Source organism: Thunnus maccoyii, chromosome 5 (assembly GCF_910596095.1).
Source record: "Thunnus maccoyii chromosome 5, fThuMac1.1, whole genome shotgun sequence".
NCBI classification, from domain to species: domain Eukaryota; kingdom Metazoa; phylum Chordata; class Actinopteri; order Scombriformes; family Scombridae; genus Thunnus; species Thunnus maccoyii.
The window spans coordinates 22771221-22915399 of NC_056537.1; the positions used below are offsets into that span (position 1 = coordinate 22771221).

Below are 144179 nucleotides of genomic sequence, written 5' to 3' on the forward strand. Positions count from 1 at the left end.
TCAGAAAGCCTTTGTCTCACCGCTGCTCATTTTTCTTTCTCACTTTCCCTCTCTTGCCTTCTCAGTATCACACCATGCGGCTCACATTGGCTTCACACCTGTTTTTTTACCTGAGATGCTTCATCAAGCCAAGAGTGCTCTCTCAGCATGTCTGATCTCAGTATTGAGATATTGACTCTGAGAAACTCATTTAGCCGGTGGTCATTGCTATCTGGGCGGTAACGCGTCTGGATTCGCATTCTCTTGCGAGTTTCCCTTTACAGAAATAATGGGGCTTAATGATTTACCACATGAGGCATTGATCCCCAGCATTCACTAAGCCACTGCTGACTGACCAAGCACCAGAGCACTCAAACCCTTTTAGAGTTTTTTTTTTCTTGTGTGTGTTTTAGTGTGGCTGTGGCTAAACCGATTTAAGTTAATGTGAGGAGGGAGAGCCAGACACAGGCTATCCCATGCTATCAAAAGGAGGCCTGTTTCGGCGAATAATCATTATTCCGTCATCTATGTTGCCTCTGTCGTGGAGTCCAACCTGATCAACAAAATAATAACAAACCTGAGGGGGGACAATGTGCCTGTTGTCTTGGAAGGAAATGGGGAGGAGAAGATTGTCTGATCTCATTTAGCCAGGAATACCACAAGGTTCCCTTTTTTTCCACACCCAATTACACCTGCTCTTCCAGGTTCACTTCACTGAGCACGTTCACACACAGACATAAAGACGCACACACACAGACACACACACAAATAAACACAAGCACAGCCGTGAGACCCCCGTTTCCTGATGGGCAAAGAGAAAATATTTGTGTATTTGTATTGACATGAATTAATTGCTTCATGGGTTGTGAGATTGAATTAGCTACGTGACATGCTTGCTAGTGGTGATGCGGCTTTGATTGCTGTCTTCAATAGAGCCCATTCCTCTCTGCCGTCATTTAAAAGACAGTTGGAGTCTGTGGTTTCACCGTAATGGAACAGCTTCACCACCCACCAACCCACTATGATATGCCTTAATGATTCTGTTTATTAGCATGTTAAAGCTAGAAGAGAAATAGGACGTTTTTCTCTAATAACAGACCACACATTGCCCTGAGATGTGTGTGTGTGTGTGTGTGCCGCACGTGTATGTCTAAATGTGTGTGCTTTTAGATTTGTGTGAGGATGTGCATTAGCCTGTGAAAAATGACAGTTTATTTGCAGGGACATACACCTCCGCCCTTGCCCAGATTGCATGTTCTTGTACCATTCAAGAGAATGTATTGCTTGTCTCGCAGTAAATGCATTTTCTTATTCATCTTTCCCCTTGGCCTCTACACACACAAACACACAAAAACAAGGAAATAGGCATCAGTCAAGGTATGTTTGCCCACATTTTTTCATGTCCCCATTGTTTGCTTTTGGTTCAACCAGTCAACGAAGCCAGACATGACTATTACAATATCTGACATGGTGTTATAAAGACTCAAAGGTAGCGTCACCTTTGAGTTTAACATTTTTATTCCTTATGGTGACTTCCGTATGAGGGTGCCATGCATCTTGGATACAAAATGGGAGGTGGACAGCAGGTACAATTAGCATATCTAAGAAAAGATGTGAGTAAAGGAATGGAACTTCAAAAATCCAACCAAGTTATGGAGATAGTATTTCAGAAAAAAAGACACATATCAGAGTGCAATGTTATCTGTATTTTTAGTCACAACCTGCAGCAACACCTCCAGTTTGTCTCCTTTTTGTGTTCAACAAAGGGCTAAAACACCTCTGAGAACCGCTAACAGAGAATGAATCAATCTGTTCCCAATCGTGGATTTTCGTCTCTTGAGATCCAGCGGGGGAGAAGGTGACGCAGACTATGGCCCATCCCAGACTGACTGACAGCAGGCATCTGTCAGAGGTGGCAGGTACAGACAGCTGTCTGGCAGCCCCAGCTCATGAACAATGACTGGGTGGAGACAAGACGGCCGGGGAATCCATCTCTTGTCTCGACAGCCTCCATCACTCTTACATCCCCAAGTCAGCAAAGACACCTTAGGGCCTCTATCTCTAACCTAGGTGCAATATTTCCCTGTTTGAGCATCCTACTTGGACAAGTAAGGGAATTGTAAGGTAGGAAGGAGAAGAGACTGAAGGGATATTGTGATCAAAAGAGCAGCAGATGGGCAGAGTGCAGAGTCACACCTGGGTTTAGAATGAGGATTAGAGTTTAAAATGAAGCTTGCAATGGGAAAACAAAACTGTTCACATGCAAAGTAATAGAGATGGGGATCATGATGGCGTGGATGCAGTGAGAAGGGGCCAGGATGCTTGGTTTCGTCCAGCTGATAATGGAACGTGCCCCTGAATAAAATGAACATCCCGCCTAGATAACACCTACTGCTGTTGCTTCTGGGAGCTGTAACACATTATACTCTCTCTGTCACAGCTGTGATGAATCATCCCCACAACAAGGATGAATGTAGAATGTAGAGAAGTGGGAGGCAAAATATTGCATTTGCAGGCTCGCTCTCTAAAATCCATGCCCAAAGGTACTTGGAAATGAAAACAATGTGTCTATATTGTGATATCAAAATGGAATATTAAATTTTTTGGTTGACACAAATATGTCAAGATGTGTATGACTTCCGAAAATGATATGTAGCATTAAAATCCTCAAGTTCTCATGTTTGCTTCCACAGAAAAAGTGACAGTTTGACATCCGCCTACGCTGACTTCACTAAAACCTGGCAACCTGCCTTGATCCACACATGTTTTCCCTCCATCTCCTCCTCGGTACCATCTTTCCTCATGCCTCTCATCATTCATGCTGTGTACACAGTCTGTCCCTCTCTGGTTGCCCAGGCTCCTCTGGAGCTTGTTAATTGCATTGGTGACACAGGTTTGTGTGTGAAGCAGCAGTAGTAATTGCTCTGGCCTGGCCTGAGGAGAGGAAGGGTGCAGCAGTCTGGCCCCCAGGTCTGCCCCAAGGCTATGAGATTAGATACAAGCTTCCATGTTTGATGAGATGGATAGCATTAGCAGTTTTATCAGGGACAGAGTCTACCATCAAACTTGTGCTGCTGCCCTCTCTACATTTTACTGCAGATACTGTATAAATACTGTATAGATGTTCTGTGCTGTATACTTTGCACAATTAATCAGCAGCTGGAAAACAGTATGTACAATATTTTGATGAACTATGGATTACAGAAAGGGCAACAGTTAGGGTCAAAACACACCGCCACTGAACGGCATGCGTCAAAACAGCCACCCCTGTTATTTTCTATGTACAACCCCCACAGTGGTGGCGACTAGGCGCAACGCACCCCTCCACACTTCCAGCCACTGTCCTATTTCCAGCATCACCGCCTCTGAAAGAAAACACTTTTTTTCCAGAGAAAAAGCTGTTTTGTACTTCAATACAACGTTGACCCAACTGCAGACGTTATATACTAGTTTGTTGCAGCTTTTCACTGTAGTTTTGACTATTTCAATTGTGCCTCTATCTACAAGGCAGAAATGAATTCATTGTTGGTTGATCTGATGCTTTCAAAACATAATCTCACTGCTTAGATTATTATTTTTTCAAGTTATTAATCAAAAATACAATCTAGGAGTATGCATGTACATCCAAACTGAAGAGGGCAGGTGCTGGGCTGAAAGTGAGTGAGAGTTGAAATAAACAGATAAACAGCTCACACACTGCAGGGCTTCGATGTCCACTTATAATTTATTGCACCAATAAATTATAAATTGGGTTATTGGTGCAATAAATTATAAGTGGACATCAGAGCCCTGCAGTGTGCAAGCTGTTTATCTGTTTATTTCGATATTAATCAAAAATAGACAACTGCAATAGGCAACTCACCCATGGCATTTTGTTATCCCGAGCTGTACTCATAGAACTGGAGTTACATCCAGGTAACTACTATATTGATGTTTTGCAGCGTGATGTTTCCTATTGGTGTTGGGGCGGCACATCATATGACGTGTGCGGCAGTGGTGTGTTTTCAGCTTTATCCATTCGATTTATTTCTCTTTATTCTAACACAAGGAGATCAAATGCCATCACTTTGCACAATTTGTGGACCCACATGCATGAGAGTGGCAGTCTTAAATACCTGCTGCTGTACAAATAGCTTTCTCTCGGTTCACAGCTTAGTGTCAGTGGCCTCCATTCTTCAGCCTATCCTAGAAAAGACTGGAGATTCTGCTGTGGCATTTGGATGGAAACCAGTGAAATCAGTTGATTTGTATATGAAACACCCAAAATTGTGCTGTTTTATGAAAAGAAAAGCCTGCACTGTACTGTAGAATGTGCATACCTTGCTGAAATATACTGAAGAAGAAGTTGATATTTTTGTTTCAGGGGCTGTGGTTCTGGCACAGTTTCATTCACTGGAAAAGTGAATGCAGAAGTGAGAAAATAGCAAAGATGAAACTGACTGACTGGGGCCTTTCTATCTGGGGGTTTCCTCCTACTTCAAAAGACATGCATGTTAGGTCTTATTAGGAATGCACCTGCCATTACCCTTGACCAAAGCACTGACCTCATAACTGGATTTGGTTCCTGGGGGCTGCACCATGGCTACCCACTGCTGCTAAATAGTTTGAATGGGTCAAATGCAGAGGACAAATTTCATCCCACTGATTAATGAAATATAACAGGTGTTGCTTCAGTTTTCTAGTTCAAGGTTGCATGGGTTGCTGCCAAGAGTAGTGCTCTTTGGCAGTCTTGAAAGTGGACTGAAGGGATGTCATGGAAATTAAATTTTGGAAAGTAATGTACAGATTGGAGGTATTGTTTCTCTAAAATTAATGTGATGCAAATGTTTTTTTCTCCTAACCATTCTCAGGTCAGAGAGGAACAATCTGTTCTATTTCACAATCTCCTAAACAGTTTTGGCCACCCTCTAGTATGGAACAGCACATTTGAAATTTGCATGTACCACATGGATAAACCAACCAAACGCCCATGCAGTATGCAATATGGGGAACTTGCTCATTTCTTCTGTGTAGCCTGTCAGGAACTAGAGGTGTTGCTTTTGGTTTGTCTAAGAACAAGTAGTCTGAAATATGATATGTGTTTGCTTGACAAAGGTTTGTCCCTTGCAGCATGTATTTCCAGTCGTGCAACACTTGTATGAAAAAGAACAAAGGGTGTATATTGTAACCCTAGTTCTACGAGTGCTGATAAATCCCTCTTATCCAATCATCCGGCTCTGACTTTATGAATGTGTAGTGTACAATGACTATTCATACAACTGGTACCAGGTGGGGTTTTAGTGGGTTTTTCCCGATAAGCCAAACTGGAACATGCACTTCTCCACAGTAGAAGATGGTTACAATGTGTAGTCCAATATTACATTGAAGCAGTGGCAGCCTACAATGCTAAGAATTCCAGTTATATTTGTAAAATGCAGCTACTTGTAAATGTGATTTTAAGGCTATGATAAAGCTTTTTTTGTGAAATTCTAAAATCAGATTTTACTGTACAGAATAGCTGCGCAAATCTAGGATTAGCAAGGATTAGCAAGCACTCTAATGCTTCTCTTAATGTTATGAATGTATAATATTTTCTGGTAGACGAGAATGCAAGGGAACTAGACATGGAAATAGGAAAATATCTAAAAAATATGGATACAGAAAAGAAAATATCAGTAAGATAATTTGTACAGTCAACATGATATTATCCATTCAGTACTTTACTGACATGTTGAATTACTGTCTGTCCTTGTACTTCCCGCCTACACTAAATGTGTCTTCAGCAGACTCCCCGTGGCGACTGCTTAATCAAGATGACAAGCAGCTTTAAAAATCTGATCCTAATTGGATGCAGTGATGATAAGACATTAACTAAACATGCACTCTTTTATGTATTCTCCCCAAAAAAAAATCTCACTCAACAAGAGCTTTTCCTTGAACTAAAACCTTCAGCTGCATAGAACTGAATATAAAAGACAAACTGCAGCATGAATTTGTCTGAAACTGTAGCACCTTTCAGTTTCCTGTTTTCTGCTGATGCATCTGTCACCTCTTTGGTGCCGCTGCACTTCCACCCCAAAGCTCCTTCATGTGGAGAACCAACACTTGCTGGTATGGCTGATTTGCTAATGACCTCTATTCGGTAAGGTGGAAGATAGAAGCTTCTGCAGCGCTTCAGCACATCCTCTGCATACTAGAAATCCAGACATTGCTCATAATACTGCTGCTAAGAGACTGCAATCAATACACTACAGTGTTATATAGTATTTCTAGTGTAGCCCTAAAACATCCAATAGACATCTGTTCACTAAATTTGAAAAAAAAAAAAAAAAAAGCCACAAGAGGAGAAATAAAAAAATGAAAGAAAATTTGTATTTTTAAAATTTTTTTTAAATTTTTTATTTATTTATTTTACCGAGGGAGCTATTTTTGATGGATTTCACCAAAACTAGAGCGGCGAATTGGCAGAGTAGATATTTCAGTCTGTGGCTGTTTGTGATTTTGCTTCTCCCTTTTAAGGGAGAGAATAAAGGTGTGGTCTCAAGGGGTGATATATTTTCTGCAGAAAAAAAAAGACAGAACTACATTACAGGCGGTGAGAAACATAATAAATATTGTGTGAACTGAAGTGCAGTTTGAAAGGCATGAAAAGTAAAGAAATAAAACCGTAAACAAGGCATGAGGCAGATGCTGCACCTGGACCAGAATTCCACTGCAGATAGAAAATGTGTTATGATGTGTAGATATAGCTCAAATCATAAATACAGGTGTTATTGCTTTCAAGGAGCTTTAGAATCAGGTTCATTCAATATACCTTCCCAGCTAGACAGCTACCTTTCTAGGAGTCTGTATTCAATTATCCTTTAGCATTATTGATGCATCTTTTATCTGTAGTGGAGGAAATGGGACATGGGACTTCTAACAAAGGGCAGACAATGAGAAGATAGAGCAGAATGAAAAGTAATTCTATTCTCCAAAATGATTGCAGTAAACTAGACATATCAGGGCTCCTGCAAAACAACGGTGGGAAGCACGCTTTGCTTTCAAGGCTAAGAAGAGGCTGCTGTTGAATTCAAATCATGTATAATACACAGAACAGCACAAAGGGATTAAATGTGTTTGTGTTTCTCACTTCTGTCCACATACACTACTGGAGGCTGGAATCCTGTCTTTCTTCGATTTCATTGTCTCTCCAAAACAGGCTAACATCCATTAGTGCTGGCAGGCAGGGGATTGAGATGAATGTCTTCCAATTTTAAGCACCCCTCTGAGTGCCCTGCAGTGTCTCACAGTATACAGGAGGACTGTGAAGTGAGAGCTGGAGCTGTCCCAAGGTAGCTCGGACTGTTTCAGAGTGGCCTTGCAATCTCTACCTGTGGGTGGAATACCAAACACATATCGATGAATGTGCTTGTGCGATGTCATATAAATAGTTGCACGGACAACTCTCGCTTTCTTTTGTCCTTTCTCTATCATGCACACACACACACTGGATCCCTTGAGCAGTGGTGGAAGAAGTATTCAGATCCTTTACATATGTAAACCAATACAGCAATGTAAATATACTCCATTACAAGTAAAGGTCCTGCATAAAAAATAAAAAATTACTCATTTGGTCCCTCTGACTGATATATTATTATATATGACATCATTAGATTATTAATACTGAAGCATCAGTGTTAGAGCAGCATGTTACTGTTGCAGCTGCTGGAGGTGGAGCTAGTTTCAACTACTTTATAGACAGTTGGTTAGTTTAGTCCAGTGGTTCCCAACCTAAGGGTCGGGCCCCTCCAAAGGGTCACTAGATGAATCTGAGGGGTCGTGAGATGATTAATGGGAGAGGAAAGAAGAAAAAACAAAGTTCTGATACACAAATCTGTTTTTAGTTTTTGGACTTTTTCTTTAATCTTTGATTTGTGGTGAAATATGGGATCATTTGAACATTTATTGAAATGAAACCATGTGAGACTTTAGAGGGAAAAATCACTATTTGGTGGAGCTGTTAACAACTCAGAGACATCTGAAATGTGACCCGACTACACACTGCTTTTTGTAAGACATGAAAAACCAAAAAGGTTAGAAACCTCTGGTTTCATCTTTAACAATGTGTTGTATTTTAAAAGCTTGTTATATTATCCATTGTGTCAAATCTTCATCTAAAAAGTTATGTAGTGGAGTAGAAAGTACAATATTTCACTCTGAAATGTAGTGGAGTGGAAGTATAAAGTAGCATCAAATGGAAATTAATCAATAAATCAAGTAAAGTACAGGTACCTCAAAATTGTGCTTAAGACCAGTACTTCAGTAAATGTACTTTCCATCACCACTGTCCTTGAGAAGACTCCAACAAAGTTCAGTCTCTAAAAATGATCACTTCAAATGTGACCACTCTATCTCCATTACCATGCCGTGAGCCTGCATGGCAGATAATGGATAAAAAGATGGCAACAATGCGCATGCAAACACACTCATTGAGAGCCCTAACTGATAACTTCTTTCTTTCTGAGAGGCAGAATCTGTTTATCCAGACTGCACTTGAGTCACAGTCGCACTGTATATAGAATCCTTTATACATGAAAGCTTTGTCTATGACTGAGTGGAATAATGAGTGGATACAATAAAACTTGCTTCTCTTCCCCATATTTAACATCTACTTTCTGGCTTCTGTGGTTGCTTGGAGAGTCTGTCTTAAGCCTCTGGATGCCGTAGCCAATCAGTATGCTCATTTAACCCTGTGCCCACCTCATCACACTAGGGGCCACAACTTGGTGAACGGGGTTTGACTAACCATGATATATGAGTCGCCATTAAGATAATGATAATAAAATGGCCGTCTGATTAAAGGAGCATCCAGTCATGTTAATTGTTCCTATGATGAAAGGTCACGCTCGGTCTGAGCCCAGGCGCCACCAGCAATGGTATTTAATGAGACTTTCTCAATTAAATTATCCATGGGGAAACAAAGACGGAGGACAGCTCTCTCTTCTCCTTACTGTGGGTCCTGAGGCAGTTTGTCGCCCCATCAAATGTTATGGTGGATGGATCGTTCTCAACCTTTTCCAAAAACCACCATCATGAACACTTCAAGTATGTGAAGTTAAGCTATTGTATCAGCACAACACACCGCATAAACATGCACCAACGCTTCCCCTTCTCCCTAAAATAGTGGATTTGGCCTTCCCCTGCCAACGTGCTGAGATGATCTCCCTCCTTTGAGGATTAGAAACGATCAAAGCCATGCTCATTCCACGCTCACATTTCCTCCCTCCCAACAGCAGGCGGGAAACCCCCTTCGGCCCACACACACACCTCTATATCAGCCAGCAGGGAAAGCTTCAGGCATGCTCAAGAGGGCATGGACAATACGCAAGGCATAGGAACTTTCTATTACTGCTCATAAATTCTTATGGTGTTCCAGTGTGTTTTATGGTCACTTCCTGTGTTCATCGAGGGTGGCTCATTTATACGTGGAACACGTTTTGTTTTTGAATTTGAATGGTTCCCGCCGTATCGCTCTGAGGCAGTCGGAACATGTTTAGACTCCGAACCATGTTATCTTCACACTTCAAAAGATGTCCTATATTTCAACTATGTTCCACTTTTCAGCTGCTATTGTTTAGATGCCTTCCACGACCGCCCTCTTTTCCAGTCTCAGTGTGTCAGTGCTGGCTGACATATAGACGTGAATGTGAATGTGTGTGTGTGTGTGCAGACTGGCATCACCCCATGTCACTGTGTGTCACAGCTCCATAGCCCCTCAGCGGTGACTCTAATGAGTTAGCCGAAGGCGAGGCAACAGAACAAAGCGATTTATTTGTTTGTGTACAGGCTGTGTGTGTGTGTGTGTGAATATATGCGTGCGTATTTCTGTTTGTGTTCATGCCAATAAATGAATCAGAGATGTGCAGCGAGAAAGGGGTTGATATTTGAATATAAACATTTCCTGTGGCGCTTTGGGGATGGGGCCCAGCAGCAGTGGGCATTGAGCTGGTAATTCTTCACCCTGTGATCAAAGGCCTGGTACTCGGCGAGCCCCCCCTTACCACCCTCTCTCTCCGTTCCCCTCATTTTCCCTTCCCTCCCCTCTCCTTGCTGCTCCAATCAGGGCCAAGAGCAGCCAGGCGTGAGTTATAACCCCGTGGCGGTGGTGCTTATTATCCCTGAGTCTTGCAGATCTTACTGGTCCCGCCCGACTGGTAAACCCTCACTGTGCTGACTCTTAGCCCTTCAAAACCAACTACCTTCTCTCATGGTCAATCTCCATGCTCTAGCTGCACCCAGACTTAAACAATCTCTTTCAGTCATGGCCTTTTCAGAAACCTTTAGACAGCTACAGTGCTGCTACCTCGAGCCATGTTTGGTCTGTTGAACAGTCTCTAACCCCACCACAATCAAGTCTATCATGCCCTTGACAAAACCTCTCTTAGCACCCAGAACTTTCAGTTAAGTTAAGATATTTCATGCTCCCTTTCCTTCTAACCCCTTTCTTACACACCCATCTATATTTATGCACTTGACTGCTGAATCTTAACTATGGACCAATTCTTTCTTCCCTCTTTGCTCCAACTTGCTGTCCGCTATTCCTTCTATTCTAATTCACACTTCAATAGCTCAGACGTGTCACTCACTAGCTGGCGCCATACATATTCGTTCTTTCCAGCATCTTGTAGACATATAGCACTGCTGTAATATTCTCAAGGTTACTCTCAAGGTTGCCCTCCCGCAAATCTGGGTCTTTTTATCTAACACAATAGCCTGGAGCAGTCTGATGAAAAATGCAGAATAGGGCCAGGGCATGGCAGGGAGGCAGGGAATGAGTGGCCCAGTTTGGCCCATAAAAAAACACCTGCGATACTTGGTGGTCCACTAAATGAAAGCAGCCTGCGGGTGTGAGCAGTGGGCCAAGCCAGAATGATTGCTTTAAAACAGGCCAAGCCTGCTGGGAGCACTGGTGCCTCTTTTCATCCAGGCATCACTCATCACATGACCTTCTGGCCTTGATGCTCTCGTCTGTTCTTCTGTGCCCCTGTGCACGTGTGTTCAGACTTATGTATGACAGACAAAACTGAATGAGTTTAGTTCTTTAATTTGGTTTAATCCAAAACCAATTTTAATCTTGACTCTGATAACTAGAGTTATTGACTTTAATGCGAACAATCTTTTTGACACGCTTGGGTAAGAAGGAGAAATGGAATTGAGGAGGGAGGGCAATGGAGAACAATGAGGCAAGACACAAGCAACATTTAAAAAAAAAAAGGATGTGTCAGAGGAGGAACTGTTTTATTTTCTGAGAGGTAATTGCACTAATGCTAACGAATGCAATTCTGGTGCACATGAGCTGCTGACAAGAAGGTTTTTCAACCAACAAGTATTCCTACACAAACAACAAAAGAGTCAATTTTTCATTGCCTTCCAAAATGACACAAATCAGACAATGAACATTTTCTGATCTGATGATGATTTTGCAGTCAGGACATTGACAACATTTGTCAGTGCCTTCCAAAACAACGTTACAAAAATGATTCACTTAAGCATTTTGTAATCTGTTACCTCTATGGTTATGGTTCAGATAGGTTTATCCAACTAAAACTACTCTGTTGATTTTAGAATCTGTGGTCATGATTAAAAGAAACCAAATCTTACTTCCAGTATTTTGTTTCATGTTAGTTTTTCCAGTATTTTGTTTCATGACTATATATCTAACAAACCAACAATGATTCCAGCAGCTTTATTCTATTTCATTTAGCCCCAAGCACTGTGTGTCTAAATAGAGCCTCACAGAGGACAATCTCGTTTTAACATAACGCCCCTGGTGTATCTGCTCTCTCTAATCAACCATCATTTAAACTCAGTTGACAGTAATTTCATTATTTAGAGTGACATCTAAGATCACATGGGCAACAGTTTATTTTAATATTTGCCCAAAGAGAAGGACCAAATCTGAGGGATGAGTCTTTGATGAGTGCTCACAGTTAACCGATGTCTACTAATCATGTATAAGTGAGAGAAGATTGCTCATTGCTCAGCTGGACTTGACCTTGTTTGCAGCTGTTATTTAGAAATGCCACTGTCTGTTGTTTGGAGACCAGATTCAATAGGCTAATGGACCAATGAAGCCTTGAGAGCCAGTTCACCACAGAGTGTAAATCCAGCCTCTTCCAGCTTCACATTTGAACTTATTTGGATATTTATCTCAATATCAACTGCTAGTTGGTCTCCAGTTAAATGACTGCGTAGTCTTGTTTTCAAGTATATGTTTTATTATTAAAGATTATTCAGTGTAAATTGCTCACTCAGTGGATTGCAACCAACATTTGCCATTAACAGACCCAGCAGTGTAAGAAACCAACTCAGTCCAGGGATTGATCTTATTTTTCTATTACAGAAATCTTATGCTAATGCTATGCCGTTATATTTATTATCAACCTTGTATTTTGCAATTAGCCATATGTAACCCTTTCCATTCTGTACATTGTTTTGTATAGAGTAATTAAGAAAGTAATTGTTGATGCTCCAGGCATTTCTCACTCAAATTGTTATTGGCCCCTGCCTCTGAATTCCCAAATCAATATCTGTTCCTTATTTGATTCTCAGCCTGGGCCTTATAGATTGACAGTCATGCACGCGCGCGCACACACACACACACACACACACACACACACACACACACACACACACACACACACACTAAGTCGTGTTTCCATCACTTCAGAGGACATTACACTGACTTACATTCATTTCCTGGAGACTTTTCCTAACCTTAACCATAACTACCACATGCCTAACCCTAACCTTAACATTACCCCAAACTTACCTTAACTTTAATCCAAGTCTTCACCCTAAAATTAATATTAAGGGGACTTGCTTTTTGTCCCCATAAGGGAGGTGAGTACCTACAACATGACTGTGGAAACAGATTTACATCCCCACAATGTCAGGAATACCTGGACCATGCACACACACACACACACACACACATACAAAGCTACCCTTTCGATCTCTTTCTGATTCAACTGTTGATATCTATCTGATGTCCCTGCAGTGACACCAGGCAAGATGTCAGCTTTGCTAGTGTCAAAGGAACATGGCATTGATCACATAATTGAGTGATTATCCAATTAATGCATTTGGAAGAGCATGAAGGAGACATGGTAGAAGTGTGGGCAAATTTCTACAAGTATATATAACCACGTGTGTCTCTGCAGGTGTTTTTACACAGTTGGTCACATATGCCAGCATGTGAGTGTGAAGTGTTGTTTTGGATGTTTGCCACTAAAGTCAACTTGTTAATGGGCCAGCAGAAACACTTACTCAAATCATTAGTGCACCTTCCCTTGATGTGTCCTCTCTCCTGTTTTTCTCTCACTATTGCTTTCGGACTTGCGCACTTGCACACAAACAAAGATGTCCTTCACTTCAGAGCGCTGGTTATTAAATGTAAGATGAATGTCAAGAGACTCACGCTAGAGAGTGAAACTGCCATTGCTAGTCCTTTAGGGGCCTTGGTATGTCATAGTTACGTCAATGGCAGTCTGACATGACAAGGACGTGTCATCCTGAAACGCTCATGAGTTGTATTATTGCTCTCTCCCCCTCATTTCATGCTGTCATTAGATAAAGTGATATATTAGCAAAGTTCTCAGTGGCAGTGGAATCAGCTATTCTTGTTGGCAAAGTTACAGTATATTTTTAGTAACACCCTAAAGCTTGCATGTAATCATCCGTAATATCATAAGGTAATACCTTAAGTATTTAAGAAGGTTTTGTCCAACTGCATTTCTCCTCTATCCAAATCTTTTTCTATTACAATATCTTCCCTGATTTTTTTTCTCTCTTCTTTGTTCACACCTTCCTTTTTCACCTTCCTCATCTCTTGCTTTCCTCATGCACCTCCTGTTACTTTTCTTGCCTGTGGCTTCCTTACTCATTCACCTTCCCTACTGTTCCGTAAGTGCTGTTTTCTCTCTCCACACACCCACCCTCCCACCCCCACCCCCACCCACACCCACACACACACACACATACTTGCACACACATCGACTCCCTTTGTGATGCTCCCGTTATACATTCCCTTACTTCTCTACATCTCAGGCTAAATCTCTCTCTCTCACTCTCTTTCAATGCCACCACACACCCACAGGCAAAGTCATCCCAGGTTGCTATGCTCCCCCCACTTTACCAATCAGATTGTCTCACTACCTCATTTTCCAAATTTGGCCACTAATTGGGTTTCTCCTGCGATTAAGTCAATAACAACCTTCATATTAGAGTTTAATGTCCCCTAATGAGTCCATTTGTTGGCCAGCGGCTAATTAGGTCTGAGCTGTTTATAGATAGTCTAAACTAATTGATGGGCATTACTGAAAGACTGTGTATCAACCAGTAATGTAGTTGAGTCCATTTCTGCTTTTAGCCTGCAGCTCTCGTGTGCAGAGGCCCCTAAAACAGATTATAGCATTGTGGTTCATGGACCAGGCTGTAATTTGTGAGACAGCACAGCATTAACATTAATGATAACTCCGGGGGAGCAGAATAAAATCCATTTAACGTTGAATGACAAATGTGCTTCCTCCTAAACACGCATTTAGTTTTATTAGTGTTGATTGAATTCAGAGTTTGTGCTGAGGAGACTTGCGTCTGCTTTTCTTAACTGTGGCAATCATTGAAATATTAATATCTGCCAACTGTAGACTTCTAAAGAGTGGTTACACAGTACACTTACACAACCACCAAACATCAGGGCTCATCATAATAGAATGAAATACATAAGGGCCTACAGGCAACAGTTGGGGGATAGGAGGACAACAGGCCCCTAAAGAAGCTATCAAGCTGGAATCTTTGACAAAGTTTTAACAGATCCGACTGACATGCCAAGACCCTACCCCTGGAGTTTAGGTCTGCACGAGGCTTTGGCTTGATAAGGCACTGTGTAGATGAATATAAAGTGAGCTGGAGGAGTCTGATATTGGGACTCATCCCAATCGTATGCCTCCAGGTTAGCATGCTATCAAACGGAGGGGTTCGTGTGAAGCGAGGTTGTCTGTCTGCAAACAGCTGCGGCTCTATGATAAAGAGGAAAGGTTTGGTAGGTGAAGCCTCCTGTCCTTCCATCCCTCCCTGTCTCCTCTCTCCAATTCATTTCAACTTAAATTGGCATGAAAACATCACTTCCAGCCTTGTATTTCCATGTGAATGTTCATGTTGTGTGCATCAGTGCCTGGACAGTGATTGTTAAATGCTAAATTCCTCACAATGTGGAGGTTGCTATAGAGCTAAGTTTGTATATTTGTGTTTGTATTTTTTCAAATCGAGGGTAAAAGGACACAGGATGTTGAATGTTGTACAGATTGAAAAGCCCTCTGAGGCAAATTTGTGATTTGTGATATTGGGCTATAGCCTACAAATACAACTGACTAGACTTGACTTGTACAAAAACACCAGAAATACAAAGTGAAAGAAGGAATCTCTTTCCGTGTGTCTTTCTATTGCTTTCTGTGCCAGCACCAAAAAAAAATCTTTCACGCTTTGATTTCCTACAAGTATTTGCCTCTTTTAACTTTCATCAAGGCAAACCATCTGTTAAAAGATTGCTCCAAATAGTTTCCCCCCATCTGTTGCTAGTTTCCAGTGGTGGAAGAAGTATTCAGATCCTTTACTTAAGCAAAGTACCAATACAGCAATGTAAAAATACTCCATTACAATTAAAAATCCTGCACTTAAGTAAAAGTACATATGTATTAGCAGCAAAATGTACTTAAAATTATAACATTACTGTTTTGGAAAGAGGACAGCTATAAGGATACACTCACTAAATGGAGTGTGTGTGTGTGTGTGTGTGTGTGTGTGTGTGTGTGTGTGTGTGTGTGTGTCGCTGTTAAACTGTATATAATAAACAAAAAATATAAACAAGATGATTTTCTGGCTTGAGTCAAGTGAACCTACCGAACTATACACTGACCGACCACAGTGTATAGTTCTCTGTCAGAAACACAGAAACCTGAACAAATCCAACTTTCTAAGGCAACTGACAGTAACGCTGAGACCTTCTATTTTTTACCAGAAGGCTCAGAGGTGCCGGAGTGACGGTGATGCAACCGAGAGAGGGAAGTAATCCCGGAGGGGAAAGCACCAGAAGCGAGCCTGAGGAGCAGAGCTAATGCTGAGCCAGCCATTGCTAAATAATCAAACAGAAACTCGACTTTCATAGTCGCTTGCTTTGACATAACCACTGTGGTTATAAAGTTGATAGTCGGGGGATTTTGTAAAGTTCTATGTTGCATTGGATTTAATTAGAGGTGTTTTCCTGTTATAATTAGAGGTGTTTTCCCGTTAAAATTTAGGCCACATGTGACTGGTTTTCTATTTGCAAGATTAGCTACAATAGTTGGTCTTATTGAGGCTACACCGGCTCCTTGGGACAGCTGATATTTACTTAAGATAGCATCCAAAACAACTTCACATAGTCTTATAAGGTAGCGTACACTTTGTACTGTCTATTAAGCCTTATGCTTCACAATGCTGAAACAACAGCTCCAGTGGGAGAAAAGCATGTAAGGGCACCATGGGCCCCGCCAAGATCGGCCCCATGTCAACAATACCAGATCTAGCTATTTGAGTCAGTATCAGCCCGATATCCAATATCATTATAAGATCTGTGCATCCTTAATCATTATATTATTAATACTGAAGCATCAGTGTGTAAGCAGCATGTTACTGTTGCAGCTGCTGGAGGTGGAGCTAGTTTAACTACTTCATATACAGTTAGCTAGTTTAGTCCAGTGGTTCCCAACCAAGGGGCCCTCCAAAGGGTCACTAGATAAATCTGAGTTCTGTTAGTTTGTGGACTTTTTCCTCTATAATCTTTTATTTTTGGTGAAGTATTGGGTCATTTGAACATTTATTAAGGCTAAATAAAACCATGTGAGAAGTTGAGAGGGAAAAATCACTATTTGGTGGAGCTGTTAACAACTCGTAGACATCTGAAATGTGACCCCGACTACACCCTGCTTTTTGCAAGACGTAAAAGGCCAAAAAGGTTGGAAACCGCTGGTTTCATCTTTACCAATGTGTTGTATTTTAAAAACTTATTATATTATTGTGTCCAATATTCAGTTGAAAAGTTACTAAAGCTGTCAGATAAATGTAGTGGAGTAGAAAGTAACCTACAGTATTTCCCTCTGAAATGTAGTGGAGTGGAAGTATAAAGTAGCATTAAGTGGAAATATAATATAAGTAAAGTACAAGCACCTCAAAATTGTACTTAGGTACAGTAACGTTACTTGAGTAAAAGTTACTTTCCACTTCCACTGTATCACTGCTAGTTCCTTACTTTCAAAAATACTGAATTACCTATTGCCACTCTTTTAGTTTTTACTATTTTTATCTATTTAAACAAAATGCTTTGGCAAAGTTTAACCTTATACATTCTGGGAAAGTGGTCCTCGCTCAAGTCTCCCTCAAATCGTTTTCATATCAAGGAAACCCGTATTGACCCTCATGCGGTATCAGGATTTGTCCCGAGTTTTATTTGTGTTTGGTCCGTTGTGCTGTCTCTGCTGTGAGTGGGTGTTAGCGAACTTTGCTTTGTACTTAACCGAGTAACGGTGAAATCAATTACCCTCTGGTTTTGCTAGTAAGGACCGTTAGCGGTCCCTGTCCCGCAGTTTGGGAACCGCTATCCCTGCTGGCCGACCTCTGCTCTCCGGCTCTCTGCCTCCGACTCCGCCTCTCTGAGCAGCAACACACGAGCGACCGACTCCCCAGCCTGCCTGCCTGCCTGTCTGCCGCCACCCCGAAGCCCAAACCGGACTCCATACTTCTGACCCAACATACGCCACATGTACTCCTAATTTTACCGGAAGAAAAAAAAGTTCCACTTGAAAAGTACAACAGGCAGGAGCAACTCTTGTTAGCTGTACCGGAGAAGTTTTTTGCTTCTTCTTTACCCCCACTTTTTGGCCCCGCGGCGGGGCAGGACAGACGGGACAGGCCTGGGGGGGAAAGGAGAGCATATGATGTGGATCTGGTACCTTCTGCTTGGTTCGGGGTCAGGCTCAAGAACTGTTGGTAAGTTTTTAAAAGCACACGGAAACTAATGTTGTTGTCACAGCGCGGACACGCTTCTGTGTACGGGTGGGTCAGAGGAAGGAGAGGAGAGGGAGGGGGGCGAGGGGGGTCAGTGTAAAATCCTTTGAAGTGTTCGCTATGTGGCATAAAGCTATTTTTTTCCTTCGACGAGTGCGTTCAAAATGAAAAGAAGTTATCAGACTTTTGATTTCCATCGAGAGAACTGGGGTTTTTTTGTTGCTTTTTTTCTCTGTAAATTGGGAGTTGTAGCAGCCGAGGCAGCAGTTTTAGAGTTTTTCGTGCATGTCGAATACATCGCATTGGGAGCATGTCTCCTTCACTTCTGAGTGAGAATAATTTTGCTACAGACACCCTCCATGTCATATCCATCCACTGTGTGTTTTACTGAGATCTCCTCCGGGCTAACTTATGACCGAGAGGTTGTTGACAGGGCAGCGTGTTGACAAGTCAATCTGCTCTGCAGCCCCGCCATGGCAGCTGGGGCCCAGTGGAGGACACTTGTATACAAGAGCCCTTACTAAAGTTCATACATAGGACAGCCAGTTGGCATTTAACTCCTTTTAAACATGTAGCTGTTGTTGTGAGCTGGTTTTCCAATCAGTGACATCAATGCACTGGTCATTACAGTATGCTGCAGTGATTAATTACATTAATGTGAAATACTAAATGAGCGATTCAGCAATCTAAATATACTGCACTTACAGTAAAGTTTAATAATAACACTTAATAATAAGGGATAGTTACTTTATTTGCATGCATTAAAGCTAGGATTTACTTTTATTGCCACTTATAGAACATATGTAACTTTTATTGAGTCTAACCATCAAAGAAAGCATTCAGAGATATCACTTTTCTGTCAACATGCTTTTAGCCATACCCCAGTCACATCCACAGTGTATTGCATCCTAATGTGCTAAACAGGTATTGCAGGTGCATTAAATGGGCGTGGCTAATAGTCTCTATGATGCTCCTTGTACCATACCTTTTTTCATAAAATACTTTTAGACATGTCACAAGACCACAGATATAAAATGAAGGAATGCTAAATTCCGTTTAGCTGCTTTGGTTTCAGGGTCCTGGTATTGTGCAAGCTGGCTCTATTTCATGGTTTACTGGGACACTTGAATAAAACGGAGCCATTGTTAAAGGAGCACTCTGCTGATTTAGCATCACACTGGTATGACATTGTCAGACTCACAACCAGTGTTGGGAATAAAGTAATCTGACTTTACTGTGTCTCAGAGCCATGTTGTAAAGTCCACGTCATTGTAGCCAACTCGTGGTAAAACATAAGCCTTGTCTCTGGAGTTATAGCGTTATATATTGTAAATAATCAGTCACTGAACTCCTGCTGCTATTCCAACTTTGATTTCCTGGTTTGAGTCGTGGTTCAGCAGTAAAAGCCGGAGCGGACGTTTGAGTTGTCTTTTTTTTATGTTAGTGAAAGTGGATTGAACTGAAGTGATTTGGGGTTGTGGGGAAAATAAAACAGACTCTTTACTGAGTGGATTGAGATTGTGGGACGAGTTACACTTTTGCATTCAAAGTAACACAAAAGTTACATTACCTAGTAACTAAATACTTTTTATATGCAGCAATGGGTAAAGTAATTCAATTACTTTTTGCAATTAACTAGTAACTGTAATTGTAAATAATTAGCCTACTAATTTCCAGTAACTTGCCCAGCACCGCTCACGACGGACATTAAAAACAAAACCAGATCAAAATCGATGCAGTATTTTTTGCTCAATGCATTCTTCTTTCGCGTCAAAACATGCCACCTGCAATACCCACAATGCAACTCGACTTGATTCAGTTGATTGTACAGATTTAGAGGTCTTGTGCTAGTGGTGGCTAATGTAGCCTTGAGCCGCTTGATGAGATGAGAAGTGGCTTACAGAGGTCTGATCACTTTTTTCTAAGTCCACACCCCCAGATTTTTTTTTTCATTTTCAAACTTGTAGTCTTGAGCTCCAACTGATGCTGACTCAAGTAACATCACTTGAGGTAATTTGTAGACATTGTGCAGCTCCCTCTGGAGACACAAAAGGCTATATATGACTTTGATGCTTGCAAATTGATGGAGTTCCCCTTTAATGTTATTAGTAACACCTGTGCTTTTCCATGTCTGCTGTGAAAAGGCCTGTTGCTTTAGTTTTATTTTAGGACATTTGTACTCCATCTAAACAAGTACGACACTTCTAAAATGAAGATTAACCACTTAGTAAACAGTAACTATTTTCCTCCATATTGGCCAGGCTCAAGCACGTACATATGAATATGTTTTTGTCAGTGTCAGTGAGCATGAAGTGTAAATATCATTATAGTAGGTGTGGAACAGAGATGTAGTGTGGGCTGCACCCCACCCTGGTTTAGTTTCCCCTGCAGGATGTCCTATATTGGAGTAAATGAGCATACACATGTGATGGTTGTCGGAAATATTCTCTCATAATATTACTATAGTATGTTTCAATCGATATCCTGTTGCTTTAATGTTGTTAGCTTTTGAATAAACAAATGGTACTTCAGCATTTTATTAGCTCATAGACTCACCAGGGTAATAATAACACCAGCTAGACTCGAGTATGTGCATGTGTGTTGCATTTGTGTCTAGGCCTATATATTAGATTACAGAATAGATATTACCAGCCAGTATTGTCCTCTCACAGGACATTGCTGGAGGTTTTACATATTCAAGCCTACATATCAAGCCAATGATATTAAATTTGGTGTTCTGTCACAATATTTTGCACTTAATTTGACATTTACCCAAAATCTATTTGGGTCTTGGGGCTGGGCAATACCTATAAAAATGATAATGACAATGTTGACATTTGAAGATATAGCAACAGGAAATTACACTGGCAGCATTTCCCACCCCACACAGAGGCAGTGTTTAAAATAAGTCAAAATCTGTTTGAATGCAATAGAAAATATATTTCAATGGAAGCTCTTTGTGCATAAGCTTCAGTGTTTTTCCAAATGTGTGCTGTGGAATACAGTTAATTTCTTGCACACATCTCACTACTCACTATGATATTTTGTATGACCAGCAATTGTTGAATCTACAAATCACATCACAGTAAACATTTGTTTCCATGCTGTGAACAGTGGACAGTCATTTAAAACACTAATCCATTCATTTTAATCAGTTTCCAGAACACTTAATGACCAGATAGTTTCAGTGAGTGTCCAAAAAACACCACAGTTCCCAGTTTGAATCACACAACCTCTGAATGGAACATAAAGTGAGCCTGGCTGATCAGCATAAATAAGTCCTTATACAGATGTATGGCTGTAATACTCAACATAGTGAAGATATTTTGTAGACTAAAAACACCACAGACATAACACCACATCACAGTCTATGCTAGATCTTCATAATTTACAATAAATACCTCAGTAAATTGCACAGGCTCAGAAAGTTCACAATTTTTCATCTCAGCCAATGTCACCACCCAGTTTCTCTTTTTAAAAATACCGTTGGAGGATAGTAGACTCTGTCATTATTGTTTTATTTGTTTTGGCTCTAAACAAATGAAAAAAACCTGTGCTCCAAGTTGGGCTCAGTTTCTGTCCCATAATAATAATGAATTATTAAATCCAGTAAAGATGACTCTTTTTTTCCCTTTCAGAAAACAGATTTTGTAGATTAATGGCATTGAACTGGACTCTTAGCTTAGCAGTCTTAAGCTGCCAGTGCACTCCATCAGACCTGCTTGTTGGATGGTCAAATAGCTTTGGACCCCCCCACCCCCCACCCCACCCCGCACACACACACACACACACACACACACACACAAACACACACACACCTTTCTGACCTTGAAATTGGGGGGACTGCCTCTGACAATTTCTGTAACTTTCCAAAACGGACAATCCATTATTCACACCCACTTCATGCAGTGATTGGCCATCTGTGTGAAGGTGAGGAAGGAGCCAGGGTTTGAACGTCTGTTTAAAGCTCTCTTTTTTTTCATTCTTTACACAGCTATTTCTGTCGCTTTTCATGTGTATAACCGAGAGCAACACTATGAATGATTTCAAGGAGAGACTGTCTGTAAATGTGAGCCGGTGTCCCTGTATTTTAAACAATATTATCTCCCCCTCACTATGACAGCAGGCTTTTCACTTTGCCTTCAAGAAAGGCTGTTCAAAAAAATTATATAAAAAACTTTTGATTAGGTAAGACAAAACCTCATATGAACCAGTTTTTTTTCTAGTATAACCCAGCCCTTGTGCTCCCCCTCAAAGCTACACGAGATAAATCACTGCTTTTATGTAATATGAGCTTTAGCCACATGCTCCCTCCAATAATGAAATGTTGCAATGCAGTTAGAAACAAGGCTAGTTTATGATATTCTGGTGTGCAGCCTGAAAAGATATTTAAGCTGTTCAGCTGGTCTGCTTGGGCTTGTACCAGAGGAAATATTGATGTAAATAAACTGAGGTAGAGCGTCGGAATGAATTAGCTTTGCACCAGTTATTTCCTCTCACACCAGAGGATGATTATTGTTTGTTTAGGATCAGCGGCATGATATACAGTACCAGTCAAAAGTTTGGACACATTTTCTCATTCTGGGAAGGTGTGTTTGACTGGTACTGTACATGCCAACTTTATAAAGATTGCAATCCTCCTTTGATGGAAGTCTTTTACTGATATGTGTGTGGTAATCAAATATTATATACTTTTTTTTTAAACTATCTGATACATATTTAAATTCCTTGCATGCATGTTCTTGTCCGTCTCTGTGTTTGCACAGTATCCGTGCATATGAATACATACAGTAACAACTGGAATGTTTTCCTTTGATCTATACTCATATATTATATATATACTATACTAATAAAACATCCACATGAAAACATTTAGCTTGTTTTTATGTGTTTAGGCTTTAAAAGTAATTATACATTTGTAGTAACATCTTCTTGTGACTATTTTCATCATGAATAGGTGCTCACAGAGCTCTAAAAGCTCAGGTCTTGCTTCAGTGAGGAATTTTGGATGAAACCTTGATTACTAACACACTAGTGTGATGCTCACCTAGTGGAAGAGTTCAGGGGTTAGTTCATCCAGCACAAATGTACAGTAAAATATACAAACACAACTGTCAAAGCTCATATTGGAATTTCATTGTTTTTCCAGTGTCTTGTATGAGAAAGAGCATATGCATACAAACTGACAGCATCACCTCAATCAACATAAATGTGCGCTCCATTACCTCTGGTGCTGTGTTACCAGGCCACACACACACAGCACAGGTGGGAGGCTATTTTCATTCATAACCAAAGACAGACTATTTGGGTCATTTTTACCACTGAACAGAGAAGCAGAAGCACATTGTTTCCTGATTATTGTGCTTTGTATTTCTGCACTGTGGCCTCCCAGAGCCAGGCCAGTAAACTGTTGTGTGTCTGTGCCTATCTTTGCGTGTCTTTGGAACAAGAAAGAGAAAGAGATGTTGTGCTTTTTTTTCTCGCCGGCTGACACGGTTACGCTTCCAGCCATAGTTGCACAGAGAAGGCCAGTGATTAAGGAGGGGCGGTGTGGCTTCAGTTCCCAGAGTTGTTAAACAAAGCCACATGACTGGAGTCACATTTCAGACCTTGGTAACAGTGTGGCTTTAACTGCTGTAAGCACATATTGTGCGGTTTCTATTTCATTGTCCTCACATTACGCGTGTTTCATGGCTTTGACCAATAAAGCATATTTGTACATTGTAGGTTCTTTGAAGCATTAGTTGTATTCTCTCTGTGTGAGATGCAGGTTCTCTGTCCATTCTCTTTGAGCATCTCTAATCTATAAGTCATGATGCTAAATGTTTCATGGACGGAGAGTGAGGGGTAAAATGTACTGGAAAAAGTTGGAAGACAGCTTATTACATATTGATTTTGCATTGATCTGAACTAATTTGCCATGCAGTGATGCAGAGGCTTTGTTAATCCCTGATGGTTGCCTTACATTGATCTAGAACGTCCTTGTTTGCCAAGATCAAACCTCAGTCTTGGATGAATCTGCTTATTTACTGAATAGTAGAGTTGTTTTGAAAGCACAAGCTACTAGATTTTGAATTCAAGATTTTGTCAAACTTTTGGATATATGACGCTCTTGTTTCTCAACAAATATAGTGTTTAACCTATACTTACCCAGTACACTGTATAATATCTACAGTTATTCTCAGCGGAGTTAACCATGAGGACAGTTTGTTCTACAATCACTCGACATCGATTTTAACTGTCTACAGTGCCAGACCCAGAGGCTGAATTGATAAGTGCTGAGACGTTTGTTTAAAAGTAAATCCCACGCAGTGAATGTTTTAGGGGACTTCAAGACCGCTGCAGTCTCTCAGTGTTATTTTTAACTTATGCAGATGTGTACATACCCACACGTTATGTGAACTGTATGTGCAGCAGAACAACTGAGAGAGAACATCAGACTTACTTTTCAATTTCAAGCCTTTTAGCGGACTGTTGTAAAGCGGGAAAACAAACTCGACACTTCACTCGGTGTTAAACTCAGCTGTGACTGGAGGAAAGTTGGCTGAACTTAAAGACTCCATGAAATGGAGAATTCAACTTCCTGGAAAGTTGTTAACTTTCTGCAAAACAGTGAGGTTTTAATGGTGAGCTCACACTGATGTAACCAAAAACCCTTGCCAACACAGCCACCATATATTTTTTAAGAAATCCCGCCCCTCTACCCCTATTATCAATTTGAGAATAATCCTTTAGGGTAAAGTCACCCTGTATCCGCAAGATGAGGTGGAGTTGCAGCTCCCCATTCATTGTCTTTGTGAAGCAGCAGAGCACTCACAAAAAGCACAACAAGGAAGGCACAAGCGCAAAGACATCTGACATTAAATGTGTATTTAATGTAAATTAAAGTCAAATGTAACTTATTATTTTAATGCAGAAAAAAAAAACAGTTCACATGCAATTTCTGATGCAGTTTCAGCATCGATCCGTATCATTTGTAAATATAAACTGTAGCCATGGAAGCAAGCAGTAAACAAGATGATTGATCTGCCCACAAGTGGAGCTTTGTGGGAGGTATCAGCAGCCTGGCAGCTTTGAATACTTTAAATACTGAACAAGCATATAGGCTGCATCTCAATATCAGGGGCTGGATCCAACAAACGACAGCTCGCTATGAATGTGATGTTATTTATTATGACCTGTTCTGCTCATTGATGTTTAGTTTAAAAGTGTAATTAACCAGTCCTTACGAGTGCAACACTCTGCCACTAACATGTTTTTATTTTCATTATGGATTAAGGCTTTGATTTATGCACCATGAGGGTAGTTAAACTTGTGGATATGCTCCAATCCTGCCTGTAAAATATCAAGGTAAATGAATATTGAAGTGTTCGTTATCATGCTGCCTTTTATAGTTGGACAAAACCTGTCCTATTCCAGTTCTGTAATTACAGAGATTCTCGCTAGTTGATGATGCTGGCTTGATGTTGAGTTTTTAATTTGAAGCAGTCTACAGCTCTTTTATCTGACTGGGGCAGAGCTGTCAGTCTGTTGTTGAGTTCGGTCCAAAGTTTTGTGTCTTTGAAACGGTGAAATTGTTGACCTTTAAAGATGTATTCAGTCTAGAAACGCAGACTTAGGAGGATCCAACCACTGAATTGGGAAACAGCTCCACAGTTATAGGTTATCTGGCTTACTCAGCACATTTCCTCAGTTTTGCCCCGCCCAATCACCTTGGTTACCCGACTTTTATCTTCATCCATGGGCGTGCCCTCCGAGAGGAGAATAATCTGCTGTATGTGTCCCCTGTGTTGCTTTGCCTGCAGTCAGACAGGGATTGGACCCTGGCAGACTGACAGCTGGCTCCCCTGCTGTCCCCCGTGATCAGCAGTCATTTGCTGTACTGTGTCTCACAGCCACTGTGGCAGGCAGTGTGGACACTGACAGGCTATTTTGGACTGAAATTCCAGCATCCCTCTGTCAAACCAAACAAATACTACCTTAAAGGTCAACAAAAACCCAGAGAGAAACACAGATAACATCAGGGCAGCTGATCCTCTGTTTGTTTGCCTACCCGGACGAAAATATACATGGTGCGAGTGCAATTTGGGTCTTTGTATGACTTTGACTCGTCCATTGAGATACTGAGATGACTATGGCCTCGAAAACAGGCTTATCATTGTCTAAAAAGTCAAAAGAATCGCTCTTAATCACTCACTTCAGGCTAAATAATCTCTTATTGATTTCTGTGTTTAGTATCAGCCACTAAAGATAAGATGGATAATGAGAAAGCTCAATAAGTGTCCCTAATATTTTTTTAGATTTACAGAACATTAACGTGTATTTTTTATCATGTTTATTTTCTCTACTGTCCAATGCTTCATCGTCTACACAGGGAGATTAGCTGCCAAATGCCTGTGGTGATGATTATGCCGCAGTAAACTTTAGTGTGGATATACCTTTTGCCCCATACATAATTATTTTGAATTGTGATACAGCTCCGGCAGTTTCATCATTGGGGCCAGCTTTGTCCGGCAGCTTCGGATGCTGTAATTAAATGCAATTTTCCAAACATCTAATCATGAGGTTATTTTGACTCAACAAGGTTTTTTGATTGCAATCACACAGACATTTTCTCAGTGTCTCTCCTTTTGCTCGCCAATCGTGATTACATAAGCATTCAGTGTCATGTGTGATAAATATGCAAATTGCCTTAATAGCATTGTAGGTGCAACCTGTTTTAGAAACCACAGCGTTACCGCAAATTCATCTATCTGCAGGATTAGATTAATCTGTAGGATCACGGAGACCTTTAGCGTAACTCTTTTCTCCCTCTATTACACAACACGATGATTTAAGATTGCTTAATAGGTCAGGGGTAAACTCTATATCCGAGACTCACACCCGAGAAAACTCCGAGACACTCCGCTCTTATCCAGGCGGAAAAGTGCGAGGGAGAGATGTGACCCGCCTTTCTTTTTGCACCAGATTGACATTTAGTTGACAGTGCCAGTGGAATTCTCTTCACCTATTATTGCCTGCTCACTCACACGGACACACGTTTGATTTAGCAACCTCTCAGGTGAAATCCCAATCTAGGGATGTAGAAGCTATTATGCACTTGATGCTACTTCTCCAGGCGAGTGCATAAATGAACAAATAAGATCAATCTCAATTCAGCTGACTTGAAATAATTGCCTGTTTGTCGCAATTAATTTCAGAGCTTTGACTCAGGAGCCTTTGATATTGATATTGAATTTCCCATCATTACATACCTGAAAATCTACTCATTAAATGGAGCTGAATTCAAAGAATTAGTCCTTGTGTTAAATGGATGATAAAAGGGTCAAGGAAGCCAGGGATAATTCCCTTGTCTGTTGGAGGGAGGAGAGGTGAACTGATCTAGAAGCTGGAAGTTGAGACACGACTCCACCTCTGTCATGTCACAAACATGGCTTAACCCCTTTAGCTGTCGGTTGCATGCTTGTTCTTCTTTCTTCTTTAGCAGAGATTATGCATTTGAGTCAGTGTCTATGTGTGTGTTTGTGTATGTATAAGGTTCAGTGTGTATGCGCAATATGTATAAAGGGTAATCCTCTCTTGGACAGGGACCAGGGGAGGCGAGGCGCTCATCTTCACAGGAACTAATCACCCGATCCCGCCTGCTGTTTACAGAGGCAGTCTCGCCAGCCAAAATCAAATGCAAAGCCCATGTTAATTGCCTTAATGCTGCTTCCCTGTCAACCATGGCTTGGCAGCAGCCCCCAGCACTAGGCCACAAAATGAATTCTTTTCACTTGTACAATGAATACCAAAGACGAAAGGGGGTTCCTGCTCCTCAAGAATGCAAGACAGGAATCCATTTTTTTTTACCCTCTGATATTCTGAATCAGGGAGAGCAGAAGAGAGGTATGAGAGGGAAAATGTAAGTGGATGTGGATTTGTTGAGGAGAGGGAGAGAGGGCTGGAAGTTCAGTCCCGGCTTTGGTCATTATTGGGCCGGAACTATTAGTCTTGCAAGGGTCTAGTATGTCAGAGACGGTAATTGAGTCCGTCTCTGTGCAGCCTCCTCTAATGAGGAGCTGTAGGCCTGAGATTTGACTAATTTCTTACATGTCCGGGACAATAAGTCAGCCCGGCCATCCTGCGCTTAATGACTCCAGATAAAGGATTGGTGGGATTTCCAAAGACTTGGATGGATTAATGTACTGCAAGAGTTAGTGCACTCTGGAGACTTGTGTGATGACATTCCAAGGCTTTTGATGTTCTGACAGGGCTCTGTGCCACTGATAAAGGGTATGTGTCGTTTGTTTTTGTATTACACATGTATTTTTGCTGGATAAGTATATTTTATTGATTCTTGACATTCTTTTTTTTCCCCATGACAGATAAAATAATCTATCCATGTCATATAGGTCTCCATGAAGGGAAGACAGCAGATGAATTAGTTGAGCTGTTGATTGGTTAGTTGTAATTAAAAAAATGGTGTATACTGGTATTGGTACTGGTATTGTCATTTTTTTTAAACAATACCCAGCCCTAACAATGGCACATCGGTCACTGGTGATCGGATCTTTCTGATGCACCTAAATTTCCCACGTGACATTTCCAAAGATGAAGAATACGTACCTGCACCTTAAATGCCATATGTTCACTCAGTAACCACACGCTTTTGTAGACGCTTTGACCTGCATGTGTTGTCTGCGCTGCCCCCAGTAGAGTTGAAAATGTCTTATACCGAAACCAGTCAAGCTGGTAAACATCACATTTCACCCTCATGTGATTCTCATCTTCACCGTGTCCGCCATGGGTCAGGAGCTCATCTGTCCTGAAGGAACAGCACAGCAGCTGATTATGATGGATTATGATAGATTCCTCCTTGACTGACCTCTGCAGCCAGTTACACATTCTTTACAGCACTGGCACATACACAAAACACATATACTTAGACGCTCGTAAATTTATTGGCACAGACGAGTGTAAACACACACACACACACACACACACACATATCAGTGTTCACGCTCATAAGTGTGTACACTTGCATGTTCACCTTGCAAGTGTTGGGAAGGTACCTTCACACAAGAGAAGACATACAGGGCAATAAAGTCATATATGGACACACATGAATATTATACACACTATAAGTTAAGTCTGCACCCATACAAATATATACACACATCTTACAACACAAGATCATGCACCGCGGTAGTGTTGCTTGCAACTATCCCTCTTGCAAGTTACTGTAGCTAAGATCAGTACCATTAAATGTCCTGAACCAAAACCCAGTTAACTCACTACACACTCAAATGAAAGCAAACAAACCTGCAGTGAAAAAAAAAAAGAAACGACTTCCCAAACCAGGCCAATAGTGCGAGATGCTTTCTGAGCAGGCCATTTGTTTTCATTTGGTTTGGTGTCTTTACTGGTGCCGTGCAGAGCACATTGAGCAGTGTGTCTCTGTCAGAACAGCCAACTCCGCCTCCACCCACAACCACCACCCCTCGTTCATTTACCACAGATGGTACTGGTGTAGATGCGGGAAGAGAAATGAAGTTGGATGGCGCTAATCGCTGGTGCGGACTGACACATCAACAAGCCACCAAAGTGCTGGTCTTTGTGTTTTCTCCTGCTTTGAAATGGAGGAAAGGCCATCAGGAAACAATGACTTAAGTGGAAGTATGTAAGAGTGCATGGTGATATTGACTCAGGTCTCAGGATGTGTCTGCATGTGCAGCAGCAGCGCTCACATGTTATACAGTGAGAAGAAAACCTTCATCCTTCATAACCCCAATAAGCCAATGAAGCTTTTTCTCAATGCATTGTGAGAGTACTTTTTTTAGCCATTACCATGACAACATAAAGGTCCAGGGCTCTCTGTGTGTGTGCGAGTGCATAAAACAGAATCACAGGTCTGAGTAATGCAGCCGATCTCTCAACGTGAAAGCGAAGCCGGACGAAGTGGGCTCACCAACGAAGAAGAATTAAGCGGCAAAGAGGACACGGAACGGGGGCCGTCGACACCGTGATCCTGTCAAGATAGACGTAGATGAACGAATACTGTGCACACACCTGCTTAAGCACAAACAGTCAAACTCATGAACACACATAAAAAAACACAAATTAACACGTCTCACATATCCACTCGCTATCACACAGAGGAAAGAGAAGAGCTTAGAAATATCCTTACGCTGCCAACTCATTGCCCTGACCGTGATTAGCAGTTGGAAAAATTGGTCACCTAGTACTCTCATGACCTTTCTCATCACCATTCATGTATTTTCCTGTCACGTCGCTTCTATGTCTAAGTTGGCCTTTTACAGATAGCACATCAACTGAAATCTTATTGGAATGACCTTTAGTTACAACATCATCTGCCACGGTGAGAACTATTCACACACCGTCTACCTTTTAAACTAAGGCCCTCCATTTGACTTATTACCATTTTGTCTCATCAACATTCGGATGAGTAGATATTATATTATACAGCGAGATAGAGAGAGAGGAGACAAACGTAGAGAAAGAGACGGAGAGCACCGGCGAGGGGCCACTGGCACTCTTTTCCTCATCTGCATTCTGTTGAAATAATTACATTGTAATGCCCCCCGTCACTCCCCCTTTACCCTTCCTCCTTAATGTAGTGTCTCTATCTCACATCCCTTTATTTCTTCTCACACTCACCTTGTGCTCTCTTTTTCTGTTCCTCTATCGCTCTCTTTGTCCCAGTGTTTTTGGCAGATATAGTTCATTTCCACTCTTTTTCAACCCCTGCAGTGACTCCATGGCCTGGCTACACAATTAGGAGCTCATTACTTGCTAATACACAGACTAGAAGACAGACAAAGGCAGTCTGTGCCTTTTTTGTTGTGCACGCCCAGCTTCCATCAATTTCTCTCTCCCTCTCTCTCTCTCTCTCTCTCTCTCTCTCTCTCTCTCTGCCTCCCCAGGCACTTTTTAAGTAAAAGGGTGCTCTTCCTCCTCCTTCCCACTCCTCTCATCCCTACCCTCTGCCACAGTGCATCTTCTCCACGGCGCATAATGAGCCTTCATGTGCTAAGAAGAATTAATAGTTCAATTTTCATCTCTTAAGCATTGTTTTTATGAAATTAAATTCACTCTCAACCCGTATACCTATGCCATTTGAATATGTGCATGTCATTTTCCAGCTCATTTAGCATCCAGAAAGCTTAACTGCTTTATAATTCTGTTTACCTTGATGTGTTTTTTTTTTTTAACTGAAAGAACTGTTACGTTTTGTTTTTATTGAGAATGTAATTTCTTTATTTGCAGATGTTTTCCCCCCCTGTCACATTCAGAGCTCACACTGTGTGACTAGAGGCAAACTGAAAAAAAACACAAGTCTCACAGGTGTAACGTAAGGTCAGCTCTGGCAGCTTCCCTCTGTGCCACTGTTTGCATCATTTCTCACTATCTGGCTGGCTCTGCGGAAATGCCAATTTGCTCAGTAAGGGGTCTCGCGGCGTAGCGGTGGATGAAGGTTGTGCGCTGTTTACCGGTGTGTTCTGCGACAGTCGACTGCATGATGAAAGACACGCAGGGGAGCGTTGACATTTAGTTTTGTGCCGGTGATGGGCCAATGTGGGGAATCGGAATTAATGGGTTAGATATGCTTGTTTGACAGGAGAGGCTTCCTCCTCAGGACTGATGAGGAATACAAGCCTATAGGAAGATATTTGTCTGGCTGGCATTGTGTGTGTGTGCTTGTGTGCAAAGCTCTGTGGCCGTGTGCATTCTCAACTAGTGTATGTTTGTACGTCTGTGTCAACCGACATTGCTTTTTGTCTAAATTTGAGTGGCTCGCCTGCAGTGCCATCTAAATCTCATTTTAGTCATCATCCTCATTCCCCCCCCTCCCTCCAACTCCATCAGCTCCTCCTTTCTGTGAAGGTAATCCCAAGGTGATGTTAATAGGCTGGGATGCTGTTGAAAATACCCCTGTCATCCCTCGGAGGATTAGACGGACATTTGCTTCTCTGAAACCCAAACCAAGTGGTTAAAAGAAAACTACAACAGAACAACTTTTTCTGAAAGTGCCTTATACTGTTTTGTCCTTAACATCACTGCACCGGTTTTTATGTCTTCAATATAAAGCCTGCATTGTAATGCATTTATGTTCTGATCCCCATTTTTAATTTAACCACAGATGGAAGCATAAACAGCCAAAATAAACCAATGCTATGGGATTATAGGCTCAGTGTGATCTGTGATCCCAGATTAATGGGAGACCAGTGTGTGATTAATGGGGCCTTGTTTAGCCAAGCCAGGATAATTTGGCCAGTCACCATTCCAAAGATCCAAAAGCAGTAAGGCGGTCATTGCGAAGCCTGTTTGACAAAGGACAGGGTGCTAAATGAATACATAATAATAAGGCAGAGGCTAATGAAACAATCAGTGTTGTGCTTATGTCGCCAAAGAGCTGTGTGTGCATGTTTGTTTGCAAAGTATGCATCTTTATGTTTCCATTAACCTTTATGTATCCATAGGTGAGAACACAGAAATAGCTTCAGGGAATCAGGAAAGAATTATTTGAACAGAAATCTGTAAGCTGCACATTACAAACATGGAGAGAAGAGAGAAGCTCATAAATATTCATATATTTCTCCACTGACCTGACCGTTACCCTGCACGAGTTTATACTTCACTTCATTAAGCCACAATCTTTAGTGTATGTGTGTGTGTGTGTGTGTGTGTGTGTGTGTGTGTGTGTGTGTGTGTGTGCTATTATAATAAACATTAAATCAGATCAATCAATCATACAATCAGTCAGATACATACAGATGTAGTTGATGTTGAATATTCCACATTGTCCCTTCATTTTATTTCAAGATTCTATTAATCTGCTGATTATTTTCTCGATTAATCATTTATAAAATGTCAGAAAATAGAGAAAAATAGAAGAGACGTCTTCAGTCATCCTGTTTTGTCAAATCGACAGTCCAACGATATTCAGTTTACTATCATGTATGACACAGCTCGCTCACTTTTGAGAAGCTAAACGTTTGGCATTTTTGCTTAAAGAATGACTAAAACAACTATTCAATTAGGCCTATCATTTTCTGTCTACTGACTAATCGATTAATCGACTAATCGTTGCAGCTCTATTGACTGTGTTTCTGCTGTGCCTGTGAAACGTGCATATCTGTAATCAACCGGTCTTTGTTCTCTGTCTCTTTGCTCTCTCTCTCTCTCTCTCTCTCTCTCTCTCTCTCTCTCTCTCTCTCTCTCTCTCTCTCTTTCAAATTCAAATTTTGCTTTATTGGCATGAAAATCACAACAATATTGCCAAAGCATCAAAAATCAATGAAACAAAATAACATTAACACAACATTAAGATTGATGTATATTAATTATATATGTACAGTATATCTTATGCATGTATTTGTGTGTGTGTGTGTGTGTGTGTGTGTGTGTGTGTGTGTGTGTGTGTGTGTGTGTGTGTGTGTGTGTGTGTGCGCGTGCCCTACTCAGTGCTATTTCAGCCCACAGACGCATTATCAATAATGCAGCCTCTTTAACAAGGCTGAGGCTTTTAAGAGGGTTTGTGAGTGCCCCTCCCTATTAGATGCCCGCTGGTTGCTGGGTGGTCACATACTAGTGGAAAAACATTCAATTTCGTACTGAAACTAGAAACAAGCTCGCTGTTAACAGACATTTATTTATATCGTTGTCAAGGCTTTTTCTTCTGAACCTCAACAATTCTAGAAAGCACTTATTGCTTGTAGGGGGAGAAGTCAGTATCTCGCCAGGGATGTATAGAACTGAGCACTGCCTACATAGCTGAAGGCAAAAATGAAACGGTAGCTAGAGCAGGAAGGAAGCACAGATACTCTACCACTGTATAAAGTTCATATTCCACTTGAAAGTATTTTGTATGCATCTGTGCAGACAACAGAAGGCTAGTAAGGCATAGCAAACCTCAGACCGTCTCATGCACTGTCGGTGAACTGTCTTTTCAGGCAAAAATCTGTGTGGTGCAGCCTGCTTAAGTTTGTGTGGTGTACATGTGTCTGTTTGGATTAGTTACAATGGTATCTCAAGGACACAGAGGTTGTTTGTTTTTCCGAGTAATGCTCTCTGAAAATTAAGGTTATCCCTCAATGTCTGTGGTAATGCCATAAGCTATAGGAGGTTAGAAAAGTTCCATTTATTCTGGCATGTTGATTGAAAACAGCTCTGTGTTTGATGTGTGTCCAAAAGAGGAGCTCCAATGCAGGAAAACAACATTTGTAAAATATATTCCAGAGATCAAAACACTCTGCTTTTGTTCTCCTCAGCCTTTTGTCATGCGCTTATTTGCACAGTTGGCATTCCCTGTTTGAACATTTCATTTTCCTTGCTTTGAAAAAGACCCTCTGTATTAGTGGTGGGACAAAAAATCAGTATTGCAACATATCGCAATATTTCCACTTACGATACGTTATTGATACACTGGCATCAAGTATCAATACATTTTTTTTAAACATAAAACCGCTCAGAATTAATTCAGCTACTTTGACTTACCACTACCAGAGCGTCATTACCCTTCGCCTGAACAGACTGGTTACAGTCAGATGAACGGCAATTGTAGGTGACAAAGAAGAAGAAATGCAAGTAAAATGACCAACCATGAGCACCTGCTGTCAGATTCACTGTGGAGCTTTGACAGTCACTAGAGGCACATTCATGGCCCTTTGTAAAAGTTTCTGTGTGGTACCTGTGTCGTAGCTGAGCTAGCAGCTCTACGAGACGCTTTCTGGTGTGTGTGAGTGTTTGTGGGGGGATTGTCAGTACATAGGCAATAGCATGTTATGTTTAGCCTACTGAATATCTTGTTAAGCTCTGATTAAATCATAGTTAGTTATCAATGGGTCTTGTGTTGTGTTTACCGGCTCAGATAGTGTTATTAGCATGACGTCACCTCTCTGTCGTCTCTTATCAGTCTCGCTAACCGTACCAGCAGCTCTGTGAGAGGCATAAACCGAGGCTACAGTTATCAGTGTTGTGATATTTATACTTGGCGGCATTTCTGTCGCTAAAGGTCCGCTGGTTTGTGTGCATTATGAAATGACAGTTACACGTCTTGTTTGAAAAAAAAAATGGAATGGAAATGGAATTTGGATTTTATCTACCTGGGCGCGCAGCCCAAGTAGAGTAGAGTAGAGCAGGTATGGGAAACGCTGACTTACAATGCACACTCAAAAATAATGATTGTGTTCTTATGTTGCCAAATTATCCCAGTTTTCAGAAAAGTATTACACGAAGAAGAATGAAAAGCCATATCCAGGGTAATTGCTATTGTTTGGGGAAGGTTTGTCAAACCTCATGAGCGTAATTGAATGTGTGAAACTTTAGTTTTTATTATTGTATGTGATCCTATACAGCAAGTCTCATATTCTTGTCTGCTTCCCTTGTGTTTTATATTAAAAAATATGCTATATAGGAGCATATTTTGCACATCAGAAGACTAGGCTTATATTCTGTGTCTCTTCCTTGAGGAATTTATTCTGACTTACTGCCTTGAGAGCCACTGTCCTTATTTTGTTAAATAACAAGCTAAACAATTGCCTCTGCTGCATAGATGGTGAGTCATCTCCCTGTAGCCTATAGAGAGGAAAAAGCTTGTGATCCATTGTTTGTTCCTCTCCAGAGGCAGACAGGATTTTGTGCTCGACCTGTGAGAGCTGGCCAGTGCTGTGGTCAATCGATCCTGTTGAGAATCGATCACTCTGTTCTTGGCAGGCTTGTGCTAAAGACTTTTTTTGGTTTGGTCAGAGGGTGTTTTTCGAGATGTCTTTCGACTCCTATTCCATTTCCCAGAGTGGTGAAGTCAGCTGGCAGCAATCAGTCTGGTTGTCTTGATCTGGTCAAGACATGAACTTTCCATCTAAGCCACGCCAATGTTAACCCTTTTCTGCGGTTGCTGTTTTACATGTTTGGGTTTCTTTCATCTCATTTTTTCTCCCTTTACATGTGTCAGACTTGTAATGTGTTAAGATCATCACACATAGTTTATTTGCTAACCAGCCAACATTACACTAAACATGTAGAAGGGACCAAACCAACACATTTTTCCCCTCCAGACACATTTAAGAAAAGTTAAATCATGAGTATTTTTATTAATGTTTTTTCCATAAAAACATATTTGATATCCACATCAAAAATTCCAATATTTATGAATATTCAAATATGGAGATACCTCCGGCACTGTCTCGCGCCATGTACATACATTTAAGACAAGAATATTTTTATTAATGTTTTTCCATAAAACATGTTTGATATCATCAAAAATTCCAATATTTATGAATATTCAAATACGGCGATGCCTCTGGCGCTGTGCCACGCTATGTAGCGCCCACCACTTAATGTCACTGGTATGATCACACTCTGGTGTCGTATGTCCCATCATACGACAACCTCTGTTGTCATATGACGTCACATCAACCCCTTGATTATTATTCCCTAGTGGGGAAGTCTTATTTTTGGAGTGTGAAACCCATTAAAAGCTACAATAACATATACGGTCTGCATATCAAGTTTACCAGTCACACCACAAAGTAAACATGGCATATGAGAATATGCATTATACTAAAATTGGAATATATTGGAGCGCAATATTGTGCATCCATGGTCACTGAAAGCATTTGTCTTAGATTATCTGCCTCAGTCACATATTGTTACTTATTCATATGCTCTAATACTGAATGCCATGTCCCCGCTTAACTCAGCATCTATTATTTTGCTGGCTGGTAATTATTCCAAATTTGTCATGCTGTTTTTTTTCTGTCCCAGTGTTCCTGTACCAACTGATAATGCAGAATGTGATAAATGACCTGTGAATTATAAAATCAGTTTAGGCAGAGAGTTCTTTACAGAAGTGATCTGTCCACCTTCTTCCCTGCAGTCTATTTGTACAGCATGTACTGCTCTTCTTCATAAACAAAAAAAACACATAAAAACTTTTGATTTACTAACTCCTAATTTTAATACTCATATATATTCTGCTCATTCCCATCTCCTCTCTCTATTTTTGTTTACTGCTCTTTCTTTCACAAAATGCCCCTTAATTTGCATCTTTATGGGACTTTGTGTCAATTTCTGCCAAAATGAGGAACAACATTTAAACCACCACATATGACTGATTACCTATCAGTAATATATTGAGTCCAATCACTCAATCACTGTATCACAATCAGATTTCTGCTGTGACACACTGGAACCAGGGGGGCACTTGCACCTATGGGTATGTTTGTTAAATAAGGAAATGATGATTAAAATATCTCTGATGTATGTGACAAATAAGACTTGTTTTGTGACGTTGTATCACAGTTTATGTGAATGTGAGTGAGCCTATTCAGTATACTGTGCATTGACAAAAATGAACAGCACATGAAAATTGATATCAATTTACTTTCAATGTAGCTTATAGAATAAGCAACCTACATTCACAAAAGACCATTTGTTCAAGTATGTTAATGTTACACAAGTATTAGTTGCCGAAAGACTTGATTTCACACTTTTTTAAAGCCTAATTGCATTCATAATCTGCTTTTGTTTTGCATTTTCTTCATTAGCTATTTCCACTCTGTTGTGGATTCTAACAGGGATTTAGTTATTGATTGACATGGGTGAGCATAACATGCTTTTATTTATCTGATCATTTTGGCAATGATAATAATCTAACTTTACCTAAGCCTTTCTTAAGAGCTACATTGTTCTCTCATTAAAATTAAGTCTAAAACTGAAACTGTGGGTCTTCTTCGGTTGCTCATTCAGCATAGCTGTCATGAACAGGGAGTGCACACTACTAATAAAGTAACTATATAACAGGTGATGAAGCCTGTGGCCCTTCCACTCAAACACACAGATTTACAGAACCTCCTCCCAGAAAATTATTTCCATGTGTCTGTTAGAGGCTGGAAAGGCCAAACTGGCTGAAAGAGGCATAGGCCTAAATGAAGCCAGTATCATATTATTCAGGGTTTGCTGTCTGTTTTCATGCATGGCTGCCTTTTTCTGAATCTCTCCCCATTAAGGTCTTGCTTGCTCTGTTGCTCTGTGCTTATGCTGCCCTGCCTGTGTGTCTGTCTGTCTGTAGGGTGTCTTTAATTGATGCAGACCGGCTTCTTTACATTTGTGCTTATTTTACTGAATGCTTCAGTGAGCTGAAAGGAACAGGATGGAGAATCTTTTTCCTCTCTCAGGGAAGCTCTTTCTCTCACTATCCCTCTCTCTCTCTCCACCACACACACACAGCCAAATCACCTCCACCTGCTTGTGTAGCCATCCCATTAAGAGTGGTGTGTAATTGAACAAGATTATAGCCCCTTTTATACAGAGATCCTACAGTATTGCCATAAAGAAGACCTGTCATTATGCTGGCTTGGCTTTTTTACACAGAACCAAACAAACAACAAACCTTGTGTGTGATTTTACACAACATGCTGGCATTCCGGAATGAGAGGCCTGATGTGTTACTCAACAGCGTTGACAAAAAGTGTGACATATAACATACGCGTTGGGCAGCAACAGTGCTTTCTGAACAATAATGGCGGACGACCTGAGTGTTGGTGTGTTTTTGCTAGCACATTTATGCCACTCTTCAAACGCAAGCAAAGTTGCTGTGCATCGTATACAACATGTTTTTTGGCAGGACGCACACATAACAAATCATCAAAACGTCACACCCCTGAAAAAAAAAAGAAAGTTATAAAAACAGTTTTAAGAACAATACATTCCATTCATATTCTGGAATATTTAATTTGAAAGAGAGTTTATTTTAATTCTAATTATAACTATTTTAATTATCTGTTAACTCCCCCTGCTCCTTCATCTGTTTGTGTCTGCAGATGTCTCTCATTTTTCTAAGACTCACTCTGTATTGAGTAGCAGAGCCCAGCCAATAAGCTTCTGGTTAGGACACTGCAAGGAACTCAGAAAGGTTAAAGGGTTGTGATCTGTGAAGACCATCACAGGCATAGAACTAACATACACACTGAAATGTTGCAAAGCCAAAATCAAAGCTAGAGTTTCCTTTTCAATTACTGAATAGTTCAGCTGATGTTTGTTAAATTTCCTTTAAAAGAAAAAAACTGGCTTATCCACTCCTAAATCATCAGGCTGTAACAACACTGCCCCTGCGCCCACATAACTTGCATCTACCTCAAGGTTAAATGATTTCTCCCACTCTGGAGCAGCCAAAACAGGATTACATTACAAACATTACAAATAAGGGCTTAAACACTCTCAAAAGCCATCTGAAAATCTGAGGACCAAACATATTTGGTCTTAACCATCAACAGGTTTGTGATGGGCACAACAACAGTAGAAAATTAGGAAATTTTCTACCAGAAACACTGGTAATAACCAACTAGCCCCAAAAAATGCATAAGCTCCTGCTTAATTGTGGGTAGGGCATAGTCATCAATAGCCTGCACCTTTGCATGTACTGGACACACTCTGCCTTGCCCAACCACATGACCCAAATAAGAAACTGTGGCCTTTGCAAACTCGCTCTTGGCCAGGTTAATTGTCAAATATGCGTGAGCCAAGCGGTCAAACAACTTTTCAATATGGTCAACATGGACATCCCAACCATCAGAGTAGATTACCACATCACCCAGATACACCGAGCAACCTTCCAACAACCCTGTTCATCAGATGTTGAAAGTTTGCTGGCGCATTCCACAAACCAAAGGGCATCACACTATAGGAGTACAACCTCGTGGGCGTTATGAACACACCAAACTCTTGCACTCTCTCAGACAACGGAATCTGCCAGTAGCACTTCAAACTTGCTGACAGGTTTAGCCAACCTCACTTGGTAAATACAGTCTTCCATACAGGGAAGTGGAAAAGATTATTGACCTTACAGAAGTCTGAACAAAATCTGGGAGTGATATTGGATATCGGTGAAAACACTCCAAGACGCCTTGGCTCTTTGCATGGTAAGCAGATGCCTCATTGTGCTTAATGGAATGAAAAGTTTGACCCCTGATTGGACTGAATGTCCCCCTACAAACACCGGAGATGGAAACAAGCTGCGACAAAGCACGCACCTCAGACCTGGCTGTGATCGTGCATAAAGGATACGCAACTGGATACCTTGTGCTCTAGCACATCACTCTTAACAGGTAACTAGTACCCGATTTAGAGGGAGGCAATGGGCCCACAAAATCAATAATAAGATGCTCAAAAGGCTGACTTATAGCTGTTATTGGGCACAGTGGAGTGGGCTTTAGGCTCTGGTTTGCTGGTTCGCTCACATATATAGCATGACTTAATGTAAGTTGGGGCCAAAAGAAATAACTCAGGATGTGGTCATACGTCTTCCTGACACCTCAGTGGCCAGACTCATCGTAGGAAACCTTCAGCAACATACCATGGAACCTAGAGGGTACAACAACTTGGTAAACAGGTCCACCAACAAAATGCTCCCACTGAGGCATCCATCTTCTTATCAACACCTCTTTCTCAACAAAATAACACAGTGTGGTTTTTCACCTCACCAGAAGGATGAGCCATCTCCAGCAGAATCTTGAGGGAACAGTCAGTCTGCTGCTCCATCACCAAATCACTGTAAGAAGCAGACCAAGGAACATCAAGACATGTCACATCATGCTGCTGTAGAGTGTCATCATTTTCAGTGGAATTTATTACGTCTGACTGTGCGCGCTTCATTGCACGCGTCACAGCACATGCCGTAAACACATCAGGAAACTCTGTTTCACTTTGTCATGCTTAATGCTAACCAGGGGCACTGGAACTGTGATAGCAGGAGGTACAACATCACCCAACACCTGACTCCCTTGTATATCATTACCAAAAATCATTGTAACACCATCCATGGACGCCACCTCACCCTGAAACAGATCAGAAAACATCATCATGTCTCATCTGAAAATGGTAAGGCTGATGCTAAAATGAATCAATCAAAAGCACCAGTGTCACACAATATTTTTATGTACACTTTCTCATCACTCCCTACTAGAGAAACAAAACCTTTAGTGATGAAAGGCAAGTAAGACTGTAGCTCTGGGCTAGACATCTGTGGTTTCAACTCACAACCTGAAAACTCAGACACCTGCTCAAACACTGGACATTTGCAACAAAGATTGCTGGCTTGGTGTTAACACTAGCTCCAGCCTGCTTAAGACTACATTTAAAAGCATAACAATCTCTTCTCCAGTGCATTGTTTATGACAATAATTACAAACTCCAAATGAGACTTGTCATCTCTTTTCCAACTCCTAAATCAATGGCGATATGCTTCAGGCACCAGCTCATATGCTTTGAGAACAGCACACTTCACCAAACAATCACTGTTACACAAAGAAGAATAAGCCTCCTGAGCCCTGCCAGTTAATACACATTGCAACATTAACATGTGAGTGGAATCAGGCCAACCCCATGCATCAGCTTGCCACTCAAACATTTAGAAGAAAGTTTCCAGATCTCTCTCATTAAATCTGGGAACTAGCCTCAAATCATCCGCAAACCTTCCCGGGGTCCCACTTGGAACAGAGGGATTATCAGTGAGCAAAACATCAGCCATAACTTTCCCCTCTCTAATCAAAGTCAGTTTTTCTTTTTGCAGTTCAAGTTTTGCCTGTTGAGTTTCTTGCCTCATCTTCTTCAATGACAACACTTTTTTCATCTCAATACCCTGCCACATTTTTTCCACTGTAACTTCCTTCTCTTTCTCTGACTGCTTGCAAAACTCAAGCAACTTCTTCTGCTGTTCAAAAGTCAAGCCAATGCTGGGACCCACTATTTAAGACAGAGATGAGTCCTCAGTACCCGCGAAGAAAGGAGCATCCTCTGCAGTACCTAACACTTTAATTTTTACCAAATTCACTTTCAAATTGGCCTTCACTGTCTCCTTAGCTCTTTTATCACCAACATCAACATTGTAATACTCAGCTAACTTAACCAACTGATCCTTTGTGCACTGCTCCAATGATCCAAAAACCTTTCAGATGGTGCCTCTACAAACGCTATTACAATTTCCTCCATACTTGACCAATATTCGCAACCACACAGGAGAACAAAGGAATGCAATGTGTTAAGACCCACCAGTGTGCGCAAGAGGAATAAGCAGCCTCCAAACGGAGCTTCCCTGCTATCTGACCGCTTAACCAGAAATCTAGCTACATAACACCCTCCTAGTCTTGATGAGGCATAACAGCAGGTACTTGTGCACTAGCAGCCCGCTGGCCCAAGAGCAGCAAACAGAAAACCAGCAACCACCCTGAAACCATAGATGTGCTCTTGAGCAAATTTTGGGGAAAGGGGGAAAGGAAGCTCTAACCGCCATACCCCGACACTACCAACCTCTCCCCTGACGAAACCCAAAGGGGAGACACCACTTAACTTACAAGGAGAACCATCAGATAATGCAAACACAGGTGGATCAACACTTATCCTCCTATGCCTCAGAGAATATCCACAATCCAAATACAACAGTTGTAGGAAAAAAACAATTCTCCTCAACCACAAACACCATGAAAAATGCGTTGCAAACATGCCCAATCTCAAGGTCTCAAAGTACATCTCCCAGAGCACAACAGACTTATTATATAAGGCTTCCTACGTAACAATCACAAGAGGGTATCCCTCACACATGACATCACTTTCTCATGAGAGTCCAATTTCCCTATTACAGTAAAGACTTTCCCCACTCACAACCAGTTTTAACTGGAATGACACGTGCTCTCGTGCTAACAAAGCACTCGACTAAACTTAATTTACTCAACAGAAGATAATAAAAACTAATTCACTTAGGGAAAAAGAAAGAAAAAACCCACCAAACCTTCCTGGCATTCTCTTCAAAACAGATGACCCTCCAATTTGTTAGGACCAGCTCACAGGCCACAGCAAAGGAGGGATATGCACGGCAAACTTAGGAACTGAAATTTATTAAAGTAAATTACAATGATAATTGCATTGAGGTGTGAAAGTCAGCATCGGCGGTGTATGAGCATGCATGAATGCAGTAACTAATGTGAGGCACATGTCATTGTAAAACACAAGAAGGCAACGCAAAAGAAGTATTCCAAGCTTGGTGAGGGGTAAAGGGACCGACACACTGGTAACTTGGGAGCACACTAGCCAGGTGTTCCCAGTTAGCTCAATGGCACCTCAGCTCCACCTAGCCAAGGACCTGTAAGACACACAAAGCACACACAGTACACACAATACCAAGGACCAAGGCAACAGGCTTTGGGGCCTTCACATTGGCAAAAACATTCCTTTTCCTCACAGAGCTCAATAACACCCCTCTATGGACATGCTATTTTAATGCTCCTCCCATACCCTGGGTATTACTTTTCACTTCTAGTGAAGGTTACAAAATATACAAAGACACCCCAATCAGTTTTTTGGTGCTGTTTCAATCCAAGCCTCAACCTATCACCTGGGGCTAATCAATGCAGGTCAGTTATCTGAGCCTGCTGTGGAAGATGGGGTTAAAGCAGTTAGAGCCAAGCCAATAGTCATCTCAGATATAGATTTATATAACTGACCTTTCATGCTCAGAGCACAGGGAATAGAACTCGCTTAGGGCGGCTATTACAAGGAATCTGAGGGCAGAAAATGATGTTACTGCCCACCTCTCTGTTTCTTTTTTATTGCCTCTCTACCTTTTCCTTGCGTAATTGTTCGATGCTACTCTTGTACAGCTGTATACTTATTCTCCATCCTTTCCCATTTGCTCCCCTTTATCTACTCATCTTTATTTCCCCTTTTCCTTCATGAGCTTACAGTCACCACATGTTTTCCCTTCATAGTCTTGTGTTGATTCCTCATAGCACCCTTTTCGGTTCTTCCCTTCTGCCCACATTGTACTTACTTAGGTGTTCTAGAGGAGTCAATCTGTATGCTTTAAAGTTTATAGATTTTATTACCAAATTAGCAGAGCTTTCCATAAGTTCCAGCTGCCGGCCAAACAGCCGACTACTCAAAAAGTCCATCCAGCTACTTTATTATATTAATTTTTGATTCTAATAAAATAGTTTTGATTAACAAATTCATTATGATTCACTATGTGTGTACATTGACAACCACTAGCCTCTGCTTCAAAACAATGCAAGCATGATGATAGAGAAATGTGCCTATCTGTCTGTATCAGTCCCGCCCCCCCACATGCTCTATATGAACATGTGTGTGTGCGCGTGTTCAGCTGAAAGGTTGTGTCCTGCCGAGTAGAGAGCACAGCATCGTCTTCAGTGTCTGACAAATACTAGCAAAACAATAGATGACAAAACAAATTAAGAATGGCATTGATTGCACAGACAGGGAACATCCTCATTAGGATGTTGGCAGCAACCTGACACTGCATTTTCCATATACGCCACACAGATGTGAATGAATGAATGAATGAATTATTTATTTACATTGCACTTTTTCAGCCCGGTATCACGCCAAAACGTGTAATACACCCGGCGATCCACTAGAGGATACCGTCTAAGATGCACTGCAAACACACATTAATACAGGGAATGTCGTCAAAGTAACAGACCTATGTCATATGAGGAAAATGTCGGCTATGCTTCAGCCTCAAGCTGTAATTTTACAGTTTCAAATGTTCTAGAATGCTTTTGTATTTTTTGCCATTGACCAGTTATGCAAACTAATGCCCCAAATCATGTTTTAAAAATAAAACACCCCCTAGCTGGCTACTTTTTCCCACTGGCTGGCGACTCCATATCCTTGTGGAAAGCCCTCAATTAGGTATTCAATGTTTGGGCAGCATGCTGACATTTGGCATAAAAATATTCGTTGGACCTGAGAGACACTGGCATATGTGGATGGCTGTACCTTAGGCTTCCTTGCACCACCCGTCTTTGCATATTTACAGTTGCTTGGGGTGCACTGATGTCTCTAGACTGCTATTTCCAGAATCATTATGTATGAAGTGTACCCAAGGAAAATCTTAGAATGAAAGTTGGAAGCTTGCCATTTATGCATTGACTTGATTTTGGCTCGTTCCAATGGGCAACAGTGGTCAAAGATATTGAATAATTGACAACCCTTTTAAGAGATTGTGGGTATGTGTTCCTAAGATCTTTTTATATCCAGTCATGAAAAAAAGTAATCAGACTGAGCCACTACATTATAATTTTATTATTGTATTTGCATGCGGGATGAGTTTGGATGATTTGGATGATTTTTTTTCCCTCGTTTGTGACATCACTCAAGGTTAAATTTAACCCAGTAATGGCAGTTTTGGTTTAAGTTTGGTTTAAAGTCCCCCTCTACTCAAGAATGTGTTTCACTTATTGTTACTTCACTTGGATGTTTGACTCTCACTGTGCAGAATGATGTATGAGCAGGTCGATGAATGTGCAGACTAGGGGTGCACCCGAATATAAATACATAATTCGGCAAAGCACAGATAGTGGGTTTTTTTTTTTTTTTTACAAATAATTGTTTCATACAAATTTTTAAAAAATTATTTGTTTTTGGGAAGATAAAAAAAAAAACATGCAGGTCGGTCACATCGCTATCTCAGTCCCTCTCCTCTGCTCTGCCGTTACGTATATCAGCAGGTCTCAACGAGGGGAGTCATATCCACCTGCTACATGACACACATTTCCTAATTTGGACATCACTCCCGGATTTGGGAGTGTTCCCTAGAGATAAAGCTGAGCTACTGACACACATGAAGTGCTCTGAAGGGACTCTCCATAATCTGTTGTTCCCCTTCTCCTTTCCACAAAGTCGGGTTGTAAAATATAGGCAATAAATGAAAAGTGCAAAGCAATAATCACCTTTGAAGTTCTTCCCTACACATTACACAGTGTGCTGTCTCTGTGTTATGAGTGTATAAATAGGTCGAGGTCTGTCTGCAATGAGGCGATGAGTAAAGTTTAACTCAGCAGTCACACTTATTGTAACCTAATCTGTAATCTAAAATTAAAAGCATAATAAAAACAAAAACAGGATTTTTAAGTCTCTTTCCACTCTTTCCACACTTTGTATTCAAATACAAATACAAATACAAAAACTGGGCTCTCTGCACATCCAGACACATCAATCTGCCGATGGCGGACAGATTCTCTGTGCTCACCTTCAATTTAACATGTGCATGTACAAGCACGACTTTGTGACAACTAGTTTGGAAGCCAATTGTGGTCCAATGTGAAATTTGAAGCCTCCATTTCACAAACTCTGAGAATTTTCATTGAAGTAGGAGACATCTTGTGTCCAGCTGTTAAACTTTTGAAATGAACAATATTTGTATATTCAGAGATTCTGGATTTTTCAGGGAAGGAGATTTTAAGAATTTTGAACATTGAAAAACTATAACAGACAAATCATTATTCAAAGGAGCTTTTTTGCCTGAAAACATGTCAGGAAGGTGTTCTTAAACTTTGTGCTCATATTGCATGTCACCTATGACTCAACATGGGACAAGGAAAGAATGCATCAGGGGGGTTTTGCCTTTAGAAAATGTTGCAAAAAATATTCCAAATTTAATTTCAGTATTATTCAGAACCACTGGGAAATTAGAATCATGTTTACGCTGGGAGTTCATTTTTATTTCAAATTATAATTGAGGTAAGAGAGGTGCACTTTATATACAGTAACAGCAACAGCAGCTGAGTTGAAAGACGGAGAAGGAAGGATTTCACCCTGGGTGAACTAGTGAAACTTCTTGGAAGCTCAAACAGAAAATGTAAATGCTAATTAAAAAAGTATCTACCTGATGCCTAAAAGATTCCACGCTCTATGATTTAACAGTCTAAATAGAACCTTAGTGGACACAAGCATGGCGGAGGGTGGAAAAGGATGGGAGGCAGAGGATGGATGTGCAAAGGTAAGGATAGCATAGTCAATATTTACCCTTAGTAATTGGTCTACACTTCCCCCTGCCTTATCTCCTTCAGTTCTCCCTCACACACCCAGAGGGCTGCTACTGGCCATTTGGGTGCCCTAAGTGTAATTGCTTTGTGGTGAGCCCCCCCCTCCCCCCAAAAAAAAAATCACACAAATATTTGGAAGTGCAGTCTTCTTTTATTTTCATTATCAATGTTACAAAAAAGAAACACAGTGTATATTACACTATACAATTAACTATTGAACATACAAAAATGATAATAATATTAAAATAATAACAAATAAATGATAATACAATAAACCATAGACTTATGTTTTCATTATGAATGTTACTATTATTGTTAAAATAAATAACTAAATATAAATAATACAAATAAGAAACAAATGAACTGTACAATTAGTCACACATAACAGAAGAAAATTCACAAAACTTTGCAATACTTTGCAAAGACAGTTGTCTGTATATTACACTACAGAACCATAGAACAAAAAACACACACACACACAAGTGTTTGAAAGTGCAATCGTCGTCAATAAGATAAACCAAAGAAATATTCATTATTAATGTGACTTTGTGACAAATGATTTTGGGGACACTACACTGTATAAGACTGATGTTACTGAATATTTAAATTCCCCAAATTTATGCAAAAGCACATTTTTCCAAACTAAGTGTTTCACACTGATGTGTGAAGTGATTTTGGGGACACTACACTGTATAAGAGAGCTATTGAATATTTTGGTAGTATCTCTTTTCAGTGTTGCACTTTATAGACGGTTGCTGCACACTCATCTCACAGCCGGCTGTACATAGAGACCAGTGTTATTAGTCCAGCTCGGAGGAAGGCTTGTTTGGGTGCAAATTAGGTTGTAGCTCATTATCTACCTTACTACGGTAGGAAAGAGGCATTGTTTGCGTTTTAACTATGTTTCGCTTATGAATTATTAATCCAGGAAGTTTGAATCTGAGAATATATTTCCAACTTTACTGAGGTGTGTTTGGCGCCCCCTCCAGCACTCGGTGCCCTACGCACAGCATGTGATGCTCATGTACATAGCTGCTGCACTGCACACCCACTGTGTGACCACGGTTGTGCAAAGCTGTGTTGTGCAGCAGCGCATAATGCCCTGAGCTATCCACAACATAATAGTAAAAGCATATGGGATGCGTGAGTGAGTCGCTATGGATGGACACTGTCATGTCCATTAAAATTCTGCAGGTCACCTTGGGACTGTTTCAGTGCCCACAGAGAACTGTAGTAAGTTATTATTATGTTAACAAGCTCATAGAGAAGTCCGTAATGAGCTGTGTAGCCACCCTTACTGTGGTAATGAGGTGGGCATGTTCGTTACCTCAACTATAAACCACTGTAAGAAGTCGGGCTTATTACTGTATTGATGGAATGACAAGGGCATACAGGAATAATAAGGTGTGTTGAGCTCGCCAAAAGAGGGACTCACATCCCGGATGCGAGAACCGCCGCACAGGTTTGTTATTGTCGTCGCTGGAGACTCATGGGAAAAAATTAGCTGTCTGTCAAACTTCTTTCTTCTTCACTCTTTTCAGCTGCCCCTCAAACACACACACACACAACACACAACACACAGCCCTCTCTCTGTCTTCTCTCTCTCATGCTCTCAAAGCAACTCTCCAATTAACCTGATGCCTCTCAAACAGCCAGCTCTTTGTAGTCATTTTACACGGCTCCCTCTTACACTTTGGTCTGTGCGGGTTCTGAATGGACATTTCCGTGGTATTTTGTTGGGATGTGTTGTCGACATTGAGTGGCCTTAATCACGCCACCTGTCTGTGTGTAAGTATGTGGGTCTGTAAACTCTCACAAAAGCTGTTGGCTGCTGAGGGAATTTTAAGTATACACATTATGGTTGTATAGTTATGAAGATATATTCAGATAGAGCCGGTAAACAATAGTGTGCTAAAGCCCTCTGACGTCAGTGTCCCTCTCTCTCTCTCTAAATATATAGGCTCTTTCATGCATGCACCCCTTTGTGTTAATCTAATGGCATTTAACAGATGTTGGTCTCATATCTAAGTAAGAACTAGAGCCATAACAAGCCATTTCACTATTACAAAACACCAATCTCAGTAGGTCAGACCTAACATTTCCACAACACTTTCAACCCGGCACAAGTCTGAATCGAACGCTATCAGATGAACCCCAGCAGCACAAGGTAAAACACGCGCCCTCCCAACCATCATCTCTTATGCACAAAGAAAATAAAATCACTTTGAACTATGAAACACTGTGAAAGAGACAATTATAAGTTGTTAAGGAGATTCTGCTCATTTCAGATCAGTCTATAAATACAAATTTTCACCTTGCCTTAGGCGAAAGAGGTTAAACATGCCTTTGAGCAACCACAATAATAATCTGACCAGCACTCTTTCCCTGTGTTTCCAATTTTCAGTAATGGATGAGTAAATGAAAATCCATTCAGTGCTCGTGCATGTCAGACTTTATAAAACAGGCAGAAGAATTTGCGTTCTAATAATGTTAAGTGATGAAATTGATATGAAAATGTATTAATGGATTCACTGTGAGAAGCAGCATCCCTCACGCTCAAGACTCATTAATTAAGGCTTCAACAAGTAGATAAGTTTTAAAATGCAACAGTGATGCAGCCTGTGAAAGAACAAAACAGTCTTCATCCTCTTCATCATAACATTTTTAATTTGCTCAAGCCCTCAATTAAGACAGCAGGAACATGAAGGTAAAAGACACCTGTGTCTGAATGACAAAAAGCCATCACTTTAACAGATAGAAGAAGCCAGCCGATGCTACATATCCCGTGTCTCCAAAGTGCGCGTGTTTGCTTAGGTCTTTCTTTGTTAGAAAATAACAAACAAACAAGGGTGAGAGGGGAGAAGCACCAGGGGAGATAGTGGGAAGATGGTGGTGTTTTCTCAGATAGGTTAAAAAGAACTTGACATTTTGCAGTTTCCAAACATACCTGGATGGCTGTTTATATATCCAAGAGACTCGCTATGGTGAAGTGCTGTCTACAAGAAATGCTCTCTGCAACACCATCTGGGATTCTATTTACTGAAATCCTCTACAATACAGGTGAAATTGAACAGGGACAGTCAGTTTCGTTTTACAGTTTGTTAAAGTTGTAACCAGCAATACATATAACAATTTTCATTCCAATGCACCCATGATTTGCATGCGTATATTCATTCATGTACTCATGTTTGGCAGGTCTTCCCACCACTGAAAGAAATAAAAATCGGAATGCGTTCCAGTCTTTATAAATTACGAGAGCCTTCTCTCTTCACCCCTCACTCCCCTTTTTCTATATTGCAAGAGACAAAAGAGGGGTTTGCATCATCCCCACAGAGGATCAGAAGGGCCGTGCTGCCTCATTTAAGAGAAGATCTATACATGGTTTCCAGAACCTTGCGACGGTAAAAGGGCAGCAAGAGAAGAATGATGTAAGCACAAGTGATTTCTACGTGTCAGTTACTCGGCTGTACTCTGAAAACCGGCTACATCTACGGACTGAATATCAACTAACCGTGTAGAACCTGCGAGCTCTGGTTATGAATTCACAAACGTTCAAAGGTCGGCACTTTCTATTTGTATGTGAGTACAATGGATCTCTCGGTAATGAGTAATGCCTCATCGAGAATGTGTCTCCGTAATGATTAAATAGACAAACAAACCTTTTTTTTTCTTCTGCACATAGTGAATTCATTTATCTGATTTGTTTTGAAATGATGGAACACAGGTAGCATTTTCTCTTTAAATAGCACTACAACATGAATATCTAATCTCTGTATAGCATCCCTATTGATGCACAGCACAAAATAGGAAAGCCTACTGCTGCTCAAAACTTTATTTTGCGAGTTTTATTTTTCCAAAGTCAGATTAAGAATCATTTTAACACCTATGATAAAAAACCAGTTCCAACACTATCATCCTGTTCTGTAAAAAATCTGATTAAAAAAAAAAAAAAACACATAGAAAGTGACACCAGATGAGATAGCAATGACAGTACGTTCTTTGGGATGGAGGTCTGATATGTGAGTCGGTTGTAAAAAACCACTAGTGTCAGTGGATCTAACTGAGTGTGAGATAGAGGCTGTCACAGCTGTAGTCTCATTTGTTTAGAGTAATTAAGCCAAAGTATTCCAGCGCAATTGACAGTGACAATATTGATGTAACAAAATTGCTCAGTGTAGCACCTTTCTCACATTTTCGCATCCCTGCTCTTCACAATTGGAGTCATTTAAGCGGGAATGATCTATCGTGTAACCCAGTCAGTCACAGCGCTGGTTAACCACACCGTCACTTCAGGCTTTAAAGGTCCAAACCTCTTGTCAGCAGGTGCAGCTCCCGCGTCGTGCTCTCGAGCGTAATGAAGCTGCCTTCCAGCTGAACCCAGTTTTTCAGCACTGCAGCATGAGAGTGTTGCCTGGTCTTCGTGAGACTCCTCATTACCGCCCTATAGTTTTTTTGTTTACGAGCTAAACCGCTCACCGCATCGTGTCAAACCTCAGCCAAAAGGCCGTGTTTAACATTCCAGCCCCATTATGCCGCAGCTGCACTGCGTCAAGTAGAAAATGCCCCAAACTAGTCCGGGGCGCATGCTTTCTGCCGAATGTGTTTATTTCTGCTCTGTGTTGGTATCTGTGCATCTATGTCCAAGAAATATATGTGCTTTGTTTGTATGTGAGCGTTCTTTGGTGTTTGTATCCTTATCTGCCTTATTATGATATTGCCCGGCTCTAAACTGACGCTTACATCCACAATACCGTTAACACTATATGACCTCGTCTGCTTTAGTATTCATGAGATTGTCCTCTGTTTATTTTCCCGTAGATTGATATGGCTTTTTAAATAGAGCCACTGCCTTTAATAATCTCTATCTTTAGAGAATGGAGATAATAACAGTCTTCCATTTTGACTGTAGTGATGAATATCACTGGAATGCAATATCCCTCTACTTGTTTGATTTCTTTATGGAGTGAGATTGTAATAGTCTGTCCTCTTCTCCCTTTCTTTCTCTCTCTCTCTCTGTGTGTCTATGTGTCTTTCTGTCTGTTTGTTCATCAGAGAGCCAGCTGCTCCCAGGGAACAACTTCACCACAGAGTGCAACATCCCTGGAAACTTCATGTGCGGAGATGGGAAGTGTGTCCCAGGCGGGTGGCAATGCGATGGATTGCCCGACTGCTTTGACAAGAGCGATGAGAAAGGCTGCCGTAAGTCCAGTTCAGGCTCCATTAAAAAATCCTTTTTTTTCTCTCTCTCTCTCTTAGATGTGCCGTCATGTCTTCTCAACTCTTGAGCTCACGATCCAACATCGCAGTAGTAGTAGTTCTTCTCCCTTCCCATTCCGCAGAGCCATAAGGGCCATTTAAACCTAATTCTCTGCCACCTTAAACTTCCCTCTTCAATCCTCAGTTCCCTCTCCCCCCCCACAGCACGTGCCTCTCCTCCTCCCCGCCAGACCCTCGGCCCCAGTTTAGCACCAGGGCAAAGCTTAATACCATCAAAGCAAAGGCCGATTACTTCTGTGTGCAGGAATAGTAGCACATGCATAATTCTACGTAAGGCTACAGTAATAGTTCAGTTTTGATCCTCACTTTTAGTTGGCTTTGATCTTCTCGGTCTGCCGCTCCTCCTTCTCTCCCTTCCGTCTCAGCCGGAGCTCCACACAAAGATGGGATTGCTGATGAAGATTGACTTTGAGTTCTCGCCACACTGAATGGAAACCCCCCACCCCCCATCATCATCTCCCGATATATTCATCTCTGTAATTTTCTCACACTAGCATCCCCATTTTCACTCCTCTCAGCGCCTTCACTCTTTATCTCATCTGATGATTTTTGGCTTTTGGCTTGTAATTTGCTTCACAGAGGCTTGTTTTCAATTAGGAAAGCATAACCCTCTTCTTGCAGAGATTTGTTTTATCCAGCTAATTCTCTGCCAAAAATAATAATAATATGGTTTGTCCTCCATTCTTTCGCCTCTTTTCAGTTTCTTCTTCTTCTTTTTCTCCTCCTCCAGCAGTCGTCAGCTATCTCACTGTTCTCTCTTGTTGGCAGCTCAGCGAGCCAGCAGACTACTTTTGACAAAGTTTTGTCCCATGGCATACTAGCGTGCGCACACACACACACACACAAACACACACACACACACACAGAGAGAGGGAGAGAGAAAGAGAGGCACACATAGCCTATATAGCCAAACTGCAGTCATCAGTCTTCTTAGCTCAGAGGTGTCATAGACTACTTTCTTCGGTACACCTCTGCTTTTGACTTAAAGAAGTATGTTGAATTTATAAAGTTCTTAGATGGATTAGAAATAATATTCAGATGCATTTGGACTAATTACATCAGTAATAAATACTTAAATGGTCCTGTTTTATCTAATGACGCAGTTCAGCTGCCAGTTTGTAACACGCTCAACCAAATCCATCTCAAGCACTATCACTTTGAACCTACAGAAAAGCAAGATTCTCTTTTTGTCTGTCACTGACACTACATGACATACTGCCAAAGTTAAAAGAAAGTCATAAAGCAACACACTCAGGCTGCCTGTCTGGGATGTCAGATGACTGCTTGTGTTTGTTTTTGTCGATCTCTACATTATGTGCTCCGGCATAAGCGGGCCTTATTATCCTCAAATAGATGGCTAGTTCTCAGTCGATATCTCTGGCGACTGCGTCACTAAATCCTCAAACCCCTGGCTCCATTAGGGGCTCTGCAGGGACAAACAGACAGATGGAGGGAGGGAGAGAGGGGAGAACAAGGGAGTCAGGGAACGAGAGGAAGTAGAGAGGAGGACTCATTATGGTGGCTACAGCATGAGTTCTGTCTAGAGGTCTATTATCTGAAGAGAACACAATGCCTGGAAACTTTGAGACTGCAGTGCTGGATTCTCTGCAAGTGGAATCGTAATTAGAGAAACTCTCCTCAAAGAAAACACAGACACACACACAGTTTTATGCAGGTGTGTTTGAATATATATATATATATATTTACAACAGAGGGGGGTGGTAGATTCGCTAACTTCATAGAAAGTTTTTGGACTACATGCATAGTGAGTTTTAAATGCCGACTCCTCAGAATATACAGTAGTCGCAATCTTTTTTCCTGTTTTTTTTTTTGGAGTGAAATTTCACCATCTGAGCGACTTTCTTTACTTTTATAGAACCAAGTAGGTAATGATGCATAGTATGTGATGATGTCTTCCCACCATCTTTTGCAATCACAGTCATTACCATGGAGGCAGAGCAGTGTTGACCACCACAGGATATTAAATTTCCTCTCATCTGTAATGTGAGCCGATGGCTTCCGTCAAGAGGTTTCCAGAAATATGAGTGGTGGATGCAGCTTTTATTGAACACCTTTGACCACTTTTACATTCATTTGTGGAAAACGGGACTGAATCTTCCTAGTATCCATGCCCCTGTAAGACATGTGTGTGCTTTGCATCCATGCATATACACACAATAACTAGATATTTATAATATGAATGTGTGAGCATATAAAATTCTATGCCACATCTTTTTGCTCAAGGACCAGTGCCTATTTTTACTGTGTACATTGCACCAGGAGACAGCTGAAGTGAGAGAGTAGATCCCCAGTAAGCCCATGCTGTTGAGCCAGCAGATTGTGCTGATGTGGGTGTCTCTGATCCAAGGAATAGTTGCGCAGAGCCAGAGGTAAAGGTCGTATATGGTGACACCTCCCTGGTGTCTCATTAATGAGAATTTTGTTTTTGAAAGCCATGTTGCTAAAGGGGAAATAAAAAGAGAACAAATCAATTTGGAATTGCAAATGACATGCTTGAACATTTAAAGATCAATTTTCTTTTACCTCTGACTGTAATTGTAACAGCACATACCGAGTTGCATCTGTCCGGTCATTACAAAAGTGTTTTGTAAAACAGAACCACCCACACATGAACTTATGATGACACTTTCTGGCAGTTGCTTCGCCTCAGAAACAAACTCCTTTCTTCATTTTTTTGTTGATCCGACTACATTTTATTCCAGTGCGTGAGGAGGTTCAGAATAGAACCATGCAAACCTGGTCTGCATTTACTTACTTATTGTAGACATGTCCCAGACTGTTACGCCTGATAGGCCAGGAATTGTCTCTCAAATGGTCAGGGAATGTTTATTCGCCTAGAAAAGACCGACTTTCCCTTCCTCCCAAGCCCCGCTGCTCCTCTCTTGTTTGTTTGTTCTTCTGTTCCCCTCTAGCACAAGGGTCAACTTGTGTCATGTAAATACTTTTGCTGGCTCTTAAATAATAGTCTGAGCGGAGAGAAGAGAGGCAACATCTCCATCCTGAGCTTTATTGCATTAAAGATGCAGCTTATTGTATTACTCTCCTGCTGTGCGAGGCCACGACCCCCTTGCAGTTCATTTTTTATCAAGTCCATTTTTTTTTTACGGACTGTAACCTCTGCTGCGTTCCATATGAAATTAACAGGATTTCAAATGAAAACATTTCAGTTGTTTGCACATTAGAGAGCATATAGCAATAGAGCATCTTCTCTATGTGGGTGTGCTTCATGCAGTGATTCAGAGACAGGCTGCTGACTAATTCCTCACACAAAGAGGACCACAGTAGCACTCTGCTCCCTGGCGTCCATAACGACAGCCTTGGAGAGCGTTGGACGAAATAGATACTGACAGAGGAGAGAGGGAGGAGAGCTGACTGAGCTTACTGGGCCTCAAAGCCAGGATTAGCCCCTTTGCCCTTGTCTGGGCAGGGCATGAGCAGGCAAGAGAGGAGAGATGCGTAGAAGGGCCAAAAGGGTGAATGGACATGGTGTATAACGCAAGGAGTGGGGAATCAAAGAAGGCGGAGTTGACAGAAATGCAGTTAAGAGGGAGAGAAAAGACAGAGAAGCACATTTTTAGAGAAATGACTGTTCTGAACTAGCAGTCCTACAGGTTGAGGTCATGGCTTTTCTGTGTGGAGGAGTCCATGTGTTCACAATTGTACACTCACAAAACTTGTGTGCAACTTTTACTTTGCTTTTAACTGGAAGGGTCGTCAAGCAGGGCCAGCGGCTCTTACTGAACGAAGATCAGAGAACATCAAGCACAGCCAAGGCCTGCTGCTCATCTCCTCATAGTCTGCCAACCCAGTTACATATCCATGTCAACATGTCTTTAATCAAGGCTTTTGTTCCTGTCTCGCCACTTGCTCAATATCTAAGTGACATTACCTCTCTTTTGTGTTGTATTTTGCATTTAGCAGACCACATTTCCTGTAAGAAAAAATCTTGATTGCTAGTCACAAATGGATGTTGCTGCTTGACACTTCCTTCCTTTAGAGCAATGGTCCCCAACCTGGGGGTAGTAAGATAAGTAGGATAGGGGTGGCTGTGGCTCAGGAGGAAGAGCGGGTTGTCCACTAATCGGAAGATCGGCGGTTCGATTCCCGGCTCCTCCAGTCCAAGGAGTCCTTGGGCAAGACACTTAAGCCCGAATTGCTCCTGATGGCGGTGCCATCAGTGTATGAATGTGTGTGGATGGTTAGTTTCCTCTGATAGGCAGGTTGGGACCATGCATGGTAGCCCACCCATTCACACACATTCATACATTCAGCGTATGAATGTGTGTGAATGGGTGAATGTGATTTATAGTGTAAAAGCGCTTTGAGTGGTTGGAGGACTAGAAAGGCGCTATACAAGTACAGTCCATAACCCAGAGGTGTCACAAGACAATTAATGGGATGGAAAAGATTCAAAAATATATTTATTCTATACAAAAGTTGTTGTTTTTTTTCCTGACATCTCTCTAATAATTCCCTTTTTCTTGTTAACTACTGTGTAGTTTCAGTCTTTGGAGCAAACAAGATTATGTAAGTTTTGAAAGGAGTTTTGTCATTAGAGCCATTCAGTCTGGTGTGACTAGTAACTTGTGGTGGCTTAATTTTACATGAATATTACCCAGAGTCAGATTAATGACTCCATGACTCTTCTTTACACGTTTTAGAATTTACCATTATACCATGATGGCCACTTGTGGTCACACAAGGGCACTTTTCATCAGAACTCGCATAGTCTCGCTTTAAACGAAAAGTTCTTGGGGAGGGTGAACTGTTCACCGCTCATAGATTAATCTGTGACAAGGGGTCACACAGCAGTTTCTTTGTTTAAGGGACACAAGCCAAAAAAAGGTTGGGATGAGTGTTTTAGAGCACTTCATCGTGTTTGTAGTAAACTGTAGTAAACAACAATTAGAGCTAATAGTGGCCCTTTATGACTGAGTATTACATCCAGCCAGTAAGTTATCAATACATTAAATCAAAAGTTGAACCACTGTACATAACTTAGTATAACAGTTCATGTTGTTTGTCATCAGGCAGATTGTTTTATACCAATAGCAGCTTCCACTGCTGGTCTGCTATATTCAGTCAGTGGGGAACAGAAGGACGGCTTATTAGAGGCTCACACAGAGCCTCATGTTCAGTCAGTTACTTTAAAAGTCAATTGATACTTCATAACAATGAAGGCTATAACCATTTGGACTTTTCATAACGTGATGCACTGTTTATTGATCCTGTTAGTTCTTCCCAACAATTAGGAGCAAAATATATTCAGTCCATTGGATTACTCGCATATTATCGCATTATTGCTGTGCACAGTCATAACACAGCCAAAGCCTGGAGCAACATCAATGCTGCTTTTTGTTTTTTGGTTTTTGTTCTTGTGTGTATGTGTGTACTGACCTCCACACAATGCCCATGAGATACTGAGTTCAAAAGAGCTGCTAAATGCTTATCAACAACAAAGTACTGTGCTCGACAGCATGGGTGGAAACAGCTAAAAAGACTCCTGAGACAGATTGGTTATGATTTAGATATCAAGGCTCACACACTCCCAAATTACCAAAGGGGGGGGGGGGGGGGGAGGTTGCTAAGATTTGGGTGTGTGTATATGTGTGTGTGTGTGTGTGTGTGATAGGAACAGCGACCAATGCACTGACGTTTAACACAAAGAGCCATATAATGCTGATCGGTGTGTTTTTTTTCTTCCGTCCTGCTGGGTTACTGCTTTGCATCTTTCTGGGTAGGTGTTCTTCGCCCCGGAGTGTGTTCCTTTTTTGTGTCTCTGTGTGCATTTTAGGAAGACAGCATGGAAGCAAAAGCAGGTGGGATTGGAAGAGTTTGGGATACTTAAGACTGGAGCACGTCTTGGTTTGCATGTGTTGTTTCAGCCCAGCTCAGAGGGAAAAAAAAACTGTCAAGAATGCAAAAAGAAAGGAGGAGAAAGTGGAAAGAAAATGAAGAGACTGGAGCATTAATAGTTGGGAAAGTAAGGAAAGACGAGGAAAGCTTAATGGGACTGAGTCTGGTGCATCCCATGTGCTTAATGGTTGACTGATCAATGAGCTGGTGTAATTAATACCAAGGAACAGGGATGAAATATTGATTAAGGTCTTACATACAGTCTCTCTTACTCTGACTCTGTCTCTTGCTGCATCTCTCTTTTTTTTCTCTCTCTTCTTCTCACTAGTTTTCTATTTTACACTGAATGCTATCCTTGTTCCATCGATTGTCACAAATTAGGCAAAATGATGCTTCGAAATCTTCAAAGGAATAAAAAATGCTCTCTTGTCATTGTGCAATACAACGTCAGGCACCACCAGATCAAACAAGGCCATTTTAGCGTCACATTGCTTTCTATGATGAATTTTACAGCAGGGTTATTATCTGACAAATCGCTTGCTGCTTTTTCACTATATGTCCTTGCTCTCCTCCCTTTTTATCGGTAGTTGTTGAAATATTACTGATATTTTGCACACGTGCCAGCTGTATGGTATATGAGCTGCACTCGCTTCCACATCTAGCATGAAGTTCGATGGCTTCGCAAGAGCACCAGTGGCCCATGAACTACTCGGCCCTCGCGGTGAAGGAAGCTCTAAAACGTTGCAGCGACTCTCGCTGCACACAGAAGGTTATTGTGTTGTACAACTAACGTGCAAGGTTTAGACAGTGAAATGTTTGGAGTGATTATTTTGATCCCGCAGCCCTCGAGTCTGAAACTACTCCTGCCCTTCTTGCTTACACCCTGACTCCATTACCTATTGATTTCCTCCCTTCAGAAATGCTCAGCAAGGTCAGAGAAACCTTTGAAGTCCTCAGCTGTCTCCACTCTTTCTCGGCTCCTGTTCTCTCCCGCTCTCTCTCTCTCTCTCTCCGCTGTTTTTCTTTCTTGTTAGTCTCTTCCTCCAGTCCTTTCTCCGCCATGCGTCTCTCCTCACTCCGTCAATCATGCATGCCCATCACGACCAAGCCTACCTGTGCTGAACAAGTTATTCTGTTCTCTGGGGAAGCGAGGAGAGGGAAAAAAAAAGGTGGAGAAGTGAGGGGAAGGGCATAGAGGTGCATATTGGGGGAAGAGCAAAAGCATACTATCTGCAACTGGAGTTACGCTGTCGGGTTCTGCTTGACATGAATGCTGAAGCCATGGTGGACATAAAGACGGGGAAGAAGAGGCAAATTATAGTGTTGCATTTCAGCTTCGTGATAAATCATCAAATGATTAAGGCCAAAGTGATGTGCTACACTCCCTGACCTGGATTTTTGTTTGTTTTAACTGCTACTTGGATATTCAGTAGTTCAGTATTTCCAATTAAATGTTTTGTGGAAGAAATTTTAAGCAGGTATCAAATTAGGCAGCCCAGTGTAGCGCATATGCCTATAATTTTATGGGAGATGGTAACAGAAAGAGAAAAGGCATGCTTACGCGCCTTTGTTTGTGTGTCCTCCAACTGTGTTTTGGTGTGATCCAGCCATGTTTTTCTGCTAGTGATAGTCTTACCTCAAGGAATCAGCTTGACTGCTACCTCATTCGTTTTCATTTGTGCTGCTCTGCTGAACACTGGAACTAAGTTTGGAAGCCGTCCAACACCCTGCCTGCTTTTCGTAAACAACTTCTACAAAGGCTCAGAGAGGAGAAAGAAGAATTTGGCACGGAACGAAAGCAGTTCAAACGAAGGAACAGAGTGATGACAGAAGGGATGAAGACGGGATGAAACGGATGGTTATAGGTTGAAAAGTAAGGCAGAGGTGCTGAAATTCATCAGCATTACCTGGATCAGCAGCATTCTTTAAATTGGAACAGTAAAGAGTTTAGGATTCGGAATAAAACAGGGCACCTTCACAGGGAAACTTTAGTTTGTGTTTTTGCCATTTCTTCTGCACTGAACTCGCTTCCTATAATTAATTTTTTGTCTCCTCGCTCTGAAAACTGCTCAGCTCAGGCTACAAAGGGCCTTGCATCCTCAAAAACAGCTAAGCACATTATCTCTATCCCTCCAACCAGCGCCGTCTCTCCCACCCACGCATTTCCCTTCATGAGCTTGCCCTTCGTGTGACTTTTGAGCTAATTTGGAACACAAGCACTGGGTCAGATGATTCATGCCAGCAGTAGAAGCAGCATCCGAAATTAACACCCGCCGAGCTCCAAATGCGGGTAGATTCAAGTAAATCTCGGGAAGGTTATCCACCTCACTGGCAGATAAATGTTTCTACCAAAATAGTCATGTAAGAAAATATCAGAAATAGCTCAGAGGAATGTTTTTCCCTATACAGTGAAGACACACGTACCATACATGCGTCTAAACAGTGCTGTGAAACTAGCAGCGTTCGAGGTGGAGTCAGGACGAGTTCCTAGTTTACCGTACACGACATCATCTCCTCAACATCACAGCTCTCCGCTTTTTAAAAATATGCTCGGCCGGTGGATTTTTTTCATCTACCAGTCCCCTTGGCAGGTGAGTCAATTTTAATTTCGGACACTGAGTAGAAGTGGTAATGAGGATTCGGACGAGGGAGGAAGCGAATGAGGAATCTCACAGCAATAACACAGCTATCCTTGGCGAGTCTGCCGAACAAATGGAAAAAACACAGTTAGTATCCATGTCCATGCAGAGAAGGAGAAAATTGCATTTTCTAAGAAGAAACTCTATGTCTCCAAGACCAGAACATAAAAAGTAAAAATACAGGCAGGCAAACATGTAAAATAAATAAAAATAACAGATAAAGCATGATACTTTTGTTTGTGGCCAAATTCATTTCAATTTTAATTTCAATTCCAGTAGCATGTTTTTGTGTCTTTTCTTTTATGTGTTGCTACAGCCCAAAGCCATGTCTGTTTTTCTCCCTGGACTCTAATGAATGTGATATACTATGCAAAATGAGCTTTGGGTGGTTAGGGCCTCTGCTGTCCAGGTAAACAAAGGCTTCCCAGACTACAGACACAAGAAATCGGGCGCTATCCCAGTTTTCTCCCGCGTTCAGTGGATTACATTTCATCCTGGAGACGGGCGCTTCAAACCCTCTCGGTTGTTATGCCTAGCCCTCCCCCCTCGGCACACATAATCGCCGCAGCTTGAAAGAACTCATAAATCAGCCTACCACAATATATTGTAGAGGGAAAAATGTGCGCCCCTGGCATTTGAGACGGCGTAATGCCAACCTATGAGCAGGCCAATTCCAGCCTTTGTATTCAGCTGAGGTTAAAAGAAAAAAAAAACCCCAAAAAACAAAGACCATTTGGTGGCTCGCTTTGAGATATCTAGTATGCCCACTCACTCTCACCCTCCCTGTGTGTTTGACTGTGTGGGCTGTTCCATCCTTTTGTTGCTCCATAGTATTTACAATGCTGTTCCCTCACTGGTATTAACTCCTAGTCTTATTTAACTAGTATCATAACAATGTCTAAGCTGTAATTGGTAGCTTTTCCTTTCTCTGTCTCCAATGAAATACTATGACAACAGAAGCAGCTCTCACACAAAGCCAAATTTACAAGTTTAAGCTGTTTTATTATAATGCAAATGACTTGAAAGAAGACCGAGGTCTGAGAGATGACACTGTTTCTCACACAGATGTTTGTAATTATCACAAACTGTAAATAGCAAAGGTTGTATACTGCTGCGTCTTTTGTACGTCTTTCCTTGTTCCTTGTTAAAAGTCTCACTTCACAGCGATCGAGCCAAAACGAGGTCCTTTATTTTCTGATGTCTTTGTTTGCATCTACCTGCTGTCTTGTTTTTCTGCTTCTGCCAGGGAAGATCAATGTGTTTGAGTTAAAACTCTGGGTTAGCGCTAAACGGAGGACGCCAGGCATTGATGTTCTGCAGGCTCGTCACTCAGTCTCAGGCCTGTCCTGGGAGATAAGACCCGTGGCCTGCTTAGGCTGATCAATGGCAGAATCCATACAAACACTCTCCCACACGATTTGCTCCCTTTGTCTTTGTCATTAACTCGTCTTCTTCTCCTATCAGTGCTCTGTGCTCGCGATCTTACCCCCTCCTTGCCATGTTTAAGAGAACATGAAGATAAGTCTTATATTACAACAGTGACTGAGTAATTAATTGGTCTCCATAACACAGCAGCTGTGATTATTTGAACCTTGTACAATGTTGATTGAACAGTTTAAAAATTTAAGTAAAAATGCTTGTGTCTGTTGCACCACTATCATAAAAACTTTAAAAAGGTAAAAAAAAAGAAAGTTTTAGACTTTTCGTTAGCTGACCTTACTTACTCCCTTCATGCATCACAGCCAAGGCTAATTCTATCATAAAACAGGATGTACCGTGTTGAAATGTGCTGCATCATCCCTCCATCACACATAGACTAATCCATTGTTCCACTGTCTCTCTCTCTACTTCGCCCAACCCTCCTTCTCTCCTTAGCTAAGGTCAAGTCAAAGTGCGCCCCTACATTCTTCGCATGCGCTAACGGCGTCCACTGCATCATCGGACGCTTCCGGTGTAACGGCTTCAGCGACTGTCCTGATGGGAGTGACGAGGAAAACTGCAGTAAGTCTCACACAGCAAACAAATCCAATAATAGCAGTCTGTCTAATGTCATGGTCAGTTCATACCGCAGCTGCTAGTCATACAGCCAGTGGATGGAGGAGTACTGAAAATACACTTTACTCAAGGAAAAATACAAATTTTCCTGTCAAACTGTAGTAATTTATGAAACTAGTAATGTACTTAATTGATGAGCTACAAAAAGAACAAATTACTTAGCATTTTAATATTGTGTAGTTTGAATGGGCCAGTGAAAAATAATGGAAAAATCAGCACTCATTGATAAAAATGCCTTAATCTATTAAATTCAGGAACAGCAAAGGAAATAAAAACAGCAAATAAAGACGTACAATTAAGATAACGATCTCCACAACTCTGTACATCTACAAATGTTTTCCTCTCTTCTCCTCTCTTCTCTTCTCTTCTTTCTTCCTTCTCCATCTCACTTTTTCATTGGGTTCCACTGCGAACAAATAAATGAAAGGACCTCGCTTACAAAACTGAACCGACATCCTAACCTCCATCTATGGAGGTGTGACTATTAACTCTGTTTTTCCAGAGGCACAGCACACACATCATCCTGTAGCTATTGCCTTTTTTATGAACAGTGGGAGCAGATGTAGTCAGAGCTCATCTCTGGAAACTTGTTTTTCAAACTTGTGACTTCTGCTCCGCCTCAGTTTTTCTAATGCCAGTATAGTATTTACTTTCTTAAGTGTGAAGCAGGTATTCTTTATGTCCTATCTTGGAGAGGAAAATGAAGGAGAATTTCATTTTTATAAAGAATGCAGTTTCTCCATTGCTGCTGCCCCTTGCCTTCCCTTACACTCACTATCAAATTCTGCTTTTAGTGCAGATAATAATAGTTGTAACAAAAGTATAAATGTAGCAAATTCGATTACCTCTTCAAAAAAGAATCATCTGTACTTCTGTTTGCATTGCTTGTAACCTCTGACCATCCACCATTGGGTTTAGCAATGTATTTTGTGCGTGAAAAATCACACAGTAGACAAGTCGCTGCCCATGTCGAACTGAAGAAAGATTGGAACACCAGGATCTAGGTGTAGTCTTTATATAACAATACATATTATCAGGAATGTAGATTGTCCTCACATGACCCCGTCCCTGCTTTACCAGTGGGAAACATGCATCAAGCCAATCACTCTCCATTGTCAGAGGCAGTGTGCCTAGCCTGCAGGGCCCCATGGTCACAAATCTAATCTTGCTATTTAAATGGAACTTTTCTCCACGCTCCCAGCACATACTGCGTCATGACTGTGTAATTGTCCGGATCTTCTCACAAGATAATTCCACCTCATTCTGCAGAAACTATAGATAAAGACAAAAGATCGTATGCTAAAAAAGAAGCAGTGGTGCTAGGCAGGATTTAGTGATCTTTTTTTGTTTGTTTGTTTGTTTTTCTGTAGAGTTTCTGCTTGATTTTATCAAACTCTCTATCAAATTTCCTGCTAACTCACGCTGTTTTTAATGATTAATTTCTTCTCTGAAAATCCCTATGAAAATGTAATATCCATGTTTTTATTTTAAATTTAATCATATCAAAGTGTTATATTTGGGATGGGATCAACGAGTACACTAAATCATTTTCAAACAAATTGATCAAACAACCGCTGGAGAATATTCATTTAATTTGCTTTCAAAAACTTTGTTTATGCACTGAAGTGTATTTCTCAGAGGGAGAGTCACTCACATGCTTGATCCTGTTTCTCAGGTAACTTTGAACTGGTTACCTTTCACTGAAACCTTATTTGAACTAACACTAGACCTCTGCTCTGACTCACCCACAGCAGGCAACCCACTGGTGTGCTCAGAGGCTCGCTTCAAGTGTCGAAATGGCCGCTGTGTAGACCGCAGCTTCTTGTGTAACGGCCAGGACAACTGTCAGGATAACAGTGATGAGGAGCCCTGCCCGACTACAGCAGGTAAGCCAATAAGTCAAATGTAGGAGAAGGTCATGAAGGCATGAAAAAAAGATGTTCTTCTTCAAACTGGAAATGGAACGTTTGCCCAGACGCAGAGCATCAGACACAGGAGCAGCCTGAGGATGATTTAGCCACAAAGGACAGTGAAGTGTATCAGAGACATTTCTGATCCATCTGATTGGCAGTCTAACACATTTCACCAGATTTACAAAAACAGAAAAAGGCATCAGGAGATAAGATTTTGTGTGATTATTTCTGTGATCAGCAGTTGGAAGTTATGAGTAAAATTTTGAGATACTTGTACTTAACTTGAGTATTTATTTTTTATGTTACTTTATACTTCTACTCCACAACATTTTAGAGGAAAATATTGTACTTTTTACTCCACTAAATTTATTTCACAGCTTTATGAAGCGATGTCATAGATCAAACAACTTATGATACAAAACCTCAACCAGATACAACATCAAAATAATATATAAGAATGACACCTGCCATTTAGTGTACTGTTACTTTAGATTATTTAAGTCGATATTGTTGATACTGTACTTTTACTTCTACAACTACCTGTGAGCACATTGAACTGCAGCAGCAGGAAATTGTGAAAAAACACAGCTAAATCACTCAAAATGTCACAACCGGAACATGTAAAAAATGTTATAAGAATGTGAAAAATGTATGGATTACAACCTTAAGAGGGTGTGCTTAATATAGCAAAAATAGCAGAAGAATTTATTTGGACTAATATAAATTAATGTAGAATATTAGTAGTATGGTAATGCCAAAATTCATGCAAAAAATCATTACTTATTGCATACATACAGTATGTGCAATAAGTAACAAATAAGAGTAATATCTGAACATAATTACAGTTTGCATGCATATATGATGTGTACAAATATATCTGTACTGACATTACTATGACCACATGATTCTATCGTACCAGTAGTCTATAAACAGTTGTATATTGTCAGAAAGTGCCAAGATATACTGTACGTAAGTCGTATAAACATTATACACTAATTGTTAAAATATACTGTACATTGACTATAGAGAAGTAGATATTTTGTGTAGAGAATGTGCAGATTTAGGAATATAAATAAGAGGTTGTCTACACTACCTTCATCACCAACTACAGATGGAGCTTCATTATCTCTAAAATGTAGAAAAAACAAACAGGTGAAAATTATTTTCAGAATTAAAAGACTGACTGTGAAAATGTTTTTTAAAATCTCTACAGAAATTAGTGTTAACAAAAGTAACATCATATAAACAATCGCTCAATTGATTGATGTCAAGAATGATCATGTACATGTTAATCTTTTATGGGGAGTTGTGAAGTTGAGATTGTGAGTGGGAAATACACTGTATTGGGCATACTTGAAGCTTCAGTCGGCAGAATACTTGTCAATTATGCTGATTGATTCTGATTAGTGTCTTCTTGCAGTTAAAAGGTTAGCAGGCTTGAAGAAGTCATCACTATCATGAAAGATGGCCACATTCACAAAAACAACAACTCAAATGAACTATTTCAAGACAAAAATAAGCGGTAACCACTGTCACTTCAACAAACCGGAGTTTGATGAATTTAATCAGGCAGTAATTGTTGAAAATATTGACAGTAAAGATTTCAGACGGACAGATTTCAGAACAGGTGGGAGCTTCTAGATACAGTATTTAGCTTTTCTATTAAACTGGATGAAATGATGACAGAGGAGTTGGAAGATTCTGTCACTCAATATGTCACATCATCTGATATTTCTGAAGGCAACACTTGGTAAATGTATTCTGCAGTCTATGCTTTGTAAAGATAAAGCAGAGCCACTGACAGATTAAATGTTATGCCAAAGAAGATGTGGTTTTACTCTCCCAACTTTGAGGAGCATTCCTGATTATGCCTATTTAACACACAGAAATACACCATGGCATCGTTAGCATAATGTTGTGAAACATAATGCTTTTGAATAATGTGTAACTTTGCATTGTAACACAAATAGTATCATCCCTGACAGTGAGTCTGATGCTTTCTGGTATAGAATGTCTTATTCATCGGCAGGTACCACTTACAACTGGCATACTATTATTATTCCACTGGCAGCCCCACTTCTCAAAGGCAGCTGCTGCCACTATGGCTCAAGAGTCGGCTTCTGTCAACACTTCAGGTGTACTTCCACTGGCAAGCAAGCTGACATGATTACTGCCAGCAGTCCAAACCCGACATGCATACAACCTCAGGCAACTAAATGTGGACCAGTGTCAATGTGCTTCAATTGGCAACCACTTTTCACCATATATACTGTAACTGTATCCTTCTGTTGTGGTATTGCTGTCACAGTGATTTATTCTGTTGGGAAAAATAGTCTGTCAGAAATAACAAAACTGAGCATAGGTGTGGAATACCAAAGGAAAAAAGTTGACGATAATCTGTCAGCATCTATAGCCCATAAGACAGTAATTTTATTACCAATACTGAGATAGGCAAAGTCAGCAGAAACTTGATCAAAACTCAAGAGGCAAAACATGTCTGATAAACAGGGGAGGAGCTCTGCTGCAGTCGCACAGTAGACTTAAGAGTAAGAGCATAGCAAATCCTGGCAAAACTTTTCAACACCATTAATATCGAAAATAAAAACCCTGTTCACCCTGTTTGACAAAAAACGGATCGGATCATGGGTGCAGGAGATGATTACTCCACATTACCATTACCATACAAATCTAGACTTAATGTGCTAACATTAGTCAGTCGTCTTTTAAAGATTGCCTAATTAGTGAAGCTGACTTCCTGATATTCTTATTATTTTTACCTGTGTGTTTACAAGGGACAGAGAGAGAAAGAAAAAGAGTCTATCCATCATCACAGACTTCACAATTTAATGCAGAGGCACAGAATGCTGAATTGAACTGTATAGTGAAGCAGAAATATTGATTGATATCTGTGTCCACTGCACTCCATTTCCTTATAGACAGGTGAACAGCTCCAGCGCTGGTTGGCAGAATATAGCTGCATATCCTTACAGCGTTGAAGGCATTAGATCTCAGAACACAACTAATTCTGGACACTGTATAAAGAGCTGAAATGATCACACACTTGACTTTTAACAAAGAAACTAATTAAAACTAAAACCTAACTAACTAACTGAGCCATTATTAGATTAATTTGAGAAAGGTTTGCTTCAATTAACAACCAAGATAGACATAGCATCCAATAATTATTATATAATTATTATATATAATTTATTTCCTTTGATGTGGCACGTTTTAAAAATGTATTTTATAGCAAACACATTAAAAAACATTCTCAGTCAATACAATCAAATACATTACATTATACAATATTCATGCACCTCAGTCTGGGCTCTGAATAGTGCTTTATGATGCGTGATATCGGTGGTCTTGAATACAATTTGTTTAGCCCATTGCCAGGTGGTTGGGATCCTTAATGATTTTCATAGTCTTATTCTTGCAGCGCCTCTAGGCAGGGCAAAGCATGGCCTATTGTATGTTCAGCTGAACAAACCACTCTTTGCAGGGCCTTGTGATCCTGTTCCATGCTATTTCTGTACCAGGCAGTGATGTTCCCTGTCAGGACTCTCTCGATGGTGCAGGAGTAGAAATTTCTAAGTATTTGAGGGGATACCTGAAATTTCCTCAAGCGTCTAAGGTGAAACAGTCTCTGCATTGCCTTTCTCACCACTGAGTCAGTATGCAGCTCCAAGGACAGGCCCTTGGTGATATGGACACCAAGGTCCTTGAAGCTGACCAACCTCTCCACAAAGGACCCGTTGATATTGAGGATGAGGGTACAAGAGGTATATCCGCCTACCTTCACCACCTAGGGTCTGTCTGTCAGGAACTGAAAGATCTGCATGCACAGAAAGGCAGTGTCCAACGTTACATTTTTTCCCCACTGGCCCAGAAGCCAAAAAATGAAAATAACTATTTTCCATAATTTGATGATTTATTAATTGTATACATAATACGTACAACAGTGAAGTTCACTTTAGATTTGGTTGCTTTCCTTTAGTTATGGATATGTAATGTTGATATATTACACAAATATGCAAAATATAAAATTAGGCACATATTGAATCAGTAAATGAATGGTGTATAAATGTAGGTTTCTCCATATTTTGTCCTCCTCCCTCTATTGCTGCTGGTCAGAGATTCAGTCTGTAGGTACTGCTGGTAGAAAGGAGGGGTAGACTGGTGTCAGCCTAAAGCATGGGCTTAGATTTGGGTATGGACAGTAAGGACATGTCCTTACCAATACCAAGGTGTTGCTGGCTTGTCCCTACCGATGTTTTTACTGATCTCAAACAATCTAGCTGCTTCAACTCCACGTAATGTAAAACAGTCAGATCTCTGCAGAATTGCCAGTTTTGTGTGTTTTCTGCAAAAAAGTGCACTATTATGATAAAGAGTGAAAGAGCAAGATATGGGGGATGCTTGGAATGATGATCTGGCAACCCTCAACTTCGAGCGTTGATATTTAATTTCAGGTGTTAAGTGTTCTTCGCTAATTTGTGATTGTTGCTCAGGCATTCTGTCTAATGAAACAACTTTATTACTGTTGGTGAAAATTTCTCCCAAAAGCAAATTAAGACATTTGGTTCTTTTTAAAGAAGAATCAAAGGAGTCAAAGAATCAAAATAACAGTTGAGCTTAGTTAATAAGAATATTCTGTAATCAATCCCAACATTAATCTTTGATATTAGTGGGAGAAATACTTACTATTTAATGCCATCTCTCCTCTTTCCCATGAGTGGATGAAGAGCAGAGTTATTATTGCATAATAAGACATGAACATTATTTAAGTTAAATTAGCTGCAGCTTGTCCACATGATTTATTTGTGACTGTCAAGCATCATTTCATTATAAAAATCCTGTCAGCAGCAGCCTGAGCAGCACAGAGACACACAGACAGGTGAGCTATGGCCTCTCAGTTGAGCTCTGATGTCACAGTGAAATATCTAGCCATAAATTCAGGAGTCGAATGAAAAATAATACAAATAGAAGTTTTTGAGATGATTTAAAGGTAGGTTTGAGCATCACTGTGGCTCTGTCATAAAACTCTTGAGTTGTGTCACCCAAATCCACAAACTGAAAGAAGGACAGAATCTCAGGTTTGAAAACCTTACAGCAGCGAGTTACAGAGCAGCACATTACCTACAGGTTTCTATTCATTTATGTAAAAATCAGAGAAAAAATCATGATACAAGTCCAGTTTCAGGCAAGTCAGCAAATGCATATTCAGTAAAGTAAACATTTTGCAGAGTCAGGCTCTTTATGTGTGTATGTGTGTGCGCACATGTGCCTATGAAAGAGAAAAGAATGAAAGAGAGCAAGTGCACAATTATTTTAGCTGTCCGACAAAAAAAAAAATCCGTTTTGAGCTTGTTCGTAACAGTTCACTATTAGCATAACAAGCTCCGTATAGCTGTAAAATATAGTGGTGAGAGGGGAGTTGACTGCTGGAAGATTTCATATTTAAGTTTATGTTCTGCTTGTTCAACAGCTGTTTGATAAATTGCTTGCATCGTCTCCCATACTGCCAGATTTTGTTGCACTTATGGCAGCGAGCAGTCGTAGTTGACTGGAGTAAAGTATAACCTAATTTCTGTTTTATTCTGTCTGCTGTGGCCTCTTTGCTCTGCTGTCCGCTCTGTGTGTGTGCTTGTGTGTTTCTGTGGAGTTCAGCCCTCATGCATACAGGCACTTAGAGAGAGCAGAGGAGAGAGACAGAGAGGCAAACATCCCTTCCTCTCCCCACAAGCTCCAGTCAGCTGCTCGAAGCGTGTGGTTTGTGTTCATCATGATTATTATGTACAATGTGAAATTTCAGCAGTGGTGTTCATCATTTAGCAGCGGCGCTGTGTCACACAGCGATGTAAACCTGGCCCTACGCTGTGATTCCAAATTACTTATCGCCCACCTGGCCGTTGACCCCAATTTATTTGTCCACCATGACGCTGATTGGCCGTCACTGGCCGATCAACTTCCCTGGCATAAACTTTTACTGGCCCCGGGCCATCGGGCCATTAGTTATGTTGCCCCCCATGAGGTGTTTAATCCCAGGTCCTTGAGCTTTGTGACGAGCCTGGAGGTAATTATGGTGCTAAACACTGAACTGTGGTCAATGAACAGTAATCTCACATAGCTCCCTTTCTTGTCCAAGTGAGATAAGGTGGTGTGGAGGATGTGTGCTACGGTGTCTTCCGTTGATCAGTTGGGACGCAACTGTAGTGGGTCCAATGTGCTGGATAGTGAAGAGCAGATGTAATCCTTGACCAGCCATTCAAAGCACTTCACCACTACAGAGTGCCACTGGGCGGTAGTCATTCAGGCAGAATGTTCTTGTTTTTTTTTTTTTTCTTGGCACAGGGTTGATGATGGACTTCTTGAAGCATGTAGGTATGACAAACTGAGCCAGGGACAGGTTGAATATCATTGTGAACACTGGTGCTAATTGTTCAGCACATAATTTGAGGACCCACCCAATGATACTGTCTGGTCGTGCTGCTTTCTTGGTGTTCACACACCTGAAAGCCCTCCTGATGTTATGCTCAGAGAGGGTGATAGGTGTGAAAGGTGCAGCCACCCATCCGTTAACCTCTGCTTCAGCTGTTTTTGCTCGCTGGCTGCCAATGGCCTCAAAGCGAGCATAGAAGCTGTTTAGCTCACTTGATAGAGACACATAAGCACTTGACAAGGAGGGGAAGTGGGCTTGTAATCTGTCATAGTTCTTAAACCTGCTAAGCCATATGCTTCTGGGATTGCCTTCCTGAAATTGTAGTTCCACTTTCTTCCCATAGTCCCTTTTTGCCTCCTTTACTGCTCTTCTTACATCGTAGGCTGCTGCTTTATAATTGTCCATGTTTCCAGACTGCAGCCCTAAGTTGCAGGCTGCAATGCGTGTGTTTATGGCATCCCGGATGGTTCTGGTAATCCATGGTTTCTGATTGTGGAATGATTTAACTGTGGGTACAGTTGCTTGTGTTGTTTCATAAATCAAATCCACCACAGACTCAGTGAATCCATTGATGTCATCTGTGATGTTGACGGTGGTGTCTTGGAATGTGTTCCAGACTGCATCATATAGTGCAGACTGTAGACATTTCCTGACCTCTCGCGTCACTGGGGGCATGCGTTGTAGTTTGTTTACATACTTAGACCTCAGCAAGATGGCCGCGTGGTTGCTCTTCCAGAACACTGGTAGCAATTCTGCTCTGTAGCCGTTTTTGAATGGCATGTAGCAGTGATCCAGAGTGTTTTTTCACCTTGTGGAGCAGTCAATATGTTGATGAAAGTCAGGCATGACCTTCTTAAGGTTAGCCTGATTGATGTCTCCAGCAACAATGAGCGCAGCATCAGGATTACCGGTCTGTGAGCAGTTCATGTCTTTGCAAATATCTGGCAGGGCAGCCTGTGTACACGCCTGTGGTGGGATGTAATGGCTGATGTAAATTCCCTTGGTAGAAACAATAACTCCAAATCAGGTGAGCAGGAACAGGATAGCATTTTAATATTCCCAATGTCACAGCAGTGTCTAGTGATAGAGCACCAAGTTTTATCTCTTTCTTGTCATAAAAATGCATGATTTTTCAGCAATCTGGCAGAGCAGCCTACACTGTATATACACGTTTACTAATGCTGCTTCCAAAGATATATGTCAGTGCACCTACGTGTAACCTGAGTCTGTTCAGATGAGTTGTTATATTCCCAAAGACTCACTGTCAGCACAGATTTTACAGTAGTATTTGTAGTAACAGAGCACAAATAACCTAAATGTTCCTCTGCATATTTTGCCGCTGCATCTAGTACAAGTGTTGTACAACTTGTGAGCTCTGTGTCATGGTGGCCTTTAAAATTTATTTATTTTTTTGTCATCACCGTCTGTGCTTCCGAAGGAGTGGAGGCATCGCCGCGGTTTGACTCTCTGCATTTCTTTCCCGTATGCATTCACACTCACATTCACCTTACATTCTGCTCTGACTTTGCCTCTCTCTCTATAATAAGCACAGTCCTGCAGGTGACAGATAAGGTGTACAATATCCGCTCTAAGCCACCTGAGCAAAGCATCTTCTTCCTCACTTTCTCCCCTGTACCGTTACCTATCTTCCTCTGTTTAACTCCTCTTCCTCCTTACCCATAATTATTTACTTCAGTGTCTCCACATTTGGTAACTCTATCTGAATAGTCTAGTAAGAGATCATCTCAAAGTTTATGGACTAGTATTTGATTATCCTGCCCTGGAGGTGTCAGACAGTTAGATCCACAGCACCCTCCTCCTGGCGTTTTTATGCCTCTAGTGTTTCTATTACGCGTTAGAGTGATTTTAAACAATTTGGCACAACTGGATAAAACAGAAGTACACAGAGCCTCTTTTACTGTTTATTGTTTTATTTGATGGGTAATTGATTTTTGAAATAGCAGAGGGAGTAGGATAGGGAGCGTTTAACTGATAAGCAAGACAAAGAAACGGGAAGTGCACCACATGAAAATAATATAGGGAAGCAGAAAGGGAGTCGCAAGGAGGAATGAATAGCAATGGGCATGAAGATGGAGGTAAGCAAAGAGAGACAGGTGATTTGACAGAGAAAGGCAGGGATTTGGATAGGACTGAGCGAGTGGTAGCGATAAGCCAGAGAGGATGAGAGTAGCATCCATCTCGAGTCGAGCCCCGAGGCCGAGCAGTGTAACTCTGGAAACAGAAATGACATGAAAGCTAGTTTTGCAAAGCTGAGCTTCTCTTTGCTCTTTCCGTCTGATTGTAGCAGGGGATAGCGAGTGCAGTGATGGAGCGCATGTTTGCCCCTGCAACAAATTCTTATTGAAACACAACCGCAGGGCACACAAGATTTTTCTAGATGCTGGGAGAGCCCTCGCAGGAAGCACGTGCATGAGTGTGTGAGCGCAGTCGGACACACACACACACACACACAGTCACATAGTTCTTTATATTTAATTGCAAAAAGGAAATAACTCCGTAACCTCCAGAAGAAACTTTTAGAAGGTCGTAGCACTGGCAAGTTTAAGGACTTAGTTACAAAAGCAATGAGCAAAGTAGATGACACTTTTTTAAAAAGTAGTTGAGAATCCCCTTAGAGTCGTTTAAGAAAAGTGATTGATTTAAAACGCGCACATCAGTGTCTCTCATCACGCATTAATTAACACAAGTAGACAAAGAGTATCAGATGGTGTGGTGACTGTGGGAGAGTGTGATAGTGATTAATTCTCACATCTCCTCTATCTCAAAGAGGCTTCATCTTGGCCTTATTCTTAAGTGGAGTTGTTCTGAATTAGGGAAAGTGTGAGTGATATAAAGGTAGGAACAGAGGGCCAGTGGATGGTTTTAGGGCTTCAGAAGCTCACAACTGCCTTTCTGTGTTTTTGAAGATAACGTATGCTTTGTAGGTGGTCAAAAGCATCAAAGGCATTTCTTTCGGTTGTGTGTGTATACATGTGTAAATGTGCGCTTTGTTCATACAGTGGACACACAAATGTGTCAAAATTTCTACATGTCCTTGTACATAACAACAGTAAAAACGGTGTGAAGTTGTGGCAGTAAAACTGTACGATCCTGCATTAGGTTTTATGATGTACTGCAGCTTTCCACACCTCATGAGGAAGATTTATGCTTTCACTGCTGCATACTCTCTAGACTCCATTTATTTTAATATTAGTGCAATAATAGGACAAATAAAAGGTAAATAAATCTTTAAAACTGTAAAGAGTGCAGAGCTTGTGGTTCATAAACACTTTGAAAGCATCACAACATCAATTAGGCCTCCGATTCGAACAAAAGCAGCTAAATCAATCCCACCAACCAAAACGGTTCAGAAATGTTGACATTCAGCATGCATCTTCGAATACATTTACTTTGTTTGTTGGATAAATCCATTTACATGTGATTTAAATTACAATGCACTGTAAACAAAATTATTTATAGTCTTTCTGTTCAAGGGTATCTTGTATCTCTTACAATGAAGGAATCACACCCGAGGGTAGGCCTTTGTTTACACACTGCCTCAATACATCCTGTATAGTATACATATTTTGTAATGTCTAGACTCCTATAAAAATACATGGTCCCTCTGCAAACTTACAGCCGAAATACACCAGGCATGGACGCAGCATGACAAGTCTGTTGCAGCATGGTCGTAGCAGAGCGCGTCCATTATAATCAAATGAAGCTGCTACACTGACCATGGAAGCTGTGCGGCTCTATTTTTGCACGGCTGGTCTTTTTTTTTTTCTCTACATGCGACTACGCGGCTCTCCAAGAGGTAAAAACTACATAAAACTGTGTAAAAAAAATGAGTACAAACTGTTTAAAAATAATTAAAATAAATATCTCATTGTACCGGAGGCAATGCGATGCAGCAGTGCAACCTTGTGGTGTTTTTTTTACATTGCACATTAAAATATGTCAATCAAATCAATATATACCCACGATCCTGTGGTTAAAATGACCCAGATAATTGATTCAGTACCTGTTAACGTAGCCTACACTTCCAAACTCTGCATAACCAACTGCATTATCACAGCAAAACTCAATATGCATGCAGTGTGTATAGCACATCAAGCATCCCACTCCGCTCCACCTACATGATACACCACCTACATGAAATACACCGTGCCTGGTGGATTTCAGCTGTTAGGATTTGTTGTGCGTTATACTCTACATTCTGCGGTCCACGAAACAGAAGTATCACAACAGTTTTTCTTCACTATGTTTTTTTTTTTTTTTTTACCATTGACCCGTCAGAGTAATTGTTGGCAGGTCCTCAGAGGACAGGCTGACAATTAACATTAGTCTCTTACATGAGTATACTGTCAAAACATTGGCAGGCGATGTCACCTTTGACCCTGATTGGTTTGATGAAAATTGGGCCCCCCGCTAAAAACATAGTTCAAGATCTGCAAATTAAGTGGCAGTGGACTTTTTGGAGAACATGACAGTGTATAATTAAACTTGCCAATTTCTTTTGTACATTTTGATAAGCTTCTCAGCAAGAATAAGTCATTTTCACAGTGCCTGTCAAGGGAACGTGATGTATTGTAACTATATCTGTCTAAAGCATGCCCATGAGTTTCATTTCAGCCCATCGCCACCACCATAGTCACATATTCACAAACCGTCTCTATCCCCACCACACAATACAATAAGTAGTTTTAACCTTCTGGTTTGTGTATGGAGCGCTTCGTCTCAGAGAAGTCAAATCCCTCATTTTAAACTCCAGGGATGCTCCCCTCCCACAGAGAGTAATCTGCAGCTTTCTATTTGTTATATCCTCCTAAGGCTGTGTAAGAACTACTCGATAGATCCACTAGCACTGCATCTGCTCTTTTGCATAAGCACTATGTATTCAACAACCTGTCTTCACAGCCCTGCCATTTACTGGGCTAATAAACAGCAGTAATTCAGAGGGGGTTGTATATACAGTGACTGTCTGCTGACATCCAGCAGTAACTCCTGCCTCTCCATTAGCGCTGCCAGTAAACTAGACATTAATATGTAATGTCAGTCTGATATATAGAAAGGACAAAGAATGTCAGAGTGATTAAAAGTCCCTCAGTCTGTATTCACCATTGGTATCCTTTTAGCTTGTTAATAGCCTCTCGCACAGCCACAGCCTCCCCCATTGATTGCTGCCAGCTTTTGGGCTCGAATAATATATACGTAGGTGCTATAGATTAAAATGACAAGTTAATCCATGTGCAATTTTTGTGGTAGAGATGTGTGTGTGTGACGCTGAGATGTTGGTCTGTTCATGCCCTTCGTCAGTAGCACTCAAAGAGCTGGCAGAGAGAGAAAGGTGTGGGAGGGAGTGTGAAATGGCGTAGGGGAATATAATGGCAGTAGACTGAGTTGTGGGAGTGGAATGTAATAGTGCCAGTTTATCAGAGCCAACGCACACTTGACAGGCACAAATAGGGGAGGTTGCACATGTCACCGCCCATGGATTTGAACTCTGGGAAAGTTTCGGGTTTTTGCTTTTGTTATTCTGAAGCATGTTCACAAACCAGTGTTGAGGGGCTCTCGGCTGCTGGTCTGCAGGAGAGGAAGGCCAAGCAGTTGGCAAGATGCTGTTAGCTGCTGCTGGCAACGTTCAGCTGAGGGGGTGCAGCTTCCTGTCTCCTTAATTTAAATTGTAAATAAACTTGTCCAGTATAGTAATAGTACATTTTATATTGGATGGTCTGGCAGGAACATTTAGCATCTATACTGTTGTGGGAAAGAACACAGTGGATTATGTTTGTGCATCTATCTGTTGTGTGTATCCTACTTCAGTGTGGTATTTGTTGTCTGTGCTTAATCTGAGAACACATAGCTGCAGTTCTTTCATCTTTCCTTTCTTGTCATCCTCTCTCTCCCTCTCCCACTCACCAAGGCTAAGTGTCACTTCTTTCAGAGCTGCTGTTGTTTAAGGGCCTCGTTGCCATTGGCTATGGCCACACAGGGGGGTCACTCCTGGGACCATACTCTGCATGAATCATCCCCGTCCTTGAATCAGGACCAGTCAGCCGTCGCTGTTCAAGCTGCTGTAAATTAACAACCTTTCCCTCCTAAACTTATCCTCATTCAGTCACCATGGTGATGGTGGTGACGACCTGCACCCACAGACTGGTGGAGGAATTTCACTCCGAACAAAAGCTCCACTGTTCCTTTTGGTTAGAGTTGTACTTTGAGTGAGGGTTTTTTTTGTTTGTGTGTGTTCATGTATGTGGGTGCATTTGTGTGTGGGAGGGGGGTTAGATACATGCAGAATCTGTTGTTTGCATTTTTCTACACCTCTGTTTTGAAAGGTTTTTGGCTGGATGAGCACAAAAAAATGTCAGGTCTGCCATTAAGAGGTATTATAGCACAAGTGTCAACCCTGGTTGAGCTGGTTTGATCCATGATCACAAGCCAAAAAAATTTCACAAATAGGACAAAAAACAAGCTTATTAGCTCACTGATTTGTGCTTCTACGAGCCTCACAATTGCATTAGAGTGTGTTAAGCCTGGCCTCAGCTGCAACATATCCTTGCTCCATCGACACTTGGCTTGAAAGACGTGCTCCTCTCTGGCCCCACAGCACACACTTATTGGTTGGCTGACAGCAGAAAAGAGGTGAGATCACCGTGTAAAGTGTGTGCTTGAATGGGGCTCTCTCTAACACTTCTCTTTCCATCTCTGAACCTAATCATTTTAGTCATTTGCAGTACCTCCACTCTTTTCACAGTACACTAGCTTTTTTAGAATATTGTGCCTGCCTAGTCTGCATTGTGCAAACTCCAATGAGGCTCACAGGGCCATTATCTTTCTCGAACGATGTCACATTAAAGAAAGACCGAGAGGCGTTGAGGCTGCACCAATACTAGATATCGACTGCTCATTAGTCACCCTGCTAAAGTCTTCAATAGCTGTAAAGTGGTGGAAGATACTTTGACTACTTCTTTGCAAAAGTTGAGATTATTAATGAAGTCTTTAAAAGTGGACCTATCGTGCTCTTCCTTATTTTCAGTCATATCTATGATGTTACAATGTCGGATGTTCAAACGTGGCCCAAGTGTCAAATAATGAGGTACATGTATGTAAAAGTAATCTCGGTTAGCAAAAAGCTCAGGTTTCAGACTGCTCTGAATGCTTGATTACCAACAGTTTTTCCTACTTTCAAACCAAGCGGATGTCAACTTGTGACGAGTTTCTTTTTATGGTCATCTGCTGCAGCATGTGTGTCAAATGCTCTCGTTGGAGTTCACTGCTCCGCTCTGCTAACATTATGGCGTTTTTGTGGCTTGTACTATGCCTCCCTGCATTATTTCTATCTGATCTGCTGAACTAAGAGCTCCAAATATCTCCGGATCTTGTTGTGTCAACCAGTTTTATCGGAAGAATAGCTCCGCTAAAACGAGGGATAAACACATTTCACTTCCTGTAAATTCTTCACAGTAAAGGTCTCCCATCCCATTATTTAGTCATTTAAAAGCTTCATTTAAAGCGGCAGAAAAAAAGCAGAAAATGTTGGGTTTTCATCAGCAGTAACTTAACATGACTCTGATAAGGCTGAAAGTGATCAGCAAACTGTAAAATAAGGCAGATATCTAAAAGTACAATCAGGAACGCAGAGAGAAACTAAACTTCAAAGCACAGGGATTCAGTTAGAAACTACAAAAGTACCGAGAATTGAAAACAGATAGGATAAAGATGTCAAACAACAAGCAGGTAATGAGCCTTACCAAACAGAGACGTCCTGTTGTAATCTTTGTTGCTGCGGATGTTTGTGCTCTCCACTCGTATATTTTGGATTGGATTTCAGCTCCAACAAGTACGGATGTATTTGAGAAGTTTATATTTTAGGTAAACAGTGAGAACAAGAGGCAAGATCCGACTACTATAGTTTGTTTACGCTGCCTCGGGAGCCTTCTCCCGGAGCCAGAGGAAGCTTCCTGAAGCTGGCCAATCAGAACAGAGTGGGCTTTTACGGAGGGGGGCAGAGGGGAGGGGAATCCAAAACAGCCTGTTTCAGAGTAAGGCTGAACTGAGGTGCTGCATAAAGGGCCAGTATAAGATAAATAAGGAGTTTTTTGAACTGTGAATCATGCAAACCTACTCTAGTGAAGTCCGAAAATAAAAATAGAAAGCTGCAAATCAGCATAATAGGTCCCCTTTAATTTTGCATGCGGTAAAAAGAACTCAAAAGGAAAATTTAATCACTTGTTTTTAAGTTTCTAGAAGGGATGTTTCCATAAGTTTGTACAAGACTTTTTTTTAATCTCTTTTGGCCCTTTGTGGCTCAAGACAAGAGGAAAAATGCTGTTTTTGCATTTTTAAACCGCATTGAGTTAAAAATGAAGAAACTTATGAAACCAGAGTTAAGAGGTGAATATGATTTCATTCTCTTGGATGGCTTTGATGAATGTTGGACAAATTTGGATACAGTACTTTTAAGAGATGGTTATGTGCTCAGAGCTCAATTTAATTTCCCTACACAATTTTTTTGACCATATTATCTTTTCCTCAGGCATGTCTAATGCACCTACCCATAAGTAGCAGAGTCATTTAGAAGCTTTGCAACTCTAGTCTGCTGGAGTAAATTATAGTGTTATATCAGAATTAGCGTCACAATTTTGCAGGGCTGAAAGACTGTTGTATTAAAGCAAATAACAGTGGCTAAAATATGAATACAAAATGACAGTAATCAACACTGGCATCAGGTGCTCTGTTGCATCTCATCAGAAGAAGTGGCCCCCTTAAATATCACTCCCTTCAGCCGAAAAATACAAAATCCCACTGAGAGGCTCTCATATTGCCTGGAATTATTAGTGTTATGGATCACTAAACACATCTTCCAATCGTGCTGAATAGTGCAACACCTTTCCATGCATGATTTCTCCATGATGTATCGATTTATTTATTAGTCACCTGACAGTAACTAATCCAGTATTAAGTATTACTAAGAGGCAGTATTATCCCTACATGCATCTACTAAAGTGGCAGTGGACCAAAATGGTGTGCAGCTATTAGGAGTAAACAGATAGACTCCCCTAAGTGATGCATTAGGTGTCAGTCAGCTCTCACTATAATGGGCCGGGTTATTTTCTGCAAATATGTTTTCTGCCAATACTGTAAGTGTGCATTCACCCATGATATGGTTTAGCTGAAGGCGTTTCTTGACAGACAAAGAGCCACGGCAATTATTAATGTGTGATAGAATGCAGATGTGGGTTTGGGTGGTGCTTTGAGCTTTCCATATATGTTTGGCATGCGTGTATCCATCAGGGAAATGCAAAAAGAAGGAGGGCTTAAGTGGAACGGAGGAAAAAGAACAGTGCCCTGGAGAGAGAAAAGAGGGATTGCATGTCAGAGATGTGAGAGACAGAAATGTGAGAGGACAGTGGAGGGGGAGAGAGGTGGTAGAATATGGGATGAAAAAAAAGAGCAAAATGAGTGTGAAGACGACTGAGCGAAAGAGGGAAAGAAAGCAGGAGGGAGAGAGTGATAGAGAGCGAGAGGGAAGCTGATGGAGATGAGGGATTAGGGAGAGTGGCAAAGCCATTGAGTGAAAAAAGATAAAACCCTCCGGATTCATTGTGTAGAAAGACAGGGAATCAAGGGGGAGGACAAAGAAACAGGGAGAAGGAAACAGTAGCTGGGGAAGGGGTCATGGATGCTGCTGAAGAGAGAAAAACCACTAAGGAGGGTGAAGAGAGGAGCTGAGTGGAGGAAAAAGATGAGAAAGTAAGCAGGAAATAGGGTATCTGCAGAGATGGGAATAAGCAGGCAGAAACCTGAGAGACAGGTGCAGGAAGCAAAGGCACTGTAAGAGCAGAACAGAGAGGAGCGCTGGGGAATGGGAGACAACAAAGTGAGTGATCAGGATGAGTCGATTGAAGTCGAGCCAGTGTGTCGAGGTGGGAATGAAACAAAGCAAGGTAGACAAAAGAAGGGAGAACAGAGGGATGAAAACAGCAAACAAAATGGAGAACAGGAGCGTGAATGATGACTGGAGAGAAAAACTGCAGGGTATGAGATTTTGACAGGATAGGTATACTTTAAGCTTAGAGATTGAATGGAGGGTCTAGATTAGTCCCCGCGTGCAACAGTGGTACTTACTGGATCCTGCAGCATGTTTCTCAATTGCCGTCTCTTTTTATTCTTATTGCACACTCTCCCCTGTCTCTCTGACTCAATTCAATAGGCTTTATTGGCATGACTGTTTCGAGAACAATGTCGCCAAAACATCATCATCACTCTGCCCATGTAACATTAACCTCTCATCGACTTTTCTCATTTTTGTCGTTTCACTCCAATTTCCACCCCTTTCTCATCAGTTCTTTTTACCATTTCACCTCCTCATTCCCCACTGTCTTGTCTCCTCTCATCCTGGGCTTTCTCTGTTCTCTCTTCTTGTTTCCTCTAGTAGCCTGCGGTGGTTTTGTTCAGATGGGCAAGGCTTAAACGCAACACTTAAGATGATAATTCCACTCTGTTCCTCCAGTGGTGGGTTTTTTTTTTTGTATTTTTATCATCTCCTCTAACACCCTCCTCATCCTCTTTTTTTTCCCCCTCTCTGTCTCACCCATTCGTTCTCTTTAGGTTGTTCTCATTGTGTGATACTGTCATGTGGACACCCACATGCCAGAGGCATGTTAAAAAACCATGCTGGAGATTGAGAGAGCCAAGGGATAGGGAGGGGAAAGGGAGCAAGAGATACAGTGAACAATAGAAAAGAGATTTGTGTGGTGTGTTTCACCTTTGGTCCTTCTCTTAAGCAGCTTTTGTTTGGTGTAGTGAATATGCGGAAAGGAAGGACAAGCATGCCTGCAGGACAAATGTGGTGTATGTGAGCTGCTGGGCCATTAGAACTGCAGGATGTGGTAGAGATGCAGATAGAGGACATCTTAATTATTGTCACATTCAACAGAAAAGAGTTTTACGGACAGTGCACTTTATAAAATATCTATACTTTGTTATTCTAGTATAAAACAAGCTCTTTTTGTGAATTTTTGACTATGATCAGTCACTTTCATTCATCTGGGATATTCATTCACTTGAATTCATTTTCATCTGTGACAGTTCCCTTAACTGATCAACTGAGCCATCTCTGCAGAATTTTGCATATTTTAGATCACTTTCCACAATAGATCAACCCTTGCATGCCTGTCATGTGTGCCGTTGATCAAAATGGGCAATTTCACCTTTTTTGCACTTAAGTAACTGACTGTTAACTGTTATTTAGAGATCAGGGGCAACCCAGTGAGATGTTTCACTGTTTAAAATGTTCAGTTATTATTAGAAAAGTGGTAGCAACTTTACAAAAAATGGGATGATAAAACGTTTTTGCATGTTTGAGAAATTATTATTAAATGAATTCCTAAATTTGTTAATGCTGCACTTAACAATTTATATTTACTGAGTTTGTAGTTTGATGCCCAACTACATTAAAGCACATTAAAGCATTGATGCTCTGTGGCTGATGCACAGATCAACCTTAAAGGTCCTAAAATCTCCGGTGAGCTATATTTTACACAATAACTTCATTTTCTGATTTTCTGATGACAAGTGTCTTTGTAAGTCTAAGACCGACACAGTTGTCATTTTCCCGTCCAGCGCCCATGTTGTAAAATAGCAAATGCACTTGTGCCACTCAGAGCGCCCATGGGCATGTTGGTCTTAAAATGAGGTGTGGCAAGTGCACCTGGCTCTTAAAGGGAATGGGAGATGACACTCTGATTGGTTTATTGCATGTTACACTGAAAACACACCCATGATTAATTAGGAGACTATAGACAACCCCTTTCAACCATGCGCCTAGCGTGGCCACCATTTTTCCGTCATTAAAATAGCAAATGTGGATTTGGACACACCCTAAATGCACTTGCGGCATGTGCTTCAGACCATGCGCTTTAGATCGTTAAAGTAGGGCCCTAAGTGTCACTGGAAGAGTGCGGATAAGCACATCTTTGTGCATTCAATATCAGAATTTGAGTTTAAAAAAACTTAGAACAGTACAATACTAATTGATGGTGGGTGGTGCAGGAAGAGATGAATATGCAGTATGAATACATTTGCAAATACAATTTCAAGTCTGGTAGCCTCAGTGGAGTATTTAAGTTGAAAAAGTAGAAAAGGAAAACATTGTTCTCACCTGCTTCATGGCTGTCTCCATTCTGTTATACACATTCTTTCTTGTTTTTTCTTTCTTTGTTCCTATTTAATTTATTTATTCATACATACATAAACATAACATCACGGTTGTTGAGTGTGTATGTCCATTTTTTATTTTTATTTTTTGCTTATGTATAATAGATTTAAAATTGTGCAGCTGTGGCAAGATACTGACTACATACAGTAGATGTGTGTTGTTGTGTCTGTATATGTATATGTGTGTGTGATGCTTTGTTTTTGGGAAAGTATGCATGGATTGTGTGTACTTTAAGCATTACTCACTGTGATTGAAGTTATTGGGGAAATTTGATTGTGCATTTGAGATATTGATACACCAGAGTTTGGTCATTAATCAGCTTGAGTCTCTATAGATCAAGTAACAGGGCTGCAGTAGTGCATTTCAAAACTATTTTATGCAGTGTAAATACTAAGCAAAAATAACTTACAACTGGCTACTTCTGCAAGGGAAATGTCTGCCCTCTATGAGAAATTCCTACATACTGTGTCATCCATAATGTGTGGGTTCTAATCCAGCCTCATAGCCAACAAGAAACTCAGATGAAAGAGAATGAAGAAACCACTCTACGACTGCCCTCTTCTTCAAATTGCAAGATTCTTGAATGTGGGACTTTCAGGTGTTTAAGTAAGATAAAACACCACACACAGTGTAGCTCCTTAGTTCTTTACAGAGTAATCAGCCATCACCATGTTTATCCACCATTCAGGGTTTGCACTGACACAAATGTTTGACTCTTACTTCCTGTAAAAGAACCTCACTGAGGCTATAATGTGCCTTTATTTAGTCTTCTAATTGTGAAATTCTGTGAACTATAGGCAATTTCCTTGTAGACTATCCACAATAGATGTGAATGTGAAGACCAACTGGGTTTATTCCTGAGGGACAGCTTTCCAGTGATGTTTTATTGTTGCTAGCCTAGTTTCTCAAAGCAGCATCTTCTAGCCCTGCCAGTCTACTGGGAAGCTTTCAGCAGTGTTGATATTCATAGATATATCATCAAAACTCAAGGCTGTGATTTTATTTGACTTGTCTTTTTTTCTTTTTTTGTGAATTGCATTTTTTGCAAAGGGCTGTCTTGAAATATTATAAAACTTTGAAAAATGGGTTATTTTGCATACAGCACAGAAAATGTATCGGTAATTCACTTTTTAGAAAATGGTATTCATTTATTTCCTTTACCCATATCAACCCCCATTCATTTCTAATGGTAGTGTACACTAACTGAAAAAACACCTATAGTATTGAATGTATATACAATAAAGTTAGCATGTATAGTTAGCATGCAATTGGGACACACTTTTTGTTAATGTTCCTGCTTTTTGTGCTTGTAATTGTGTCTGTGAAAGTTGAGTATACCGCATCATAACCCGCCCTGACGTGTTATTGTAATATTCCCTCAGGCTATGGATGATGCATAGCTGTAAGCTGCATTATTAATTAGAGTGGTAAAAAGTTGACTCACTTGCACTGTGTGCTACAGCTTGATGTGTGGTCTGTCTCATCTGTGGTTGCGTGGGTTAGAGATTGTGTTTCTGTGTGTACAGAATATGTGCATGCATGCCTGAGCCTGGTGCTGATGAATGGGATCATCAATAAATGTGCATATTCTCAAAAGAATTAATTACAAAGATAAAATGAATGTGCGTGTGAGTGCACGGACAGGGATCTGTTACGTTACGTACGGAAATGATGCAGCTGTGTATGTTAACCTATACTGCAGCTGGCCGTTATTGATTAGGACAAACCCATTAATGTGGCTGTCTAACCCATTAAATGAAGCTCCTACTGAGAATGAGGGGTGTGCAGGATCAACAGGCATAAAGCAACTGAATTGTTTTATACAAAGCGAGAAACAAAGACATGAGGGAGGAGAAGCAAAACAAACATTCACTGAGCTTTCAGTGATCAAACAAAAAAAAGAATGCCGTCGATAAAGATGGACAAAAAAAACTCAAGGCGGGGGGGGGGGGGGGGGGGGGGTGTGAGAGTGAGAGGGAAGGAATGAGCTAAATATACTCAACTAGTAAGCTGCACAGCAAGAGTATAGGAAGAAAAAATAAGCCTCTCCCATTAAAAAGGTTAAACACATACTGAGCCCCTCTGCTTCAATTCAACCAATAAGCCACAGGGCTCTAGTGCATACATAGACTGTATAGTACATGCATAATTGATTTTAGAAGCATTGATCCTAATTGACTGTTGTGTTAAAGCCTTTCCCTCGAGTGACAAGAGCAGTTCCTTTTATTTTCTTCTGGTTAATGAAGCTGTGATGTTGTAAACAGCCAGGAGGTAAGGTGAGGAATGGTGGAGAATGATGTTCACCACATCTGCGCAATTTATCGAACGTTGCTGCTCAGTCTTTTTGGTCTTCAAGAAGACGACTCACTTCTATTTCCAGCTGTGTGCTTCACTTGATGTGCAAGGAGATGCAAATGGGAGAGAAAGAGGATGAGCGAGAAGGCAAAGACTTAGATTTAATAATAGCTAGGGAGTATGCAAAAAAAAAACACACGGAGATGGTGACATACTTAGCATACCTTCTGGTGAGGCAAACCAAGATTTCTGCTGGGATTTGTTTCAGCACAGCTCAGCTCCTCATTGTTTGTTCAGACTGTGCAGTGTGTGTGACCAGTGCTCTTCACAGATTGGCTCCACTTTGCCTTCCCATACCTAAAAGGTCATGACTTTAAAGAGTTATCTTAGAAGAAGCTCGGGGACCAGCCCTTATCTCTGACCTCCATGTACCAGCCTCCCCACAGGCACTGATTTCCAATCTACCCATGCTTTCTCAACCCTAACTGTCATACTCAGAGTAAATATGTACAAGCTGCACAACTGACCATCATGCTGTGCTTCTTATCACGCAGACAGAGGACATTGATTCCACTGTAGCTGAAGAAAGATATGAGTAGGAGCCACAGACCTTCAGCAATGGGCTGTGTTGTTCTGTTGTTTGACTTTGATAAAAGACGCAGGGGCTCCTTACGCTTCTACCAGCCTGACCAGGCCTATTGTTGGAGGGGAGAGGATTAGATGGTGGAATGGGCATCAGGGGTCTTGCTCTGTTTCTTAACCAGGAGAAGAATAGGGCAGAACTAAAGCCAAGGGAGGATTGGCATTGTATGTGGGCACTGATATTTTGAGTGTGTGTATGTGTGTGTGTGTCTTTGTGGGTCTGCATGGCTGCAAAAGATGCGCTCTTTGCAGAGAACTTTTCTGGTGTGTGCGTGTCTGCATAGTCATTACTGTATGTGTATTTACACTATGTGTGTGTACATATGTGTGTCTATGTATTTATCCCACTTGATCTGAAGCCAGATCCTGGCCTGACTTCCCTGCACCTCTCTCCTCACTGAGCTCAGACTTATCATAGCATGGCCTGCCAGGATAAAGTAGATCTGTGGTGTGGGGGCGGGGAGCCGCTGCTCACTCTACCTTTAACAGATAAGCCTTGAGCAGGCTGCATAAGATGGCCTTTGGCCTTGAGCAGCATTTACTTGCCTTTCTGCATACTTAGGGATGCACACAGAAATTAACATACATATTGTATACAGTGTATGTATCAAATATTGCAATATTTTATATGTTGCATTATATCAAAGTGAAAAAAAATCTGATGTATGCACTACATTAAACTTTTCAGTGATATACATACATGATGAAATTTTATATACAATCAATTGCCACAGTAGCTAAAACTAGACGAGGCAATTTTATTATTATTTTTCATACCCAAGGGCAATTCAAGGGGCTTTACATAATGCATTAAAACTAATTTAAAAGATTAGATCACCTTAAAAGAAATACAAAAAGTTAATAGCAGAGACATAAATGTAGGATAGATAAGGGCAAGATGGTTAATGAGGAATACTTAAGGTTCAGTCAAAGGCAGTGCAGTACATAAAAGTTTTTAACCTGGATTTAAAGATGGTCAAAGTCGGAATGAGTCTGACATCCTCTAGAGGATTGTTCCAGCTCTGTGGTGCACAGGCACTAAATGCTGCTTCTCCATGTTTAGTTTGCACGCTGGCAACAGTTAGCAGCTCTCTACCTGATGATCTGAGACGCTGATAGAGTTCACATGATAAAAGACGATGTTTTTTGGTCTCAAGCCAAAGATTTATAGACAAGCAGCAGAGCTTTGAACTCTGTTCTCTGAATGAGCAAAAGTTGGGAAATTTTTTGGGACCTGAGAAAAGTCCATTACAGTAATTTAGCCTGCTGGAAATGAAAGCTTGGATTTGTTTCTCTAAGTCATGCCTGGACATCAGTCCTCTGATTCTTGATATTTTTTTAAGATGGTCAAATGCAGACTTTGCAATTGATTTGATGTGGCTGTTTAAGTTAAGTTCAAATCCAAGATTACATCAAGATTTTGTCTTTGTTTTTAGTTTTCAGAGACATGAGTCATTTAGCTGAAGAAAGTCACATCAAATCACTGATTTGTTCAGTGCCCTCGCAGAGAGAATCTATGGGACTGTAGTCATTTGGTGAAAGGGCAAAGTAAATCTGTGTGTCGTCTGCATAATTATGATAGTTGATGTTATTGTTTGGTATAATTTGGCCTAATAGAAGCATGTAAATGTTAAATTAAAGACACAAAAGGCTAGGAAATGAAATCTAGGTTGAAAATAACTGGAATTATTCAACAACTGGACATTTTCTGTACTGTGATTAGGGAAGAGATCTCCACACACTTCAATTAATCCTGCCTGTGTAACTATGATCTGCTCTGAGAACAAAATCAAATGCTGGAAAAATACTGGAACTTCAGTGACTGAAACACAGTCTCCTGTCACGACAGCTTCTCAGTAGATAAGGTTACCAAGGGGAATGTTTTGCTTGTGTGCTCATGCATGTTCTTGGGTGTGTTTGTGAGTGTATGTGTGGCTTTCATGAGCGCACCCTGTGTGTCACAATTAAACTTGAGAGTACTGCCGCATTTACTCATGGTACTATAAAAATCCCAAGTAACAATTCATTTTGACAGTTAGTCTTCAGTTTAATATAACTTATAACACATTATCTTGTGAGTTATTGGGAAGGGAACATCAAGTGTTCCGCTTTTGACAGATACAGAAATGTGGGTATGTTAATTTACTCTGAGCAATATGAAAATAATTGGATTTTAACTCCCAGTTCAAAGTAACTTTCTACACAAGCACTAAAAAATGTCACATAATGCTCACAAATTGATTCTTTTCACAGAATTCAACACACTATAGGGATGTAACTAACAAAAATACAAGCAAAGTACATTTTGTTTGTCATAATTTCAGCCCTGACACAAAAAGCTGCACCACAGCAACCAATTTAACCAGTTTTAATCTCATGTATAAACCCGCCAGCCACCACAGTGCTATGGAACAAACACAGCAGGTGAACCTGAGAGTGGCAGCCCAAGAATGACTGATGACTTAACTGCCACTTATGTGATCAATAAAACTGACATCTACACTGGCAGCTTGCACACTCAACTAATAACAAGCAGAAATCAACACCCACTGGTCTGATCGCTGCAGTGTGTGGATCTGGGGATTGGTCCCTTTGGAGAGTTTGATAAGCACTGTCCGACTACAAGCATTTACACAAATATATTACAGTATACAGTGACAACTACAGTACTGCATGTACCTTTACAGCACTATTTATAGGCATCAACTGCACGCCACTCATTACTGGTGATCATATTTGTAAGCAGAAAGGGTTTTAAGATTGATTTCCTGGCAAAACAAGACTGTTAAAACCTCTTCCTTTTTAGTGTATTCAAGAGCACTACGACACCAGAGATTTGACAGTGAGCTGCGTATGTTTTAATGGAAGATGGACATATTTTTCATGCCGTCTCTGTGGGCTTCTTTCAGGTTTGGCCTCCCAACAACACAGTTTCAAGTTTCAAATGTTCCAGACGTTCCATAAGGGCAGCTCCATCACATTAAAACATTCAAAACCACTGATATGATGCTTTTCACAATCTGGGAAAAGATGCATACCTAATTGTTGAAAGTCAAAGTTTTGACAGTGATGCTTCAATTAGTGATGGGCAGAAAGAAAGAATCAATGTCATAGTTAACATGGCAGCACTGCACAGTCCTCACTGTCCTACTATTCAGTTATTAGAAGACTAGTCATGTTAAAAACACCCTGCTACTGCTGCCAGATTCCCAGTAATTGAGTTTAGTTTTAAATAGTCTTTCTCTTAGATATTTATAATCGTTTTTCTTCAAAAAACTATGTGACAGCTTAATTTGATGATCAACTCAGCCTTATCCTCCTCTTCATCAAACACTGTCTTTCCCCATATTTTTTGGTCAGGTTGCCTCCAGAACTGTTTAACTTTTCAGTTGACCTTGTGTCTGACTTCTAATAAATCCACTTTAAATTAGAGGACAGTTGGAAAGAAATGGCAGTGTTTAACCTAGATTTCAGGTGTTTTATGGTTATGGCTTCAGATGCATCCACACACACTCTCTCCTGCCCTGCAGGCCACACATATGATAGATTGCGTGAAAGCAGGGTATTTAAATTCATTACTGTGCTTGCACAATTCAGTTCTCACTGATTTTAACAGATTATGGCATACTTAATGGTGTTCAATCATTCTTACGACAGGAATATGTTTCAGCAAAGAAGAAAAAAAAATGCATTCATTTTATAAGATATTCACAGTCTGCGTTTTCACATTTGAACCTAATGAACATCCCAATTCTCTGTGAATGTCAGCCAGAGCTGTTCCTCAACATTCAACCTCTACTAGTGCAATTCTGTATTGTATGAAAGTTTTATAAGTTACCAAAACCAATTTTCCCTGAACAGTCAATTGTCCCATGTCAGCCTCCTGTCACTGAGGCTGTCAGATGTGCCTGTGACTCCTCTGTGACTCCTGCATGTCATCCTGTCTGCTGTTTTGTCGCTCTAGCTGCAGGCTATGATTTATAATAGTCTCCCGTCCCTCCTGAGAAGGCTGGTCTAAGCCTGCAGATCCTTTCTCTGCACATATACACAGGCCTGAGTAGGACTTTTTATCCCCAGAGAGTTTTATCAGTCATCTCCATCACATCTAGGCTTTGGGCATTATCTGTGTGTGCACATGCGCCTGGCACACTTGAGATCTGTTTGTGTCCACTCTCAGGCTCGCCTCCACCCTTTCCTAACTCACCTTTCGGCCCCCAAAGAATAGTTGCCATGGTGACTGTACCCGTCAGGTTTGGTGGGACGGGCTTATAGTCAAAGCCTCTCAATGATCCTGACCGACCATTCACACTCCCCATTCTTGTCCATCCTTTTTCCCCCAGGAAAAAAATAACCCACCCTCCTCAACCTTGCTACCCAAATGAAAGGGTTTCAAAAAAAACTCCCACTTGTGCGACTCAGCTGAGGCATGCAACATGTTATGAATAGAACAATGAGTGACGCGTCCTCGTTACTGCACTTCCTGCTGAGTCTGCCTCTCTGGGATACAGTAGCAAAAGTGATTTTCATAGCCCATCTCTTCACCAACATCTAAAGCCTTTTATTCAGGAAAATACATTACAGTCTTTGCCTACAGTGCTACAGTGGCAGGGACGTGCAGAGGATGTTAGAGGGGCAGGGGCCCAAATTCATAAAAGGCAATTTTTGCAAATAATTAAATAAACATATGCCTGGAATGACTACTTTTACTTTTTTTGATATTAAAATGTATGTATGTGAAACAAACCCATGACTGAGGTTGGTTCAAACACTGCTACATAACAGTTAATTAATGATACATGCAAAGAAATGTGTATTTCAGTAAATTCTCCTCACATGTTAACCAGCCCAACTCTTACCTACTGTAGCCCTCTGACTGACATCCTCACTCACAGAAGCTCAGCTTAATACTGTTGGCAAAGATGAACTTCCTCTGGGTGCACTGCCGCCTCTCTCGCCTCCATATTCGTCTCTTACCACCTCTAACTAGAAGGCATAATTGCTTCAGTAATAACAGACAATAAGAAGATGCTGATATTGTATGACTAAGATACTATTACTATGTGCCAACAAATCAGTTTAATATAATTCAAATATATCATAATACTGAGGCTTGGAAGACATTGTGCATTTAAGCCACAATTCAAAAAAGCAACACATAAGCTTTAGATAAGGTGTATTAGACACTGGTTTATAAAAGATTTTAACAGTTACCATCCCTTCATCCTTTCCTTTCCCTCCCCCCCTCCCTCCAGAAATACTGAAAAGAGTGCTTGAACTATTTGCCTAAATATATAATGACATTTAGTAAACAGTTAACATTCAACATTTGTGTAAATGTAGCTGCATTCACTGTTCTTATACACATATTCACCTGTTGAGCAAGCATAACACATAAAATATGAAGAAAGAAAGAAATGCTTACTGTACATACAATCATACATTACTTTATTCTACGATATCACTTCTGACTGTAGTTAATGCAGATCAATGTAACACTAGAAATTCAGATTAACTTTGCTTAAACTGAACTCACCTCATTGGCTGCTTGTTACAGAAGGGAGGAAAACATCCTTAATTTTTTCAGTCTGTCTCTACCTGCCGGGTAGCTAATGCTAGCCAGCAGCGGTCTGCAGATATCAGGCTGATGTTTTGTAAAGAAATACACAGCAACAGATCAATCAGTGAGCAGACTTTTCTACTCTATCTGTGCTGAAACTGATTATTTCACTGGATGTGTGAGATCTAGTTGAAGCATTTGGTACTGACATCAATAGCTGTGTAGTATAACCTGTATTTTATGCATAATGATGACAGCCTTGCCTTGACAATATATGTGTGTCACCTACCGAAATGGTACCTACATAGTGATACTGAAAAATACTGATATGAAGCCCAGTTATGGTCATCACCATCATTATAGTGAAGCAGTAGCTGTTGTTTGCATTGTTGGATCAGTCTGATATATTATTTGAAATGCTCAGTACTCAACTAGAATGTAATTCGTCAGCTTTAGTACTTTCTTAACCCCAACCTCGCTCTTTATTGTTTCACAGTCATCATCTAATCATTATCACATACTATAGCTGCTCCTTAAATTTATCAGACTCTTGTCTTCTTTGACCTTCCCTTCAACTTCCTGCCATGTCCTTCCCATCTGTCCCTCCAGTCTCCTCTTCCTCCTCCTCCTCCTCCTCCTCCTCCTCCTCTGTGGATGTTCTGCAGATGCAAAAGTCATCCATTAACTCTAACCCGCCTCCCCTCCTGTCCTCTGGCCGCCCACAGTAAGCTGTGACTGAGTGTTATGGGAGGGGGGAGGGGGGGTCTGATAGTGGCAAGCAATGGAGCGGACAAGTTATTACAGGACAGGCAAATAGAGGTCCGATGAAGCATGAAAACCTCCCTTCCCCAAAGCGCTCTACTCACACACACACACACACACACACACACACACACACACACACACACACACACACACAACTGCATGCGTGGGCGTGTGCGCACACACACACACACACACAAACACACACACCTTGGAATATAAAGACAGACAGAAGGACAGGAGTGCAGAAAGACAGACGAAAACATATGCAAACACAATACAAATATACTGGCACTTTTACTTCTCTTTTCCAGGAAACCATAAAGACACTTTTAAGTTCTTAAAGAGAAAAACAAAAGGCGGGCATATACAGTACTACACACTCTCTCATAGTAGGGCTGGGAAATAAATAGATTATATCGATATTGTGATATGACACTAGATATCGTCTTAGATTTTGGATATTGTAATATTGTAGTATGGCGTAGGTGTTGTCTTTTCCTAGTTTTAAACACTGCATTACAGTACAGTGATGTAATTTTCTGAACTTACCAGACTGTTGTAGCTGTTCTATTATTTGCCTTTACCCACTTAGTCATTATATCCACATTACAGATGATTATTTATCAAAAATCTTATCGTGTAAACATCTTATGAAATATCGAAAATCAAGGTATCTGGTCAAAAATATTGTGATATTTGATTTTGTCCATATCGCCCAGCCCTATCTCACAGACTCACACACAATTGCCGCCCATTAATTCCATTCCTTCTCTGTACATGCTAACAAGAACAGACGTATAGTATATGACACGGCACAGCAACAGGAACAGGATGACAGCATGGGATATGAATATTAATATTGGGATGCCGAAGGGATCTGGAACAGTCCTGTTGCAGAGCATGCTTTGCTTCCCGGCGTGGCTTGGCAGAACAGTATCCAATCAATCAATCTTTCATATCTCACCAGGGGGAGATTTGTTGGCAGTGAGGATTTATAAAAAACAATAACACATAACAGAGGACAACAAGGGTGAAACTAAAGTAAAGGCATACCTGTGCTAACATTTAGATTTCAAAATACGGGAAGTTTTTTTGGCGGTGGGGGTGGGGGATAATGTTTTACTCAAGTTGACGACAGTTACACTCATTACTGTAAGTGCAACAAAACCGTCACAAGTAAAAAGCCAATAGGTAGCCTATTTTATCAAACCACCTGTTTAACAAGCAGAAACATGTAGGCAAGCGATATTTTCAGCTGCTTTGCCCTGAGTGCCCCATCCACCGCCAGTACGCTTTAGACAACCGCATCATGCAGGTTAAGTTGATAACATGAAAGCTGTCTGTCTGTTTATCTGAGTTTGCCACGTATCTTATGCAAATTGGCGGAGTTTCCCAGGAGAAACAACAAAATGGGAGCACAGCGAGAGAGGGGTGAAAATACAAAAATATGAAAAATGGGAGTATTGGCAGGTCTGGTAAAGGGTACAAACCCGTAATTGCTCAAGAGAGTAGAAGTTAAACATTTTGATGAAACTTCTAAATTTACAACCGGCCACATATATTCTGATATCCAACAGTTGGTTCTATGAAAGCAGTTGCTCAAAAAGGCTTTGGTTCAAAAAGTGGGTGTAAGTCAGAGCAATAAAATATTTCATTTACTGCAGATACATTGTGTCAAGCAGCCACCTAATGAAAAATCCAATGCCCTCAATGAGAGGACATTGGACCTGTACAGTCTTTGATCTAACACGCAGCGAGAACATCGAGTTTCCAGGTCCCCGCTTGATAAAATATATCTCAGTGTAGCACAGGTTATAAGCAGAGAAGCTGGTATCAAAAGCCATTTATCAGTGTTGCCTGAGCAGACATGTTTCATCTGGAAGATACATCAGACAAACAAACACCATACATCTCTAGTGCAATAGTGAAAACATGTGAGCTGGGAGGAGGGGAGAAATGGATCCCGTTTATGCATGGAATTAAAGTTTGATCTGTATCTGGATGTCTTATCTAGATAAAGAAAATTATATGTTAATGGAAGGTGCTGATGCACAGGAACACTATCAGCATGTGATTGAATCAAACAGACCACCTCTGGAGTTGATCTTGCTTGCAGAGTGATTCGATTGCATGAGATGGTTTCTGCTCATGGGTTAGAAATAAAATCACTGCAGGCTCTGCTGTGCTACCAGCCAAGATAATCTACCAAAAAAAGGACAATTCTGATCTCCAAAGTCAACAAGAAAACAGTTAAACATTCACAGCTGCTGCAAAAGCAAAAAGCAACTTGTTGTTTTCAGAGAGGAAGAAAAAGTACAGTCTGTACAATAACTTCACCTCACTGCAAAAAACAATGTTTTTTGTTGACGAGCCTTCCATCTCTCCACCTACTCTCCTGATTTGAGCGTGCATAACAAATGTGAGCAAATCACAATGCAGGCAGAATGCAGACACCAGGAAAGTAATAGAATTGCAAGGAGTAAATGCAGTGGAGTGACTGTTATGTTCCAGATACAGATTTAAGTTTAGTAGCAGGTGTCAACGGGGTCAGAAAGAGAGTAAAAGTAGGATAGTTCCAGTTTTACAATGCTTTTTAGAAAAGTATTGCAACCATAGCCACCACAGTCACTTTTAAGAGTTTGTTTTTCACCCTGTAGATTCCACTGTGCTAGTCGTGGAGTTTAAGGGGAGTAAAGGCACGAGTGTACCAAACAACCCACAAGTTGCTGTTTGTAGTTTCCCCTCCCCATTTTTTTTTCAGATTTCTCCACCATGTGGCATGGATTTAGTTAGCTCGCTCTGGACCGGGATGAAAGGATTTCTGGGATTTTGTTTGTATAGATGTTTTTTACTCATGTGAACATCTGAAAGCAGCCTGTGTGTGGGTGCGTGCATGTGTTTGAACTTTATTTCTTATGAACTTAAGGTATGGTCATGGATGTATGTGCTTGATATGTATTCTGTATGTGGGGACTGTATGTTCATTGCATGTGCGTGCATCTGTTTGAGGGCATGTTTGAAGCCAGATGGTGCCCCCCTCCCTGATACACCCCTCGACCCAGTACATGCAGTGTGCACTGTGTGTGTGTGTGTGTGTGTGTGTGTGTGTGTGTGTGTGTGTGTGTGTGTGTGTGTGTGTGTGTGTGTGGCCAAGTAAACATGTGAACTGTCTGCCCCCTAGTGGTTTTCTTCTCCTCTCCTCTCCTCTCCTCTCCTCTCCTCTCCTCTCCTCTCCTCTCATCTCCTCTCCCCTCCTTTCCTCCCCTTTCCTCTCCTCTCCTCTCTTCATGGTCCCTTCACTCATACCAGACTTAATCTGTTGAGCCACGAGCTGGCCAAGCCTGTCACTGGTTATGCGCTTCATTTTATTACTCAGTCGTTGTGGGCGTAACTGCAGCAACAGAGCTGCCAAATGAGCCAGCAGCCCCACACCTGTAATTAACGTCAGACAAAGTGACTCTGCAATGAGGGAAAGCACTGCTGTGACCAACCTCTATCAGCTGAAGACAGCCGTACCTGACACGTAGCAGCAAACCCTGGAATGCTGGAGCCAGAGGATGATTACTTTTTCCCCCCACTTTGCGATGGCACTTTGTGAATGTGAAATGAGTCTTCAGTGCATAGGGAAAGTACAGCACATCTGTGCTGCCCCTATCCTTCCCCCCCAGGAATGAGCTGGTAAGGGGGGGGGTATCTCCATTCCCTTTATTCAGAGGTGTTTTAAGTGTGGCAATTAAGATATGTGAAGTCTTTTATTCACTCACTTCTTTTCATTTTATTTCATTCATTCATCTTTAGATGAGCGTACTCTGACAGTTGTTAGTTAGCATATTCAGTGGCAAGTAGCCAATCAGGATAAAGGAATGTGCTCCATTTTTAAAAAAAAAAAAAAAAAAAAAGCTTGTATCTCAGCAACCCAACAGCATGTCCACAGTTGATCTGCAGCATAGTTTGATTAAAGGCAGACAAAGGAGGGCTTCAGAGCTTGTTTTAATCACTGCATGCTCAATAGCCTATTGTGCTCTAACATCGGCCTTCACTTTGCTTCAGTAGCTGCATACAGTTTACTGTGTTTGTGGGCGTGTATGTGTGCACCAATATTCTGTCACATCTTGCGCTCTAGCGTCCCTCTATGGATTTCTGTGTTACTTTAATATCAACTAAGAAATATTTTGATGTGAAAGCTTCCTTACTTATTGCTCATGGGCTGTACTGTAATATATATCTTGTGGTTGAGAAAGTGGTGTTTTCTAAAGAAGTATCTCCAGGAATACAGAAGTACATACTTATGTACTTGAATACAGTGATTTTGATTTTTATCATGTAGACAGCATGATGATTTAAAATTTAATTGATTTATGAATTATTTATTATTTTGATCTATAACAACTATTGGGCAGATTGCCATGGAATTTTGTACACATATTCATGGTCCCCAGAGGATGAATCCTACTGACTTTGGAGGTCCTCTGACTTCTGCTCTAGTACCACCAGCAGGTCAAAGTTTTCACTTATCATGAAAAATATCTACCTATCTAAACTTTGTACAGACATTCATGGTTCCCAGATGATGAATCCTAATGATTTTAGTAATCCTCTCAATTTTACTCTAGTTGACATTTTTGTTTTTTAGTGAAACATCTAGAAAACTATTTGATGGATTGGCATGAAATTTGGTACAGACATTCATGTCCCCCCCCCCAGGATGAGTTGTAATAAGTTTGGTGGCGCCATCATCTGGTCTGCAAAAGTACTGACATACCATCAGCCTCAGCTCTACTTAGTGGGTACTGCTGATTAACAAGGCAAATATTATACCTGCAGAATTTTAGCCTTGTCATCATGAGCATGTTGCCATGCTAGCATTAGCATTTAGGTCAAAGCACCACTGTACTTAAGTACAACTTTACAGAACCTCAACAACATTTTGTTATTAAAGAATTGTGACCAACAATATTGACATTGCAGCACATTTTGCAGTTGGAAAACTTGTAAGTGTTCTCTGATGGACAAAGTATTGCATCACTTTTTCTTAAATACATCAAATATATAGTATCTTCGGCATTTCCGTATTGGACGGCCATGCTGATAGATCAGTCGGTCTGCATTTTTTACTTAGTATGACCTTGCTCAATTAAGCCTGCAACCCTGACATCTCCAGTATCATTTTACTTCCTTTTATTTCACTCAGTAGAAGTAGAAGAAAAAAAGGAAACTGTCAAAGAAAATGAGGATTGTTAGCCAGTTTTAGAAAGGATGTCATAAAGATGTAGAAGAGAGCAGCACAAAAAAGGATCCAGGCAAAAAAGAGTGTGTTCCTGCTACGGGAGGCAAACAGCATGGGGTCTGTGTGACTCTGCCTGTTGTAATTTAAGGCTAGTTGGAGTTGCATGTGTGGAGAATTCTCTTAGTCTGTGTTAGATGAGATGAGATGTGCTCACACAGTACTTCAAAAGACACTATGCCTATCTCTCTCCCTTCTCCCTGTGGACACATCTACATCTGTTCCTGTCTCTGTGCTCTTTCAACTCATCTCCTCTGTCCACTGTTGTACTGTCTATGACCTCTCTATGTCCCTATAATTCTCTCCTCTCATGCCGGGCCCGTGGTAATAAGATTGATGCAGGCGGGAGATAATGAAATGCAAAAAGAGAGAGAGAGAGGGGTACAATAGTAGGGAGAGAAAAGGCAGTGAAAGAGGGAACAGGATGAGATAGTATAAAGGGAAAGAAAAAGAAAGTGGAGAAAGACTGGAAGAGGAATTAAATGTTTTTGTTGGGTTTTTTTTTTTTTTTTTGCTGTTGATAAGCATTTTATTGAGTGCATAATCTAGCCTGAGTGCAGTTGTTGTATATCATAAAGGTAAGGTACATGTCATCTCCATGATTGTAAATTACCAGCAAGAGGGGAGCATAGCAGAATAGAGAGTGGAGAGTAGAGGAAAGAGCTCTGGAAAGCACAAAGCTGAGAGAGAGAGAGAAGGAGGCATTAGAGGAGAAACAAGAGGGGGAAACAAAAGGAACCAGGAGTGGCAGGGGAGAGTATGAGATGAAGAGATGTGGGGAGAAGGCACTCTGATGTAATTAAAGTGACAGAGTTGAAAGGCTGCACCTTACATCCTCCACCTCCTCCCCCCCCCTCGCCCCAAGCCTCCACATATAGATGGCTTATGAGTTTATGAATACAGTATAGACGCTCTGTAAAAGGTGCAATGTCACTGGGCGAGGTTATTAAAGTGCATCTACGTGCAGACACAAGATGTTTATCCTTTCAAGAGTATACAACTGAAATCTTCTTATGTTGTCAGACAAGAAATGAAATGTGTGAAATTGAGCTCGTAGGAAAGCTTCTGTCACCCTCTCTGAGGTCAGCAGTGTCCGAGCAGCTTGTACACAAATGTGCTCGAGCCTTTTCATGTCAAGTTTGACAAGACAGAAAAGCCTCTGGTGAACTTTGATGTCCAACTTTGATCATGACAGTCCCATCAAATAAAATTGGGTGCAAAGTAACACAGTCAGAGTTGCTAGGAGGATCAGGCACGTTTGAGTCTATGTAGTGTGAGCGCACCAATCACAAGAGATTTGGGTGATGAAAGCCAGTATAGTGGCCCTGTAAGTTTGTTCGTTTGAATCACCTGTCCTATATACTAGTATATATAGTATGTCACAGGTTCGATTATCACTGGCTTTAATCTTGAAGAAGGCAATAAGTGCACAAATATTAATCCATATTATTTCAATTAAAAAGATTGCATCTAAGTTATGAGTGTGCAGCTTTTCCCCTTTTTTTTCTCTGATTGACACAACATAAGATAAGAAAGCTTTAGTGTCATTGTACTGCTGTGCAAGACGACAACACAACAAAATCATGATGACACCCCCTGATATTAAAACAATATTAAAACAATCAAGTCAAAATGACTATAAAGTACAATATAACATATAATACAAAATGACTATACAAAATAGTTCTCAAGTTGCTCTCAGTGTGCAAATAAACATTAAACAGTTAGCAGCATGCAATTTGAACAAGTAAAAGTATGGGGTATGAGCATATTGCACAGTAGGGAGTTCAGCCATTGGGCAGCAACATCTGGTTCTGGTTCAGCTATGCAGGTCTTTGATGTGTGAATCCATTCTTCACAGAAATGAAATTTACAGGTAGAAGCTAACAATAACCCTACTGAGTACTGCTATCAAAGGGCATGAAGTGTGTCCACAAATGTATCAGGTGATTTCATGCAGAGGCACTAGTATATGATTAGAACTCCTCTCTTTTACATCTGAATTACCTGTGTTACTGTGAGACCCCCTCACCTATCCTTGCAAAGGAAGATCACACCTTTCTTTGTGCCATAGCTACATCTAAGAGCAGAAAATAGGCTGAAACACAGAATGCGGAGCTCCATCACACACACAGCGGGGGGGTAGACACACACTGGACCTCTTTCCTCTGACAGAAAACGAGGCTGCTTCACTGTCTTTCTCTTTCTGTCCCTGTCTTTTCATCTCCTGTGTGATTTGAAAACAGCCTTTCAGTCCTCCATCGCTAATGTACCAAATAGGCTTCCATTGTCAATGTTACAGCATTATGAGTTCCTTTTGTGTGTGTTTCTTTCTGCTCCCAGAGGACCGCACTGAAACCTGATAGGCAGCAGAGGGTGGCAATGGTGGGATCTCTTTATTTGTGCTTTTGTTACTAGGTAATTATGGAAATAATTCTTCTTTGTTTTGGCCTTTCTCTGCTGAGAGTCCAGTCCATAATTAATTGGTAGTGTGAAGGACTGGCCAATTTTTAAATCACAAGGGAGGGGTCGAGGGGGCTTGTTTTATTGGCTGGTGCCTGGTTGGGGAAGCGGGCGGGTGGAGCATCTGAATTAGATTAGATTTAATTAAGGCATGGGGCCCCTGACTACACACTGGTACATTAATAGGCTGTATGCCAGGCTGGTTGTTGTTGAGAATTCAACAGTATGGGAGCACACACACACACACACACACACACACACACACTACTAAAGACTCCCCCAGGCCTTCAAGGTCAGGTAGACAGAGGAAAGATGCAGCATGGTGTCTGGAAGAAAGAGGAAACAAGCTGAAAAATCCCTCCTCTAATGATAGCTCTCTGGTGTGTCCGCACAAATGCTCCCAGAAACACTGAGCTTTGACTGTCTCTTTTACCCCTGACCCCTTTTTCTTAAAAAAAAAAATAGTTTGACATTTTGGGGAAAACACTTATTCACTTTCTTGCCAAGACCCAGGCTAGCTAGCTAGGGCCTCACCCTGTTTTCAGTCTTTATGCTAAGCTAAGCTAAGCTAACCAGCTGCTGGCTGTAGGTTCAGATTTAGCGGATGTCTGAAAGATCTTGATCTTCTCATCTAACTCTTGGCAAGAAAGCAAATAAGATTGTGAAACTATTCCTTAAAGTAAGCATTGTGACCTCTGTCAGTGCATGATTTAAACTCTGGTACATATAAATAGGAATCAGAAAGAGAGAGTTGCCTTTCATGGACATTTTAGTTGGTGATGTGGATGTGAATCAGACCTTTAACCCACTATAACAGGGTCACACTAGTTGACTTTTTTTGGAGCTCTGCGCATATGTTTGATTCTCTGGGGCCCTGTAGCTCTAGCTTGTACACGTGGGTGGAATCTCTACCCCTGTGCTAAACACAATATCCCCCAAGAGCCTGTAAGTCTATATAAGCCTGGAATACTTCAATAAGCTCCAAAAAGGCTCGCCTGCTTAGCAGTTTCAGGGGATCTAATGTAATCCTTACAGATAGAAGCATTTTCGTACTATTGATTCAATCTCATGATATCTTCAAATGGTCATTTCCTTCCAAAGCTCTCTGGGCAATATCCTGAAGTGTCTGCATGATAGCTAGTGGACAGAGATGGGATTCGTTTTCAGTTCACATTAGGCGTTGATACACAAAAACCTCGAACACAGAACATAGAAAGTATCCCAATGAGTGTTTTGAACTTTTACGAGGCACACAGAGGTTTGATGTTTACAGCCCCCTGCGGCATTAGTGTAATTTGATCTGAAACAGCAACTGTAAAATACTTTTATGTGGCTCATTCCTCATTAGCACAGCCTGACTGCAGCTCTATAATGAATAGGATCCCTTCCACTCTCTCTTCCTCACTCTCTCTACTTACCGGCAGACAGTACTGTCTGCCAGTAAGCAGCTGAAACACCATTTACATGAGCCTCACCCCGAGTGCCTGATTGAAATTCTCTCACTGTAATATCAGTCAGCGGAAATGTTTAAGTGCTATTCCCTCATCCCATCTGGAATAATAAGCTGCAGTGCTCTCTGGCATTACAGTAGTCCCTGTCCTCATTTCAGGCAGCGAGTTGGCTGCTCTACGCTTTTTACTGCTGGCCATGGCTCTCATCATGAACGTTAAGTTCCTTGCACTCCTAAGTAGTTTGCAGACAGCCCCTTCCCCACAACATGGTAATCTGTGACTGCCGCTGGTGTTCCTCTGCCTCCTCTCATCTGCAACACCGAGCAACTTGAGTGTCTTTTTATCTAAAACTGCTGTAAGCTGTTTTGGCCTCACAAAGAATTATTTAGCCTCTCTGTTCTTTCTCGTTCTTCATAATAAAGAGTGGGGGTCCCTGCTTTTGAACTTGGGGCTTGAAAGTTGCCTCTACACTGTACATTATGCTCCATTTGTTCTCCTTGTCTCTGGGAACTCTTAGCTCTGGAAGAACTTCTGCTTATTATAACTCTCATCTCCAACAGAGGCTGTTGAATCACACATAATACATTTCAAAATGAACCTGAAAACAATTTACTGCTTGATATTCATGCCCGTCTCCTTCACTCCCTCCTCCATTCCCCTGGCTCTGCAACTTCAGAACTCATCCTCCTGTTTCGTCAACCCCCTATTCCCTTATCTATGCTCATATTGTTCCCCTCCTCTTCCTCTCCATCCTTCCTTCCCTCATCCTCCTCTGTGTATCCCTCACCACCTCTCTTCCCCTATTTTGCCATTCTCCTACTTCCTTATTACTTAATTCCTCCTCAGTTAACTCTTCATCTCCTTTCTCTTGCCCCACAGAAGCTCCTGGGCAGGACTTTGTGACACTGGACTATCGTCTGCGGTACTACCCAAGCATCACCTACGCCGTCATCGGCAGTGCCGTTATCTTCGTCTTGGTGGTGGCGTTGCTGGCGTTGGTGCTCCATCACCAGAGGAAGCGGAGCGTTCTGCTGCCCAGAGGCGTAAGAGGAAGCTTGCATCACCACCACCACCACCAGCCCCTGCTGCTGTCCCGTTTGGTCATCTTGGACCGGGGCCACGTCCATTCTGGAGGTCCAGGTATCCCCCCCGGCTCCCCCACCACGGCGGCCCAGTACAGCTCAACTCCTCAGGCGTTGCAGCTGCTCTCTGGGGCCCTGTATCCCTCCGGACTCTCCATGGACTCACCTCCGTCATACTCACAGGCTGTTCTGGATGTCAGGTGAAAGGAATAATGAGTCTAACAGCTGTATAAAAATGTATAATCTTGTGTGTGTAGCTATAAAGTTGGAAATCTGCTGTAAGCAATGATTAAACCAAAATAAGCAGAATAGAATTAAGCAGAAACAGTGATACTCAAAACTGTCTCTCTAGCAAAGTATAATCTAATTTACCATCAAATTATAATACAACATAATAAAACTGAAATCTCATTTACTCATTTTGTTTCATATTAGCAATTTTAATATACACAAAACAGATCTGAACTCACAGGATGCTATCTGAAATATCAGTCAGTGTCTTAGTACTTCTCATGTTATTGGTAATGCACAACTGATTAGTCCTCTAAAGTCATAAAGTCATTTATTATCAAACAAAAGAGGAGATTATAGTCGTATTAATGTCTTTTCAAATGTTGATCATAAATTACAAAAAAGAAAAAGAGAAATCAGTTAAAAACATTTAGTAAAATGCACAATGATATTAATACATGTAGAGAATGATTTGTTTGTTCTCTCAGAAAAACAAGTGAGCTGCTGAACCCAGTCAAATAATATTCCTTGTACAGTCTTTATGACATAGCTCATGATCCTGCCATCATATTCTTCCTCTATCTGTTTCTTCTGTTCTTCCCTAGCCGGCCTCCCTGGTTTGATCTCCCTCCTCCTCCTTACCTCCCAGACGGGGACCTTCCTTCAGAGGGCGAGCTGCCTCAATACGAGGCCCCACAAGATACTTTGAGCCAGCCCACACCCAGAACTGTGGCTTCAGGCACTCAGCCGAGTTCAAACTCCACAGAGGAGTCGGACCAGCTGTAGTGCTTCTCTTGAAGACTGTTGATAGTTAGAAATGAGAGACTGAAGGACCAGGCTGCAGGGCCGCTTGAGGCCAGGACAGTCCACAGCACTGACCTGCTGAGAAGAATCAACAGGGACTGAGAGACTGGGAGACTAAACTCTCTGCTTTGGCTTACTGAAGCACTGGACTGAGATTAGCTCATCCTGCTAGACTGATCTTGTATGCTGGCTCCACCTGCTGGAGTCATGGCTGCACTACACCTTCATCCGTTAATATTCAATAAGTTCATTTCAATTGAATTATGTTCCCCCTGAAAAAATACTGATGTGATATGATTCTGAACTTCAAAGAAATAGGAGTTAAACTGTCATTCAGTAACATCATACATGATGAAATCAACAGTGCAGTCTGTACTGTGTGTAACTCTGGCAGCACTCGGAGAGCTGTGTCAAAGTCATGCAGCATTTTGTCATATTCCTCACTGTCCTTTACATTTCACATCTATAATATTTCCATAGTGGGGTTGATAAGAGATTTTTATTGTGTTAAAACTTTTAAATACTAGTAAAACGAGACAAAATCTGTGTTTTTAAAAACGACTGCTACATTTGAGGACTCGCTGTATTTAGAGACTTTTAGCAAGGACATGTTGCCTTATTCTTATTGAAGCTGATACACTTTTAACAATAGTTCAATCATATATACAGAAATGTTGTGGAAGAGTGAAACACATGTGGTTGGGATATACAAAAGCAGCTTAATCAGAGGTACTCAGAGATTTAAATCTGTTTTTTCAGTGTTGACGTGGAAATGAACTTATTATCTGGCTAGTGAAAATTAACATTTTATAACATCTTAGTGGTACGTCAAACTAAATCCATTGAAGTGTTTCCACTGAGTTGTTTAGAAAAATACAAGATATATTTCTAAAAGATCAGTGGAGGTTTTTGTGCTTTTTCTCACAACAATTTTTCAACAGTATTTCTTGATTGTCCTAAATTCCAGAAAAAAAAATGTGAAGAGGACCATTGCGATTTAATGAATTAATGCTAAGCAGAAATTATATAAGTATATATATATCTTTACCATGTGAGTTTCAAAAATCATTCCTCTAAGCTAAAGAACCACCTCTGCTGGCAAAGATAAAACTGTTTTATTTCATTTCTGTCTGAAGACCAATAATGTTTTTATGTAAAGACTAAAAAAGTTAATAGAAAGGATTTTGTTAAGGCCTTATTATGTGCCAGTTTGGTCCCTCGTGCCTTTGTATGTGTTGTGTTTCTGGGCCCAAATAGCCTATTTAAATCCTCCGAAAACAGCAGCCTGATCTGGGATATAATCAAAAGGTCACATGACTACATACATTTGAGAATATCTTGTCTTAAATCTGATTGGTCAAGTTCTACTTGAGATTTTAAATGTATATATCATTTTTGTCATTCAGAAAATACAGCCTCAGTAGTATTAATGACTGATGAAATCCATATCTGAAGGATCTGTGTTCATGTGTTTTTTTGACCTTCGTTCGTTTATTTCAACGTGGTTCAACACTGTAAATAGAAAACAGGAAAAGTAAAGAAATCTATTTAAAAGTAGAACATTTTCATTTAGTTTAAAGCGACTTTAAAGAAAGAGATGAATGTAGTTGTGCTTACTTTTCTATTAGAGCCTGCAGTGATAATGCAGGCACAAGAAAAACAATCAAACCAAAGATAATCATTATTAACCTTCTCCCCAAGGATATTACCCTCCAAAGGAATAATTATGTGTCACAACTATTTCTACCTTTATTATATCCCCCATTTGTAAAGATTTATTGAGTAAAACAGATTTCATGTTGCTGTAAAACTGGAAAGCATTTCTCAGGACGAAATTTATACCAGTCTGTCTGTTCTGTTGTTCATATCTTTGTTTTGTTTTTAGAAATGTTTAAGATCAACTTCCATTTTTTTCTGATTTGTTCTCATAAGGTTAGCTGTTTACACATTTGTGACATCATGATCTTTTTTTTCCTCTGTATTCTGTACATTGAAAGTAATATAAAATTCTGACTCAGAACTTGTGTGCATTGTGAGTTTTTCTGGAGATGGAATATTAATCTTGTCAGCAACTTAATATTACATCAAAATGCAAAGTCTGGAGCCGTAGCACCAAGCTGTGCCCTAAACAGACAAACTTTCGATCACACATCTCCAAATAAAGATTTAATAATAGGGATGCCATCTGAGTCTATGGCGTAGGTGGAGAAGATGAAAGCTTTCCGGTAGTAATCACTGTTAGAAACCTTCTGCTGGAGTGAAGTACTAGTCAATAGTGAGACTAAAGTAATTATCATTCAGCTGAAAACCATTTATGTCTTTTCAAGTATCCAAATTTTCTTTCTGTGCCTTCAAGTTTACTTTAGTGGCAGCCGAGCCCTGCAGTTCCACATTTTCACCAATAGATGTCACCGTGTCACCATAATGGACAAAGCTCATCACTAGATCGCTCAATTTGCTAAACTGAAACATGTCCTGCCACATTTTTACAATCTTTCATGTCAAATATAGGAGCGAAGTAGCTATTGTTATGTCTTTTTTATGTAAAAAATGTTTCATTCAAGCTCATATCTACTTATATCTTGGATTCATGGCAACTATCTACATCTGCTATGACACCTAGTTCAGTGAATACATGAATGAATATTATCTCACTAGTGGCCTCCTATTTTAATTGTAATGTCCCCCCAAAAAACCCTGCATCTCATCTCGCCCCTCCCACCCCAATATCCGCATCGCATTATGATACATCAGATAACATTTGACACCATCTCTTAACAGCACACACCCATTCCTTCCCATCACTCTACCTGCCCCTCGCTTCCTATAGTCATCTTTTATCTTCCCCACACATCTCCTATTTTCACTCCCTCCACCCCTCCTCCTCTCTCAGCGTTTTTTTTTTATTCTCATCGACCCGCTCTCCTTTACCTCATCTTAAACTCTGATGCTGGAGGCCCATGTTTGCTTAGCCCGAGCCCTTAACTACACAGACTTTAATTAAAAGCCTGCACGCTTCTATGTCCCTGTCTCTCTCGCTCTCTCTCTACTCGGCAGCTGGTGATTTGGCAGGAGAGAGAGAATTTCTACATATTATGTGTGTCCATTGGATCAGAGGATGACGTCCTTTCAGTTATGACCCACAGGAAATGACACCAAGAACAGTAATGATGACAATAAGGAAAAAGGAAGGTTGACTGTTATGGTAGCAGTGAGGAAAGTGGTGACGTTAATGTTCATGTAGATGAGATTTATTATTAAGACACATCATGGCGATATTCCAAGGTGATGGAGCAGAGAGACTAGTTTTACTCTCTTGGGAGTCTTTTGTTGTGCATTAACATAGATGTTAGCTATAGGATATAGTGCAAGTGTGATAAAGCTGGCTAGTATCCAACTGTCAATGAAACACTTTCAACTAGTGCTAAATAAGACTTGAGGTTACCGCATATGTCATTTTCTCACATGGTTTCTGATAATTTTTCTCTGCTGGGAGAAAAAACACAAGAAATAAAGCACAAGTGGGGATATAAATGTAGATTTAACCACAGAAGTGTTCATTTTCACTGCTCACTTCACTTTCAATCATGCAGCCCTTCTCAAGGCCACTTTCACTCACACATATATACGAACATGCACACATACACTCACTTGGCTGTTGTGCCATAGCTCCAGTGAACTGGAGATAAGACCCAGTGTTTTCACATGTAAATGGTGTGAGCGTGGAGGGGAAGGAGGGCGTATTGTTAGCATGGAGCGGCTCTGAGGGGCTCTGAGGAGCTCTGCTGAGGGCTTGGCCAGCACGGCCCTTATCAGATGAAGAGCAGGCCTCTGAGGGAAGGAGGGGGTCGGCGAGGGACGAGGGCTGGGTAGGGTTGAGGGGGCCAACAGGAGAATAGAACAGCTGGCGGAGTCACGCGTGCAACCCCAAAAACATACAGAGCCCAGACACGCTGAGCACGGTGGGAATCTCCTCGGCTAAGAGATCCACAAACACACAGCCTCTTGTGTTATTATCAGCCACCAGCCAGCAAGTCTGAGCACATAATCACACACACAGCAGCACAGAAAGAGGAGCATTTCACACAATCGCGGACACATATACACACAAAAACACAATCATCGAAGACAATCACAAAGATCCACAAATACACATTTCCATACAGGCGTCTTTACACATCATTAGGCTAAATCACATACACAGAGAGAGAGAGAGAGAGAGAGAAAGAAAGACTGTGGGTCACCCCAACGCCACAGAAAGCTAAATCACCATTCAAAAATTGTCTCGTTTCACTGAATAAGAAAATCAGCAATAATTTCAACAAACACTTGGTTTCTATGTCTTGCTCCTGTTCATATATGGCATGAATCACAGAATGGGACAGACTCTAAAACATGTATTCATCCAGATTATCTAAGAGGTTCATGCCGCCCTTTCATGCAATAAAGGCACCGATCAACCTGACTATATTTACTATAACTATATTTATTTTTGCTCCCAAATCAGTGGATGTCACAGTCTGATAGCCACTACAGGACCAACAGTCCTTCCATTCCACAGTCAAGGAGTTTTATGAATCAACCTTGAAAGTCTCATGAATTATGGCTTTAAAACTTTTTTCAATGAAAAGAAAGAAATAAACTGGTTAGTAAATAAATTACACATTTTAGGTTTATCATTTCTGCAACTTGTTTCACCCAATCAATGTCAATCTCAAAACAGCAGAACTATCATTCCCCTGTCACAGTCAGTCAGCATACCGATAGAAACTATAAATTCCGCTCATATATATGCATGTATGCGTATATATGCATAAGTCAGACCGGCATTAGCAGCTGAAACAGTAACACTTCCCTGCTTAAGAATAGGCCAGGGTGCTGGCTCTTGTCCTTTCCATTCAGGCCAGTGTTAAACACACAAACTAGCATGCTAATGGGTAATCCCTGAGGACCAGCCACCTTTGTCCCAGCCCTAAGAGGATGTCTCTCTCTGGGCACTGGGTGACAGCCACCAGGCTGCCTACTACTGGACAACCAGCATGTTGCCAGATACTGATCTCAGGCCTCCAGAGGGATGCCAGCAGGTTGCCAGGCCCTGATTGGTATCTGACGGGCGGAAGATTGGCGTCTGTCCTGATTTCCTTTTTGTTTTTTGTGTGTCCTGTCTGTGATGCACCAGGAGGAGGTTTTGCTATCTTCCTTGGTGAGAGGAAAGGGAAAGTGTAGTGTAGGGTCACGTTGTCATGCAGCAGGTGGTCTGTATGTGTCAACAAAGAACTCCAGTTAATCTGATAGACTACAGTGGGAGTGGTATGAGGTTGCTACTTTTACTGTTTGTCTTAAAGCCCCATTCAGTGACCTGAAGCATTTCAAACAATCTCTGAAAACAAATAATTGGTTTACAAGATAAAAGAGCAGCAAAAAATTCTTTTAAAACAGGCCACTTAGCACAAAATTCATTTTTTCAATTACATGTCAAATAAGATACTCTGAATGGAGAGGTGTCAGGAGGATGAATGGGGTTTTTGGATATTGCTGAAAGGTGTCCCTGGGGTGATGAGCACTTGTTCATGTATCTCTATGGATTAGGACATTCCACATTGCAAGGTGGACTGTGGGAGTGGGGAGCGAGTCAAGCAGCGGGCTGTCATTGATTTGCTGAGAGGACATTCCTCAGTGCAAGGTGCAATAAGGAAACTGGAGGAGGAGGTTCATCTCTTAGGAATACTAGAGTTCCTCATCCTTATGATGTGATGAAATAAACAGAAAGATTACATGGGAAACATGAAATATGGAGAGGGGAGAAGCTTCAGAATTGATGGCAGCATCATGTGCCACATGTGTGGTATTATATGTTGTTGGCAAATGATGATTATTTTAAACAATTTATCCAGTCCTGGTTCTATACTGTCTATGATGAAATATTGTGGCCTCATCCCAACTCTGTACTCTCATCTGTCTTTTCACCCCCCAGAGAACTGAGCTCCACATACAGCAGCACCCAGTACATGCGCACACATACTCTACAAGTACACATGCACACACACACACACACACACACACACACACACACACACACACACACACACACACACAGTGCGACCCTGTACTCTCTCCCTGTTAAAAAATAGTATAGATTCAGTTTATTTTTGTCTTTGAGATGTACGAAAAATCATTACCTGGTATTTCATGAAGACATTTAAGTGCATCATATAAGCGTCTTTTTATAACATTTTTGCCATAGTGGTCAGTATGTATCAGGTTGAGAACAGATCTGCTTGCTTGTGGTGGACTTTTCTTGCAGATTCATCAGGGGAGCTGGATCCCCCACGATGCTAAAAAGTGATTCTTGTACTCTCATCTCCAACAATTCCCCACCTGCAGTAACATTGTTCTTCACACCTACGTCCTCATCCATACACACCGTATGTACCCCTTACACATTCCTACTCTCCAACGCTCGCTCCCTCCTCCCTATTTCCATCCACACTCTTTCAAAATGAAACACACACAACATAGAACCCCCCCCCCCCCCCCCTTCAGTCCGCCCACCACCCAGGGCCACCCCATGCCTCGCACGTTCCTCTCAGACAGGGAGCACGACACTGGGCCCCTCCATCCCCGTCTTCCCCGTGGCCCCCCCAGCACGTCCAAGCCCCCCAGTTCCATCCATCATATCTGCCCCCCGGCCTCCATCACGTCCCCACAAAGGCAGCTAACCCGAAGAAAAGAAAAGGCAAAATAAAAAGGGGAGAAGAATACAGCCGCTACCATGCAGAACAGTGCTGGCCGGAGGACTGTCTTTTGTCCCGGGCCCTGCCTCTCCTCGCCTGGTCTGTCCTGCAAACACACCCTCTTCTCCGAGGGAACAACAGCCCGGAGGCTTGGGGGATGGAACCGGGGTGTGGTGCTATCTAAAGCAGTATAGTTTGGCCCCCTCGATGGCCCCCTGGTCACCAGCAGACCCTGTGTGTTGAGCTGTCAAACGGGGCCGCCCTCGCCCTCCCCTTGCTTCCATGGGCACTCCCTCTGGGGGGCAGTAGGGGCCCCCAAACTCCTGACTCAGGGGCCCACAAGCCGAGGCTCACCGTGCTCTGCTGACCTGACCACTGATGCTCTGTGAAGTGGAACGGCAAAACTCAGGTGAGGAGGGGAACTGAGGGCACATCTGCAAGGAACTGATGGATAAAGTAGGAGATTTACATAGGTTGACATCAAAGACACCTTTGACTTTTGTGTGACATGTGCACTCAACTGTAATGCAACTGGACCACAGATTTTATTTCTGATAGCACAGAAAGAGAAGAAAGAAAGAAAAAAAAGCTTTTTATGGCACTGCCTGCGCTGAATGAAAAGAAGACAGAAACCAAAAAATAAAAAAAAGAGCTAAGATTGAGGAGGGGAGCTTATAAGTGAATGGGCAGCATCCATTAAGTGCAAACAAAAGCGGGTGCCTTTCTGTTGGTGCTGATGTTCTGTCGCAGGCCATCCTGCCTTTGTGGCCCAAGGAAGAGAGGGAAGTCCCCGCTTGGTCACGTTCACACCCTCTGCTGATAGAGCACCTCTCACTGCTGGTCATGGATGTTAGAGAGCCCTGCAGCTGTGTGGGCACAAATGGAGGTGATGAGAGAGAGACAGACAGAGAGGCAGAGAAAAAAAAAAAGTGATACAGAAGCAGACGCCCAAACAGAAGGATGTATAAAAGGTGGATTGGTGATGAAGGTGATGATTAAGAATCAACACAGCAGAATAGGGAGAGAAATGGAATCCATAAACTATTAAAGAAGAAATTAAGCAAACCTGGAATGCTGTTGTGAAAAAGGTTTATACAGAAAATATGAGAAGACAAAAAAATTATTAATGAGGAGAAAGGCCTGGCATAGAGAAACAAAGCACATGTTGCATTGTCCATATTCAGTGTGCTAGTTTATGAGACCCCAGAGACTTGTGAGGCAGATAGTAGACTGGTGGAATGAGAGGGGGCTGGAGGGGTGGAGAGAAGGAACGAATGGGGTTATATGTGGCACCCCTATTGTTAATTACAGCCTAGTACCAGCATGAAGAAAGGTGGGGGCCATCACGTCTTATATATTCTATGTATTCTACTATTGGCAATATTAGCAATTAATTAAATGCAATATTTGGTCTTTGAAGATGTTAGAAGGGGAGTAATAGTACTGAACAAGAATAATATTGCACAAGAGTATAACATTAGACATAGTAACACAAAAAAACTTAAAACACACACACACACATATAAGCACATATCAATCCTCAAACACACAGCACGCACCCTAATGGAACCGTGACTGACCACGTTCCAGCTCTATTCAGCAAAAGGACAATAGTGTGCTGAGGCTGCAAAAAGCCAGTTGAATGTGTGTTTCTTATTTTCGGTGTGTGTGTTTGTGTGTGCGTGCTGGGCATGTATACGTGTGTGTGTCTATACATGAAGGCCTGTGTCCAGTCGTCAGGCGCACAGATTGTGATTTTCCCAGGTGAACAACACCATACGGAGCACTGCATCTTCAAGCTCATTAAAGACCATTCTGCGCCATTAGAAAGCATTCAGCAGGGTGTGCATTCCCCCAGACTCTGGTGTCAGGGCACAGAGCCATGCCCAAAGGCCCCAGGGTGGGGACCTATGCTAAACGGGCCGAGGGAAACGCACCAGAAGGAGCTGATCCTTTTTCTTCAATGAGCAATGGTTGCTGCATAGATGGATAGGGAGGCTGGGGGTGGTGAGGGGAGGGGGATGCAACAGCTTGTTTAGTTCCCTTGCTTGGGGAATTCAAAAATTCATAGTAACTGTTGAATAGAGTGATGGATGAGTTATGAAAATAGTAATTTATTTGATCTCATTTTAAGAAAGAAAAGCACACTTGTTGAGAACAATTAGTTTAAGTTTTATCAATTGTGCAACTATTACATTTTCAGCTAAATCTGAGCATTTGAATGGATAGATGACATAAGGCGTGGAGTGATTGTGATGATGGATCAGCAAAGACAAACAGTCCCCCTTGTGGACAGCAGCCAGATCCTCAAGCATCAGCCGTCTATTGATTCCGCTGACTATAGAGTTGGACCACGGAGCAGTGTGATGCCATTCAGTGCCTGCCGACCGTTGCTAGGTAGAGTGCACTAGTCCATAGTTTGTGTGTGTGTTTGTGTATGTGTGTGTGTGTGTGTGTGTGTGTGTGTGTGTGAAAAGAGAGATTGAGTGAGAAAGATAGAGAGAGAGAAGGAGAATGAGCTTGGTAGAGAGGCAAGGGTGCAGCATCCACCCCTGATGGTTATAAATGAGAGTCATGTCAGCACGGGGACCCCAAGCCATCTGTGATACTCACAGATGATCTCATAGTGTGCACACACAGCACACACTAATACTCAAGTGAAAGCTATCCTCTTGGGAGAAATATTGCAGAGAAGAGTAATATATAGAGAGATTTCCCAACTGTCTGTGACAGAGGTACGGTGACAACTTGTGTCCTTTTTTCGGTTTATCTTTAAAGTCCACCTCCACTCAAAAACGTGTTTTATACTTACTTCACTTGGATGTTTGAGCTTCACTGTGCAGAATGATGTATGTGCAGAGTTTGACACTAGAAAGCTGTTTTCACATTCATCTGCTGAAAGTGGAAAGTTTCTCTATGATAATTAAAAATCCAATTTTAAGGGGCGGGCCTACAAGCAGGATTTGTGACATCACAACTAGTTTGGAAGCTAATCCTAGTCCAGCATTCAATTTATACAAGTGTGATCTGGAAACTTGAAGCCTCCAGTGCCCAAATGCTGAAAATGGATTTTACAATGTAGTAGGCGACATCTTGTGTCCAGCAGTTAAACTTTTGAAATCGACAGCATTTGCATATTCATAGATTCTGGAATTTTTAATGAGGGCGAAGGATTAGATAATTTTAAAGATTTTACCGAGTTAAATATACTTTTTTGTAGAAAAACCATACCAGACACACATTATCTGGATGGGATTTTTAAGGAACTTCAATATTTTTCAACCTGGTTCTCATTTATATAATCGTGGCCATTGTGACAGTGGGTCATGCTACTTTTGCATTTACCACTTTCATTGCAGAGATTCAGGAAACACGACACTGCGGCTAGTTTTGTTAGCCGGCAAGCTTCCCCAGAAACAACATGTTAGCTACGGTTGCTAATCCAGAGGTCTGCTTTCTGTGTTTACTTTTGGTCCAATGAAAAATGTAGTTATAAATTTGAAGTTCCCTGGATCACATTGTTTTGTCTGAGTTGCTTTTTCCAGAATCTCTAGTAAACACAGAAAGCAGCCCTCGTAACAGTGCTGTTTCTCAAATCTCTGCAGCAGAAAGTTAGCATTACCCAAAGGCTGAAAAATTCGTTCAACTAGAGGCTACAAATAGAAAAGAGAGACAGAGAAACAATGTACTGAGAGAGAATGGGTTTCTGCATCCATACATGGCTTAGTTCAAAGAAGAGACTGCAAAGGAATCTTGTAGAAGCGGGGCAGCCTTTAGCAGCGTAATGTTTCACTGCTAACAGGCTCAAATTTAATGCTGAATAAGATGTTCTGTAGGATATAGAGGATAGGCTCAAACTTTTTCTAGGTCTCCCAAAACACATGATCTATATTCTCTTTAAGTCAATTAATCAGACAGCTTGCCACCCTGTTCCCTCTGGTAAGGAGAGCAGGAATAGGCAGAACCTCTTCTCGCAGTGAGAGCTCGAGGAAGGAGAGTCAAATATTTATAGAGCTACACACCAGGATTCATTTCTCTCTTGTGACATTCACTAATTCCTGCCTCAGCGAATAGTGTTTTGGCAGCCATCGCTAGGTAGATAAATAGCTGTGTCCAATCAGATCTGAATTTATTTTAGCTCTTCTAGAAGTCAAATATAAACATCAACCGGCCCATATAAGAGAGCAAATCATGAATCATACACAGAGGAGAGAAATTAAAAGTCAAAGTGACCTTTTGTGGAGTCACTGGAGAATACTGGCCGGAGGAAGAATGCTGCCATTTCCTCCAAACTACAGTATAGGGTGGTTAAAAGGAAAGGCAGTTGCCAGGGTAACTTGTGGCGGTATGTTTTGGTGAAGGCCGAGACAAAGCAACACGTGACAGGCTCGCCGTCCCCCTACAGCTGTGACCTGTCTCCAACCCTGAGGAGGGAAAGGAGAAGAGATGGATGGAAAAGAAGGAAAGAGGTGTGGGGAAGTTCCAAAAAAGGATAAATATAAGGCAAGGAGTAGACAAAAGGAGACTAGATCAGATAATAGTGTGAGTAAAATGTCAAAATAAGGCAAGAGAAGTAAGTTTTAGTAACACACACGTCTGCAATAATACATGTCTCACCAGTGCAATCCATCCTGCCCACTGCTACTTCTACACCTCCCAACAATGAGGACACAAAGAGGTTGTAAAATAGCACAAAGTTGTAAAAGACAAAGAGGTTTAAAAGAGTGGAATCACACAGAAAGACTGCTGTAACAGTGAGGGGTCAAAGTGGCAGAGGACCGAACTCTTGACCCTTCTGGTGACCGAGAACTGCCACCCATTTAAAACAATACACTCATAATCTTTCCCTCTGTGTGTGTGCGTGTTTGTGTCCGCCCATCTTCTATAGTATTGATTGAGACACCTCCTGGTAGGCGTCTTTAAAAAAAAAAAACATCTTCTTCATCAATAATCATGTCTCCCATCCTCCTTCCTTCTGCTCGCCTCCTCCCCCTCCAAACCTCCTCCATCGCAGACTCTCTTCAACTCAACTCGAGTGGGTTGCCTCCATCCAACAAAAGACATCTTCTTCTCATCCTCCTCCAAGGAGACAGAGGGACGGATGAGAAGATGGAAGAGCATCAGCTCATCCCTTTAATCCAGGGGTAGACAGAGAGACTCTTCAGTGAAGAGGTGGGAAATCCACTGATCAGGGGCTTAAGATGCAAACTCTACAAAAGACCTGTGGTTCTCTTCGGGGGTCATCGCAGCAGGACGGGACACCAATCTCTGTCTGTGCATTGTGGAGCACACACTCGTGCACAGCATACTTGTTTCAAAGTGATAATGCACATTATGCAAATACACACATTAACAAAGAAACACCGCCTACATGGTGCAACATATTTATGCATACACATATACGCAATGACATTATGGCCGAACATTTTTGGGATATCAATATATATCACAAAAATAGTATTAAAAAAGTATTTATTGACATATTCATATATTATATAACGCATAAAGTGTGTTTTTTTGTGGCATTACTCCAAATTAGTATATTTGTGCAGTAACAATTAAATTACCATGACATCTACCATCTACCACTTGTGGGTTAATTTTGGGTTAACTACTTTTGGCAAAGGTTAGCGTGTACTATCCTGCTCTTGCATGTTGTAAAAACCCTGGATGAGTTCAAACTGGCTGAATTGTTTTTATATTCATCATACGAATAATAAATAAGAACAAATTTCCAATGAAAATAGGCTCATGCACATGTATTGCAGTCCACAGACAATATTGGAGGGATTTTGCATAAATTATAAAAGGTTAATGAGTAGTAATGTAGTTTTTGTAAACCTGACTGTTGTTGCATAAGCCACAAATGAGAGTGTGCACATGTGTATCAGTATGAGCATGCGTGTCACTCCGTGCGCGTGTGTCATTGTGTTCTCATGTGTGTGGGTGTAAGGTGGGTGAGTGTGCGCCTGCATTCAGCATCTCCCTGCAGCTAATGAGTGGCGGCCCACCTCTCCAGCAGGCCTGGCAGTCCTTGGCTGTGGGGCTGGAGCTGGCTGCTTTCTCATGGTAATCACACACTTTGTCCCGGGGTGGATAATCCTGCACTGGCTTTGTGTGGGCCCCAGAGGAGAGCCCCACAAGGTCGACCCCGCTTCACAGAGAGCCACAAAGACCCAAATGCAGTAGCAGCACCCCACTCCAGGCCTGCGCTCCTCAACACGCACCCGTACACACAGACACACACAAAAAAATGCATGCTTGCACACAAACGTACGCACACCCACCAGCACGCTCATTACTTATTCTCAATTTCAGCAGTCTGGAGTCATTAAAATGGACTGCTTGGGCAAAAGACATTCTCATACGCACATGCACATAAGAAAACACAAGCAGCAGAACATTTTTAATGTAATAGCACTTATGTCGGTGGGGCAAGCAGCCAGCTAACGTTAGCTGGTTCCACAGAAGCAACACTCCCCTGCAGCAGAATGAAAACAAACAACGCAAGAGAAAAAGGGCTTCATAAAAGATCATTCTCAACAGCATCTACAGTAATGTATGAGCCATATATGTGCATTGAGTCTCTAATGGTTCCTTTATTAACAAATAACTGTATTCAAAGTATAAAAAATCCAACCCCCCGAGTGAACATTTACATCCCACATGAAAATAAACTCTCTTTGATCAAAACTCATTTTTGCAGTACTTAGCTTCTGACATCATTGGCAGCGTTCCACTCTCTGTAACCCTCATATGTATAAATAGGCTTTATTGCTGGAAGGGAGAGTAAAATGCTCAGGGCTTGGCGTGGCGTCAGGTAAGATCAGCTCATGTTTAATATCTGGAGGGGTAGAGCGAGAAAATGAATGCTGAAGCAAAGGAGAGTGGAAGACAGGCTCCCACAGGTCTCTCTTAAGCTAGGTTTATGCTCGACGCAGCGTCCCCAGCACGATGTTGTGCGCAATAAAAATGACGTCATTGTGTCTTCCGCATTTAGCATAAAGGCCCCGCAAATTGTTGCAGCGCTTGGTCGTGCACCTCTGAATTTTTGTAACTAGGCACACACTGCACACGCTGATGAGAGGAGCTTCCTAAAGGAATAAAACAGAGACAGCTGCTTTTTTGTACACAATTTTGTTTTTCATTTTTTATTTACATGTGTGCAAACAATACTAATGTTTTCAAATAAAAGTTTTTGTATTTACAATGATTGTGTGTGTGTGGCTTAGTTCACAAACAAAAAAAACACATCACTAGTTCAAACAGCCTCTTCAATGACTGTGTCCAGCAAAATGGAAAATTATTACACATTATTTTATCAGCATATTTGTACAGTAGCAAATTCAAATGGCTTATGAATGAAAATTCACTCCAGTGTCATTCCCATAGGACTACTACCATATGAGCTTTGATCATGAGCTTTAAATCATGTTTAGAAGCTCCTCTCCTGTGGAACCATCTTCCAGTTTGGGTCCGGGGGGCAGACACTCTACATTTAAGAGCAGGCTTAAAAATTTCTTTTTTTATAATGTTTATAGTTAGGGCCGGCCCAGGCTTGCCTTGCACCAGCCCCTAGTTATGCTGCTATAGGCCTAGACTGCTGGGGAACTTCCCATGATGCACTACCATGATCCCCTCTCCATCTGTACGCATTCAGGTACCATTAATGCATGTTACTAACTTGGCTTCTTCCCCAGAGTTTTTGTGCTTTCTCATCTTGTAGGTTTTTATGGATCATGGTTGCGGGCTTCCATGGACCATAGCTATTAGTCATATTTCTATTACTGTATTATTATTATTATTGTGGCTGTGCTTCTCTGTCTCTCTCTCCCCTCTCCCCCTCCCAATTTCTCTCTCAACCCAACCGGTCAAGGCAGACGGCCGCCCAACTACGTTCTTCCGGTAACACTCATTGACTTCTTGCTTATCCACAGAATGTTTTGTTTGTACAGCCGCTGGCGTTTTGGAGAATACTGCAACGAACAACGCAATAAGCATAAATACTCGTAAATGCTTGTAGCTCGCGTGCCATCTGCGGAGGCCCGCGCCACGGTGTCTCGCGTGAGTATAAAGAAGGATTTACACTCCATCTACTCCCAAATCATTAATGAGCAGACCTGGAAGAAACACAGCTAACAGTACTTAAACCACCTTGTTGATCTCTAGAAGCATTACAGCAGCCAGTTGCATGCTGTAAGCTCAGAAGTCTCCCACAACAACTTTAGCATCGATATTAGCCTGCAAGCCATTAGCTTTTGAGATAACAAAAAAAGCCTCCTCTCTGTAGTGCTTTAAAAGATCCTACCTAGGATAGCTCAGAATAAATGGGTATTAGTGGTTGCTTAGCTAAGCCAACAAGCCTTTTCAGCAGCTGCTTTCTGCAACTGAAACTTGTCAAAGTGCGTGAAAGTGTAATGAACAATGTGGAAGGAAGTGCTCAAGAATCCACAGATGTGATTTTTGGATTTCCTGGTAATCATCTAGTGGTGTGCAAATGTTTTATCTGGAGGATATATTAGGGATGAGCCCAGATCCGAGGTCTATTTGAAGGAATGAATGTGTCTCACTGGGTCATTAGCCAGGCGGACTGGAGCACTGTGGGCCAGTGTGAGGAAGCAAAGAGAGGGTTTGTAATCCTCTATGGCCAATGTGACACAGCCAAATGTCTGTCTAGGGACACACTAGGACATTTTTGTTCCACAAACAAGTGAAACACACACACGCACACACACCAAACACACACACACAAACACAGCCACACATACATACATAAACGCACACAGACACACACAACTCTAGAAATCCCACTGCTTCCAGTCTAGTAATCCTCATTGGGTATTCCGACTGAGTTTTGCTGTGGACACCAAGTTGACAGACAGAGTTAGAGAGTAAAAGAGGAACAGAGGGAGGGAGGAAAGGGGAGGAAAACAGACAAAAAAAAAACCTTCCTTCTTCACTGCTCCCCCAGCCACCATTGGTTGACGGCACAGGGTCTTTTCTTTCCTTTTTGCTAATTGGCCACCCAGGCATTGACTCTGGCGTGAGTTCTACCCCAAAACATGTGCATGTGCCCCGCTCTCATGAAACACCCCCTGGCTATTCTCCACTCACCTTGCCATTTCAATGACTGGGGGCACGCCTGTTACCATGGCAAATGGAAGCAACTCCGACAGGAGATGGTCAAAGCACTTTGCCACAGGTGCAAAAACAGTCATCCATTACATCAGCTATATTTCTGTCTGCAGCCTTTAATGCAGATATTCATACAGTGTAAAACTAAGCTAAATGTGTCAGTTAATTCAAATAACAGAGTGATTAGTGGGAAGCACATGTTGCAAATTAGACTTAATTCTTATATACAGTATATCTGTTATTTTAAATGAATGTTATGTAACGCTGCTTATTATTTTGTGCTGCACACAAGGGGCAGGTTTTTCTATAGAGGTCTGGATTATTTGACCCCTTAAGGGTCCTCACCTTTAGAGCAAGGCATTTCCCCCAGAATTCTTTATGGCATGATGGACAAGGAATGATCTCATTATTTCATTAACTCATTAGGAGCGGTGGAATTCGGTCACATCTTCCACTTATGCCTTCCCTGCCTTGTGGTGGCAAAAGGAAAAGGTCTGCGATAATTTCTTTAAGGAAATGAAAGGAAGAAAGACACAGGGGGGGTGAAAAAGAGAGGAGAAAAAAAGTAATTTGATTGTCTGGAGGCTCCATATGGTTCTATGGCTTTTCGGTTCACCCTGGCTGGCTGCTAGCAGACTGAGGCCTTTCACTGTTTCACAAACCAATGACAAACTTCCCTATCCTCCCTTCATCCACCTCTCAATATCCCCTCCATCCCCCCTCAAGACACCCCAAAACACCCTGAATCTGGTTAGGGGAATAATAGAAGAGGCAAACAATGAGGGGGCATGTGGGGGTGCTGGAAAAAAGAAGGAGGGGGGGTGTCAAGTGACCCGCAGAAAACACTATCAAACAAGACTGGAACTCTAAGGGGTTGACAATGGAGCGGCCTGCTCTTTTCTGTGCTGCGCCACTGGTGGGGCAAGATAAGGGAATTCCTCAATACAGCAAAAAGGGAAGAAAGGGGAGCACTGCTTTTGAGAGATTCAGACCTCAAATCCAAACACTCCCCCCATAGATTATAGCTTGTGTGTTTTAAAGGGTAGCTGAAATAAAGCAGCACTTTGTTGGACAAGTTAGCCTTGTTGGTGTTGATCTGTGCTGCCATTGTGAGCGGTAGTTTTATGCAGTTCTATGCAGATGACGGGGAGATTAGGAAAGGCCTGGACTACACAAGGCCTTTAAAGTTCTGATACAGAGATCTATCACAATAATTCAAAAGGTAACACAATGGCACTAACTGCTGCAGCTGTCTGAATTTATTGAGCCTTAAAACGCTACAGAATAAACAGCGGATTTAGCTGTTGGTCCCATACTCCTTATCAGACCTTGCTGTGCACTCTGTTTGACTTATGTGGTCCAAACTGAACGTCTGCTGTGTTTGAAAACCATTGCTAGGGTAATATTATAGATTGACTGATCTGAAAGTCAAATAATGAGCAAGATAGTAAAGTCAGCCTTGGGCCAGGTGAAAGGAAACTTCAAATTGTGGGGAAGGCGGTGCATCAGAACATTTAGATTTACACTGACGCATCGTCAAAACACTCCGCATGCAGCCCGAGGCCATGGTACAATCTTGGCTGCTCCACGTCAAACATGGTGAAACATTTCACTGAAGCCTGACTGTGCCAACTAACTGTCACACACACAAACACACACACACACACATACACATGCATAGTTCGGAGCCCAGTCTCACCAATGCTTTACTTTTACTGTCAGAGAATAAACCGCTGCCTTTTCTGGCACGTCTTCATGAACCAGCAGAATAGAAAGGAAAAAAGGCATTTCTCTGCCCAGGGTGAGACTGATGGATCTGGGCCTCAGACTGACTGACTGACCGACTGACTGAAAGACCAACTGACTGGTTAATGTATATTGCATTACTGATCAGCAGGTTGTTTAAGTGACTGTCTGGATAACCAAATAAGCGCCTATTTCCTAGTTGGTTCTTTGCAAGATAGATGGATGGATGAATGGATGACTTGCTGACTGACTACTCTGCTCACAGATGGACTTCATATTTGTAAATTTGGATATAAATCAAAGCAAACCACCTAACCATCTAACCATACAGGACACTTTTTAAAGTTCCATCTGAAAGTCTCTCTCAAACATGAAGCTGGGCAAGTGAAAGAGCAGGAGAGGAAAGAGAAAGCAGTGGAGAAATCAAAATCACATAACAAAAACTCAACAGAGATCTTTTTTTGCAAACTCTGGCTCTGTCAGAGTCCTGCAGCCACCTGTTTTCCATCATTCCAGTATCTCCTCCGTCACTTTCTACTGTCTGCTATCCAACAGAAGAAAAATGTCATAACTCTTCCTGCCCTGTCTCTCTTCAGATACAGGCACTGATAAGGTAAACTGCTGTAAGATAAGAATTTCACAATTGTCTCTGCAACAGCATTCAAATCATTCCCAATGCCAACATATCCAGTGTGATTTGATGTGTTGTGCAGCTCTGATAGAGAACAAAACGGCATGAGAGCGAGCCAAAAAAAATGACCGTTAAGACATCGGATAAAACCAAGCCCAGTGCTTATCTCAACGTTTGGGGCAGAAGGGGCTTTACTTTGGAGCAGAGCTGCTCAAATATGCGCTATTTGCACAGCGTACAACTTCCCAGTCACTGCGGATTAAGCAAACAATGCAGCTCCCCCATACTGCCCCCTCCGCCAAAAAAAAACCTCCACCCAAATTAGTCTTTCTTTGGCCAGTTATAAAGACCTGAGTATGAATGAGGGCCTCTGTTAGTCCAGGGAAGATAACACACACTCACTCACAGTGAGGGGGAACTAGCGCTGTGTATTCTGGCCCTCCTCAACATCTGATTGGCGAGAAATGATTTATCTTGACCGACTCGCTGTCCTGATTTGATGAGGAGGGTAACTGACCGGGACATGTTTTACACCTGTCAAACTGTTCGCCTTCATGGTGTGTGTGCGTGCACACGTGCACAGGGCCTGTCTACATGTGCCCTCTTATACATGTATGACAGATGAAAAGCCTTCTGCTACCTCCTGATTAGGTTTAGGGCTCAGAGAGTTTGGTCATTAAGCCATGACAACCTGCCAGACTTGCAGACAGACAGAGGAGTCCGAGCCAATCCTCTACACAAACAACACATACACAGAAGTTGAATGGCAATAACCAAAATCCCACTCTTCGGAGAGCAATTTCCATTAACGGAGAAAATTGTGTGTGGTTGTCCCAGACGTATATGAATACAAAAGTGTGTGCATGTCTCGGTGTTTCGTTGTGCACAATGAATGAGCTATCGGGTTAGGGTGTGGTGTTTTGATTTATGGAGGTCAGACTTTATCAGCCATTTGAGGTTTCAGAGATGCCCCGAGCAAATTCCTGGCAGTCAAATAAATTGTAACATGCCCTCCTCTAATCACTAAGTAGAGGAATAACATGGCTATTTTGCAATACTTCATCTTGTCTGAACTGAGTCATGAGAGAATCTCAAATCCCAAATGCGTCTATAAGGTGTCACTCAGAGAACAGTAAAATAAACATTTGCGCAAATGAGAAAATGACTGATACATATTCTGATGACCTAATCTGCATCATTGACTGCTGCAGTATTTATTTGATTTTGTATTGATAATTTCTGTGTTACCAAAACTGAAATAGTTGAAGTGGGAGTGATAAATGAATGAACTTTTCAACCATGCAGACAGGTATGAGTCACAACCACTGCCTGGTAACAAGGTAAACACAATTAGCATCAATTCCATTAGCTGGATGCTAGGTGTAAAGAGTAAAGAGTACACACAGACATAGGAGAGACCTGATGCCTCTACGAATACATAAAGGTTGTCAAGTGGGGATTGTCTGGATTCCCAAAAAAAAAGTGTAGGTGTGTGTATGCGTATGCGTGCGTGTGCATGTCTGAAAGAGTGCAAGGTAACACAGCGACACCAAGAATGTTTAATTAAATCTTGGAACAGACTCTGGGTGCTTTTGCTCTAAATGGCCCTCCAGCTGAAAGGAAGGATTAACACAGAGCACGGACAGGCCTGCAGCTACAGCATGCTCATTACTGCAGAATGGGAAGATAAGTCCAAGAGAAGAGAAGGGGGAGATAGGGAGCGAGACAGAAGGCAAGAGAGACGAGTAGAAGGAGTACAGGCACAAAATTTAAATGTGTTTAAATGTGAAACACAGAGATGTAAATTTGACTAAAGAGGTGTACATGGAGAGACTGCAAGAAAGAGAAAGAGAAATGTGGAGAACCGCAGTCTGAGATTCTCACACCTCTTTTATGCCAGCATGGAAGAAGTAAATTCTCATAGTATGTCTTTCATATCACATACAAGTCTCATATATGCACATATCACAACAGTGGCAGCAGTTGATTGTCAATCAATGTGACAGCCATTTGATCTTGTTTTGAGTCACTTTTTACAGTTTGAGGGTAGGTAAAATGATTTTTGTTGAAGTTATTGTGAAAATTAGGGTAAATTTGTTTTTTCTCAGTGTTTTTGTCATGTAAATGGCCTTAGTTAGGCTACATATACTGAAACCCGTTCCTTTTTGAAAAATTGAAAATGTAAATTCTCACAGCCAACAGCCTCAAATATGATCAAAGGAGACAAACGAGAGCCTCATCTGCAACCTGAGTTTTGACAGCCTGGTCATTTACCATCATCACAGCTGGACATATGAAAGAAAGATGGTTCACACAAGTTAGACCTCCTCTTCTCTATAACTCAGAACGAACACAGCACTGTGAGCTTCCAGGAGCTACCAGTGACTCAGCAGGTGTTGAAATAATGAATGAAAGGTAACATCTATGGTAATATGTGCTTATGTTAGCAAGTTAGGATACATGAGAGCAGGCATACGTCACTTCCACACATTGGAAAAACGCCAAAGTGGAAAAACTAGTGGCAACATGTCTAAAAGCTGCTGCATCGCATTTTGCACGTCAGACAACTAAAATAACAAAGCAAAAACCCAGTTTATAATTTCCTTTACTTCCCCAAAGAGCGAAGGACAGTAAAACAAGAGATCTGCAGGTTCAGGCCATCTGCAGAGATTATGAAAATGGTAAACTGTGGGATATATCTGTGGCAAACACTTCATCAGAGGTTAGTTAATGATGTCAACAATTATAATGTTAAAAGTCAAAGTAGTGAATGTTGATACTGCGTTGAAAGTTTAGTACATAGAACATACTGAAAAGCCAAGGAAATCGCAATTTAATGTTAGCCTGTAACATCTAGCTTGCTAGCACTGGCTGCAGCAAGCTGGCTCTTCCCTGGTTTGTTGAAACATAGTAAAATGTCTTCGTCTGCCTGTTTCTTGAAGTTATTTTAAATCATGATTATTGTCATAAAAATCCAAATTCAAAGTGCTGCATTAACCTCTGCCCAGATCAAGTTGTGACCTGACATGCTGCAGTAAGCGTATCGTCTCATTTCTGGCTGCTGGCATTTCTGTGTTATGCAGTTGAGAGCAGCGTTTTTGCTGCTCTTAACCCTGTTAATTTAGCTATATTCTTCACTACAGCGGCTAATTACCCATTGTACATTTAATTTTACACTAGTTCTGCTTAAGCACTCATAGCTCTCTCCTTCTTTTAGCAACTTTTTCTCGCTAATCCCAATTGTTGACACTCTTTGGATCTGCTATACTTTAGCTTAGCAGTTAGCGATGACACCCTATTTCTTTTTTAATTTTTTTTCGAGAGAGACAAACAGTTTAAATCACTAACAGTATAAAAACAGTACAACAAGCTTGTTGAAAAAGTGAAAGAAATAATCTGTATCAACATTCATAAGCTACAGGGGGCTCTGGTCAGTGGTGCACCTGAAGTTGACAGAAGAGCCAACCATATATCAAAAAAAAATTTTATTCTCCTTTTAAAAATGGAAAAATATAAACAATATAGCTGTAGTATTATTATAGTGTATATTTCCTTACACAAAAAGGGAGGAAATTCAAATTTCAGTTTGACTTTAAAGACAACAAACAGATTAAATGAGCTGAGACACAAATAAGGAAAACAGAACAGAACATTTTTGCCGTTACTATGACATGGGCATTATGGAGAGTGGGCCCTGGCGTGGCTGGTGCTACAAGGATTAGCGCTCTTCAGCTCAGACATGCAAACAGGCTCTCTCTAGGACATCTGAGCGGCTAGGCAGAGCAGAGTTCGACCCCAAGCCAAGCCCCTTGAGCCCTGGCCATGTCCATATTATAGCCACAGCCAATCTAACTGTGCTCAGTGTCAACAGCTCACACACTAGATTCACAGGGGGCAGTTTGCTCAACCTGCAGGCTATACCCTCAGATGTCCTGTTGACCTGGCTGCACCAGCTGGCGGGCAAATACACACATTTACACTTTCTCCCACAAACACCACTTCATTAAGCTTCTTGAAACACTGTGGTGGGAGCAGTAAGCTGAGGAAGTGCAACACAAATATACATGTACTTCTAGTCCATTCAACTAGCACAGGGAGTTTTGTATAGTAAACATAAACAGGGAACATATGTACACACTGATACATGGAAGTGTTACACAAACACCATGTTGTTAACTGACTAATTAAGTAATTAGAATGTGATGGGCAGTGTGTGAAAGTATGTTTGAGTGAGATCAACATTCCTGTGCAGAGCAAAGTGCAATGTCAACAGGCAGGGATAATTTGATTAAGTGGCTGCTTTGCTGTTTTTGCACTTAGACAAGTAAACCAAATACAGCTCCATTCACAGGTTAATTCTCCCCCTCCAATAATGGGTGGAATTTAAACAGCAGAGGCCACTATATTGAACAAGCTATAGGGATTTATGATGGCAACTCAGAGCTTTGTGTTTAGCATCATCTATACAACTCGGACGATATAAGATTGAATACTGAGATGACTGTAAGTAGGGAAGTCATGTTGTTCTTTAACCTACACCAGCCATAATATGTTTTGCCTCTAAATAATCATCCTCTCTCAAAATCATATTGTAATTGTCCTTCTATTACTGCTGCAAAATAGGAATAAGAATAAAAAATTCAAACATATGATTCTGGAAATAAAACAAACAAAAAAAAACATCTGCACAAACATTTATATATGTCTGCTATGGTCAGAATCCTGTTCACTACATGTAAAATCCAATCCAAAGCCACTCCAGTCCAATATAAAATTATTTATATCACACCCTACATATAAAACATAAATTATTTGAAAATGAGCTTGTGAACTATGTTCATCAGCAATAGTTGCTAACTTTGTTTGCCGTTTGGTGGTGAACAGGTCGTGTACATTGGGTTACTACCTGATGTGGCTAGAAATACTGTGAGAGCAGTGAGAGTTAAACTGTGGGTTGTAAAACCAAAACAATGACCTGAAAGATGCTGAAAAACAGCATAGACCTGAGGGGAACAACAGAGTGTGGTCATAATACTGTATAATAAAAATAGTGATCATAGGCGCTTTAATGCATAGGTGGTGCTTAATATAATGTTGAAAAAATATCTGTTAAATGATACAAGTTAGAAGATAGAAAAAACATCAGATTTCTATCATAAGTTTGGGAGACCTGACATTTTAAATGACACACTTTGCCATACCCTGCAACTAAGTAACCCCGTTATTATGAGTAACCCAACAACGATAGTTCAATTCTTCAGTGCATTCCAAAAAACAACTTATATGGACATTTTATGATGTGCTACCACTATGATTAAGGCACTAAAACTACTTAATAACATAAAAATTAGGGACACTTATTGCTGGAATAGACACAATAGACTCATCCCTCCAACCTGAGCAATGATGGTTAGATTTAATGACCAGCCCTCTGAAGTACAAAAAGACTACTGCTCACCATTAAGTCTGTGTATGGATGTGAAGTTATTTTTCTGCCACACTGAGCGATAGAAGTAAAGCAAGAAGCCAACTGAAATCAATCAAGCAAGTTCAAACCAGTACACACAAATAAAAACTACAGGAAATTAGAAGCTGGAGCCGTGTTGAAGCAACAGTTTATCTTCAGACAGTTATTGACTTCTGTTAAAGAGACACCGGCAGACAGAGAGGACTGAACAGCACGTCTCTTCCCAATCACTCCTGCTTTGTGATAGCTGTGAAGGTAAAGACCAGCCAGTGGAGTTCCTTATCTCTGTTTATCTAGCTGCACATCAGCACCGTCTGAATCATACCTTTGATAGTCACGGTGTGCAAAGTGTCCGACTACACTGAGGGTCGACATGACTGAGCAGATAGATTGCCGGTGAACTTGTGTTCAAGTGTAAAAGAAGGAAGACCTATACTGGTGTGAAAAGATAATGCTGCACTGTTTTAGCCTGTTTTCAGTCACTGTTGTTTTGATAGCTGGTGTGAACAAGAAAATTTACATTGCAAAGCAGATCCCATTCATAAATCCACACTTCCCAGCCAGAATTGAACCCCAACATGCATGTGTGTCCGTGCACTTATCTCCATGTATGTAAGCCTTTTAAGAGCGAGAGTAAGCACCCAAGTGTGTGTGTGTGTGTGTGTGTCTCTAGGACTTGCCTGTGGGATTTGGATCCAAATGAGTGGAGTGTTGGTGCATTAATGAGTAACACACAACCCTCATCAACAACAATAACCCCCCCCCCCCCCCCTCCACTGACACACACACACACACACACATCCATTCAACACACACACCAACACCACCCTTCACCTCCTCCCTCTACTCTGACATTTCAAGGCTGTGTTGGGAGCCAGAGGAGGAACTTCTTCATTTGGAGTGTGAGACAATGTGGCAGGCCGGTTGGCTTTGTGCTCCTGACATCCCGCCGAGGCACAATATGGCTCCGTCAGGGATCAGTGGGAATACACAATGCCCATTACCCACGGGGCCGTGCGGAGGGCCTCAAGGGCAGGGCCGGGATGGGCCGGTTTCCAGACTACAGGGTGTCTAGGCCACACTGAAAGAGAGATGGAAGGAGGAAAGAAGATCAGAGAGGAGATAGAGAGACAGAAGATTAAAGATAAAAGAGAGGGGAAGAGATGAGATGGAAATAAAGCGGTATGCCGAAAAAAAAGTGGCGAAAAAAGTGGAGGGAGTGTGGAGGATGAAGATTTAAAAATGGGTAAGGGTTATGAGAAAGAGTTGAGCAAAAAGAAGGAGGATACAAAAGAGAGGGTATTGAAAAGAGAATAAACAGGGAGCAGGTCCTCTGCCAGAGATTGGGTGCAATGAAAAAGAGAAGACACTGCCTGGGGGTGCATCTCCCTGGGGATACAGAGAAAGGAGGGAGGGGGGGGGGTTAGATTATCTTGGAGCTGAACTTGGTTGCTTGATCACACCCAGTATAATGGCAGCCTTGAGCAAACAGGCCAGGGAAGAGATGCATTTTCACCTTCACTGCTGCTGCTTTGACCCCAGGGCTCTTTGAGGGGACACAGTGGGTGGACAGGAGCACATTGGGGGTGGACGTCAGGGGCCAGAGGGCCAGAGGTGGTGACCAGGGGCCACAGAGGGGCACCTAGAAGGACAGAGAGAAAGATAGAGAGGGTGGACGTGGGTCAACGAGCCAGCTGAACTTAACCATCAGTCTCCCACGAGAATCTCTCTGTCACTTTTTTTCCACCTTTCAGAAAGCGCTAAACCAGTTAGCTCGACAAACAATCCGTGATGCGGAGACAGCAATCCTACCTTTAAAGGAGCAAGGAGGGTGGGAAAGAGTTGCAAATGAAATACCATGACCTCTGTGTTGAAACATTAGATTATCCCAAAGTCATCCAGCCCCATTCATACATTACCTGTAATTTTCACTTCAGATCAAAGACCATGGGGCACGCATGATCTGAGCCGTTCCCCTAGCTCCTGACCAAACGTTTGCTCTCACCTTAGTTAGGGGTCAGTACAAGTCTGATTAAATGGGTCAGCGCTCACCTATTTTCAGCTCTTGCTGACAGGGAGATGCATTAGTAATCTGGGAGTACATCCCTGGAAAGAAGGGAAAAGGATAAAACTGCTGTGCCGGTGGGTTTGCATGTGCCCCAGGAAGTTTCTCCAAAAAACCTCCCAATGGTACATCTTTCCGGTGATAGAGGTACTCTTATCTATTTACAGCCTGCTCTGGCAGAAATTAAGTGAATTTCAGTCTCACTGTGGTCTATACCCCTGCACTCATTTTAGAGCTGTGCACCAAATCCTTCTTTGCCCCCTTTTTTTCATGGCAGCCAGCTAAATATTGCCAGATGGCTTTCTATCTTCCTATTGCTCCTGCATATTTATTGTCTCACAGTCTATCTCTGCTAATGCACACCATTTTTTCCACATCTCTCACACACATTAAGTGTAAATATAGTTGTCAGGATGCATAACAAGGGAAAATTGTAAGCAAGGTTCACACAGGGTAACTGTAGAAGTCTAGTAATGCAGAGCTGCACCATTCTGTGCAACGAGGCAAAAACTATACAAAGACCAATATGGAGCTCAGGACAAAATATGTGACAGCGCACAGTATGCAACCAAAACAACAAACAGACCCTTGTTGTGTGTTTGTCACTGGTGAAATCTCTTCACTCACTTTACCCTCCGTCTTGCCCTCCTATCTGCCGCTCTCGGTGCTATAGGCTCCACCCTGGGTGCTGCCACAGGTTTATTTAGAGCTGGGGACTTTTCCACACTGCACAGCTTGTCTGAATGGAGACTCACAACATGTGGCACCCCCCTCCACCCCCCCACTAACACTCACCATCTGGCCTGGTCCTCTCTGCAGTATGAGACCCACGCACAGCTACACACAAGGGAGTGCACAGATGTGTGATCAAAATATTCCCATACTCATGCACATATGGAGATACTGATTTTTTTTTAGTCAGCCCTTTTCCTTTTCCTATTTTAATCAGCATGTGTTAATTGTGTATAATACTTCACATTAATGTAGTGAAGTATTTTTTTAATAAAGCACAACTGCTATAGTTGTGTTTTTATTCAGTTCTCATTCAGTGTTCCTTGAATATCTGCTAAGACCTCAGAGTAGACAGCCTGTTCTCCAACATGTGCTGAATGCCCATAAGCATGTTGACCTTTTGGGGTCAGAAATCATTGTGTCCTCTCCTTCCACTGTGTGGTCTCTGGTGTATAATTGACATTTAATGAAGGCCTCCGTTAGCGTGGGGCCATAATGGCACTGAGTAAAAGAATGGAGAGAGGGGGGAAGGGGGTGAGAAAGGGGGAACAAGAGGAATTTGAGGAAACATGTTGATAATAAAGATTGGGATAAAATGTAAAAAAAAAAAAAAAAAAAAAAGGTAGATAGAATGAGTGATGTGGGTAAGAAAAGGGTGCAAAAGGAAATACAGAGATAGGGTGATATAAAGAGGTGGAGGAGAGGGGGCACATGGGGTACATGGGAGCGATGGGAAAGAGCCCCATAACAGACGCAGAGGACGACAGCCTGTTGTCTGGCTGCCAACCCCATCTGTCTACTTTCACATCACCTCCATCAACCACAGAGAGCTAGTGAGGGACATGGAGAGAGAGGAAAAGGACCCGCTAATGTGCCACATGTTGACACCATGCCCTTATATGTCATCTTAATGGCATACCACTGCATGAGGGGTGTACACAAGTGATCCGTTTGTATGACAGAACCTCTGGATAAGATGAATCACTGTTATATAACCCGCACTACAGTAATTATATTCTCAGGGTACGTCTGGGTTCAAGAGCATTAAACACATCCCTTAATGTGTGTAATTATCTGTCACAGTCTTCTTCTTACACATCCTCCTTAATGACCGGATCAAAGTGGCTCAATTCATTCAAGTGCTAAAACAGCCGAGAAGCATCTACAGTAATGGAAAGGTGTGTGTTCTTCTTCCCGCCAATCTCATTTGCCTACCATTTAGAAATGGAGCCTGTGTTTGTTAGGAGAAGCTGTTGTTATCTTGTTATTCAAACCAACTGAAGTTGGCCCAGTATCAAAATTTGCACTCGGGGAAAACCATGTTGGATCACAATGGTCTGCAAAATGTGAAAAGTAAACAACTGTGCGGCCAGAGGTTAGCCACTGTGGTGTGTGACTCAATAATGCCTGAGGTCAAATGACTAAGGCCTTGCCTACACAATAGAAACCAAAGAAGGAGCAAAGAAGCAAAGAAGAAGGAGGGAAGGTTTATACATAGTAAAATATCTGTAACAGAAATACATGATACTTCTATACTATTTTATGTTACAGATGAGGAACTACAAACATGTTCGTACATTTCATATATAATCTCTGTCATCTCTTATCTTGTCATAATCTCCTTCTTGAATTCAAAGTGTATCATCACTCATGATCAGTCAATGTCTAGTTGCTGGCTTAATGCCAACTCTACAATAGCAATTAAAGTCCACCTAAGAACTGTAAAATTCAGTGATGAAATCTCACTATCTTTATGGCTTGATAGAATCTCCCTATGTGTTGCAAAGATAGCTGAGGCAGTATACTGTATATAGATATGAATGATTTACCACTCTGGGGAAAGTGCTTTGTATGTACGCATTTATTTGCACCCTCAGTAGCCTCTTATAGAAATACCTGAATCCATTTGACACACATTATACATATTGGGGATCATATTTTCACAGGGATTACAAACATGTTGAAGTCTCAAGCTGAAAACACCCTGTGAGAAAAGAGCAGGGTGGGTACAGTAGGTAAGAGCACATATGAGAGATGAGACAACCAATCAAAAGAACAACAGGAAATTCACTGAAAACATGATGAACTATAATGTCCAACATGTGACAATGTCCTTCATGATATTTGAAGGGCTGTGCAATGCTTGCACACAGAAAAAATAAAAAAGCATGTTATGCTTTCATTTTAACCTTCAGTCCTCTAACTTTTGAGTACTTTTTGCATTGTTTTTGAGATAAGGCTGGTAGATCAGGTTAGACAAGAATAATGTTTTAGATTACAGCCCACATTCACTGATGTAGATATTCAAACAGCTTTTAAAGTAGGTATTTCCTCAGAATTTATACTTGGATTGAATCTGGGCATCCCTTGCAGAAAGATTAAGATAATACTGTTTTAATTTACCTTTACTAACTGCTCCATAACTGTTGGGAACAAGAGGGAAACAAACAGCTTTATAAAGTGAATACCTTTAATACCCATACCGACAGGGGTCTATACCCAATATTAATCAATATTGTATACAAGAGGGTTGCTGTGACTTATTCAGTGAACATAACGTGATGGACCACTTTGGAAATTAGCCAGCAGGCTCTTAACACTACTTTTCCCATTCAGTGTTCATTTTCTCCACTTTTGTTTCATTGCTGTACTGCATAATTAATTACCTCCTCATAATTACAAAATTGTCACCTCATTATTCCCTGATGTCTTTTGTTTCCGTGTAGCTAAATTGCTACATCCATAATTATTTTATAAATTAGCTGCAAATTGAAAATATGATGAATTTTTAAGTCCTAAATTAATACAAAACTGGCACCTCTTCATTGGGAGACTTCTTATAAACAATGACATTTAAATCTAAAGCGTTTCCCAGATGGGGTTTTAAACACTACAAAGTTCTTGCATTGGATCATTTTATTAACTATGTTTCAGGCTTCAGGTAAAATTCATGAGGCAGAAATGATGTTAATAAAATGAGTACTAGTGATCAACAGTGTGCAGGATTTTTTGGTTCTTTCACAACCAGATTAGGTTTTGACATGGTTTTACATTTCTTTTTTCACTGTCTTATGCTTATTAAAGGATAGTATATGGATTGGGATGGAGAGCAAGCAGTCTGCTGTTTGTTGTTAGAATACACTGAGCAATATTTCAAAGAGTAAATGTTTTCAAAACTGGCACTTTTTTTAGTTTCTGGAGAAACCAACCTTATAGAGTGCAAGGCAGGCAAAAAACTATTAAAGCCCCCCATCTCTGGGGTTTAAAACACTAAAATAGAGAGCTGTGCAGCAGATTCGCCCCTCAGGGAGGAACTCAGAAAGGCCATTCTTCCCAAACTGTACTTAGCCAGCGCTCATTGTCTCAACTCTGTGATCTCTTCTCATAATTATACACTGCTGTCATCTTTATAGCATAATTGTGTTCTTGTATTAAGCTCCCAGAACATAATGACACACATGCACCCACAAGTTATTACACCTGAGATATTTTAACCCAGTTTCCAGATAATTGGTTCATTGGATAAATGTCATTTCTGAGCAGGAAAACACAATAATCAAAAACAGTCACACCTCCTTTTGTCTGTCTGCCTGCCTGCCTGCCTGTCTGTCTTCTTGGATACTTGCTCATCTGTCTGTGTCTGCTCAAAGAGGTACAGACATATGCATCTAATGTCTGCACTGATAATTTATTATGTGATAGCACAAAACCATGACAATACAAGAAAGGTGAATGGGTATATCTGTGGGACAGAATACTGACAGAGACAAAACACAGAGGAGAATGGGTGACCTCTTACGATCAGGAGCAGAAAAGAAACATGACTTTTAAGGTTTTGTCAGTCAGTCATGTTGAGTTTGTGAGGTTGAAACCAGTCATATGTATTCTGAGTTTTCACCGAGGCAGGTCTGATGCTTTTCCTGATGTTTTAACCTGAGACTGAGGTCATGCAGAGTTAAGAGGGATAATCTGTTCTCTTATACATTTGCATTAGATCTCATCATGTCTATCTCATTCATACACACACACACACGCAGGCCTACACACCCATTCACATAAAGAGGCAGACTATGAACTTTCTTTATGCATGTCATCATCCTTCCGCCTTTCCTGTCTTTCCTCTTTATGTCTGTCTCCCATTCCTTTAGGACCTGTAACCGCACACTTAAAGCAGTTAACGGTCGCAGCAGTGTGTATGTGCGTGTGTGTCAGTGTGTGTGGGTGTGTGTGCACATCTACATGTGTTTAATATAAACAGACTCAGAGACCTCTATCTGTCAACACAAATACCCTGTCGACACAGGGAGGCAAACAGTAAATTACTCACACATAATTTTAGTTCATGCGCTCTCAGTTAGACAGTGTGTGTGCACACGTGTGTGTGTGTGTGTGTGTGTGTGCCTTTTCATGCTGTCTTGGAGACTGGCATGTGAGAGGTAATGGCTTGTAACTGGGTGTCAGGATTACCAGGCCCACAGCTATTCTCGCCATAATGAGAAATCATTAAACCACAAAGGAGACGATCAACAGAGGCTCCAACAGTTTACTTAGTTGCTTCATGCAGGTGGAGACGACAAAATGTAGAGACACTGTTGTTGTTTTGTTGCTTATTTGAGTGACCTTCACCTCACATGTACACACAAACAAACACACTAAGAGAACAAAGTTAGGGCTGTGCGGTTGCCTGTCACAAGCTATCAGGTGTTCACACATGTGGAGATGGAGGGAAGAGCCATGTGCATACCTGGCTCTCTTCCCTGCAGGTTAGCTGTCAATCACAGCATGTCACGGCTCACAGAGGCTGCCCTCAACACTGTTGAGTAAACTAGGGATTAGTGCTCACACAGTACTAATAATTTCAGTCACTATAGACACACATGTAGCACACAGAAGTCTATGTCAGGCTTTTCTTTAATGCAAATTTTCACTCTGCACTTGTATTTTTAAGTTTTCTTTTAAGATAATTAAGTCATATATTGTCATGGTCATGTGATTGAGCGAGTATGTTATTAATACAATTCTCAGTACTGTATACAGGCAAATTTATAGCACAACAAATGAAAGAGATATTAGAATTACATCACTCAGGAAATAAGTTAGCTGACATTGTTAAGTCTATTGCCCACTGTCAATGAGACTGCGGTTGCTTCCACCATCGATTTTGCATTTTCAGTTAGAGTTCATACGTGGCCCGAAGCTAACCAGCAAGAGAAAGTTAAAAGGTCAGATATGTAAAGAAGATGACACTGTTATCTGTCATATTTCCACACTGATGAATACCTCACCTTGAGAAAGGTTTTGGTGGGAAAATGGAGGAACAACTGCCCGGAGGGTCACTTAATTTCCCCGTAACTGCCGTCTCATTTTTCTTCACCCCTATCACTTACCTCTCTCAGTCCACTTCTCGGATCAGGCTGCCTTCAGCATCAGCAAACTCCCAAATGCTCGTAATTTAGGAAAACTTGAGCAGGGCACAGTGCTGTCTCAGGGGTCAGAACACCTGACAGCAACCATGCATGTACATTTGGCGGAGGACAACTTCTGGTTTTTATTCTAATTGCATTGTGGTATCCCAGTTGTAACTGGGTGGACTGGTTGGAGTGATATTTGAATATTATAATATTTTATGATAGTTTATCTGTGTGAGTCAATGCAAATCAGTTTTGCTATGAAACCATTTGACATATTAGGTTTCCTAAAGTAAATAGTGAGTAAGAGAGAAAGAACAAAATGTTTGTTTAATTCTAACTTTAATGTTACTGTCACCACCTTCATATGCCAAGACGATAATAATATTTAAACTCTTTAATTACAAGATATGGTTGCAAGCAAGACAGGTGAATATGAACGCTAAAACATTTAAGATGTTATCTTTATCTAATTTATATATCTTACTTTATCTATCTGTCTCATCTTTTATCTAATTTTACTCCGTACAGGTGCTCTATATCCCACTCTCTTTCCCTCTCACACACACAACAGTACAGGATCCTGCAGGCTAAGTTTCTTAATGCTTTAATGAAGTGTGTGTGTGTGTGTGTGTGTGTGTGTGTGTGTGTGTGTGTGTGTGTGTGTGTGTGTGTGTGTCACCTTATCTTTGGCTGACAGGGAGAAGGAGAGAGAGCACCTCCTTACCTCTTATTAGACTTTGCATTGTCTTATGAAGCTGAAATTAGAAGGCACACACAAAAGAAAACACACACAAAGTACTTTGCATACAGTGTATACTGCACATATACTCTATACATACAATATACAGTATATATAGCATGTATACAGTATATGCACATGTATACTGCCAGAATGAATATGAGGTAAAGCATGCTTTTTTCTGTCTTTTTCTCATGACTTGGTATGAAACTGTTTCTCTGTCTCAACCTGCCCACTGAAAGAGAGAGAGACAGAAAAAAGAGTGATACAGTATCAAGACTTGAGATATACATTTTTTATCATTCAACAAACGTATAAAAATTTTCATATTATGTATGCTGTGTTGACACTTACATGGTATGTGCTTACTTACATATGTGCATGAATGCATACATGTACTGTACATCTACATGCTTCTGAGTGTCTGAACAGGGTGGGGGTACCCAGCAGCATCAGCGACAGCCAGCAGCCATTTCTTGTGCTTGACGGAGCTGTCAGAATGCATCGGCTCGTCCCCTCTCTGTCAAGAGCGCAGGGCATGCATTCTTCCATCAGATAATGGAAGGATGAGACCTGGGAGGTGTCTTTATCCATACAGACAGACAGAGCCACACAAAGGACAGTACTGTAGACTTGTAAACATACAGGATCTGACACTGCAATTCAGTTGAGTGGGACACGGTCTGAGGCCCTGTGAGCCATACCGTCGTGCTAGTCACGTTAATGCACCAATCACACACCAGGACAGAACCTGGTGTAGAGAAGAGCAAATGTAACTTAAGTTGAACAAGTGCTAGAGGTTATTCTGAAGAACGACGGTAAAAAATATTTTTCATGTTTGCCTTCAACTTTCTGCTGACACTCACCCAATGACACACACACACACACACACACACACACACACACACACACACACACACACACACACACACACACATAGAGCGTCAAATCCATCCTTGCTCCAGGCTACTTTCATTCTCTGCCATGTACTGAGACGTGAGCAGGCCTGCCTTTCACATCCCACGCCAAATTATAGCAAAAGAACTCCCTTAACCGCCAACTGACTTCTAATATGTGTTTGTGTATGTGAATATTCTGTATAGTACTGTATGTGCAGTATGTGTAAGCAGAGGTACAATAAAGTCAGGTAACGTGTTTTTAATGTGTATGCAAACAGCATTTTATGACTCAGCCACTAATACATTATATAACTTCAAATGTACCTACCACAAATGGATCACACTCATAAATCATGCCTCATAACTATCATAATACATTCCTTAAGGTTCAATCCTTTCCCATACCTGCGAGATACAGTATAAAAGTCATAACTCGTGCTGATGACAGTGAATACTACAGTACATTTGATTAAACACCAACTGCAGAATTTGGTGAATATGCACTGATCTCATGAAAGCACCACTGGTTAAAGGATAAAAATATCAAGTTGAAGAAAACTGATAGAAATCTACCCGACTCTTGAGTCAGGATGTTACGGAACAGTAAACTGGAAGTCGTTGCTGAAATCTCGTTCAGTGACCAGGCTGGCTCATCATTGGCGTGTCACAACATCACACTGGTATCTGACTCCTTCTTCATGCTTGATGTAAATACAAACACTGGCAGGGGTGCTCTTTACAGCTCCAGTTTTATGTGTGTGTGTGTGTGTGTGTTTGGAAGCTTCACACGCGGAGGGATGGAGCAGTTGGCCTACACTTTGATAGTCTGCTGCCAGTGCCTTGTCTGTTTGTTTACTGTACAATGAGATAAGCAAAACCCAAAACACAGTAAACCCTCAGCATGCTCCAACGCTCATCCTTTTCTCTGGAATGTCACTCAGCTTCTCCAAAGGCAATCAGTTCTGTCACAGGGAGGAGGGAGGAGAGACATTCATTTAAACGGCACACAGTTGTTTGATCCAACTGCAATATTCAAGATGATGTCATTAAAGCCCCTTGGGTAGATTTTGACTGAATGAGTGATGAATATCAAATGGGAATGTCTAGATGTGGTGTGCACTATTTCATGCACAACATATTTCTGTGACATATTTGAGATCATTAGAAACTATGTAACTATGCATAAAGTTCACAGAGTTTGAACAACACTTGGTGTTTTGCCAAAAGATCCATCTGAGAGTCTGTGGGGACTGAACATGATAAAGGCTCTGTCACACCATCGAGTAAAACGGTGAAATTGGTCAATTCATGGTCAAATCAATTCATTTCAGTGGAACTGTTGTGATCACCAATGAATCCATGTGAGTCTTTCAAGTCAAGTTCAACTTTTGTGAAATTTGACAAGCAAATTTGCGCTGTTGACCAATAGCAAACCATCTTGACAGTGCAAACCATTAAAGGAAAGGAGAGCCTGTTATTACAGGCAGGTCTGAGCTAACAGCAGAACCTTGTCTTGGTAATGGGTTCACCTCTTTGGTCAAGACGTGGCGTTTAACCAGCGATGGTCCAAGGTGTATGGTAGTGTATAGGAAATGGTTTGTTAAATGCTGCTAAAGAAATAGAAATACTGAATAAACAACAATATTAGAACTTAAAAAAACAAAAAATATTTGGAAACATATGGCGTGAAGAACACAATTAGCCTACTGTTGATGTTCAAAGGTGGAAAAGGGATTTTAGATTAAATTTTCTACTTCTACTTAAATTTTTCTTTCTAATTTTCTACGGAACAGCAACAAATTCACTTCAGTTTTCTGTTGTACCTAACAAGCACTAGCATGTTCCCAATTTGCTAGTATGTTAGTGGATAGCTCACCACATACAGTAGTTCACTAACTAGCCCAAAGAGTAGTCTATGTCACCCAGCAAGCCACATATTTTGCAAAGGTGCTCAGGTGAACGGTGTGGACAAGGATGTACAGTAACAGAAAGTAAAATTATTGTTAGATTTAAAGCATACAGTTCTTAATTTTAGCCAAATGTGAATCCAAACCAATGTAAATTTCATGAAGATAAAGAGAAAACAAGGCCTTTGCAACAGTATATTTAATAAAATAATGATTTTAGTTAACAACAGTGGGTACAGTTCTTTGAGGTCATAGATTAACAGCTTTTTGAATTACCTCCACATCCAATTCTGTGTGGCTCAACAAGGAGCGCAGAAGCCAGGGGCCTCATCTAAATCATTCCAACATGAACGTATGCACACACACAAATGTATGGGTACATACCCCCACACAAATGCACAGCACAATACTGGATCTTTTTTTTTTTTTTTTTTTTTTTGATCAGCCCTTTTAATTGTGCGTTTCTGCATCTCGCCTGGTGTATTTAGAGAAAGCGTAACAAGGCCATTCGAGCCAATTATACAAAGAGTGGTCTCCAAACCCATCGTCCAGGCGGAGGAATCACAGAAATATTTATCCTGTTTAAAAGTTTAGGAAGGAGAGAAAGGGCCTTGGCACTAAACCCTTTAGTGAGGCAAGGGGAATGAAAACCTCCAGTGTAAAAGGACCTATTAGTCTCAGGACATGGACATTAGCATGATAGTAGACTTATCCTCAGGGCTGAAGGAGAGGGACGCTGTCTCTATGCTTTCAGCTAGTGGGAGAAGGGGGGTTCCTATACATACACACACACATACACACACACACACAAACTCTCTGATAGTCAGGGAAATGCAAAGTGGGGCCCTATACAGAGCATGAGGCATACCAGCGACCCAGTAAATAAGGAGGAGGAGGAGGAGGCGCGGAGGAGAGCGGGCGGGTCGGGGAGTGAAGGAGGGTGATGGAGAGAGAGGAGAATTAAACTCGCTCACAACACACCAAGAAGAGGAGAACCATTAAAAGATGTAAGGAGCAATTTGTAAAACTGCAAGTGACAACAATGCCTTGCAAGCATGAAGAAAAGAGTTTATTTCTTCTTTTTGTATATAACATTCATTCTTTTATAGCTGCAAATGCTCCGATCTGTAATGATGAGTTAACAGGTGAATGGTGGTCTGTCTTCATCTAATTTGGGCAAAATCTTTAAAGACAGCTGTTGATTTGTTCTAATCAAGTAGAAAATCTTGCAATACAATACATTACAAATGTAGTTCCAGATGGTCAGTGAATCATCAAGAGTTTACTTTTTATGCACAGTGAAGAAAGGAAGGATAGGAAGGAAGGAAGGAAGGAAGGAAGCCTGAGCAGCACAGAAGGGGTTCAAAAGGATGGGAGGAGTTAACCTGTGCAGAACAAGTTGACCAACACTTCACACCGAGTTTGGAGAGAAAGAGTCCAAATAGGAAACCCACAGTCAGACATCACTATTCCAAACACACACACGCACACAAACAAACACACAGTGTGTGTGTGTGTGTATATGTGTGTGTGGGTGGCAAATGAAGGGAATTGGCTCAGTCTGGGGTCACAGGGGGCAGTTATGTACAAAGCGTGTGTTGATATAGTGTAAAGATGGAGGACAGACAAGCAACTCATGCAGGGAGAGGGCAACAAGTGGAGAGAATGAACCTCATTGTATGTCTGTTAGGGAGATGCTGAGCATGGTGGGTTGATGGTGGTGTTGGTGTTGGTGGGAAGGGGGTGCCTAAAACTAAACAACAAAACTGAAAGTGCGTACTGGCATTGAACTGTGCACTGGCAAAACAATCAGTAGGCAGAGGAAGGAGGGAGGGCAGGAGAGGAGAGAAGACACCTCCAGCGATTCTCTGAAAATATGATAAATGGCCTGTTTGGTGCGAGCATTCACGGTTTTCAGTCAAGGCAAGACGTTGAGGGATTAGGCCGCATGAGTCAATATTAGTGTTGGTAGCGTTAGGAAAGCCCTGTCTGGTTAAACAGAGCAGGGAATAAAAGCGTTTCCAGCTGATGTCAATGTTTGAACACTGATTCTAATCATTTGCACAGACATAAGGTCTGCTTTGGTTTATCTAATAGATCAGACGCTGGTGTGGGGCTGATAGAAAGACCTGCATATTGGAGGCAGAATAGTTTCCTGAATGCACCAGTGGGGGTACAAGTGTAAAATATCCCGCACTGAAGGACTGAAATTCTGCTTAAAGTTGCAGTGAGTAATATTTGAGTGGCTTTTTGCAGAAAATAACTAGAAAGTCCTGTTTTGACCTAAGATTTCATGCTTTTTAAACTTTCCAGGTTTGTGTTTGTTATAGTCACAGCACACTATGCTCTTTGTTTAGTCTTCCAAAATTTGGATGAACACTGATAAAAATGGAGAGATCTTTGAATACAGTGCAGTCAGAGTACTACACATTTGGTCTTGATGCAACATAGCAAACATCAGCTTGCCAAAGTATCTCATCACATATTAGGAACATCCAGTGGTGCATTATGCCTTGGCTTTTTTTTGTCAGTTTATACAGGGATACAGGGATGAAACACGATGTCAAGATGTCAAGCATAAAAAAGACGGAAAATTGTTGACAGTGTTTTAAGAAGCAATTTAAAGGATTTTGCTGTCGATTTTCTATATTTTTCTTATTATCAACAAATCTCATGTGTAGAGCCAAACCAACCAAGAACTCATCCTACTTACAAGTATTGTGTGTGTATTCAAAGCCTGATATATCATATTCCTCTGTGCTGTAGACCTCCGTTGTTGTCCAAAAACTATTAAACACATTGATGACCCACACTGCTGCACTGGGTGACATGTTCCGTCGTCCATGGGTAAAAGCCGGTGTTGGAATGCATCCTCCAAGTGGACTCCAGAAAGTACTATAAACAGAACTACTACATATCTGTGGTGTCCACAGCTGTCCATGTACACGTCCACTTGAGAGAATATTCGGGGCTTAACTTGTTTAGAAATGTCTCCAAAGAGTAAAAACAGAGGTAAGATAGTAACCCCTCACATGCACAAAATGTGGTTCTGTTTACAGAGCTTTGCTAGCTTGTTGTGCTACATAACACAATCTCTTGAGTTTGTACTACATTATATTTTATAATTTCTCAAAGAACTTCAGTAAAAAAGTCAAGAGGTTGTGTTATGTAGCACAACAAGCTAGCAAAGCTCTGTAAACAGAATGCGCAGTGGTGGGTTACTATCTTATCTATTATCACTATTTCAACTGGTTACTCATTTACTTGTTTCTAAAAAAGTTAGAGTAACCACTGTTTTCATGGACACCACAGAACATGTCACCCAGCGCAGCGATGTGGTTCATTGACATGTTTTAATTTTGGACAACAATGAAGCTCTACAGCACAGAAAAATAAGATATATCAGGGTTTGGATACACACGCAATACTTGTAAGTAGATCAATTCATTGTTGGTTCGCCTGCCAAATCCTTTAAAAGAAGATAGTGAATTGGTGAGCCTGAGTTACCCAGACAGGTCATTCCAGAGCCTTGAAGGCATGGCCCCCTCTAGTCTTAGATCTAGTTCTAGGAACAGCCAGCAGGTTCTTGTCTGAGGACCTCAGGCTGTGCACAGGTTGATGAGAGGAGAGAATCTCTGAAATATAATCCTAATCAATCCCAAATCGATTTGAATTGATTTTAAGATACTGGTTTTGGTTTATAAAACACTGAATGGTTTAGGGCCAAAATATAATTTCTGATCTACTGCTATGTTATGAACCGTCCAGACCTCTCATATCATCTGGGACAGACTTTCTGTCCCCAGAGTCAGAAGTAAACATGTAGAAGCAGTATTCAGTTTTTATACACCACACACCTGGAACAAACTCTAAACTTGAACTCTTCTTTTAAATCAAGGCTTAAGACTTTTCTGTTTGTTGCTGCCTTTGATTAAATCAGATTTGAGGCTTTTGATTCATATCTGGCACTGCACTGTAGCTGCACAATAACTTTTATTCTTCTTTTAGCTTATTTTTTATTTTCAATTTAACTCTTTTAAATTGTATTTAAATGTGTCTTTTTAAAACTGTGTTTCTTTTACATTTTGTCTTTCTGCCCTTTATGTTTTATGTAAAGCACTTTGAATTGCCTTGCTGAAATGTACTATACAAATAAACTTGCCTTGTCTAAAACAAAAGAGTAACCAGTGTTGCAACTTTAGGCTGTTTGCAGAGTGCTCCAGTCTTTTCACTCTGAAGTTTGCTGTCCCTGATCTGAGAATCACCTGATTCAGATGCACATTGCTAAAAGATGTGTTAGAGAACATCGTTTTACCCCTCTGTTTTTTGTTTTCATTTCTCTAATGAGGAATACAGGTTTAATAGACATCATTGAGATCCAACCACATTACCAAATTCCATGACATACTGTTAAAAACAATCCAAAGCATTACAGAAGGAAAATAGAGGAATAGTTCTGATAATTGGCTAAACCTCTAAAATATTAAAGCTCCTACACACACATTGGCCATACACACAGGTGTTTTCACTTATTGTTTGATATCTCCTTCACTTACTGGTTCAAAATCACAACTTTATCATTCTTATTTGTAGAATGAGTTTGGTGAGCTCAGTTTCGCTCCACCAATTTGCATCCTGAGCAGAAGTCTAATCAGCCATAACTGAAAACACCTGTGCGGATGTGCCAGGCCTTTAATTGTGTCACATCGTTAAGCTACAACCCAATTAATAAGATTATGTAATGAGATAAAGATAGGTGGTCAGCACCTGTAATGTTTGAAAAACTATGGGTAGACTCCGATGTAGCCAGTAGCCGCGGCAACAGAT

At 41.2% G+C, this 144179-nt stretch overlaps 1 protein-coding gene across 1 annotated transcript; it reads left to right on the forward strand.

Moving 5' to 3' along the window:
• The first annotated feature begins 17425 nt into the window (after positions 1 to 17425).
• ldlrad3 (low density lipoprotein receptor class A domain containing 3) lies at positions 17426 to 105906 on the forward strand. The gene is made up of 6 exons (XM_042412921.1): positions 17426 to 18024; positions 51936 to 52082; positions 62552 to 62677; positions 64483 to 64617; positions 102649 to 103051; positions 103688 to 105906. Exons 1-6 carry the CDS (start codon positions 17970 to 17972, stop codon positions 103866 to 103868), a joined length of 1047 nt encoding a protein of 348 aa, XP_042268855.1. The 5' UTR covers positions 17426 to 17969; the 3' UTR covers positions 103869 to 105906.
• The last annotated feature ends 38273 nt before the right edge of the window (positions 105907 to 144179 follow it).

What these genes read in the sequence shown, in the direction of transcription:
- ldlrad3 (XM_042412921.1), top strand. Translation starts at nt 17,970, where the DNA reads ATGATGTGGATCTGGTACCTTCTGCTTGGTTCGGGGTCAGGCTCAAGA. An exon ending in GAGCGATGAGAAAGGCTGCC is followed by an intron (nt 52,083 to 62,551) that starts GTAAGTCCAGTT and finishes TTCTCTCCTTAG; the next exon opens with CTAAGGTCAAGTCAAAGTGC. An exon ending in GAGTGACGAGGAAAACTGCA is followed by an intron (nt 62,678 to 64,482) that starts GTAAGTCTCACA and finishes ACTCACCCACAG; the next exon opens with CAGGCAACCCACTGGTGTGC.